The sequence below is a fragment of the Ammodytes marinus genome, assembly GCF_949987685.1.
Source record: "Ammodytes marinus genome assembly, chromosome: 16".
NCBI classification, from domain to species: Eukaryota; Metazoa; Chordata; class Actinopteri; order Uranoscopiformes; family Ammodytidae; genus Ammodytes; species Ammodytes marinus.
In genome coordinates this window covers 23,293,051-23,403,550 of record NC_137220.1, presented here as the reverse complement: position 1 = coordinate 23,403,550, position 110,500 = coordinate 23,293,051, and the positions used below count along the sequence as shown (strand labels likewise).

The window sequence follows — 110,500 nt, the reverse complement described above, 5'->3', positions numbered from 1 at the left end:
AAAATGAAATAAATAACTATCAGGTCATATAGGTTAGGGTGTTCTGAACAAAAAGATACCAAACTTTGGCATGATAAACATTTCTTACTGTAGTTTAGTAAGGATTGATCAAAAGTATGCAAAACGGCCAAAATAGCCCTAGGGTTCAGAGGGTTAAAAGCTATAATATAGTGTGTCTCAGAGGAAACGGGGCTTTTTCCCCGCTGCTCTCCTCCCCTAAAGGACTGAATGGAAACTGGTGTCTGAAATTCCCGCATGCTATAACCTGCCAGGCCGGAGTGAGTAATGATTGTTTTGTTCAACGATTAAATAAAGTAACCATTTGACCCACTTCCGTATCGAGTAGCTTATTCTCCCACAATCTCAAATGAAGATGACCTGCTAAAAGGTAATAATAGCAGAATGCAATTGTAAAAAGCTATTTATGATTTCTGTTCATGTTTGGTAAGATGTCTTCTCGCAGGTCATCCCCCCTCTCTGTCTCCCCATTTCAACTGTGTACTATCAACTAAAACTTGAAAGTGCTTAAATAAAGAATTAATAAAAGATTAATTAAAATAATCTTTTAATAAAAAATGCTTTATTTGAGAAAGATTTCACATCCTTCCTACAGTATTGTATGTAATATGTATAACTTGCATACTTGCAAAAGTATTCATACCCCTCGCAATTTTCCACATGTTGTCACGTTACAATCACACATATACATTTATTTTATTGGGATTTCATGTGATAGACCAACACAAAGTGGTGCATAATTGCAAAGTGGAATGAAAATGAAACATGGTTTTACTTTTTATATATATATATATATATATATATATATATATATATATATATATATATATATATATATATATATATATATATATATATATATATATATATATATATATATATATATATATATATATATATATATATATATATATATATATATATATATATATATATATATATATATATATATATATATATATATATATATATATATATATATATATATATATATATATATATATATATATATATATATATATATATATATATATATATATATATATATATATATATATATATATATATATATATATATATATATATATATATATATATATATATATATATATATATATATATATATATATATATATATATATATATATATATATATATATATATATATATATATATATATATATATATATATATATATATATATATATATATATATATATATATATATATATATATATATATATATATATATATAAATAAAAACTGAAATTGTGAAAAAATACCTATTGCTGTAATTTCAGCTGCATGTCGTTTGGGGTATGTCTATACCAGCTTTGCACATTTAGAGATTGATTTCTGTGCCCATTTATTTTTGCAAAATAGTTTGGGTCGCATCTGACTGCTGTGTATGCTGTATGCATGGCTTGTGGCAAGGGTTGTAGGAAGGTGCTATGTTCAGATAAGACCAAAATTGAAGTTTTGGCCTGAATGCAAAATGCAATGTGTTGCAGAAAACTAGCACTTAAAAAGGAAATGAACTGGCTTTCCAACGATATTTACATTTATTGCCAAGAAGCTTTGTTACAACAAATAAATACTCGACCTGAGGGGTATACTACGAAGCGAGATTAAGGGCTGAGCGAGCTCTGTTGAGTCTAAAGCGGTCTAAAGCCAGAATTTTCAGTATCACGAAAGGTGGCTCTCTTTCTACCTGGCTAGATCACCGTGGTAACAGAGGCTGCACGGCTAACCTGCTCAGAGCAGTTTTTGTTCCAGAGTTTGAGCTTAAATTCGGCTCTTAGAGCGCGGACCTGACAATATTGTCTGAGCGCTACATTCTTACTGAGGAAACTGTTACATCTAAATGTATTGATCAGTAAGTTAATGAACGAAACGAAGCCGTGACATTAGGCTTACAGCAGAGTGAACTGTAACATCGCGCTGGGGCTTTTTGCCACATGCATACAGTTATTGAAAATGTAAAATAGCCCACACCTATAGCCTACTGACTGTATGCAGCGCCACTCTATGCTCTCACCTCAAATGATTTTACCTGGCGATCTACACACACTGGCTCTTAATAAAGCGTTCTATAAAATCACAGTTTGCAACATTATTTCACTGTAGGCTTCTTTCTTTTCATAAGTAGCGATTACAGTTGGGACGTGACAGGTGACAGCTGTTACAGTTCGGACATCGTTGCAGACTCGCAGGTTAAGCTTCTCACAGTTCATATTTGTCCTCCAGACTACAGGTTTTTTAATGTATGCCTATTGGTATTTGTAAGATTCAAATAAAAGGCTAATAGTCTAAATCAAAATTGTATTCATTATGATGTGGCCCAAAATTAAATGATTTTCCATAGGCTATTCATTTGGGGACAGTGTCAGACTTAAATTACATTCTTAAGTATGGGACTATAGGCGTAGTGCTATAAATATAGCAAAGTAGCCTATATATAGCCTATTAGGCTAAATGGTATAGTGTTTAAATCCGAGTTCAACGTTTCATTGTTTTATAATGTCACGTTACGCACTGCGAGAACGATCGGCAAGATAAATAAATAATTTCCATGCTGGCAGCATTCCACTCTCCTTAGCCTATTTGCAGTAAGAGTTTTTTTCGGCTCTCTGTTTTCTGCTGTAATAATTCAGACTGACAAACTCTTCCTCTTGAATGAAGTTGGCGACACACTTTTGTTTTACTCAGCTGCTCACAATCAGTCCGTTTGTGTAAAGTTAGCGGCACAAGATCAGTCCAGTCTGTGCGGAAGCAGAGTCAAATGACGGTCAAACGCCCCCTCTCATGGGGACGCGCACAGAGCCTGAAGCTGAAACCCTCGTTCAACATAAGAGGTTGATAACTGCCTTCGTGATACCGGTTAGCTCTGAGCGAGGGTATGTGTTATGTTGAACCAGATCAAAAAAAGAGAGCCGGGCTCTGTTGAGTTTGCTTCGTAGTATACCCCTCTGGTCGACCAAACACAAATTGCCTGACTTATTGTGCTATGTTTATACGTGGACGGAAACATGAACAGTTTTGCAGAAATGGAAGAAACTCGCGAGTGAATCATCGTCTTCATTATACGATCTTTGTAGTGACAGTCACATCACGTGTCGAAGGTTTGCTTCCGCTCATGCCGCCACATTGGCACAGCTTGATGCTTGGTGGTACTATGGACCTATTCTAAGTGTGGTGCTCTTTATCTTAGGGACGTTTTCATTGCTTTATTTCACTGATTGTGTAAGCCTACACCACGATGTTTCAGTTGAGGTCCTTCATCCATCAGCGGCTGTTTGCGGCGGCGGAGGAGATCCTCGGAGAGGTGGAGAGAACCATCACGTTAGCTCTGTGCGACAGTCTGCGTCCAGACCCGGACTCCCTGCTCAAGATAAAAGGTTTGGGTTTCTGGTTGCTCTAATCTTATGTGATGAGTTACCATTGTCAAGGGATACTCGATTCTAAAGTAAGGCTGCAAATGAATGGCTGCATAATCTTCATCGTCGATTAAAGGGCTCTGTAACGACCTTTTTGTTAGCTGGGACCCCTTTGTTTACATCGAGCATGTCTGTTCCCAAAGCCCGATGGTCCCACATTTCAAGTAGTCTAACTATATAAAATAATGTGGGACCAATGGGCTGTGGGACATAGGGACGACATATGTTTACATAGCCTACCATTTGTTAGAATACCAGTTTACAGAGAGTAGGATTTGTAGGCCTATAGCCTTCTGGCATTTTTTCAGCAAACACGTTAGTCAGGGATATTCACAGATTTTAACAAAAAGTGATTTTGACAACATAAGCTTTCTCCAGAATCGCCAGCTCCACCTTTAATCTGATGAATATTTTATTGATCCATAGTTTGGTTAGTAAAATGTCAATGGGGAAAAGTAAAAAACGTCAGTTATACATTTTCTGGATCAAGTTTCACAGAATCCGTTTTTGCAACCCAAAGTCCAACCCCCATATATTTTCTGTTAACTGTTAAAACAAAATCACATACATAGCCTACATACATACATATATCGGAGATGCTGTAAATATAGTGATCTAATCTTTATCCATTAATTGTCAGGTAACATAGTCTATTATTGAGTGACTTCTGCTTCCATCTCCTGTTGTAGCTACTGAACCTCCACTGACCAACACTACTGCTGCTGCTGTGCCCAGAGAGGAGACCTCAACACAACCCTTGATCCAAGAAGAGTGGAACCTGGATACGCCTGAGGCCTCGGGCCTTTCTCAAACCATTACAGACACAGGAAACAGCAGTGGGAACCAGTGCTCGGTTCATATCAACTTCAAGGTAAAAGAGGAACAGGAGGAGGAACTTGTGGATGACGATGAAATACAGGAGATCATTCTTCACTCTCCTGAATCTGTGAAAGAAGAGAAAGATCAGCCAGAAACGCAAACCTACAATGAACTGCAGGCTGTTTCTTCAGACTTCTCTGAGGCAGAGAGTGAGGACAACAGTGATGAGGAGTGGATGCAGAGAAAAGGGACGCAGAAAAAGACAAGGAGACAGAAAGGGAAGGCTCCGCAAAGACAAACTGAAAGAGGGAAAGAAAAGGTCCAGGCACCTCTGCCTGACAGAGAGTCTTCTGCCAGAAGTCAAAGGGACTGCAGGGCTTGTCCTGTATGTGGAAAGGTTTTCCTTTACATCTGTCCTTTCATGAAGCACCTAAAAACACACAAGAGGATGAGCGAGTCTGTTAAGGAGCTCCTCAGTCATTTGCAGAGAGCTCAAATCAAAGCTTGTAAGGTTTGCGGCAAGGGGTTCGCCAGCAGGAGCAGCCTTAGGTCGCATTCCATGACACACACAGGGATTAAAGACTTTGAGTGTCCAGACTGCGGGAAAACATTTTTACTGAAAGAGCACCTGAACAGGCACTCAAGGACCCACACAGGGGAGAAGCCGTTCCACTGTGACATTTGTGGAAAAGCGTTCACTCAGAGTTCCAGCCTCAAGATTCACAAGAGGACCCACACAGGGGAGAGACCGTATCCCTGTGAGACATGTGGGAGACAGTTTTTCACCCTCTGTAAGCTTAACAGACACACTAACGGTAGACCAGGAGGAAACCACTACTCGTGTGACGTTTGTGGAAAAAACTTTTGCCAAAAGGGAAAGCTGGTTCAGCATAAAGGTGCACACACTCAAGGAGACTTGGAGTGACCACTACATGTATAGGGAGGGATAGGTCCACACTGCAGCCATCCCATTTTTTTCAGATATCTACAAATAAGGAACTTCGTCAGAGGTAACATTTAAAATTTTGTAATTTACAATCCCCCTTGTTTGCTGATCACACTGCTCCATCCACGCAGCATTTTAAGGAGTCCTCAGAGAGCGAATTAGGAATAAAAATTTCAGAAGCGGCTTGGGCTAAGTGTCTACGCTGCATACACTCTTGCTCGATCAACTCGAGGCACCAACTAATTCAATATAAGGTTGTACATCGGCTCCACTATTCCAGTATGGGATGGTTATCGCTAAAAAAATGATCCTTAAGGTTTGGAATAAAGGAGATAGCCCCCTGCTTTGATATGTGGCTCATGGATTTCCCTAGCACTCTATATATGGAGAAAATCCGTTATGAATGATCAGGGATAGCAGAAAAATTTAAGCAGATATGGCGGCCTTTCCTAGACTATATAGCAGCGCTGAAGTGACCTTCATGACACCTTTTTGACTTTTTATTTGTTTGCTTAACATTTACCTTTTTAGTTTTAAACAATGTCTTAGAAACCTGTTAAGTAGAGTATGCCATGTTGGTTTATTTTACATTGTCTTCTGTTTGTGTGTTCACTTTTACAGTTGTGTGTTTTTGTTCTTTAAAAAAAAATCTAAAAATAAAGTAGCCTATAGGCCTATATAGAAACCTTGGACTTTTTAAAACATTTTACTTAGATATATATTTTATTTATACATAGATTGCTGATACCATTGACCATTGATAATGTTGTGTTTTAAATATTTTCTTCATATTGATATACAATCATATGAAAAAGTTTGGGAACCCCTCTCAGCCGGCATTATAATTGACTCTGCTTTCACAAAAAAAATATAAAAGTGGTATGTCTTTAATTTACTAGGAACAGCTAAGTACTGGGATGTTTTCCAAACAAAGATTTTTTGAAAAGCAGTATTTGGTTGTATGAAATAAAATAAAATATGAAAAACTGGCTGTGCAAAAATATAGGAACCCTTGTGGTTTTGTTGATTTTAATGCCTGTAACAGCATGTAAAACTGATGACTTTAAACACAAAGTTGGTTGGATTATGTTGTTAAGCCTTGAACCTCATAGAAATTCTGTTTAATCATGAGAAAATGTATTTTAGGTGCCTAAATGCAAGTTGCACTTCTCTTTGACTCTCTGCTGAAGTGAGGCAGAATGGGATAATCAAAACAGCTCCCAAAAGATCTGAAAAACAAAGATTGTTCATTGTCATGGTTTAGGGGAAGGCTACAAGAAGCTTTCCCAAAGGTTTCAATTGTCAATTTCGACTGTAGGGAACATTGTCAGGAAATGGAAGGACACAGGCATAGTGGCAGTTAAACCCAGGCATGGCAGACCAAGAAAAAAACAGGACCGGCATAGGTGGAGGATTGTGAGAATGGTTGCACACAACCCACAGATCACCTCCAAAGACCTGCAAGAACATCTGGCTGCAGATTGTGTATCTGTACATCGTTCAACAATTCAGCGCAATTTGCACCAAAACATCTGCTTTTTATAAAGACCAAATAACTTAATTTTTGTCTCATCAGTCCAAAGCATTTTCTTCCAATATGAATCTGGCTTGTCTAAATGAGCTTTTGCATACTCCATGCAACTGTATCTGTGGCGTGGGCGCAGAAAGGGCTTCCTTCTCATCACCCGGCCATACAGATGTTTTGGTGCAAATTGCACTGAATTGTACAACCATGTACAGATACACAATCTGCAGCCAGATGTTCTTGCAGGTCTTTGGAGGTGATCTGTGGTTTGTGTGCAACCATTCTCACAATCCGCCGCATATGTCGCTCTTGTACTTTTCTTGGTCTGCTAGACCTGGGTTTAACTGCAACTGTGCCTGTGTCCTTCCATTCCTGACAACGTTCCTTACAGTAGAAATTGACAATTGAAACCTTTGGGAAAGCTTCTTGTAGCCTTCCCCTAAACCATGACAATGAATAATCTTTGTTTTTAAGATCTTTTGGTAGCTGTTTTGATGATCGCATTCTGTCTCACTTCTGCAGAGAGTCAAAGAGAAGTGGAACTTGCATTTAGGCACCTAAAATACCTTTTATCATGATTAAACAGACCTTTATATGAGGTTCAAGGCTTAACAACATAATCCAACCAATTTTGTGTTTAAAGTCCTCAGTTTTACATGCTGTTACATGCATTAAAATCAGCAAGACCACAGGGGTTCCCATATTTTTGCACAGCCAGTTTTTCACATTTTATTTAATTTCATAAAACTAAATACTGCTTTTCAAAAAATCTTTGTTTGGAAAACATCCCAGTACTTAGCTGTTCCTGGTAAATTAAAGACATACCACTTTTATCTTTTTTGTGTGAAAGCAGAGTCAATTATAATGCCGGCTGAGAGGGGTTCCCAAACTTTTTCATATGACTGTAAATATCAATATTTTGAACTGTGCAACTGGAGGACTGCTCCAAACAAAATGTCGTTGTCTTGTACAATGACAATAAAGTTCTATTCTATTCTAGAAAAAGCCTTGGATATTTGATTTAAACTGGTGAGAAACTGGCGCGAAAACAAAAGTGTTCCGTTTTATATTTTTGTTATAGGCCATATGTATTTGCTAATTTTACCAACTTGTTATGTAGCCTATCTGCCTGCGTATCGAAACATTTTAAGGATTTGAATAGACGTAAAAAGCCGAAGCTATCAATAGCAATTTAACGCTGTCTGTAATATATTTGGATCAGCAACTTGAGCCAGCAGGTGGCAGCAGACAGGACCAGGTTAAAGCACAATGCTCACATTGTCACTAACATTAGGCCTATAGGAAATACTTTGAAGTCATCTACTTTCACATCATGTTTTTAAGAAACACTTTTACACACCCTCCTACATCTTTATCAGAATGATCTCTTTTGCAAACTATAAAACCGAAGCTTTTTTATTTTTTTAAGCATCTGGGAATCCATGTGTGTAGCCTAGGTTACACTTGCCCTGTAAAATGCTGGGCTAGCCAGCAGATAAATGTCAGGTCACAAAAGGTCAGTGTTATGTCTGGACTGCTATGCTCCCGGCTGGAAATGACTTTGAGCAGGAGACAAAAAATAATCCGTGCACATCCCAAAAGCCAGCTGTTGTCCTCTCTTTACCTCTGCCCACTCTAAATGCTTTCATTTGTATACCAGGTAGCACACAAACTCAGTCAACACGATCCCAGTCCATTTTATTGTTTAACAACTGAGCAAAATCAAATGAGATACAATAATACATAAATAAATACATAATGTAATTGGAGGGGTAATCTGCTGCCTACTTAAAACATGATTTAAAAAAAAAATATATATGATTCAGGCTTTTTAAGTGAGATAGTGACAGTCTGGTGTGATTTTCCAGGTCGTTACGTTACATAACCGCGTGCAGGACTGCGGTGTGTCAGACGGGGGGAGAGTGTGTTGTGACGCTGCACGTAGAGAGGAGTCGCTCTCTGACTGTCATCTCATCAACTCTTGGCCTCTCGAGTCTAATCTGGATTAGAGCTCCGTCCGTCTCCTCCTGCAGCCAGGACTCCAATAATCACATTATTCTGCATTGGCTTGACGCCTCCCTCCCTCCCGGGGAGCGCAGCGGAACGAAACGAGCGATGTCAAAACGGTGGCGGCGTCGCAGCTGAGTCGCGTTTCTTCTCGAAGCCGACCAGAACTGCACGTTTGGGCGATTTTCTGTGGTGAAGCAAGCGGCGCAGGATCCGCGTAAAGTTGAACAGATGTTTTGCTGAATAGTGTGTCGGCGGCTGCTGGCCTGCTGGTGCGTGCGGCACACACGGCACTCTGCAGCATCCAGACTGATCACTGCAGCGCGCAGCCGTAGCACAATTTGTGCGCAAAGCTCTGCCGCGGACACCACCGGGAGCAGCTTGTCCAAACGTGCCAGATTCAGGTAAGAATAGTTTTTCCCTCTGTAAAGTGCGTCAGTCCCCACTGTAGAAAAAGCTGCTTTTTTCTACAAAGGTGCGGACAGAAAGAGGTCAGAACAACACAGTGATGAACTAGGCTGTTCCTGAAATTGCGTTACCGGTCAAAAGTTTAAAATGTACAATAGGGATTCATTTCGATGCTCCTTGTGATGGTTTAGGCTCCATAGACGAGCCAGACTCTTTTAGCCCATGGAGATGTCTCCTGAACGGTTTTGCTTAACGAGATGAAGTAGGGCTTCAGAAACACTGATCATGTGATACCCAGACAAACACACAGCACCGCAATGTGCCAAATGTGTCAGCTATGAGGGTCAAGTGGTAGTTTGAGCACAGGATTAAGCACACTAACCTAATGCCATTAAAATAAACGGCCTGGGTGCAAATGCAGTCCTAACCTGTTCTCATAACAGCACTAAAACTGGGTTTTCATGAACTTTTATTTCATCCCATCGTCCTTGTTTAAACAGAATACAGTGAGGACAGGGAACGAAAGCAATTTCAGTTTTCTGTGGACAGAATTTAGATCTAATGCCGCACATCATGGCTACAGTACTGTATATTGGGATTTTTCTGCTGGTCATGTCATTTTTATATCGCCTTTTTATATTTCACTTTTCAACGATCCATACATTCATTAAACACACCTGTCCCATCATGTGATATCAGTTAACTTCCCCATGTGCCATTTTCATGAGCACCTTAAGAGAAAGTGGTGTGCATGTCAGAGGCCACTTATACACATGGCTTTGTCAAGAGGGATTTGACCTTTTTGTTTATTGAAAATATCAGGTAGCCTGAGATACTTGTACATGGAGCTGCTCAGCTGCCTCTCTGTTGTTATAAAGAGTATCTTGCAACCACAACCGGCCTTTTAGTTTGCTTTACGTTGTGATGTCAAAGTCCTCTGGTCATGCACATTCTGGTGACCTACTCTGGTTGCATCAAAAGAGAAGGGACCTAGATCGGAAACAGTCGATATGATTGATTAGTTAATCTATACTTATTATAGATTGAATGTGTATGATTGCTGTATGAATGTGTATGATTGCTGTATGTTTGAGGTGGTGGTCGGAGGGGCCGTTGGTGCTGAATGGCAGCCACGCTTCCGTCAGTCTGCCCCAGGGCAGCTGTGGCTACTCTCGTAGTTTACCACCACCGGTATGACTGTGTGTGAACGAATTGAACCAGGAACCCTGTAAAGCGTCTTTGAGTGCCTAGGCAATAAAGCGCTATATAAAACCTATCAATTATTATTATTAAATTTTATTTGATTGGAAAATGAATATCTTTGGGGCTTTAACCTTGGGTTAAACGATATAAGGCAATTGCATTACGTTCAAATTACACTAACCTTTTGCCTTTTGTTTCCCTTGCCTCAAAACTAAACAACTTGGGTTCTAGGCTTGACTTTTCGTTCGTCTTGCTCCCGCAGAGGTTCTTCCCCAGTCCTGGCTGGAAAATTGCCAAAATCCCTGCTGACTCCGTTATTCAACAGAGCAGCAAAGGGTTTTCCTCTCCCTCTCAGCAAGCACTGACCCAAACTGACTCCAGAGCATCGATTGATTAGGGTAATGCAGGGCTGTCTGGGTCAGCTTAAGCACTGGCAGAGCAGCACTTTTGTTTTATTGGTCCTGACAAACAGCACTGGCAGGTTGGTGGGTGTTGAAATAAATAATTCTCCTCATAAAGATGGTGCGGACTGGAGTGAAGAGATTAGAGCCAGTGGGAATGTTCAAATCATGCGAGCAAAATAATGACAGAATCTATAGCCTTGAAATTATTATTTTTTTTATCAGTAATAGGATTTATGATAAACGGATACATTACCATCAAAAGAAACAAACGTGCCAACTTGCCAAAACGGGGACAAAAAAGTAGAAAGACAAAAAAAAATAGGATGTGTCTGTGTGTGTGTGTGTGTGTGTGTCACAGAAGTAAACAATAATGGCTCTGCAAACTGATTGTCCATTCATTCACGTGTCTTCATTTCCTGCCCTAAAAGCCTCTTTTAATGTGGAGGATTGCCCCTGCCTGTAGTGAAACATGTCAGTGATAATCACATTCGAACGAGCTGTGGAGATAGATCCATGTGCTCTCAAAGACCTGATTTCCTGAGGGAGTGTCTATTATTTCTTTATTTTTTGAAGGCGTAATTGACAGCAGTTAGGGTGTGGTAGAAAAAATGCAGCTTGTTTCCCCTGGTGTGTTCATTGGACAGATAAGATAGTTGTAACTGAGCACACTAAGACATCTTATCTCTGAGTTTTATCATCGTATGTTGTATGAATAAAGACAACTGGTCTAAATGCAAGATTGAGGTGAAGTCAGTATGCATTGGATAGGTAGCCTATATATTTATATTGAGAAATTGATAAAGCCATGTGCGTATTTGTCTGTGCAGGAAATGGCAATAGTTGCTGTCACAGATTTTGTTCCTGCTTTTAATTTAATCAAACATTGGGTTTAGAGACGTGAGTTTATGATGAGTTGCTGTTTTTTAATCCCTCGACCATCTGGAAAAATCTGGTCAGGTGACGCATATGTCTGCAGGCAAGTTAACACCGGAAAAGAAAGCTGCATGATTACTTAGAATGATGGGATAAGAAGACCATCTTTGTATGTTCCGGTCATCTTTCACTACTCGGATAATGTGTCAATTATCAAGGGGCACAAACAGCCCAATTGTCCACGTCCAATGAATTGGATTATTCCATTTAATTTGGGATTAGCTGTAACTGTGGGATTAACGTCCCTGCTAAAGACTTGATTCTAGAAACAAAGCACTCATACACCACACACTGTCTCAGACTTCATATGTATTGACAGCTCACACGGAGTGAAACGTGCACAGTTCCATGCCATGCAGGGGAATTGATGAAAAAGCATAGTGAAGATTATAAAGAAAGGTTGAGAGGTGAAAGGAGAGAGGAAATTAGATAAGGCAAGAGAGGAGGGGATGGAAAAAGGCAGGTCAGGAGTAGCAGAGAGGCTTAAATGTCATACTGTTGTTGAAAAAAGCGATGAAGGTAAGGGTTTGTTGAAACTCTCCAAACAACCACATTTTAACACATGTTCTTTGTTTCTCACATTTCCAGCATCCAACATGACACTTAAAGAGGATGTTACAAGTGTACCAGGGCTAGTGCCATGCTTGGTGTCTCCAGTGACTGCTGCTACATTCCCACAGTAGCTCCTGGTTGAAAGCCCAGCATGGAGGAGAGCAAGCTCTTCTTCAGCCTAGACCGCCGCGATGAAGGTCCCATCGTGGCCTTTTCAAAAGACAAGCCCCGTACCAGGGAGAGCCAGCCTGACCTCACCCTGGGGATGGATTTGGACCTGGGCCAGGGCCACCACTCCCAATTCCCCCTCCTGCATCACTCCCCTTCATCCCCGGGCTCTTTAGCTGATCTTTCGGCGGTGTCGGCAGACCTGCTCGTCGGCACCAACCTGGTCAAATCCTCCTCCACAGACCTGGAGGCGAGCGAGAGCAGCTCCCTACGAGGCAAACCTCTGCTCAGCCTGGTCAAGTCCCTGAGCACGGAGATTTCCCGCGGGGTCGAGCCGGAGGTCAACCTCTCTAAGTCCGACTCCAAGCTGCATTTGCATCCCCGGAAGAAGCTTACCTATCAGAGAATCCCAGAGGTCAAGCCTAGAACGGGAGGACTGAATGGAAATGACAACTGGGTATCAACACTTTCCGGAGGCAGCGGGCCTCTTGCCGAGCCCCGGGGCAGCTCGCTGATTGCGGAGCTGGAGGACACACGGAGGAAGTTCTCTGAGGCCATGCAGGATCCGCTTAGCATGCTGAGCAAGATCATGGGCGATGAAAGCTCTGGGAGCCCCAAGCAGGGGAGGGCTTCTGGTGCCGGAGACTCACCAGCCTCCCAAGGCAGCTGTGGAAGAGACGTGGGCAGTGAAGATGGGGAATTTAAGTGCCGGAGGAGAACTGATGATGAGCACAGAGGTGTGTGTGACACGCCCATGAGAAGACTCCAACAGGGCTCCTTAAAAAAATCCTCCGTTTCCCCAGAGCGCCCCAGCAGCGACAGCAATTTGGAAATCCGCACATACGGAGATATGATTCAGGTAGTGGAGCTCCAGGACGGATCCAGAGGGACACACAATAGAACTTGCATCCAGTCTGGAGTCACTTTGCCAGGCAAGTCGCTGCCCCTTCACTGGCTCTTCCCTGTGGCCCTTCTAGCTTACGGTTTCTTTGTGTTGCCACTGCCCTCCTATGTGACGGGTCTGTCTGTGGGGGTTGCATGTGGATTTATGTTGGGTCTGGTGGTGGTGTTCATGTTTGCCCCCCAGCGCTCATCTAACAGTAGAAACAGGCGCTCTCGTTTGAGAAAATCCAGGCCCCTGAACATGGATCCATTGGAGGAAGACCTTGATCCAGAAACCTTTGAGGTAATACACGAGTAATACAATATAAACAAAGAGAAACATTTAGATGTATTTGGCCTACTCTATTTCTTTGCAGTGCATCAGAAATGTAAGCGTTGCAGAGACGTTGAAAGACAACCCGTCAGAAACAGCTTGGCCCTTTGTTTTTGTCGGCAGAATAGCCGATGTGTTGTCTCAGTTATTACAAGAGTCCAATGAAGTTCCTGCCACTTGATACCTGCAGAAATGTGATCAATTAAACATAGTTCAGCTTTAACATGTATTTGTCATCTGTACTATTCAATAAATATCACAAAAAAAAAACAGGAACACATTTTCTACAGACACGAGATTCAAACCATGCTGGCAGAATGGCCCTAGGGGTGGCAGTGTTGGTTGGGCCTCTACTTTATTTGTTTATTGCCAAATACCTCCTGCCAAAGTTACAAAATTCGCATCAGCTTCACCAGTACTGCTAATTAGCAAACGTAAGAATGCTGACAGGCTAAAGTAGGGTGACCTGACGATCGTAAATATGGTACCCTCTAAACATCAGCATATAAGCATTGCCTCTGTTGACCATTGTAGCATCCTGATATTAGCATAACCTCAACGCTCTGCTGTGATTTGGCTACATGGAAATGAGATTGGTCTGCAGTGTGAGCAATCAAAACAGAAAAAGAAAAGCAGCCATATTGAATGGCATTAAAGCGGTGGTGCTGAATGTATTAGCTTTAAAGATAATTGCTTTATAACAAAAACACCCTTGGGCACAGCAGCTTCAGCATTTAAAGGTTATTTTGATAATGGCTGTCCCAGCACACTTCTTGACAGCTCTGCTGAGAGAGTAGAACTGGCTCCCTCTATAGATGCAGAGTTAGCAGGTTCAAAAAAGGTTGAGTTTATGAGGATAGATGAGTTACCAACAGCAGGCTGTAGGATGTTTGAAGGACTCGTCCACAGTATTAATCAAGACAGATGCATTATGCCTTGTCTCGTGTTTCCCCTCCTGCTGAGGAGTATTGTTTATTTGTACCACTCACTGTGGATTTAATTTATCTGAGTAGAGTATATAGAGTGGTAGACTATAATTGCAAAATACACACCTTTTCAATGTAGTTTTGATTCTTAAAAGTTGTGGCTGATTTTGGATTGAACACCCTCATAACTTTTCTTCCAGGGCTGGATGAATGAGACACAGAGCTACGACCCAGAGACCTTCCACCCGTCCATCACTAGCTCTGTCCATGTCACCCTGGAGGGCAGCCGGCTGCGTCTGGCACAAACACCCGCCAACATCCCCCGGTGGGCATCATTTGACGAGCCGCCCATCGAGGCTGCCTTTTTGCGCTCACGCACTTACCAGCTTGCTAACTGTAAGGTCAGTATGATCGCGAGAGAAATAAAAATCTAATTTCAGGGTCCCAGCAGAGCAGACATGTCCCTCAGAGGGGAGCAAAAGAGAGTGGCAAGGTGACCTTTCCCACAGAACTCTTCACTCTCATCTCTCCACACCCATATTGTCATCTAACACTGAGGTGACACACCAGAAGGATTACTACAGAAGTGATGATGCTCTGGGTGAACTTGACCCGGCAACTGTCCCATAGGTATTTTGAGGCAGGCTCAGTAGCTTCCAATAGGGTAATATAATAACACTGGTCTAATCAAAGTGGGGAGCCCTTTGGCAATGGCGAACTGTCAACACAATACATGCCTGTGTCAGCCTCGCAGAAAGAAAAAAATTGTGATAAATAGAAAATGACATCTTTCTGTTATCAATGCATTCTGTCCTTCTCTACCCCCAGGTGTCTCTGTTGCCTCTTGGTTTGGCTCGCAAGAGGGTGTGGAACAAAAAATACCCCATCTGCCTCACTCTGGCTGAAGGGGAGGTTGGGGAGGAGAGCGTGGTTGAAGGGCAGGAGGAGGAAGAAAGGACAGAGAGACAAGCTGTCCCCGACAACCAGATCCCTGTCGTGTTGCACCTGTTTGGCCGCACGGGGAGAGAGAAGGAAGAGTGGTTCCAGCACTTCCTGTCCGCCTCCCGGGCTGGAGCCAAGAGCAGTGTGAGCGGGGAGGAGAACACAGGTAAGGCCCTTTCTTTTTCGATTCATGGTGGGTAGGATAAAATTCAGCAGGGAAATCCTTTTTAAGGAGACTCACTGCAAACATTAGTCCTTGTGTTGACCATGAGAACATTCGTTCAATCTGTGCAAAGAGTGCATGAACAGTACTAACCACCTCCTGCAGAACCCTAACTTCTTTATCCGCCTTTATCTGTCGCTCAGAAACGCTGTGTTGTGGAGACAGTATTAAAGGAAGCACAGAGGAGCTGCACGACTTGCCGGGAGCGATGAAAACCAGAACTCTACTGGACTACAGCACATACATGACTGAACTGATTGTCTCACAGACCTGCAATCTCACCCCCAGCCCCTGCAACAGTGACAAGGGAAGCCCCACAACCCACCAAAAGGTCAGCGAAAAACAAAACTTGTATTTATTTTTTGCGTTGTGAGGAGATACCAGAATGTGCTCTACTTGCCCTTTACATGCCGTGCTAATACTCTACATAACTCCCATTGATCTGAGTGGTCAATATCAGCTACTGTTGCATTGTTCTGCCCCTGCGCTCAGACCAGCTTTGTATAGGATGCTGGCTCAGCCACACAAGTCCTCGCTGACCAGAAACAATGTAAACTTGCAGAAATATCTGGAGTCACCTGGATGGAAGTACATAAGTTAGGATGGTGCATCTGCAGAATACCTGACTGAGCTGCTAATCCTGGTTTGGGTGGTTTGTGGATTGGCACCCCAAGAGAGAGGCAGGCAGTCCTGATGCAGAATCAGTATTGATGTCCACATAAATGGAGGTTGAGGATAGACTAGCATAGAAATGGCAAATAAATCATGCATCTCGGTTCCATCAGGTCATATGAACTTTGAGAAATGTTTGTTCAAGCATAATATAATAATATACAGTATATATTATATACTTTTTATTTCCTGCAGATTCACATTGAAGAGAACGGGTCTGAAGGTCAAGCTGGAGCTGAGCCCAGTGCGGGTTTAGGGGCAGGGGATTGCACTGCAGAGAGCCAGCCCACCTGGGTGAACTCCCTGGTGGGAAGGATCTTCTGGGACTTTCTCCGGGAGAAGTACTGGACCGATCAGGTGGCTCACAAGATCCAGAAGAAACTCAGCAAGATCAAGGTGAGGGAGGACGAAGATAAGGGTGATCATTTATGCTTCAAAGTAACTGATATCAAGGTGTACCAAATGATCCGTTTGAACCAATGCTATTCATCTAGGTTTTTATATTCACGCCATCATCAGTGTCATACTCTGCAACACGATCATACGACCTGAAAACCAGCACAGCTTTGTGCACAAAGTCAAAAGATCTGACATAGGGAACACCAATGCTGCAGCAGCGCTCTTTCCAGTGTGTGCGTGTGTGTGTGTGTGTGTGTGTGTGTGTGTGTGTGTGTGTGTGTGTGTGTGTGTGTGTGTGTGTGTGTGTGTGTGTGTGTGTGTGTGTGTGTGTGTGTGTGTGTGTGTGTGTGTGTGTGTGTGTGTGTGTGTGTGTGTGTGTGTGTGTGTGTGTGTGTGTGTGTGCGTGCAGTGTGTATGAAAGTCTGCTGATAATGCAAACACCCCCTGGTTCCAACACCAGAAGGTGGGAGTGAGTAGAGGAGTAGCGATGGCACCGCAGTATCTCATTACTCATTTCCTACTCCCCTCCCCTCACCACTTTGACACACTTTGACACACAGAATCCTTTTTACACACACACACACACACACACACACACACACACACACACACACACACACACACACACACACACACACACACACTTCATCTGTCCCACTAATAAAGTAGTGAGCCACCTCTGCTAGGGCCTCTGTATTTCTCTTACACCAATTCAATTTGGACTTTTTTAAGTCTGAAATATTTAGTAAGTAAATTAGTATGTTGTTTATCTCATTACAGTTGCCGTACTTCATGAATGAGCTGACTCTGGCAGATCTGGACATGGGCACATGTCTACCTCAAGTCCTCAGCACCGCCAAACCTACACTGGACCGCAGAGGTGCAGTTGCGTGTATTCATGCTTACACGTACATGTTGGACAAGGACTTGTCTGTACTTGCTCTTGATCTTTTGATTACTATCCATGCTAGCAGTCAGTCTCTAGGGTCGGTAGATCCAGACAGTCTCTACCCAGATTTCTTCTCTCATACCTGCAGTGGGCTTAGACTGTGATCTCATTTGTTTAATTACAGGCTTTGTCGTGCCCGCCCTAAAGCTTTTCATTGTCTCCTGGGATTAGGAATCCTCTTTGCTTTGGCTAAGCTCAGCCAACGATTACATGGCCAAACTATCATCTGTTGGTCTAATAGGTCTCTTCTGAAACAACGTGATGGAAAGCCAGATCTAGTGGAGATGTTGATGCAGCTTACAAAACCAAATTCACTCCTTAAATAGAAGTTTTTAAAGGAATTTGAAGCATTACCTGCTAATCTTCTTACCGTTTTTTCCCCCTTCCCTTTCTACCGCAGGCCTATGGCTGGAGCTGGAGCTGGTCTACACGGGCTGCCTTCAGATGACCCTTGAGACTAAGATGAACCTGTGTAAGCTGGGTAGAGATGGAGAAGACGAGGCTCACAGCGTGCCTGAGACCCAGCAAGTGGGGTGAGGCCCATCTCTGTTTCACCCCCTCCCCCCCCCCCTCCATTCCCCAGTAGTGGAAGATAGGTGGAAGCTCGGATATTTGCATTAAAAGAGTACCAATGGTGTTTGTTTGTATTTTCAGCTCTAAGCCTAGGATGTGTATACTGGCCGATAGCGACGAAGAGTCATCCAGCGCAGGCTCGTCTGATGAAGAGGAAGCCCCCTTATCTGAGCCGCTGGGGTCTCTGGGAGATAAGAGCACAGTGGTGGCAGCTGAAGGGTAAGTTGACAACTTAATTTGCAAATTTCCTGCCTAAGAGATCAAATATACTGCGGTCGCAAAACTGCACGTCACTGCAATTTCTGAAGCCCTTTGCACTTGTTGTTGCGTCCTATTTTTCGAGGCATAACAGCAGGTTTTGCGAAGCAGGAGAAGCACAGGTGGGCTTCATGATGACCTTAACGATGCTTCACTGCAACAATTATTGCAATGCAGTGCAGTCTTATTGAGTCCAGCGACATATATAATATGTCTGCTATAAAAATATATATATATTAAAAAGTTTTTGAATCTGATGGATTTTGCACAGACTAACAAAGCTACATGGCTCTGATGTTGGCAAAACCATCAAGATTCAAGTTAGCGAGATACACAAAGACTATGTTATTACATAGTAAAGAAATAAGTAAAGTGACAACACAAGACACAAGATGAATGAACATAAATGAAAAACTGTTGATACACAGTAAGCAAACACGTCACTCAAATTTGAATTATAAAGAAGCTATTGCTGTCTAGTTTCCTTTCAGAGCGCCTCAACTTTTTTTGTGTGTGTCAACTGCCATGTTTCCTCCAATTAACATTAACTACTCAGAAATGTGTGAAAGCAAACGCGCAGTTATGGTTCTTGATGTCACAACGATACAAAAACACATCAGGAGAGGTGTGACATTTTTTCAGGATTTAAAAGGAAGAAAGAATACACTTGTCACATAGTTGTTGTTGAATTGGTAATTGCTTTATGACGCGTATCCTTCGGGCAGCTGATTTACTCCCTAAGCCTGTGTTCAAGAGTATGAAGTAGAAACGACTGTATGATACGTAATGAACATGCAATTAAACCTTAATGCATAATCTTTGTTGAAACAGTAGCATCATTGGAGTAGTCATCATGAACAACACTTTACTTTACTCCCACCTTATCTCCCCTTCCAGGCACACAGGTGGCAGCACAAGTAGGAAGTTCCTGCGCTTTGTGGACAAGATAGCCAAGTCCAAATACTTCCAGAAAGCCACGGAGAACGAGTACATCAAGAAGAAGATAGCCGAGGTGTCCAACATGCCTCTGATGCTAAGTGTCGAGGTGCTGGAGCTCTCTGGCACTCTGGCCATCAACATCCCACCTCCCCCCACTGACAGGATATGGTAGTAGGAGCTTCTCTTTAGTCATTTCATTCCACACATTCAAGTGGCCAGGTACTTTCTTTCTCACGCAGTCTTTTTTTTTCTTTGTCTCCTTATGTCCCCTTCAGGTACAGTTTCCAGGTGCCTCCCAGGTTAGACCTTCATGTGCGTCCCACTCTCGGGGAAAGGGAGGTCACGTTCACTCACGTCACAGAGTGGATCGAGAAAAAACTGAAATGCGAGTTCCAGGTCAGTCCATCCTCCGGCATTTTCAGTTAATTAAGACCTCCTCCCTAGTCATTTTAATCATTGCACTGATTATCAAATATGTTATTTTGTCAACAGAAAGTCCTTGTCATGCCCAACATGGACGATCTGTATCTGCCCCTGATGACATCTGGCCTGGACAACCCACCCGCATCCCGCCAGTCCTCATTCCACTCCTCATCCCACCAGTCCTCCATGGAGTCCACGGAGTACCTGTCGGAGTAGTCGGCCCTCTTGACATGACGGATAGGATTGTGTCGATTGCAAAAAGCGTCGCTAGCAATGGATGGATTATGTGGCTGCTGCAGCTGCTGCATGCTCCGTGTTCATCCTAAGTGTTGGTTCATTGCAACCGGAGCTGGATAAACGCCTGCTGAAGGCATCCTGAACACTGCAGCTGCCTCAGGGCTGTGAGACTGGTGCTACTGTGCCCCCTACTGTGGAGATAACTGAACTGCAGCCAAGACCCTGACAACAGTGAAAGCACGTTAAAACTAACAATTTAAAAATTGTTATTTAATGCAAGACTGAAAAACTGAATTATTCATCTGCACGTCAAAAACAAGATGTTCATGACTATTGATTTAAAAGAATGCCAATTGAGAAAACAATACATCCATTTTCTAATTAACAGCTTCCGTGACGGGTTGGGGTTTTGAAAAAGCCTCAGAATGATCATTTGATGATTATGTTCAATCATGGTGCATGTTATTTCTGAACAGTGTTAATATGATAATGGAGTTATCAGTGAATAAAAACCTGTTCCAAACTTTTATACTGTGTAAATTACTGAATTTAAGCTGCATACAAAAGGTGTAGAGGGTTAATGCAGGATAAAACACAACCGGATTGCGATCACCAATGTATATGGAAACAAAAACAACACACAGTGTATTTGAAAACTCTGTATTTTAATTGTATGAGAATTGAGTTATGAGAGATTATTTCAGGCCTCTTCAACCACCGGCTTTTGCTTCAGGGCGTCCTTCTTCAGTGGCCCCTGCAGGTAAAACCAGAATTCAGTGTTAACATTGTGTAGAATGAGGGATTGTGTTAATTAACAACACTGGAGAATTTTCCATTTATAGGCTGTGTATATTTTTTGCACACTCACCATGAATGCCCTCTTCTCCTGGGCAGTCTGGAAACGACCATGGCCGAATTTGGAAGTGGTGTCGATGAACTTGATCTCGATGCTCTCCTTGGATTTGCGAGATGTGTGCACGAGCAAAGACTGGGGGTGGAGGAGGAACACACAAAGATATACTCATACATGTACATGTCCTGATATCATGTACTAGGAGCCTTAATGTTTGCACCATGAGAGTACATTCAATGCTGGATATGTTCAGACTAAAAGACAGGAAAACATGCGCGGATATACTGCAGAGATAAAAAAAAAATATATATTTTGGAAATCGAACTGTACCTTTCGGAGGGTGAGGACACGTTTTGTAGTCCCGATCACGCAGCCCTTCACCATGAGAAAGTCATTATTCACTTCACCGTACTGGGGGAAGCCTCCCTACAGGGACACGACAACAGAAGATGTAATTATATCAAAAAAAAGGAATGAAGAGAAAATAAGGAGTAGAAGAAATGTCCTTTCCCCTTTTCCCAACATATAGTGCATCATAGTATATTGGCAACAAGTTGTCATGCAAAATCTTGAGAATTTATGAAACATTATCATACTCATAATTCCAATGCATTATAATTCTCATATGCAATGCTACAGTGTTTTGTGCAGATGTGATTATACTTTACATTATACTTAAGCTGTGGGATACATTGAAAGTGTTACCAGACATTAAATAACCTGGTAGATTTGATAATCCATTTGTTTCTTTCTTTTATGCGTATATTATAATCTTTTCATAGAAAAAAATAGCAGTACCATGGGGTTGATGCTCTTCTGGCTGGCGTCGTAGATAGTGGAGGCGTTGTTTCGGATCACCTTTCCATCCTGAATGTGCACACCTTTTCCCATGCGGTAGATCTGAGGACACATGGCATTATGGGTAACCTATATTGCTAATGAATTATTCAATAAAAGCTTATTTCCCTGAGGGCAGTTGAAGGTGACGTTGAATGATAGTGGGTGAAGTGGCACTTGGTTCACCTTCTTGTTGAGCTCAGTACGGTGGTGATAACCCTTCTGACCAGCACGAGCTACGGTGTATGACACACGGGATGGATGCCAGGCCCCAATACAGGCCACCTTCCTCAGACCCTTGTGAGTTTTCCTGGGAAGCTTCTTTGTTCCCCAGCGGCTTGTCACGCCTATTGGCACAAAGAGCGAAGGCTAAGTACTTGCATACAATATAATACATCTTGAGGACATTCATTTTGTAAGACCGTGCGAAACTAGTCAGAGCATTGTTTCCAACCTTTAAAGCCGTGACCCTTGGTGACTCCAATGACGTCGATCATCTCATCCTGTGAGAAGACGGCAGAGATGGGCACGGCCTGCTCCAGGTGTTCTTTGGCCCAGTCCACCTTGTCCGAGGTGCTTCCACCATTGAGCTGCACCTCCATGATGTGGGCCTTTTTCTGTTTTATGGCCAGCAAACGCATCTGGAAATGGAGAAGCCCGTTATCCTCGACTGAAGGGAGTCCAAAAGAAATGCTAGAACTGCCTTTTTCTGCATTACAGGAATAAAGTCCCCAAAGTATCAGTTTTTTTAAAACTTTCAACCCTTTAAAGATATCCCTAGATCTGTGTTTTTATAATAAGGCGTATTAAATGAGATCATGCTTGAACTTGTATTAATAACACCATGCTAATACCACAGCCCTGATATTTAAAGTTACATTTTATGTGGATTCACACTTCTGAAGCTTGAAACCTGCCTAGGAAGAAAGACTGATCATAACGACTCTGTTAAGACTTGACATCTTGGCTGATGTTCATATTTTACACTGCATACTTCAAAAGCTTTTTTTCCCTCTTGGCAAAGTCTGGGTGAGCAGCCAGGTTCTGCCCTAAATTTTATTTTTAGACTGCTATTTGAAACGGCTCCCTCATGGTTCCCCCTCTGCCCCTCCCATGGACAGAGCTCATTGACTCTTGGCAGCAGAGAAATTTGGGAGGTGGCAACTTTCCGTTGCATGATGACAGGTGGACAACTCTGACACCCTTCTGACGCCCTTCTGCAGGGGTGGACTCAAGAGACCATGCGCTGAATGGCTGCCAGTTGTCAGACCAATGGTGGTCCGACTGAAGACAACAACTGTTTGTCAAACAAACTGGCTGGCTAACCTGGGAGTGAACGATAACCCTGATCGTTGAACAGTATTTCTTCATCGTAGAAAAGTCCTTGTCCAGCTGTTTCTTTCCTGATTCGTCCTGCCACTTCTTGCTGTACTTGGTGAAGGCCTTCTTCTTGCTCTTGTACCTGAAAAACCCAGAAAAGGCTCCATGTAGATACTGTTCATATACGGAAAAACAACAGTGTATGTGGGGCTGCCAAAGACTGTACAACAACGCACCAGGTTCTGTAAAATCTGCGCTTGCACTCGTCGCTGAGATGCTCTGCGAAGATGGTTTTGAGGGCACGAATGCCGCGGGGGGTCTCAACGTATCCCACCACACCCACCACAATGATCGGTGGAGTGTCTATGACGGTGACCGCCTCTACCTCCTCTCGCTTTGACATCTCTGTGGGAGAAACATGGGAAATATTCATCTGCTGAGATATTTGAACTGCTAGTATACAGCAAAGATCAATGAATTACTTGAGCATTGCTTAAGCATGGAGGTTCAACAGAAGATATGTGTGGATTTCATGGTAATAAAGTAACTGAAGATAACCCAAGGTGGACCCCAATAAGTAGCACAAGTGACGGAACAAAATACCCGGTTGAGCTACCAAGAACATTCAGCTCTTAACATTCTGTAACGATGTAAATCACGTTATGATGTCCAAGTGTATACATACTGAGTCCCACGCGGTGCACCTCCCTCAGTGTGTGTGTCATGCCAGCCTTGTATCCCATGAAGGCAGTTAGGTGGACAGGTAGGCTGGGGTCATCTTTGGGCCATGTACGCACCTTGCCCCTGTGCTTCTTGCTACGCTTGCGGGGCAGGAACCCCATGTGTCCATGGCGGGGTGCGTGGAATTTGCGGTGGGACTAAAATAAAAAAAGCACATTAAACCACATAATATTACACTATTTACTAACATACAATTCAGACAACTGCATGGTAATGTAAGCACGATTTAATAACTGTGGTAGTAGATCAAGAACAGACACAATAATCCTTTCCTGTATTCAGAGCGACACAAGTAATAGTCTGTCCTGCTTTTAAACAACAGGTGTGGCTGTGGGTCTAATTTCCAAAAATTCTTTACATATGAAAATCCTCTTTTATTAAGGGCCTCTATACGTTGTACTAAAGTGAAAAAGCATGTCAAAAGAATAAACTGTCAAAGAGTCAAGTCCCCTTGGTTTTCATGTGTTGCCATGTGTTTGTGCTTTCTACGTTCACTGCTTTGTCAGATTTAATGTGATTCAAATAGCAGGCACACACACAAACCACATAAATAGAAATACCCCATTCCAGAGTTCCACGTGGTCTCCTCAAAGGCAGCCATTACAAGATAACTTTTACAATATACTTTATCCTCTTCATCTTCATAAACCACGGTGGCAAAAACAAAGTGACTAATTCACACAAGTAGAATTCAAAAGACAGGTTAAACCCTGCTGAATAACTTGTCCTTTATAGTCGAAAAGAAGCAAAAATATGAGGAGCACTGACCATGTCTGCACTCTGTCCCGTCGAGGAGTAGAAAGAAAGAGGGATCAGTGTCGACGTAAGGGTCATGCATAAGATGATACTCACGCAAGGACTCTAAATTTGTATCTGACCCCACGTCGAGGGGCCGTATTCACTTTCAAACAAGGCAGGCTCTGCCAAGCTCTGACTGCAGAAGAGGGGGGTGGGGGGGGGGAGTGGTAAACTCAGAGGCCTGAGGTGGAGGGGACTAGGCCCAGTGGACAGGAACCACATAGCCAAGAAAGGAAGAAGAAATATGTGTCATTGGGCCAGTGTCCACCTGGTCTACTTTAGAACAGATACAGTCTCTTCCCTGTCTTTATTACACAACATCAACCTGTTGTTGAGACGCCTTGGCTCGGCTTTCCCATGTTGCATCTTGTGTTTTTCACAGGCTTAATTGGTATTAATGTAACGAAACAATATTGCCAAAGCATCATATAGTAATAAATGCAAAATTCAAAAAATCTATCTATCTATCTATCTATCTATCTATCTATCTATCTATCTATCTATCTATCTATCTATCTATCTATCTATCTATCTATCTATCTATCTATCTATCTATCTACACATTTTCAGTAAAAAATAGTATAGGCCTATATAAAGCTATACTTTGTATAGGCCTAATCAACATAATGTATAGGACTGTTCACCAGTGGTTTCATGTTGCTAGTTCTGCACCACCACCTGCTGCATTTCCACGGTATTACAGTTCTACCTATGGCCTTTACCCTTCGACCCTTCTTGTTTTAAAACACTATATAATATAATCAATAACAATACTCTTTCGTTTAAATGATTTTTGCGAAACATTATTTCACGTTGAAAAGTTTTAAGAGAACATAAAGGTGTTTGCATTAATGACCTCTACTTTGCCGTCTTGTTGTATCTCCTGCGCATGTGCCAGCCCGAAAGGAGAGCAGTCGAGGTCGAATTTATTCTAGGTGGATAAAAAGGGCAAAAATGCCTGCAGACTATGATAAGGGAGCGTACCCGGAGCCTCCTCGACAGACTCCGGCTGTGGACAAACAGACAGCGCTGCCGAACCCGGCTCTGATCCTGTCTAAACTCTTCTATTACTCCGTGGACCTTCCTGTCACCACATTTAGAGGTAACCCAAGCTAACAGAGCTAACTGGGCTAACACAACAACACGGCTTTCAGGAGCCATAGAGTGCTTCGTAGACGTATTTTTAGTGTATTTAAACCTTATTACTAGAGTGTCACTATCGCTTCCATGCACAGTATCATACCGAGTCAATAACATGACTGTTGTTTGTTTGAGTTAGCAGCTTGTGCGCCTTTAGCAAGGTGTTATGCTAACTAGCGTCATTCACAGACCTGTCCAAATCTGTGAACAGCCGCATTGCTTTGCCTGGGTTTATTATAACAACGCTTCTTTATCCACCAATCGTCTAGATGCTGTCGACAGCATTCGGGCTAACAACAAGATCGTCTACTACCACCAGAAGTTCCGCCGTGTCCCCAACCTGACGGAGTGCCAGGAGGGGGATTATGTCTGCTACTATGAGGCGGAGATGCAGTGGAAGAGAGACTAGTAAGTAATAAGAAACCGTAAATATACATGCAGGCTGGATTACCAAGTGCGTGGGCTCCCAGAAATGACAATTTCTGACAAATTGGGAATTAGATTGATCACAACTCCTGCATCCTGTATAATAATCTAATTGTGATGTTTTACACAGCATACACTATAGGAAAGGAAAGGATAGTATTTGAGAATGGGAGTCGCTGTCATTGGTTGGCTGTGATGTATCTGAAGAACTGTGTTCTTCCAACTCTGTGACAGCCTGACAATAGCCCCATATATAAAGCAAAAAAAAAAGTGCATTGCTGTTATCTTATTATTGACAACGGTTTTATTGATGCTAATAGTTTTACATATTAAATGCATTCCTATTATTTGTAGTGCTTCTACTGGGAAATTCCCAGTTTGGTATGGAAACACTTGGGCTGACCTGTTCAGAGCTCTCACCTTAAACACATGTAAACACCCATATATAGTATGGTAACACCTTAGGATGGCCTAGGAAGAGGGGCCCACCAGTAACCATGGTTCGATCCCCGGCACCGGACAGGAGGGTGTTACTTGTAAAACAAGTGGTGGCTGGTATAACCTCTACATTGCCAACCACCTCTATCATTGTGTTCTTGAGCAAGACAATTAAACCCAAACTGCTCCAGGGGCACTGTACTATGGCTGACCCTGTGCTCTGACCCCTTCCTAAGTGTTGTAACTTGAGAGGGGATATGCGAAAGGACAAGTTTCTATGTGCCTCTTACCCAGGGGGCAAAACCCTCTTTTTTTGGAAAACAGACATGGGCTGTTGTAAAAGGTTGTTCACCAGAAATTATATCTAGGACATTCAAGGGTCACAACCTGGGTGGACAACCTGGTCAACTACCTGCTGGAAAGCTACAGGGGGCGGAAATAGAAAATCGGAACCATGGTTTAATGCGAGGGTAAAACTTTTTTTTTTAAACTTATAGATATCATCTTGAAACTTTGCCAGTTGATTACTGGCATTAAAACAATGATTTTTTTGTATTGAACTAACACACTTATATAAAGTCAAAATGCAATAAAGATTTCAACTCTTGCTTTAGCCAATATCTAGATTTTTGGTTTTTAAAGATATGCAAATGTGTGCATAATTTGTGAAATATGCAAAATGTGCATATATATTCCAACATTTTTGAAAAAAACCTCAATACAAAAAATCATTGTTTTAATGCCAGTAATCAACTGGCAAAGTTTCAAGATGATATCTATAAGTTAAAAATTTCAATTTTACCCTCGCATTAAACCATGGTTCTGATTTTCTATTTCCGCCCTCTGTAGCTTTCCAGCAGGTAGTTGAGCAGGTTGTCCACCCAGGTTGTGATCCTTGAAGGTCCTAGATATCATTTCTGGTGAACAACCTTTTACAACAGCCCCATGTCCAAAAAATCACTTTGCCCCCCAGGTTTCTTGTAAATAGACTAAAAAAGATAACTTAACTTAACTTCAGGCCTCATTACCATCAGGGTTATACTTATTGATACTCTTGTGGCTGAATAGCTGGAAATCTGCACCCAAATTAGTTTACACAATCTTGTGGAACAGCTTTCCAGATGAGCTAAGTCCACATACTATTGACCATGTAGTGTATTTTTTCCACAATGACTTAAATATGCATACAAATGAATGCCCTTTCTAATAAGGACTCAATAGAGGTTTCATACATTAATTGTAGTGGTCCGGGTGCCACAGCTCACTCCAGAGATGCTGTTGTATTTTCAGCCTTTCTGCGGAAATGAGTGTCATTCAATGTTGTTTTCTCCCTCAGCAAAGTGGACCAGGAGATTGTGAAGGTGGTCCAGGAGCGTCTGCGGGCCTGTCATCAGAGAGAAGGATCCAGCTACGTGCAGAACTGCGCCAAAGAAATAGAGCAGTTCGCCGAGGTGTCCAAGAACTTCCAGGCACGCTGTAAGTAGTGTGTGTGTGGTTTGGAGATCAGACATCTGCTATCTGCTGTACTAGAAAGAAAAGGTGGAAGCATTGAGGAATCCTACATGTGGGAAATGCTTCAAGAGAGTAATAGGTGGTTTACCCAAAATCTACTGTTCATTTTTGAAATGTGCTTTGTTGGACAAATGCAGAAAAACATGCATTTGTTGTAAAACTGAGATTATCAATATAAATGCATGTGATCAAATCACGTATGAGAAGAACAAAAAGGTTTCATGCATTTGTTTTCATAGAAATTGGACATCACCTTTGGTTTTGGAGTATTGTATATTTTAAAGACTTGACAATGAAGGTAATTGTGTCACTTTATTTGACCACAAATTTCATGACCTTTCTCTTTCCAGATGGAGACCTGGGAGCGTACGCCAGCGCGAGGAAATGTCTAATGAAGCAGAAAGCTCGTATGATGGGGACTGAGGGTGTTTAAGATCAATACCCTACTATCTGTCCTGTGTAATAATTGTAAAATAAAGTGTATGTGATAAATTGTGCCTGCTGTGATTTTTCTCCCATACAGTATGTCAGCATGCATGGACTTGCATTGTTAGATTGTTAGTTTTATGAAACTATGGAATTTTGTGTAGCAATGGATCGGATCAAGCGATTTCTGAGCATGACCTTTATAGATCTTGTATCAGCATATTATGGTGGGTAAATTTCTTAAATAGAGGGTGTTGATAGAAACGGCTCTAAGTTTTATAAAGTAATTTTGCCTAGCCACTATCTAAATTGTTTGTTAAGGTGTCAAACATCGTAAAGTTGAAATTCAACTCCAGGAAAACCTGTAAGAGCTGCTGAAAGTTGGGGGTAGTCCATTTTATATTCTATACATTGATGTGAGACTTTTTATATTAGTAGCTTTTTAGTGGTCATCACCTTAAAGTGTAGGCTATTGTAATGGCAAGACACTGCAGGTGAATAGGGTAACATTTAAAACTTAGGCAACTTGCCAGTTTACTCACATTAAAACAATCAGAAATTAAATCAGGTCTAGCCTATGGACTATATGAAGTACCCCAACTTTCAGCAGCTAACAGATTCTCCTAGGGAGTTTAATATCAACTTTCGAAGGTGTTGATAGATGACTTTACAAAAACATTGGTGAAGAAAACTAGTGGTAAGGAATTTATTCCCAGATTGTCACAATATGCCCTCACTACATAGAAGTTTTCTTCAAACAACCTTTTTCTTTTGGGTTAAGCACAAGTAGAGACAGAGCAGTCAATGATTTATCAGAATGTTTATTCAACAATTCTCTGTATAAAACATTTAGGAGGGAGGTGCATCTGCCTGGCTCCTCGCCACAGACACCCTGGTGTGAGTCTTGGCCAGATGGTCAGTGAACTCCTGCAATAAGAACAAAAAGGTTTCTTTAGAAGATGGATACTTTTCTCATTCCCAAAGGGAAATTGTATGCAGTAGCTAATTAAGAATCCAAATAAGATTCCCCATGTCTAAAAATAAAATCATGAAAGATTGTGTAGTGTACTGTACCTGGTAGGGAGACTTGGTGAAGACGGTCTCCTTCCACAGATCAGGGGTCAGATAGCTGTATGTCTTTGAGATGGCATCAAAGGTGGCCTTAGCTGTGAGGAAATAAAAGAAATAATAAGATACATCACATGGAAGTCCCAAGCACAGAGCTATTCTTATGAATAAAATGTTGAGTATTGAAAAGGGGAACAGAAGAGACGACTAAAACAGTCTTTCTGCCGTGCATTACAATACTCATTAATGTCTCTCCTGAAAACGACAACAACACCACAGCAGAGGTGAAGCTGAGCAGAGCAGAAGGAGAAAACCCGATAAGACACATCAACGACAGAAGAACCTTACCAAAGTTGCCGAGGGTGGCGGTGCAGCCCCTGGCGGATGTGTAGCAATCGTCGATACCGGCCATCATGAGCAGTTTCTTGGGCACGGGAGCAGACACGATGCCAGTACCGCGGGGGGCGGGGATGAGACGCACCAGGACAGAGCCGCAGCGGCCCGTCACCTTGCAGGGCACGGTGTGGGGCTTGCCGATCTTGTTACCCCAATAACCTCTCCTGACGGGAACGATGGACAGCTTGGCCAGGATGATGGCCCCACGGATGGCTGTGGCCACCTCTTTGGAGCACTTCACGCCCAGACCAACGTGGCCATTGTAGTCACCGATGGCAACAAAGGCCTGTGAACAAAGCCAGAACGCAACCGTCACATCTGGACTATCCCATCATGGAATGATAACTGAAATATATGTAATGCCATTATGACTGTAAATGATGACTCACCTTGAACCTGGTGCGCTGACCAGCCCTGGTCTGCTTCTGGACAGGCATGATCTTCAGCACCTCGTCCTTCAAACCAGAACTCAGGAAGAAGTCGATGATCTCAGACTCCTGCAGGTAAAAATAACCAGTTTTCAGCATTTTCAGACAAACAACTATTAATTTTCTGATTATGAAGGTCCTTAAGTTGAGCCATCTGTAGGCATTAGTGCAGGAGCATTAGAAAGTGCACAAATACTAAATCCATCCACTATGTTAATAATCTCAAATGAAAACATATTTGAATACCTCAGTTTAGTTCCATTTCCCATTAATAGAAAAAAATCTACAAAACCCCATTCATTAGTTAATTCGGGAAGTGAGCCAATGAACATAAACATTCATATTTATCCTCGTTATACATTAAGCACAAGATATGCAATTTTAAGCCACCATCTTAAGAGCTATATACATTGAGGATTTTGCAAATCAGGTCCATTCTCTTTACATAATGTGCATATAACTATAATATTCTGACGTGATAATGGCACACTACTCACTTTGATGGGCAGAGAGTACAGGTAGATCTCCTCCAGGGACTTGATCTTCATGTCCTTAACCAGGCGTCCCAGCTTGGTGACCGGCACCCACTACCACAAAACAAATACCAGTTAGACTGTTCTTGCTATTAAGAACAATTACATTTTAAACCCTTGTTATTCTGAAACATACCTCCTTGTCCTCGGACTTGCCGCCACGAGCACCGCGGCCCCTGCCACGGCCTCTACCGCGTCCACGACCCCGTCCGCGGCCACGGTCGCCACCGCCGAAACCTCCACGGTCGCCGCCTCCGCCGCCGCCGCCGAAACCTCCACGAAAACCTCCTCTACCACCGGCGTCGTCCGCCATTTGCTACAGGACAAAATACACATTAATATGTCAATCATTGTTTACGTTATAGAGCGCTTTATTTGGAGAGCTAGCCATTCCGTTTAGCTCACACAACACGAGCACCGCCGCCATGTTACACATTTTTTATTTACAAATATCTCCAATTCCGCCTCATAGTCCTCAAAAATACGAACAGTATTTTAGATGCACATATCCGCTTGCATTATTTAATGTGGTCTCAATGTGTTTGGCAGGGTGATGTGTGAGATAAAAGAAGATTTAAGTCGGGGTGTGCACAGCAGCGTCTGACTTACGTGATCTATGTATAACAGGAAGAAGACCGAGCAGAAGTCTCGTGGCAATTTATATGGAGTTGTTATCGCGATAGTTCATGTAAGAGGAAGAACTCTTGACTATTTTATAGGTCCATGCTACTGCCCCTAGCGGCAGCTCTTTCAGACATGAGCTGATTGGAGTTAGAGAGGTTGGTATAAATTATCAATTTTATTTAATATTTTCATGATACATTTGAGCTTTAAAAAAGATATGTATATATAAAAACAAGGAAATAACATAAAAGCTCCATTACTATGAGCTTTGCAATAGAACAACTGTCTGTTGGGAGTCCTAAATACATTGTAATATATTGTATAGATTTGATTGATTTATTCTGTATGCAGGCCTCTGCCTCTCGATTGAAGATCAGGATCAACGTGTCATTTCAAAAAGCTTTATTTACAAAATTGATAAAACTACAGCATTCAAACATTGTTACATATTCACTCATTTTAATCAAAACATAATCAAAAACACACACCTTCCAAGAAGTAAACACATGCATTTGGTAAGTGACCCGTCCCTCAGCAGTGGCTGTTGTTGCCGCTTGGCATCCCACTGGAGCTAGCGCTGCTCTCTCCCAGGTCCTCCTCCTCTACCTCATGCAGGTCCTCCATGACCTCCAGGCTCTCACAGATCAGCCCTATCTGCCTCTTCATGTGGGCCATGGTGCTCTGCATTCTCCTCATCTTCCTCTGCAGGGCTGTGGCGATGGCCCTGTGGTTCCTCTGTCGGGCTTCGTACTCCTGCCTCAGTTGCTTGTAGCAGTTGTGTTGAGGCTGGGTGCGGTGGGAGAGTATGGTCCCACAGCCCATGTGGCAGGGCTGACGCCAGTGTTCACAGTGTCGAGCGTGGGTGTCCAGGTCCCTGCGGAGGAGCTGCGCCCGGCAGCCCTGGTACGGACAGGGAATGAGCTCGTACAGGCAGCTCATGCTGTGGCAGAACTGCTCGGCGAGGGGGAAGGTCTCCGTACAACCACGGATCTCATTTTTACACTGGAAGAATAAAGAGAAATATGTTTCAAATGATGGTTTGTTGACAAGATGTGAGAATACAAACAGTGGAGGAAGTATTCATTTATGTTTCCTATGTGAAAAGAATATACAAAAGACATAGGCCTATGGTAGAATAAAAAAGGCTTCCAGCCTCATAATTTTGAGAATGCTTTTCCTGGTTTAATAAAATCTTTGAGTTTTGGTCAAGTGCTGAGACAAAACCACTGTATAAGACAAAACAAGACAATTTTACATGTCCCCTTTCACTATTTTCTGAAATTTAATGGACCAATTGATTAATAAATGAATTGAAAAAATAATCGATATAATATTTTATAATGAAATAATGAATGGTAGTTTATCCCAAATAATTACAGGTATTCCTCAATTAAAGGGCTACAGTGACATCTTCACTTTAAGAACACATGGGAACACCCACCAGTTCACAGGGCCAGATAAAAACCCAGGGCAAAAATCTACAGTGGCCTGCTTTACTGTCCCCGTACCCGGGATAGTAATTTACTCTTTTACTCACCTACTAAAATGAGTGCCGACATATTTTCTATAAACCTCTTTCATCCCTTGATGATTATAACATAGCCTACCTTGATCTTCATGCGCCCGATAGATTTGCTCAGCTTGAACATGACAAAAATCAAGCTGGGGTTGACAGGTTTCCTGCAGCAGGGGCATGTCTCCTTCCTGTTTAGAGGGAACATACCAGTTAGTACAGTTCATCAATGTGCACAAGGCATTAATAACAAACTAACGGTATTGGCATTGATCCATGTTAGGTTCAGTAGTAGCCTATACCTCTTTAGCCATTGCAGGATGCATTTCTTGCAGAAGATGTGGTGGCATGCCGCTCTTACTGGACACCTGAGGACGCCCTGGCATATGGTGCAGATCAGATCATAGTCTGGTGTGTCCACAAACACCTCCACATCATAACCCCCGCTCTGTGTCGACGCCTCTGGGTCGGCCTGGATGTAGCCAATAGAAACATCACTTTATTTAGGGGTTATCATTATTGCATATTTCAGTGAGACATAAAAGGGCAAAGTAGTGTCAGCTAAGGTGATTAACACACTGAACTCCCATGTACCAGAAAGTGAGTTTTTTCTCTACCTGATCCCTACAACCTGTCCAAAACATAAAGGCAAGAGATGACAAAACAGTATTGTTCTGGAAAGTCATATGACTGATTAAAACAAAAAGCAGGTTAAAACCATCTGCCAAAACTCTTATTTTCCCCTATAAAACATTAGATAATTACAACATCTTCAGATATGACAACACTTATTGATTGCATTGTTTGTTCATTCAAATATTGAATATGCTTAGAGAAAAGACCATGACACTCAAACAAGACTATTCTAAGGGAGAGCATACGTCCGAAACCAAATCTTAACCAAAGATATTGTGAAAGCAGTTTGTTTACAATCTAACCGGCACGAGCAAACCGAGAAATAAAATGTAGATAAAACAAAACAACAACAACAAAAACAACAACAACAAACAAACGCTGTTGTGTAGCCTACTCACCATGACAATCTCCTGTGCTCACCGTTTTTCCATCCCTGATGCTGGTTTACTCCATATCGCTCCTCTCACATGTCACACGCAGAACTCACACCCTCGTTATCAATACAACACACATGAACATTCCTGACAAAACATGAAGGAGGGGACCGCGTGCTTGCACGTGTGTGGAAACAGTAAATTATAAAAACGAGGGGAGATAATGGCGCTCATTACGGAGCGCGTCCTTTCCCTGCTGTTCTAGCACCAGAGTTCAGCCTCACCACGTCAAACAGGGAACTGTTTTTTAAAAAGATGAATAGCTTCAGCTGAGTCTATTGTTGTGAGCCCAGGGGGGAAATTAATTGTCAAAGTTCATTTTGAGGCTCTGAGGATTTCTTAGTATCCCCACGTTTTATTTCTAAAGTTACATCTTTCACCAAAGAACATACCCTTTTACATATATTTTTCTAATATGTTGACAACTCGGATTGTATGGTTGACAATTGATTTGCCGGGCCCGGCCAATCGCTGTTCAGTGCGCTCGAATGACGTACAATGAATGCGACTCAACTATCAAACATGCGGGGCTGTAGTATTGACTGTAGCCAACGTGTGAAGTGAGGAATACAGCATATATGCTATCACCAAAGCTGCGTGGATATTTACGTTTTTTAGGGGGTCCTTTCTCGTGAGCAACATGGCAAATACCAATCTTCAGTTCAAAACAAAGTAAGTGTTTTTTGACGCGTGGCACGTGCATATGCTGCAAACGTTTGCCAGCCGGCTAACACGAGCTAGGCTAAAGTGCTGTCCTAATAGTTTGCTACAACTTACTGTCATTTTTCTGTGTTCCCGTGTAGCTATGTTGTTTCCAGCAAGATTGAGCCGTTTTACAAAGGAGGAAAAGTGCAGGTGAGTTTTCTGCTTTGTGTCAAACGTGTCTTATGCTAAATAAACAGTAAGTTATAGACCACAACATCCTGACTTTTTAGCCCTCAGTGTGAGAGAGAGCCACAGGAGACAAGACAATTGTTAGCTCCAACACTGCCCAAGACCAGTGTACTGACTTTGACACGGGAACCTCTTTAACCTCTGTGTGTCTCTCTTTCAGATCAGCAAAGATGAAAAGTTCATCTTTTGCACGTGTGGATCTCGCGTCAATGTTTTGGAGATCAGCACAGGGAAGATCATTCACAGTGTTGAGCACGTAAGTCCTAACTAACTCAAATCATTTATAACTTGTAAAAGTCTTAACAGCCATCAGCACTTGTATCCCAGGGTTAGGGGAATGCATGGCCAGCATAATACAGAACTTGTGTTGTTGACCTTTACCTGCCCACATCTGTATTCTGTATCACTTTATTTGCTATGGCGCCATATATATTTAAAATTTAGAGAAGGTCAAATGATGGAGTATGGGAAAATTGGAAATGGAATACTCTATTTACAAATTGTATTTAATATGTTTTAGTGTGTTTTTGAATGTGATGTTTTGAATGTATGATGATGAATAAGGTATACAGCCTTGGCTTGTTGAAAATATAATTAAAGCTAAGGCAATTTAGGACTATGTTGGTAGTTATTAAAATGATTGTTTATGAAAAAGTGTGCAGTTTCTCAAATGTAAGGATTTGCTGCTGTGCTTTGTTTTTGTATCATTGTATATCACATTATTTGGTGTCAAATTGAAGATATCAACTTATCACAAAACTATGACGGGACCACTACATTTGAAGATGATTCTTATTTTCAGAAATAACGCTGATAAATACGATGTCATCTAGTCAGTTGAACCGTCACTCTTTTTAATACATTTTCACAATAATAATAATAATGTCACATTTTTGTCTGAATTGTAAATGCAGGATGATCAAGAGGACATCACATCATTCGCTCTCAGCGACGACGATGAGGTAATGCAAACACCTTGAACCGCCCTCCGTTCCTTCATCAGGTCGGCCTATAGACAATGTTTACTAAGCGTGAGTGTCCTCTGCTCTATGTCCCGTCACAGATGCTGGTAACGGCCAGTAGAGCTCTGCTGCTCAAGCAATGGGACTGGAGGCAAGCTCAGTGTACTCGCTCCTGGAGGGCCATTCACACGGTGCCCGTAGCCAGTATGGTCTTTGACTCCACCTCCACACTACTGGCCACAGGTCAGCAGTTAACAGAGCTTTTATTCCGCTTTGCGTCCCGTCCTGTGTTTTCTGCCTGATCTCTGCCACATGGACGTCGTACAATTTGTACCAAGAGTTTGTCCTTCTTGTTGTCTTGCAGGTGGCTGTGACGGAACTATAAAGATTTGGGATGTGGTGAAGCAGTACTGCACACACAACCTTAAAGGCTCATCGGGCGTCGTACAGTAAGTTCAGATATCCTGGTTCAAAAACCCTCAAAGTGGAAGATTAGTGCTTTACGCTTTACATTTGTTTGTGTATTTTACTTTGAGATGCATGAATCCATGAATGAAAACAGTTTATTTTTTCCGGCAAAACCTTTTCTTTACTTAAACAAAGAGGCCAAGAGTTCAATGTTGCCTATACACAAGCAATGAACTTAGCCTTTCTTAGAAAAGTCTAAATGGTACGTTTGTATTGTTATTCAAGAACTATTTAAAATAGTAAAGTGGTAGTAATCTTTGTAAAAAGACTTTTGGTTTAATTATTAAACCAAAAGTTATTATTATTATTAATTATTAATTATCAAAAACACATTTTCAGCTGTGTGTGTTTTTAAAGTTAGTGCCTTTGATTAAGGTGAAGTCGATTCATATTACTATGAAGTCGATTCATATTACTATGAATCGATTCAGGTGGAGTACTATTAAACAGAAAAAAACACAAAAAGTTTGAGTTAAAGATTTTAGTTTTGAAGTCAGTCAAGACACTGATTTTGTGACTAAATTCAATGGCAAAATAAAAATGCTCTCTGTGCATCTTGTGCAGCCTGGTTCAGTTCCACCCGGATATCGGCCGCCTGCAGCTCTTCTCCTCCTCTCTGGACTGTGGCATCCGGCTCTGGGACCTGAGCTCCAGCCAGTGTGTCTTTGTGCTGCAGAGCCACTACAGCGCAGTCACCTCCCTCGCCTTCAGCCCAGACGGAGACACCATGGTCAGGTACTGTAGTACGCTCTGAGAAGGATTCTGACCTTATTATACATATTTCTTCTTCATCTTTTCTTCTTGCTGTAACTGTGGGGGGGGGGGCTAATCTTTTACTTGCAGTTCTGGCAGAGACAAGATCTGTACAGTATGGGACCTTAAGAGCAGAAAAGCCAAGAGGACTGTGCCGGTCTATGAGGTAAGACTGTAGGATTCTTTGCTTGAAGATGCTGATGTCTTCTGTTATTTTAAAATAATAGAATACTATAATGTTCCGGTGTCCTTCATGCATGTCCCCAGACTGTGGAGGGTGTTGTGCTTTTGCCTGAGAACGAAGACCTCTCTGAGATCGGAGTGAAGAGCAAGGAGCTGCATTTCGTCACAGCTGGCAGTAAAGGTTTGTCACAGGCACTAAACTGTCTAATCTTAACTTGGGATGCACAGGACTAGTCGGTTAAACGTTTTAATGCTGCCTCTAATACCAGAAATACTAGTCGGGTTAGTCATTTATTGTCCCATCACTTGGACTTGAACATAACGTGTGTAGGCCTATAGGTGACGGCTAGTGAAAGAGAGAGAGAGAGACAAATGAGAGCACAAAGCAAAAAGGTGTTCATGACCGCTGCTCAAAGACCACTGTGATGACTGGTTCGTTGTAATGCTGCCTTTACGCACGACGGTGGAGACGAACCCAAAACAACACAGCGGTACTCTGCGGTCCGGCGATTAGCAAACAGAAGCCTACACTAACGTTTAACAAGAAACTCTATAAAGACACTCTTCAATAAAATAACGATCTCGATCGATGTGCGTTAATCCATCTGGGAACGTGTGTCTGATGACGGGCCGTTATCTTCATAATAAACAGTGTGCCGTACATTTGAACAGCATTCACATGCTTGGTCATTTGTCTAGAATAATTTTGAGAATGAAGGGCTCCTCAAGCGTTTACATTGTTCTTGGTTTTCTCTAAAAAGAAATGTAAAAGACTAGTCGACTAGTTCTGTTTTAAAAGTTGGGGAAATAAGTTGCTATGTGCGTCCCTTAATCTTAACTAGGGTTGCAAAATTCCGGGAATTTTCAAAGTTGGAAACTTTCCATGGGAATTAACGGGAATTTATGGGAATTAACGGGAATTTTGGGAATTAACGGGAATAAACGGGAATTTACCAAATTTAAAGCCACCCAAATGCACTAAATTCTCCTAACTATGTTATTTCAGTCCAGGCAAACGTTCTAGACTGTAAAAAGCTATTTTTTCAACTAAGTTTTAATATATTTATGAACATTTAATTTCAAATCAGATTTTTTTCAAAGTTTATTGAGACACCCAACTTGATATCATATATTGATTTTTACTATACCAGGTTTACAGAGGCTTAAACTGTGATTTTACATATAGTTGGGGACAATATATTTTAGCAAAATCTTGACTAAAACAACCAGATTTTATGCAAGTACACTTGGCAAATTGCACTTAGCACACATCCTACTGCAGGGGTAGGGGAGAACGGGGTACTATGTCACACGGGTTGGTTTTCACAATCGTTATATCTCGGAACCAGAAGGCGCTGTCTGTGAAATTTTGGTATGTAAATATCCAGAATTGGGATCATAGTCTTCCTTGGAGTTATACTGCTGAATTTGAGGTGAGAGGACTGTTTGTTTTGTCAAATTGAAAATATTTAGCTCCTCAGTATTTTTCTTCTAGGCTTTGAAGAAAAAAAGTGTAAAGGGTAAAATATAGTTTAGAGTGTGGTTAGCAAGCTAATTAGTTGTCAGATGGTTGTTGGCCTTGATGCTAGCAAGAAATTCAAGTTGGGGTTGGTCGTCACATTTTTTGGGGGGTTGGTTGTCACATGTTATCCAAAGGCTGCAGCCAGAAAAGGAACCCAATAACGAAAAAAATTGTCACGCTGTATCCTCACTATATATCCTTCTCTGTATCCCCAGAGAAGGAAAGAATAGAGCAGGAAAAGGCAGCTAGCATGCAAAAGAAAAAAGGGCAAAAAAATCAAAACAACCCAGTGCATCCCAAACTAGACCAGCTGCCAAGGCTATAGTAAGTTATGTAGGCCTATTTGTCAACTTGACAATGCAATTAAACTTTCAAATTTAGTTCTACTTTCTTTACTTATTTTTAAGATTATTCCCATTAAGATAACATTGTGACAAACAATCCCATAGTGTTTGACAACCGACCCCTTGATGGGGTTGGTTGTCACAATGTGTAAGGGTGTCTTTGATGATTAATTTCTTACAATAAGATAGAAAAAGTTAGGGGTACACATTTCAAGCCAACACCTTAAGCTTCAATTTAATGTAGGAATGACTATTGAAAGATCTTTTAGGTGATGAGGAATTCTCACTAGAGAAAAAAGTGTGTCTACTTACCCCGTCCTCCCCTACTGAGGCCATGCCCCCTACATGCTCTGTGCATTCCTCCATCACATGGGGGGCATTTGACTTTATTTATTGAATGGTTGGGTTCAGACAGATGAATAATATTTAACTCAACATTCATCTTTTTCTTGTTAAGTGAAATTATTCATTGTTCATAAAATAATCAAAACTTGATAAAGTTCTTCTTACAAATGTAATGTTTTTTAATTTTATTATTTTGCATGCATGTATGCCTATGACCAAACATAGTGTTTAAATGTTTAGATTTATGTTTGGATGTGAAAAAATAATAATTTAAATTACCGACATTTAGTTCATTCCTATAATTTCCAATTTTGAATATTCCCAAAATTCCCGAGCGAAAGTTCCCGTGGAAAGTTTCCGGAAAGTTTCCGGTAATTTACCGGAAACTTTCCACCCCTTTGCAACCCTAATCTTAACTGTCTTTTTTTTCCTCTGACTTCACCTCTTGTCCCTTCCTGACGTGCAGGTGTGTTGAGGGTGTGGGAGGCCAGCACGGCGCGTTGCGTCTACACCCAGAGCCTCTCCAGCGTCTCCCTGACAGAGGAGGACGGGGAGGGGAGGGACGATGACCCCCGCAGTCTAACGTTTCTCCTTCACCTGCCGCTCTCCTCCAGACTGGCCACAGTCACAGCCGAACACAACATAGTGCTCTACCAGCTGCCTGCTCTCAGCACACAGCAGCAGGTGGGATATTTACTATTTTACGTTGATCCATCACTGGGCAAAACATCTGTGTTTGTAAATGTATTTAGCCTGTACATTTCACAAAAGGTTCAAGTTTACATTTTTTTCGAATAAGAACGTGGTGTCTATATACAGAACGCTATACATTTACTTTTGCCTTGGTTACAAAGTTGTGGCTTAGATAACTGCTTAGCCATTTGAGCTTTTATAACTGTAATTCATGGGGTACATTGAAGGGAAAAGAGACATTTATTTGCACCTTTGCTTCACTGTACTGGCAAGTCACTTATGATGATATATACAATTATATTTATAAAACTTTTCTTGCTTGCTCTATATTTAAAGCAGCTTCCGTGACATCAAGCTAGACACATGGCATGGGCCATGTTTAATGTTTATTTCTGTCGATTTAACGGACGCTCTCTCTTCTGTTCACCCTCTCGCAGTTTGTGGGTTACAGCGACGAGGTGCTTGACGTGAAGTTTGTGGGTAAATGCGACAGCCACATTGTCGTAGCAACCAACAGTTGCCAGCTGAAGGTGTTTGAGCTGCTCACCAACAGCTGCCAGATCCTTTACGGACACACGGGTGAGTCACCAGCAGGGGGCAGCGTGTGTGTGTGTGAAATGCCTCCCAGCTGGGTTTGTCTGTTCACTTGGTGGCAGAAGAGTTTGTTTGAAACAAAACATTTCACTGTTAAGCTCTATTAAAAATATTAATGTAGGTAAACAGATTTCCATTCACTTGTAAAAAAAAAAACTTTGGTGACTGCAAATAACAATCTCATTACAATTATAGACATACACTCACCGGCCACTTTATTAGGTACAGCGGTTCATTTTCTTGTTAACACATATTACTAATCAGCCAATCACATGTCAGCAACTCAATGCATTTAGGCATGTAGACCTGGACTGGACAACTTATTGAGGTTGAAACCGAGCAACAGAATGGGGAAGAAAGGGGTTTTAAGTGACTTTGAACATGGCATGTTGAGGGTGCCAGGAAGGCTGGTATGAGTATTTCAGAAACTGCTGATCTACTGGGATTTTCACTCACTAAACCATCTCTAGGGCTTACAGAGAATGGCCGGAAAAAGCAAAAAGACCCAGTGAGCGGCATTTGTGTGGACGTAAAATGCCTTGTTGAAGTCAGACGTCAGTGGAGGATGGGCATACTGGTTTGAGATGATAGAAAGGCAACAGTAACTCAAATAACCACTCGTTACATCCAGGGTATGCAGAATACCATCTCGGAACGCAAAACGCGACCAACCTCGAAGCAGACGGGCTACAGCAACAGAAGACCCCACCGGGTGCCACTCCTGTCAGCTAAAAACAGGAAACTGTGGCTACAATTCTCACAGGATCACCAATATTGGACCATAGAAGATTGAAAAATAATGCCTGGTCTGATGAGTCTCGATTTCTGTTGCGACATTCAGATGGCAGGTTCAGAATTTGGCGTAAACGACATGAAAGTATGGATTCATCCTGCTGTGCACCATCAACCATGCCACGTTCAAAGTCACCTAAACCCCCTTTCTTCCCCCATTCTGATGCTTGGTTTGACTTCAGTGCATTGTCTTAACCACGTTTAAATGCCTAAATGCATTAAATTGCTGCCATGTGGTTGGCTGATTAGCTTTTTGTTTTTATAAGCCATTGAACAGGTGTACCTAATAAAGTGGCCGGTGAGTGTATTACCACATTGCTCATAAAAACATTGTAAATGAACCTTTAAATGAAGAGATGTAACTGTAACAAACCTTCAGAGTGGTTTTGACAGACATTTAAATACATCAAGTATTATGTCAAAATAAGGAAATGTATTCATTGATTAAATTACAAGGAACCAGTATCATGAGAATTCAGTGATCAAAAAAAAATCAGTTTTCCTCAGCATTATGTTGAAGAAATGTGACCTGCTGAACAAGTCGGAGAGATGTTTATCTACACTGAGACTCACAGCTACTTCTATCTGTTCATCTTCCACAGATACTGTCCTCTCATTGGACGTATTCAAAAAGGGTTTCCTCTTCGCAAGTTGTGCAAAGGTGAGCGCACACGTCCATCAACACTGCAGACAATAAGTAGAAACTTTAAAAAGGTTATGAACCCCCGCATATGTACCGTCAGAACTTCTTTTTTAAGTTTCCTTCAATAACATAGACTTCTCTATATATTTTTAAAAATCTTATTAAGAATTGATTTAGCTAAATAAATGATTTGTGTGACACATAATCTATAAATATGGACACCAGTAAACCAGACATAAGGCAACAGTAACATGCAGTGTGTGTGTTTGTCTTTAGGACCGGTCGGTACGTGTGTGGCAGATGGACGATGACAGTGGTCTGGTGCACTGCGTGGCTCAGGGCTCCAGCCACACCAACGCTGTGGGCTCCATCACCTGCTCCAGGTAACACCTGGTTATCACACACACGTCACCAACAAGGGCAAAGAGCTGGGTAGTAAATGTAAAAAAACTGGATCATTATGAACCTACTCCATATTCCTGTGTGTTTCTGTCCAGGATTAAAGCCTCCTTCATAGTGTCTGGCAGTCAGGACTGCACCGTGAAGGTCTGGGATCTGCCCGCAGACTTGTCCACGACGGGGGCAGACGTACACCAGCTAACCGCCCGCGCCACAGAGAAGGCGCACGATAAGGTGCCAGCACAAATACTATTCCTAATACATTTGAAACATTGACATTGCATCATATATTTCCACAAATTCATTCTTGAGATGACAAACTACTGGGGGCCAAAAGTTGTGTCAGGGTATGTGGGAAAGAACATGCAAGCTTGTTAAGGTGGGATAATTAAGGTGTCAACTTTCAATGTGACATTTGATGAACTCCACCTCTGCAGTTTAACATTTTGCAAACTGAGTCTCTTTATAAGGAAGTGGAAAAAAAAAAAAACAGGTTGCTTGCTCGCTGATTTACTGTTAAACGTTACTGGAAAGTAAAATCCAAACAGTCATCACTTCCTGCTATACCTTCACGTTCCCGCCTGGGGCTTACATAACATTCCCTTTGGTTGGCATGTAACACCAGCTTAGCAAGGAGGCACCGGATGCAGCTATGTAAGACGACACATATTTGTAGTATCACACCCTTTGTTCTCCTCCCCGCCCTATTTTCCATTATGTTTCTCAGCACGTCTGCTTTTTTCCCCAAGTACTCCAAACTTTCCCTTCTCATTAACTGTGTCTAAATTTATCTCCCAACCCAGAAACAGCCATTCTAGGCTGGTCAACACAACTAGAGAGTCATTGGAAAGCCCTGTTGATTCCAGTATGGGATGGGGATGGCGAAAAAAAATCATTTTATTTAATCTTTTATTTTTGTATTTGTGTGTGTGTGTGTGTTTATAAAAAAATCTATAAATCAAGCATTTAAAAAAAATATCTCCCCCCCACTTTCTCTTCCTCCAGGATGTAAACAGTGTTGCGGTGTCGCCCAATGACAAGCTGCTGGCTTCGGGCTCCCAGGACCGCACGGCCAAGCTGTGGTCCCTGGCGGGGGAGGGGGAGGTGGGCCTGCTGGGGGTGTTCAGGGGCCACCGGCGGGGCGTCTGGGCCGTCTGCTTCTCCCCCGTGGACCAGGTGCTGGCCACCACCTCGGCCGACGGCACCACCAAACTGTGGAGCCTGCAGGACTTCAGCTGCCTCAAGGTGTCTTTAATCACAGAATACCATCAGTCACTAGCATTCATTAGTCAAGTATGTGCTGTAGCTACTCTGCCTTGTCAGAGCCTCGTCTTGAAAAGCTTCAGTTCAAACCGACACACTCATTCGACAACAAATATCCCTCACTTTAAGTTCAACAGATGATTTCTGATTATGTTTGACACTATGATGTGGAAATCTGAGTTGTGAAAGATAGAAATAAATTCACTTCATATAGCTGATTATTATTATTTTTTAAATGCATTTGTGATTGTAGAATACAAATTTATATGTTTTTTTTTTTCTAATTCTCCAAAGACATTCGAGGGTCACGATGCGTCCGTTTTGAAGGTCATTTTTGTGAGCCGGGGCACTCAGCTGCTCACCAGGTAACCCCACCTGCCACTCATGCAAAGCTTCCATCCATACAAGTGCAATTTCAAATACCAATCCTTTTTTCCCCCTCTATATTTGTGTGTCTGCGTTAACAGGTTCATTTTGAAAACACTACGCAGCATCCAGTAGTTGTACCCTCCCGTTTAGGAAAGCTCAGCTCATAAACCCTTCATGCATGCTTATCCTGCTATCTCAGATATCTGATGTTCAACTGTTAACATCAACATACTTCACTCTTTCATACTGATAGTTATGCAACCTGTGTGCGTAGTAAAGATGCACATTTAGGACTAGTCACTTCCGAAACTTTAGAAACAGTTGAAGAAAAAAAGTTTCATTTTATCCAGTTTTATTGTTTAAGAATAGTACGCATGTGCATCTACACACTCACAAATCTTTTTTTTTTTTTTTTTTTTTTTTTTTTGGTTATTTTCAGTATTGATTAATATGTAAATTTTTCAAATTAATTGTATGGTCTATAAAATGTAAGCAAAGGTGGAAAAAAACTTGCTGTCACATGTTCTAAAAGCACGTTAAGTTTCAGCATGCTTGTTCAGTAAAACTAGCAGTAAAAAAAAACAATGTTTGCCATTTGTGAACACACACAACACACTTAAAAGTCACAGTTTTGAACTCCTGTCTCTTCTCGTCTTGGCTCTGTCCTCAGCGGTTCAGATGGCTTGGTGAAGCTGTGGACCATAAAGACTAACGAGTGTGTGAAGACTCTGGACGCCCACCAGGACAAAGTGTGGGGGCTCCACGGCAACCGCAAGGATGACAAGATGGTGACGGCCTCGGCAGACTCCAACATCACCCTGTGGATGGTAAGTGTGTTTGGACCCAGAGTCGCATGTTATACAGAGGGCGCTGAGAGGGGATTGAGCTGAAAAAAGGAGAAACCACAAAATAAAAGTGGTAAAATTCAATAAAGATTTAAACAGATATTATGGCAGGTTGAGGAAAGAGTAACATGGCATCTTAAAGGAAGAGTTCAACATTGCACCTAACTTCGTCAAAAACGCACGCACAGTTTATATCGAGCCTTATATTGAGCAGGATAGTGAGGCAAGGTGCTATTGAAAATGTTGAGGTATTCCTTTTAAGGTAGTTTTGATGGATCTGTTTTTGAAAATGATACATATACTGTACATACTGTGTGAGAATTATTATTTAAAAGCTTAGAATTCAAATCTTTCAAAAGCAACATTCATTTCAAATACACTAGTTTAATCCGGATAAGTATTTAACCAATTGAAGAACCATTCAAAAATGATTTATATAAACTAATCTAAAATAAATTTGTTAATCACAAACGATTTTTGTCTCTTTTCTGTTGCTAGGATGTGACTGAAGTGGAGCTGGCAGAGGAGCAGGCCAAGCAGGAGGATCAGATACTCAAGTTAGTAACACACACCATAATCCTTTTACAGTTGAAAAATGATTGCATGAGGATGCGGAAACAAAATATTTTTTGTTGACAGAGAACCTGCAGAAACCTGTCTGTCTGTCGCCACATTATCAAACAGAAACCGTGTTAGTCTAAGGCAGCGTTACTCATAGCGTGGCTCGCGAGCCGCATGCGGCTCGCCAAGCTTCTATGTGCGGCTCGCATGGCAATAAAAAAATACTGTGATATGATCATGCAGTTAATACAGATATTTCATAAAACCATTAAAAACAAGCAGATCTATAACATCAAACCTGTTAAACTAACGTGGCTGCTCTCATACAAATAAGTAATAAAAGAATAAGTCAACAACGGCATTACAAGGTGGAAATACAGACTAGAAAATAATATATTTAAACTTGCTCAGCCGTACGCTGACTGACAGCGGGGTTGCCAGATTTGCGGTTTTCATGCATTACAAGGGAGAATGTGCTCTTGGATAGATTGGGCTGTGGGGGAAAAAACTAACTCACGGTCAATAAAAATATGTTATGCATACCGTCTATCACAGGCATGCTCACGAACATGGAATATATTAAATCATTTGCAAAAAAATAGATCTCGTTTCATATCGCTAAGTTGGACATTTAAATTGGAGAACACTTAACAACCTGGCAACCACACGCACGGTACCGCAACAATGCTAGCTTGGATGCGATTTCAACATTTCATGCTGGTTACTGGTAGGCTACATTGATATACAGTATCTCACAAAAGTGAGTACACCCCTCACATTTCTTCAAATATTTCATTATATCTTTCCATGGGACAACACTGAATAAATGACACTTTGATACAATGTAAAGTAGTCAGTGTACAGCTTGTATAACAGTGTAAATTTACTGTCCCCTCAAAATAACTCGACACACAGCCATTAATGTCTAAACTGCTGGCAACAAAAGTGAGTACACCCCTTAGAAAAAATTTACAAATTGGGCCCAAAGTGTAAATATTTTGTTTTGCCACCGTTATTTTCCAGCACTACCTTAACCCTCTTGGGCATGTAGTTCACTAGAGCTTCACAGGTTGCAACTGGAACCCTCTTCTACCCATTCATGACGACATCAAGGAGCTGGTGGATATTAGAGTCCTTGCGCTCCTCCATCTCCCGTTTTAGGATGGCCCAAAGATGCTCAATAGGGTTTAAGTCTGGAGACATGCTTGGCCAGGCCATAACCTTTACCCTCAGCTTTTTTAGCAAGCCACTGGTCATCTTGGAGGTGTGTTTGGGGTCGTTATCATGTTGCAATACCACTCTGCGGCCCAGTTTACGAAGGTTGAGTGCACATGGTCAGCGTCGTACACAGAGGTTGGCTTTGGAAAATAGACGTATGAGTGCTGCCAGCATTGCTGAAGGGCTTGAAGGGGTGGGGGGGTCAACCTGTCAGTGCTCAGACCATACGCCGCACTCTGCATCATACTGGTCTGCATGGCTGTTGTCCCAGAAGGAAGCCTATTCTAAAGATGATGCACAAGAAACCCCACAAAAAGTTTGCTGAAGACAAACAGACTACGGACATGGATTACTGCAACCATGTCCTGTGGTCTGATGAGACCAAAATACATTTATTTGGTTCAGATGGTGTTAAGAGTGTGGAGCGGCAACCAGGTGAGGAGTACAAAGACAAGTGTGTCTTGCCTAGAGTCAAGCATGGTGGTTGGAGTGTCATGGTCTGGGGCTGCATGAGTGCTGTCAGCACTGGGGATCTACAGTTCATTGAATTCTAACATGTACTGTGACATACTGAAGCAGAGCATGATCCCCTCCCTTCATAAACTGGGCCGCAGGGCAGTACTGCAACATGATAACGACCCCAAACACCCCTCCGAACGACCACTGGCTTGCTAAAGAAGCTGAGGGTAAAGGTTATGGACTGGCCAAGCATGTCTCCAGTCTTAAACCCTATTGAGCATCTTTGGGGCATCCTCAAACGAGAGATGGAGGAGCGCAAGGTCTCTAATATCCACTAGCTCCTTGATGTCGTCATGAATGGGTAGAAAAGGGTTCCAGTTGCAACCTGTGAAGCTCTAGTGAACTACATGCCCAAGAGGGTTAAGGCAGTGCTAGAAAATAATGGTGGCAAAACAAAATATTGACACTTTGGGCCCAATTTGGACATTTTTTCTTAGGGGTGTACTCACTTTTGTTGCCAGCAGTTTAGACATTAATGGCTGTGTGTCGAGTTATTTTGAGGGGACAGTACATTTACACTGTTATACAAGCTGTACACTGACTACTTGACATTGTATCAAAGTGTCATTTATTCAGTGTTGTCGCATGGAAAGATATAATGAAATATTTGAAGAAATGTTAGGGGTGTACTCACTTTTGTGAGATACTGTATGTCTATTCAGAACCAGTTGGGCACCAGGTGGACAGATGAAAAGCTCCACAAACGAGGAAAATGAAGTGTTTTGTCTAAACTGCATATTGTATGTTCACTTTGATCAGGCAGGGTTCCCAATGTCTCTGAATTATTCCAGAAAAATAATAGGCTGCTAAACAGCTCACATAAGACACAGTTGAATAAGCCTCTTAATTTTCCTCTCATAGTGCACCAGATTGATGAATTTACCTTTTGAAAGGTAAAAAAAAATTTATTCCAGGGGGGTATTATATGAACACACCCATTTTGATTGATAATATGTCATTCATAAATTTTTTTTAACAAATATTTGAATAAAAAGTAGGATAATAATTTATTATTCAATAGCTTTGATGTTATGTGACCCAGTGTCTCCAAATTATTCCAGATAATAGTACACAGTCACACAACTCTTAATTTTCCTCCAAAAGTGCACCAGATTGATACATTCTGGGTTAAAAGGTACCAAATTTTCTTCCGGGGGAGCATGCCCCCGGACCCCCCTAAGGACTGGGTTCCCTCAGTTTTACAAAATACTGTGGGAAACACTGGTTCAAGAATTACATATTAATAAGCAGGCATGCTTATGTATGACTGGATTTATAGCTTTTGATACTTTGTGGCAAAAATGGCTCTCCTGCTGACTTTGTCCTGTCAGTGCGGCTCTCCTGAAAAAAATAGTGAATACCACTGGTCTAAGGTGAACCTCGGCGTTTCAAAGGTCAGGCCTGGCAGAGGTCAAGGCTGTATTTGTTCTATTCTGTTAGGAATGTAGGAATTGCAGGCAATTGATTATGTGTTCAGTGTAACAAATGAGTTATTACTAGCAACACCACAGACAGAAACCAACTTAATTCGGCTTTATACATAGAGGAGATTTCTATAAAGAATCCCTCAGGTGTTTTGAGGTAAAAGGTGCACGCAGCGGAAACGCCTTGTTAAGTTATTCTTTTACAATCCCATCAAGAATATAGTGAAGGACTTGACATGCTTCTTCCATCTCGACCTTTGCTCATCAAAGCAGTTTGATGGCTTTGTTATAACGACAAAAAAGACCAAGTGATACAGCCGAGACATTTTCACATGAAAAGTGTTAATATGTCAAACCTTGCTAATGAGCGTTTTTTTTAAAAATACATTTAAATATCTGACTGTTCTGTTTGTTAATTTTTTTTAGCAAATTAGCAGTAAACATTGAGAATTATATTCCTTTTGAGCGAATACAGAAGAATGTCCCTGTGTCTGTGTTTTGAACTTGTGTCTCTTGTGTTTTATTGTGTGTGTGTGTGTGTGTGTGTGTGTGTGTGTGTGAAGGCAGCAGGAGTTGTCCAACTTGCTCCATGAGAAGAAGTATCTGAAGGCTCTGGGTCTTGCCATCTCGCTGGACCACCCACACACGGTGCTCACTGTCATCAAAGGTACTCTAGTCTACAACTCTTCTGCCGCTCCCTCTTTTGTATGTGGGACATCTGTATAGACAGGGGACTCTGTGTCCATGTGGTTTTTAACAGCATTTGTCTCTAGACATACTCCATGCATTGTTCCTTTGTTTAACCTGCAGTTATCCTGTCAGTCATCTCTCGTCTCTCATTGTGGTGTGCGTTTCTATGCATCCACAGCACACTGCTCTATAAAAATAGAAACACGCCTGGATTTGCCAGTGAATAGCTATAATGTTGCTCAGCAATAAGTGCAGGTGACATAAGACAAACAAGTTTCTATGACATAACACCGATTGTTTTATAATGTTATTTTGATTGATGGCATTGACCTAATTTCTTTCTCTAAATCATTTTGTTGGCATCTCTGCAGATTAGTTTCTACACCCTGAATTATCCCTCTCACATGTGGTGATTCAGTATTCAGTACTTGTGTCAAACAAAGGCTAGTGCATTTCTTGGATTTGAGGGGATTATGCGACGGTATCGATCACACCTAGTATTCATGCACAGTCATCCTACCGTAGTCAATATCACAGTTTGTGATTGGATGTTTCATTTTATGTGAAATTACGCAAAATAGAGAACAAGAAAAGTAGCCACACACACTTTTGTCTCATTCTGAAGTTTATATTTATTTATGAACAAGAGTGCTTTGTTGCAATAAATGAGGTAAAAGTGTGAGCAGACCTGTGTGGGTCTGTGATCAGGAATTGATAATCTACATATAAACTGTCTGTTGCCTTTGACATAATTCTCTCTCATGTTGCCTGCAGCGATCCGTCAGGGGGAAGATAGCCGCGAGCTGCTGGAGAAGACGGTGCTGAAGCTCCGAGTGGATCAGAAAGGTAAAAGGGTCATTGATGTCATTTTTCTATGATGATTTCTTGGCATTTTTTGCATGCTTTATGAGACAATTTGGAGAGACAGAGATGAAATGGGGTAGAGATATGGGTGACATGCTGCTGCTGCAACGAGGACTAAGCCTCTAGGGTACACGCTCAAACCACTACACCACGGAGCGCCCATTTTAAATCTTTTTTTAATGATGAAACGAAAGAAAAACAAGAACCAGTTTATCAGTTTCGTTTACGGTAAAACAAAACTGATAAATTCTGGCATCTACCCCCAATAATTCAATTTAAGAAACCCTCTGGATGCCAACTACTCATTCATTATTTATCGAGCGCAGCTTGTGGCTTCCTTGTTAAGTGACAGCAGGTGAATAGAAAAAGCCACCACTCTTTTGTCCTGAGGAAATTAGTCACTTTCAAACACGATACTATTCCACTGAATACTGAAACAATGGCAATACATGGAAAGAATGCATTACAGTAAATGAAGTAATAAACTCTGTCTTTGTCTCAGAGTCCATCCTGCGCTACTGCGTGGTGTGGAACACCAACGCCAGAAACTGTCAGGACGCCCAGGCTGTCCTTCAGGTTCTCCTCACACACCTGCCCCCTGAGGAGCTGCTGCAGTATCAGGGAGCACGCACCCACCTGGAGGGCCTCATCCCATATACAGGTCAGCAGACAGACAGGTTTCAAGACTGGATTCAAGGTCAACGTGGAGACTATGCCACAAAAGATAAACTAGTGATACACATTCCAACTCCCTTTTTTTAAAACTTTGATGGGTAGGTGTGTCCTGTTTAGCATAAGTAAATGCCAAGAGCACCCTGGTCAGAATGTGTGGCTGCAGGGTTTTGCCTGTAGCATGCCTGAGAAGTGGACAAACAGGAAATTTTAGTCTCGACACTTGAAAGATGCTGTTTTTGTTACACTTCATTTCTCCATGGCACGGTTCCAACATGAACACAATTAACAGAGTAGAGAACTTCCTTGTTCAAATTGTGCTGAAATCATGGCTAAACAACTGTATCCCTAAATAATACTCTTATGTACTATTTTTCGTAATATGTACTTATTTATCTTTTATTGTACAGTGCAAAAGTTTTAGGCACGTGTGAAAAATGCTTTAAACTAAGAATGCTTTCAAAAATATAATTATAGCCTAATTGTTTAATTTTAGCAATTTAAATGAATGCGAAGTGAGCAAACAAAGTAGTTATACTGGATAAGCAAAGTCTCACACAGACAAAGATTTCAAGGCCGACTGGGGTTTCAAGATGCAAGGTGCTGCTCTGAAAAACACACCAAGCTTATCTCCCTTCCAAATCAGCTCAGAACTGGCAGAAACCAGTGGGATCCTGGTACACCCATTTACTGTCTGGAAAGGTCAGAGGTCAGAAGTGGTCTTCATGGAAGAGCTGTAGCCAAAATTGTAGCCATACATCCAACATGGAAACAAGGCCAAGCGTCTCAACTGTGCATGAAAACATAGGAACTTAGGCTCAGAAAACTGGCAGCAGGTGCTCTGGACTGATAAGTCAAAATTTGAAATATTTGGATGTAGGAGTAGGGGTTGAATATTTGGTCAGGATTAATAGTGTCCTCAATGCTGAGAATAGTAGATGGATGTACCTGGGTCCAACTGGTTTCTGCCAGTATTGGAACGGTGAGGAGAATTCCTTTATTTTTGCTGTGGACTGAAAACATTTGGGTTTGACACCAAAAGATGAATATGAGACAATAGATCATAATTTCAGATTTAATTTCCAGCTATTTACATCTGGATCTGATACACAACACATAAGATAGCATTATTTGTAAAGGAACACCACATTTTTAGGTGAGCAAAAGTATTGGAACAGATAGACATAAAATAAATTAAAGTGAATAAAACGTAATATTTTCTTGCAAATTCTTCTCTTGCAATAACTGCATCAAGCCTGTGACCCAATGACATCACCAAACTTTTGCATTCTTCTTTTGTGATGCTTTTCCAGGCTTTCACTGCAGCCTCATTCAGTTGCTGTTTGTTTTGGGGGGTTACTCCTCTTTAGCAGGTAAAATGCATGCTCTATAGGATTTAAGTCTGGAGATAGACTTGGCCAGTCTGAAACCTTCCATTTCTTGCCCCTGATTAACTCCTTTGTTGTTTTTGCAGTGTGTTTTGGGTCATTATCTTGCTGCATGATGAAGGATCTTCCAATCAGTTTGGTTGCATCTTTCTTTAAATAGGCAGACAAAATGTTTCTGTAGACTTCTGAGTTCCTTTTGCTGTTGCCATCATGTGTTACATCATCAATGAAGAATAATGAGCCCGTCCCAGAAGAAGCCATGCAAGCCCAAGCCATGACAGTGCCTCCACCGTGTTTCACAGATGAGCCTGTATGTTTGGGATCATGAGCAGATCCTTTCCTTCTCCAAACTTTAGCCTTTCCATCACTAATGGTGAAGGTTCATCTTGACAACAACACAGTAACACATGATGATGGCAGCAGCAAAATTAACTTAGAAGTCTACAGAAACATTCGGTCTGCCAATTTAAAGAAAGATGCAACCAAACTGATTGGAAGATCCTTCATCATGCAGCAAGATAATGATCCAAAAAAACTGCAAAAACAACAAAGGAGTTAATTAGGAGCAAGACATAGAAGGTTTTAAGTCAATCTCCAGACTTAAACGCTATAGAGCATGCATTTTACCTGCTAAAGAGGAGAGTGAAGAGAGTAACCCCCCAAAACAAACTGCAACTGAATGAGGCTGCGGTGAAAGCCTGGAAAAGCATCACAAAAGAAGAATGTAAAAGTTTGGTGATGTCAATGGGTCACAGGCTTGATGCAGTTATTGCAAGCGAAGGATTTGTGACAAAATATTAAGTCTTATTCACTTAAATTTAAATACTTTTGCTCACCTAAAAATGTGGTGTTCCTTTACAAATAATGCTTTCTTCACAGTTGTGTATCGGATCCAGATGTGAATACCTGGAATTGAAAGCTGAAATGTTGATCTATTGTCTCATATTCATATTTTGGTGTCAAACCCAAATGTTTCCAGTCCACAGCAAAAATAAAAAGGTAATGCGGCTTAAAAACAATATCAAGAGTGTACAATCATTACTTTCTGTAATCAACAGCAGAAGAAACTGGCAATGTCATGAATGTGTGCAATACTCTGGGGGGGGGGAAAAGAAATGATGACAGTATGTGTTGGAAAGGCCGCTTCCCTCATGCACCCTCACTCGCCGTGCCCGCACTCATATTACTTTTGGACATTCCATGCGCACAGAGGGGCAGAGAGTTCAGTGGAGGAGTGTCTGTTTGTGTGCATTATTGACCAAAACGTGAGTTTGTCCATTGTGAACGGCACATAAGATGCTTTAAGTTAAGCCTACCGTGACTTGTATATTTCATAAGCCTTATGAGTGTTCAAAGTGAGTTTATTACCTGTTTATCACGGCCTGTGTTAAGCTAATTATTATGTAGAAAACGTCGAAAACCACTTCATTATCCTAATTTATGCCTCCTTAGTTGAAGTTACTAGCCCGGTATCACACTATTATATGTAAGCCCCTGATATTAATGTTATTTCGCTACACATAGTGCAATTTCGGCGATCTTTTGTGTGTGTGAATTCGCGTGTCGTTTACTAGTGTAACGGTCACGTTAATGAGCCATTAAGCCCTTTGTTCTATATGTTTCCCGCCTTTGACCATTTAACACTGGTTTGTGTTTCACCATTGTAACACTGTGTTAGTGAAAGAGTATGTCTGTTTAGCCTACCTGTAGTAATGCACAGGCAATACTGTTATTTCCTTGTTATTTTCCACTTGTATATTGTGAACATACTGTAGCCTATATTATTTGATATTAATGCAAATGTGGTTTCTTGTCTATTCCCTTTTCAGACCACACACTCTGTCACTTATGCAGACCTAACCCCAAAGCCTAAGTTAATTATCCTGTGCATTGCTGTGCTGTGCTGTAAACCACCAAAGTCTGCTATTAAAGCCCACGACTGCATCCTATCCTCTACTGTGTGTTCTTACCGACACCCCAGGAAGACACTCTGCTCTAACCCAATAACCTTATACAGTCCACCCATTCAACAGTATGTCACCTATGATTAACTGTGTACTGTCCTCTGTCTTTTTTCTCCAACAGAGAGACACATGCTGAGGATTGGCAATCTGCTGCAGGCCTCCATGTTCTTGAACTACATGTGGCAGAAGATGAGAGTGGCCGGAGCTCCGTCCAGGTGAGGAAGCCCGTGGCTGGGACTTGAACCTCCTGCTTAGCCTGTACAACACATACACCACCAGCACCAGGAAGTCAGATGCTTAAAAAAAACACAGTTTTCAAATCTCACAGACAACTCCTGGAATGTTTTTGCAGCGTCAGCTATGTTATCTTTTCATCACAGGCACTGAGAGGTAGAAGGCAGAAAAAATAAGAAGGTTGCGGTTTTTTTAAATGTATTATTATTTTTTGTATAGATATTTTTTGGGGCATTTTTTATGCTTTATTTGATAGTGCAGAGAGACAGAGGTGAAATGGGGCAGAGAGGGGCGTGACGTGCAGAGAACGACCGCGGGTGGGAATCGAACCCGGCTCTGCTGCTGGGCCCGGCCCGGGAGGGTGCACTCAGTTTCTTCCTGCTCTGTTACAAGAAACAGTCTGACAGCCTGTGATCGATGGACTTGAGATTCCAGGAACCACACAAAGACTTTAGTTGTGTTTTCCATCTCAAGGGAACCCAATGGAGGAAATGAGTGCTGGTGGTGTTGTTGCAGAGCAGCATTCTCGGCGTTGACACATTTTTGCATTTCTGAATGGAGCCTTGACTGTTAACATTGTCAGGTCCTGAGGGCTTTAATTGTTGGGTAACTGATACCAAAATACTGTAAATGATATATAATGATATGATGAGAGATTTACAACAGGGATGATATGTGTTAAAGCTTTAATGCGTTACTTTTTGTATAAATGAATATCGGTTACATTCAAACCTTCGCCGAGTTGACCCAAAATTGATTAAGCCTATCGCCTCCACAATAATCTCTCTATTTCTCAGTATGGCAGCGTTTACAAACTGGTGTCGCCCCCCCCCCCCCCCCAGACGCTGTAGCTCAGGAGTTCAGACAAATCCTAAAACGCACCCAAGAAATGTTTGTTGTTGATTTTTTTTTGAAAGATTATCTTTAGGCGTTTTTCCCTTTTAATTTGACAGATTTGGAGAAAGAGTTCAAATGGGGCACTGAGACCTGCAGAGAACCGATCACGGTTAGGATTTGAAAAAGGTCTGTTGCGATGAGGATTGAGCCTCTAGGGGGATGCTCTAACCACTACACCAAGAGTGCCACCCTCAGTTGTTGATTCTACTACTAAGAAAAAACCTCACCTCCATGTAGATGCGCGGACCGTGTTGTAATTCCTCATGGGGGGGGGGCAACAGAAGTTACGCACTACAGCTGTAAACTTAATATATGTTTCAATAGATAGAATAGATACGGTTGATAAACTAATATGCATTTTTTTTTGGGGTGGGGGGGGATTTTCAAGCTTTATTTGACAGTACAGAGTTGAAATGGGGAGACAGAGAGAGATAGGGGGGATGACCTGCAGTAAAGGTCCACGGGTCGGATTTGAACCCACGGCCACTGCAACGAAGGCCCGAGCCAATATGGTACGCGCTCTATCCACTACGCCACAGGAGCTCCCCTAATTTTCAAATCCATTTTGTCATTCCTTTCCAGCACAGAGCAAGATGAAGAGATGGACACCACTCCTCTCGCACGGCCTTTCTTTACCATCGACAAGGAGAAAGGGATGGACGGAGGAGATGAGGAGAACGGAGGAGGAGACGACAGCGATGGAGGGCAAGACGACGATCCAAAATGTCCCATTGTTGAAGAAGGGGATGACGAGGAGGTCAGCGTCACCAGGAAAGCCTCGAGCAACGGAGGGCGAGTGGAGAACGGAGAGAGAAGCAACACAAACGGAGACCACCGCTCTGACAGTGAAGAGAGCTCAGAAGAGGAGGAGGAGGGAGGAGAAGAAGAGAAGGATCAGACAGCTGTAAGTGTGATGAAATGTGTCCCTTTGTCTTCCACTGCACAATGTCAGACTTTGACCAGTTGACAAGGATCTCCAAGCTGGGGACTAACAGACAGACAGACACAGAGAGAGAGAGACAAAACGCCCTGAGAGGTCGTCTTATCTCGGACCGTTAGCTCTAGCAACACACTGAACATGTGAAAGACAGACAGGTGTGGATTGGTGATGATACAGATAAAAGGTTTCCGTGCATTCACACCCCCCCCCCCCCTCCTAACCATCTCTGCAGCAGGAGTTATAAAGACTTTCTCTGTCATGCCGTTATCTAAAGTTCTTCCAATCGGAATGTGAGGAAACTAAAGCAGCCAGATTCCCGCAGATATAATGGACATTATCCCCTCCCAGAAACAGACACCCATTGTCTAGTTATGCAATGTGGCTCAGACCTGATCCACCCACTCTACCACAACACAAAAGGCTCCTTATATAACCAGGGACTTCCTTTTTCTTATGTCATGACTACAAATGTTTTATGTAATAAAAAAATATGTTTTTTTGATTTAAAATGAGTTGTGTTTTTATGAAGTGATCTGCAGAACATTGTTCATGTTGTTCAAAATGTTGGAAATGTATCTCAATCGTCACGTGGTTTTGGCTGTCGGGGAGCTTTGTGACCCTGATCATATCATTGGGGGTTATCTCGTACTTGGGTGTGGGACTTGATCATTATAACTGCTTCACAAACTGTGGGGCATGGAGTTCAAAAGAGGTGGGTGAGAAGAATGTCTTAAAAGATGCTGTTGGTTGCATCGTGGGAAATGAAGTATCTATCATTCTTGAAGGTAGTGATTCAACTAGGTAGTGAAGGACAACTCCTTGCAATACTAAATCGATGCATTATTGTTTTACGGATGAAAAAAAGACAGCATTGAGTAACTAAGTTCCCCAGAAAAAAGCTTTTATTTGTTTCAGGCTCTTCAGTAACACTAATACACACAGAATTTACACAGTCGCACATGTCCTTCCTCAAGGTATTTCAACCATTCTTTTCTTTGCTTCTTTCACAACGACAAACCAGTCTCTTTATCTGTCAGCACAGTCGCAATGCATATAAGGCACAACACAATAAGGTTTCCATTATGGAAAATAGATGATCAACAGAGTAATGAGGTGTGCATGAAGGTATAGTGTGTCCTGATTAATCACCCTTTGTACTGACTTTGCTGACCTTGTAAACACGGTCTCTGTAGGCCTACATTGCACTTTTCTGCGTAATTGGCTCTTCAAAAGTTAGGCCAACATTTAACGAGTCTGTTCAAATGGTCACAACAAGAATACACACAAATGGCTATTAAATTATCTCGATGCAAGGTCTTGATTCGCAGAATGACTTTCACCGACTCTGTATCTCGGTGGCTGTGGGTGACAGAGAGCCCTTGGTTGCGTTCTTGCGAGTGACGGTGGAACAGCGGGTGAGGATCTCCTGGGCGTTGGGTCTGGGTGGCACCTTGGGCATGGTGGGTCCCTTGTAGAGGTTGGGGTCAGACGCGCTGGGGATCAGCCTCCCCGGTGTGCCGGCGCTGGTGGGGCTGAGGCGGTTGCTGGCCGTGGGGGGAGGCGTACGGCTCAGGCGCAGCTGGTCTTGGTTGGTGGTGGGGCTCAGGTTGAAGGAGAGGCTGGCCGAGGATAAGTTGAGCTCGTCACTGCCGCTGAAGCTGAAGTCGCTGCCGCTCTCGCTCAGGAAGCTCCTGTCGCTCTCCTCCGAGGAGCTCCGACTGCGCTGTAGCCCTTCCTCCGGCTCGTCCATCTCCACCATGATCGTGGGTGGAGGGGCGAACTGCGCTGCATTAGGTGTGTTAGGGGTGGTGGTAGCAACTCTCGCATGGGGAGAAGTTGTGCGTGGAGGAGCTGCAGGAGCCGGTTCAGACAGGCGGTTGAGAGAGCGTGATCTATGCATGCTCTCTGGTTGGGCAGGGCGGGGAGATGAAGACCTGGAGTGGGGCATCTTCAGCAGGTTTCCCTGGGAGCGGCTGAGCTGCTGGGACTGCTGCCCCCCCAGACCAGAGGAGGGCAGCAGGAGCGGGGAGGAGGCGCGTTGACCCGGGTGGTGGGCTGCCATGCGGATTTGAGGGTAGTTGTAAGGCTGCAGGCACATGGCGGGGATGTAACCTGTTTTACCACTGTATCTGTTCAAAAAAAACAAAAATGACAAGGACAAGAATGTAGGGTTGAAAATCTGGATTGATGAGACATCTAGTCAGAGACGCTTTGAAAGTTTTTACATAAAGATACAAGCTCTTATTTACTCCGTCTCCTCCAAAAGGCGTGCTAAGGCAATGTTTTTTAACACTGTCATCACTCAAATGTCCATACCTGATGAGCCACCAGCCGTTGTCAGACTTCTCTAGGAGCTCCACCACTGAGCCCATGGCTACGGTTATCTCGTCGTCTTTGGTGGCCTTGTAGCTCTTGACTGCAGTGTACAGTTGCCCTGATAGAAAAATGAGATGACTTTAACACACGATGTCACGTACGCAGCCAAACGACATGCACTGTGTCTGCAGATAAGCCAGCACCTGCTGAAAGAAACTGTATCATATGATCAACTACATAGGCCTACCTCTCCCACAAGTCCCAACGAATTCATCTTCTTCTTCATCATCTTCATCATCCTCCATCTTATCCAGGTAGGGGGCAGGGAACCAGGCCATCCGCTTGTCTTCCTTCTCCACAAGCCACCATCCTGCACCGACAACAGCCACACATTTAACATTCAACAGGTCTCCACGAATTGTTGGGGGGGGGGGGTTAATTCTGACCGCTGAAAGCTCATGCTCACCGGCTTTATCTTTGATTAGCACGTCCACTTGTTCGTCCAGCGTCACCTTGAAGGGTTTGTTCTTGGTGTCTTTGGTCTCGTACGGAGCCACGCACCTGTACGTCTCCGTGACAAACGGTTGGGTCACGTTACCGCCGCCGCTTTGTCCCGCATCGGCTTTGATCTCATCCTCTGACGGTATGATCATGATGCTGGACAGGAGGAGAGCCGCAGGTTAGCATGGAGGTGAATATACAGTAGGCCTACATTTCATTTGGCGTGTAGTCTTATTATATAGACCTTTTCACAGGGTAAGCAAACCCGTAAAGCTTTTAGAGGGGAGGCAAATGTTAATTACAATTATATATATATATTTTTTTGTCAAATTGGGAAAGCCCCCCCCCCCCCTCAAAGGGTTACAAGGCAAAGCCTACAGCAGTGAATGACCTGATGTGATCACATCTGAATTTAAAACAAACTCTTAGAATATGAAGAATGTTTGTTCTAAACTTTAAAGGAAAAAATAGATACAGAGGAGGGCAGAGTTTTAGTTTTTCTTCTGTTAAAAAAAAGTTTTCTACAAAATGTTCTTGTATTGTTATGTTTTCTTTCTGGGTATGTCTGTGTCACTACTTGCCTCACTTTAGGACATGAATCTTTCATTTCTTCAAACCATGGCCCCCCAAAATGACACAAAATGATGGAACAATCAAAAATGTTTTGCCAACCTGTTCTTGGAAAATTCCGGCTCTAGGTCCTTGTCTTTGGGGTTGAAAAACTGGACGAGGTCTGCGGACTGACAGACCCTCGGATCACAGCTCAGGAGTTCATTGCTGTATTTCTGCAGCATCCTGAGGCGCACCAGGGACTTGGTTGGAGCCTTTTTCTTGCTGTTGCTTTTCCTAGCTTTGGCTGAAAACAACAAATGGTGCCGCGTGAGGTCCACGAATCCAAGCAACGCACTGTGATTCACTTAGAAAAAAAACGGTAAAATAACGCACACGTACCTCGGAATTTTGGAATGACTCTGTCGGATTTGTTCAGTTTACTTGCGGGTGGGAACGCTTTCTTCATTTTTTTCTGTAATTTAGAAGGTAGCAGAGGTGTTATTTATATTAAAAATAAATTGAAAAAAAATACACATACCAGCACGTGCGCAAGACATAGGCCTACACTTGTATACTTACGTGCATTGTCTGGAAATCCTCAAAAGTCCTGTAAACCACGATCTCATTCTGGTCTGACCAAAGCACAGAGGTCATGAACATCTGCAAAAGTAGAAGGTACAGATTAAAGCACACTGCAGACGAGCACAACATTTTGAATTAGGCCTAAGTAGGCCAATCTGATTACACAAAACTAATAATAAAAAGACTCCATCTGCGCTTACTTTGCTCTTTTCCTTGTGCATCACTCCAATTAGACGCACACTGATGGGATACCGCTGGGCCTCCATGATGAAGCGGACTAGAGAGCGCTGTGTAGGGTCAGATGTGAGCTGCGGCAGGTTTAGAAAAAAATAAGTCTCAGCTCAGCCTCGGCCTGGTTGGGAACTGCAGCAGGGATGCTCAGCAGGTGAATTTATACTTCCTCCATGGGCGCAGGCGTGGCTGCCTTCGTGGGTCACGTAGATACTCAGAGGTGGTAACATTGCTCGCGGGGAACTCCAGCATTGCACTCATAATGTAACTTTTCTTTTCTAGTAATTTAATTGATGTGGAAATATGGGGTTCAGGTGCTCGTCCCAATGGATGCTGATGGCATGCGTAGTTTAGATCTCTGGTAATATTCACTGTGTCCTCCTCACACTGTCCTGGACAAAAACCCTCAAACCACCAGAGATATTAATCAATTATTTTTACTTTAGCTCCCAATGACTTATTCAGAATCAGAACATGTCACTTTTTTAAGGTAGACACAGCAGGTAAATACGGTTAAGCTTTGAATTTGGAAATTACTTTCGCCATTTCATTACTTAGACTGGATTAAAACAATACATTTTTGTATTAACATTTTCCGAGAAAAGTTTGAATAAATATGCAAATTATGCATAGCCGACATTTGCATCTCTTCAGAAACCAAGAAAGATCTGTTGAAAGTGTTTTACATAACATGTTAGACAACATTTAAAGTTGCAATGCAGTTTCAGGGAAGGAGGATTTGTTTACATTTGCAGTTAGTTTACAAAACATATTTTCTCAACATGTAATTCTATCATCAAAAATCAAAACTAAATAATTTTGAGGAACCTGGAACCAAACCTAAGACAAGAATATGTTTGTTAACCAAACTGTGGGCCCTGCTTCTGTAAACTACAACAGTGCAACAGTAACTTTTCAGGTATAGCTTTATAACTTCATTCAGTGTTCCAGGGATCCAATTTTACTGTGATGAAAGTTTGTTTATTCAGTTATTAGAATATATATTAGAAAATGTTCACTTCTCTGACAGACCCAAAGTTACACAGTGCACCTTTAATGGACATGGAGAAGGAAATGAATGTGGAGATTCCGATAAGATCAATACAAGGGAAACTAAACCAACAAACCTAAACTAACCCCCCCCCCCCCCCCCCCCCACACACACACACACTTATTTTATTTATAAGACAGAAACAAACATTATTGAAGCCAGATAAGGATCTGCGTTGTTTTTCCGTCTGACGTTCCAAGGAATTTCCTCCTGACGGCAGCAAGGCGTTGTGAGCTGCACGTACGCCAAACAATAGGCACAAATCAATGTTTTTTTTTTTAATATTTTCTTTAGTAGGCCTAAAGTTCTCAGGAAAAAAGAATGCACTTTACAGGGTTAATCAATAGACTGATACAAAGGTAGCCTTCCACCCCACCCCACCCCCCCTTTCAATAGGTTGTATAGTACCTTTGCACAGGTGAAACTCAAAAAATTAGGATATCGTGCAAAAGTTCATTTATTTCAGTAATTCAACTTAAAAGGTGAAACTAAAATATTATATAGACACATCACATTCAACGTGAGATATTTCAAGCCTTTGTTTGTTATAACATTATTTATTATGGTTTACAGCTTATGAAAACCCCACATTCAAAATCTCAGAATATTACATAAAAATCAATAAAAAAAGGATTTAAAATACAGAAATGTCGGCCCTAAATAAAGTATAATCATCGATCTGTACTCAGTACTTGGTTTGGGCCCTTTTGCATGAATTCTTGCCTCAATTCCAATTCATTTTCCATGATATTCTAAAAATATGAGTATCACCTGTATAAGGCAGAAATTCTAAATTATGCCACGTTTAATGTAAGATTTCCTTTGGGCTCCAAACACCTGCAGAACATCAAACCCTTGTTTTAAGGGTTTTATTCAGAAAACACAGCATCATGTTTCTGCTCTGTGTGACTTAGATCTAATGTTAAAGGAATAGGGAGGAACAGCATGCATTATTCTCCCAAAAGGATTTCTGAACTTTGCCCCCACAGTGTATGTGACGTGTGTGCATGTGGAGGGGATTGCGATGTGTTCTTAATTCGGGCTCATCCCTATGGTCCCACAGCTCGATGGTCCACAGCCATATGTTTCCTGAATAGGTTCAGGCATCACAGCTGGGTGGTTTGGGGTTAGGGTAAAGGAGAGAGTTTAGAATAGGAGTGAGTGACACACACCCAGAGTCACACACAGAAATACTATTCTATATTATATTGTTGGATTAATTAGAAATGTGGGACCAACAGGCTGTGGGAACATAGACACGCTCCCCTTGATTCACAGCAGCAAAAACACATTTATTTTTCAGGCAGTATCTATCTTTTCACGTTAAGCGGTTTACCAGTTTGGAGCTTGTTTGGGACTCCCAGACATGCACCATTTGTGTTGGTGCTCTGCTGACACCTAGTGGTGGGCAATCATATCAATATAAATATAAAACAAATTTGTATGAAATAGCTTACTCTTTATTTCTCCTCCCACAATGCATCTGTAGCAGATTTATCATACATAATATATATATATTTTTTTATCCGGTGTGTGGTCATATTTTCAAATGACTCATCCACATAAACATCTGATTCTTACATTGCACATATTGTTTTCTGTTGTACAATAAAGAAGAAGAAGAAATGATTAAGTCATTGGGACAGTGACATCTCCAAACCACCAATGCCGAAAGTATTTCCCACAATCCATCGAATCAACAGGCTCTCTCAAAGTTCAGACATTTCTTGCACTTGCACAATGTCTTTCAAACATACAGTAGAAATACAGTTTCACCAATTCCACTCAAATGAAACATTAAGTAACTTAACCATGTTGGCTTTTTTTCCCCTTAAAAAAAACTAACTTTCCAAACATTTAAAAGTGTAAGGCAGCAGTTTTCCTCCCCGAAAGCATCAAAAGGAATTTTTTGTTCTGTTTCCTTTTCCTTGTATGGAGCCTTTCCTGTTATTTGGTGAAGAGAAAAGGTTTTTAAAATCAACTCATCCAGCCGCATCTGGACTGAAAGTAAATATTTGATACACAGACTGTATTAACTATTAACATTCAAATCACTGCCTTGCTATTGTAGTCTTAACTGCATTTGCCCACACCTCTAACTTTACTGAAATTCAGAAAGAGTTGGAATGTAGCGTCACAAAACGAGCTTCAACCTCTAGTCATTGTGTTGCTTAATACATTTACTCAATCTTCTGTGTAAATCTCATTTATGTTTTTATTTATTAATCACCTCTTGATTAAAAAATAAAATCACTCTGGAAGTGAAATGATCTGAAATAAAATAAATTACATAGACATTCTATCTATAAGTGAGCTTTGGCTTGCATGGAGAAAATGCCATATGAAGCCATATACAGAAATGTTGTTGAGGTCTTTAAGAGGATTATCTGAAAAAGCAGTAGCTCGGGAATGATTGGTTATTAACCACCTGTTCGTAGGGCAACAATCGCTGTTATCCTAACTCAGCCAATTCCCACATTCAGCTGTTGGTTTTTCGCTTTTTAAATACACTTTGCCTAAACATACCGTCCCTGAGCAACAGACCATAACATACAGTCTTGCAGACCTTGCATAAAAATTAGCTCACTGCTCTTTTGGCAATAAACCCACTGTCACACTGTGTTCATCGCTAGGGGGCGTCAAAGTGACGTTGCAAAGATATGATACATAAAAAATAAAAAAAGGGGAATATTTCAAGTTTCATTGAACAAAACTTTTCTCAAAACGCACCCTTTTCTTTTGCGATTCCTAACCAAAGGGCAATTCTGTTTAGCGTCACCAGTTAAAGAAAAAAACATATTTTGATGTCCAACTTCAGGGAGACCGATTATGCAAGACCGCAAAGAATGAAAAAAAAACTAAAAATGTAAAACATCAGTTCTACTGCCACTTTAAAAGCTGTCCATCTGTCCCATGTCTTTCTTTTCAGCTCTTCTATCTCCGTGCCTTCCTCCTTTTAGTCCACCAGAACACTGTCTGACCACGTGTTTTTACATCCCTGCAGTGAGGAAAACAAACGGGTCAGCGCCAATCATGGCACCAAAGGGCTCTTCATCGCGTCCGTCCCATTTAACCACAGGGCAGTACGAAGTGTCCCCCCTTCTTGACTCGATGCTTGTGAACGCTTTCGTCACCGAAATTCATAAATAGGCATACTGTGCTCTTGAACGTGATTTAGGTTAAGAGACTGGTACCTGCAAGTAGATACAAACAGAAAAGAGAACAGAAGAACGTCGGCATAAGAAACATGTGCTCACGTGGCAAAAGAGTTTCAAGATGGTTGAATCTGGTTTGTTCTGCTGTTGTTTAGTTACCATTCTGAGCTCCTATGGTAATAATAGCCCTCAATGGTGGATGTAGACTTCTGGTAACAGATGTAGTAGAAGCCAGCAAAGGAGGCGCCGCTGATGTCTTTGATAGTGTGGTCGGGAACGAGAAACTGCTCCTGAGAGTACAGAAAAAATATGAATTAATAAAAAAAAGCTTAGAACAAAGCTAACACATGAAGATAGATAGATAGATAGATAGATAGATAGATAGATAGATAGATAGATAGATAGATAGATAGATAGAGAGAGAGAGAGATGTACCAACCTTCCACCTCATGAAGACATAATCACTGTTGTCCAGTGCTTCATAGTCAAAGTCATCCGAGTTGAAGCTTTTGGTGAATTTATAAAAAGGCTTAAACTTTCCCTGGAAAGAGATCATTAAAAAGGTAAGAGAGCAGACGCCAGGAAGATGATGACAGACAGAAACGGGAACTAGGGTGCAAAGTCTGTCACTTAAATCATCACTTTTAATCATTACGGTGTTTATAAGAATAATGACAAGTGCTGCTCCCACTCCATTTTATGGTTATCAGTAGCCCGCTTAACAAAAAGAAAAATACTGAACACTTTGTTGTTTTTAAGGCTTTTCTTGAAAAAGTCATAGTCTATGAAGTGTCAGTGAAGTCGTTAAGACAAAGAGCTTAAAGTAAACACTAACCTATCTGTCATCAATGTGTAAAATGTGATGCGCGCCATTTTAAATAGTTTGATATTGATTAATTATTAACAAACAGAGCACAAGGAAGCGGTCAGACAGTCCGGTCGACATACCCAGTGCTTTCTGTCCACGTCTTCATCCGCGTCCCACTTCCTGGTTAAAAAAGGCCTTTTTCCACTGATGATCTCGCCAGCAAAGAACGTTGTGAGCGTGGGATACTCCTGTCGCATGGAGGAAAGCAGAGATAAAGGAGTATAAAAAGAGGAGTATGAAAGGAGTATTTAAATTATATTTAAAAATACTTTGGTACTGCTCGGTTAATCCATCACTGTGCAACATGCGTATGATCTGGATTGATAGAATTTCCTGCAAAATATATATTGTGCAGCAAGTTATGAATGACTATTCTGCAAGAGTGTACAGTAGGCATGATGCATTAGCCTGAACATTATGATATGACATCAGTAACTGGATACATGGATGAAGCTGTAAGGGATTCTTTAACCTGAGTTTTCCACAAATCTGAGTATTGACTTAAAGCGATGCAGTGTTTACGTAACAACTCCTATAGGACCACAAACAGCCTGACGACTCATCTTTCACTCAGCTCTGCCACAGCCAGCCAAATTCACACCAGGATCCTGCTGACCTCTTCCCTTCCATATGTTGCATAACGTAATGGATATACAGTTGACACACGTAAATCTAAATGACCAAAGTCTAGACCCTGCAAAAAGATGTTGTATCCTATTGGTTTGTATACCTCTAATCTGGTCACAGTTGAACCTGACTCAAGCAAGTGGAAACCAGTTTGGGCTCAGTCTTTGGTAGAATAAAGGTCAGCCTTACTACATCCGACCTAGTTTTGACACTTACCTCTGTCAGGCCTTTGATCTTTAGGTATCCACACAAATACGAGTCATCCACAGTCACATGCTGTCCAAGAAAAACACCATTAATTAGGGATGTCAGGTCATGAGACAGAAATGGCTCGTCTTGAAAAAATTGCAAGAGGGATGGTTGAAGCAGAGTCTTGCAAATTGCATTATGGTGCATAATAGTGTATATAGTAAAACTTGTTTTTTTTTTAGTTGTTCCTGACATTGCAGTTTAATTCATATTAATTGCACTCATTTAAGCAGCTAGTTTCATAATGCTAACGTATTAGAGTAGCATGTGTGCAGCAGAATGTGGAAAAAAACGGTAAAATCCCTAAATGTGTCCAAATTTAAAACGTCAAACTACAAACATAATCATTTGGGCTGGCTAAAAATAAGGTCAACATGTTTTTATTGAATGACAGCAAAAAAAATGATAATCATAATAACGAGCTAACGTCAGCTAAGTTAGCAACTAAGGCTAAACATATGCTGACTTTGCATGTTACACTAAACAAACTAATGTTATAAGGCAAACAGGACTAGTGCAGTTGAATAAGAAGTTACCTGCAAAACAACCTCAACGGCGTATGAGTTTCCCTTGCTCTTTTGATAACCCCGAAACTGTGAGCCACTGTAGAGCAGGGTAGTGGCCACCCCGGGCTGGTGAGTGTTGATCGGGGCAGGGGGAACAAGAGAGGCCGAGGATGGGTAGGCCGAGCCGGTGGTACTGCAGCACTCTACTCGGACAGGCATAATGAGCGCTAAAGTGTCCCTGTCAGCAACCGTCATTAACTTTATGACTGAGCACACCACAGCTGGACAAAGAAAAGGGTGCTGACAACTGGAGGGTCTCTAAATGCCCGGAGTTCCAAAACTTTCCACAATTTCGCGAGCTAGTCCATGGACTTGCTGCTGGAGGGATACTGTAACGTCTCGTGTGAGAATCCAGCTTCTCAGAATTTCATTGGCTGGAAACTGGTGCTCGCGCAAGAGTCTGATTGGAGGATGGATCCAAAGTGCATTCTGGGAGGTGTATTCATTTTTTCTACTACTCTGATAATTATTAGTGTCGGTGCGTAAATGCGTTAATAAGTTATCTGAACTTTTATTATTTCTTCTTCCGTTTTTTGGCTCTCTGTAACTCCTTCAGATCTTCAGCTATTTTAACCATTCAAATATCTAAATGTGAAGCTCCTCCAGGACATTATTGGAGTTTTTTAAAACTTTTAAAATATTTAAATATTCAGCTTTTTAACATGGAAGCGTATGGGAGCAGCCTTCAAATCAAGTCACAAGACATTGGGCTATTACCGAATGACTTTTCTTTTTAAAATCTTTTTTACATTTTGAATGGTGACAATTTAAGTTGTGTGCTCCTTTCAGCTGCTTTTGGACTTTATAATGGGTGTGTGTTGGGCTCCTTAGACACTCCAGCTCTGCTGTCATTCAGCTTCTTCAAAATATTTTCACTAAATCCTTTTATCTTCTTCTACACCTTTAACTTTTAACAAACAATGTATATATCAGAACGTAGACAAATGTGTCACCTTTGCTTTACTAAGCTGTCAGACTTACAGCATTTGAACATTGTACCTCAAAGCACAGAGTAAACACCTCTGCTCTCCCATTGACTGTAATATTATTTTAACCTCTTGTCCAGGTTAAACCCTTGTAAAAACAGAAATATAAACAATATGCTCAACCCCCCATGATTCTTCTTGAAGGACAGCTACAACTTCAATATTCAGTTGAACAGTTCATCTGGAGCAGCCAAAAAGGGAGCACTTGACAACAGTGGGTGGTAGGATAGCCTAGAGAGGAAAGGTGTCCGACCAGTAACCATGAGGATCTCTGGTTTGATCCCCGGCACCAGACAGGAGGGTGTTAGTTGTAAAACTAGCAGAGGCTGGTATTACGTCTACGGTGCCCACCATCTCTACCATTGTTTCCTTGAGCAAGACACTTAACCCCAAAACTGCTCCAGGGGCGCTGTACTGCGGCTGACCCTGCGCTCTGACCCCCTCCGAAGTGTAATAACTTGAGAGGGGATATGCGAAAAGACAAATTTCAATGTAACCAACCATTGACTAATAAAGTAACTTAACAGTGTATTCAGGCTCTCCAATAGCATCTGACACAGATATGTCCAAACAAAAATTACTACATTGAACACAGTTGATTTATTTATTATTATTCTTCCGGACAATTACACATAATACATAATTTTCTCATTGCATATTCATACATATTACTTTGTGTTATCGTCCGAAGGGAAGCAGGAGAAGCCAAAGGCTTATCGGGTCCCGCCCCCACTTTAGCCTTAGTTTTCTTCTCAAAGTGCACCAGATTGATGCATTTTAGGTTCCATTATTTTATTATTATTATTTTTTTTAATAAAATTTCAGTACATTATACAGATCAGTATTTAGACATCTTTTTTGTTCTTTATTTAAAGAGAAAAGAAGAGAAAGAAAAATACCTGTGAGTAAAGATAACTACCAGTAAATACTGCAAAAACACTTTTAATTGTTCTTTTGGGCCTGTGAGGTCTAAATGATCTATGCGCTCCCTGGTACATGACTACGTATCTTTAGAGCATAATAAGGTAGAAAGGGTGAATATTCATAATTAAAATAAAAAAAAACAGCAATGGCCCCAAAGTGTTCATTTGCACAAAAAAGGGTAGAGCTTAAATAATAACAGCAGTTTTTCTTGGACACAATGGCATGTGTTAATGTTGTCCAGATCAAGTTGATAAAATGTACAGGTCCATTATATGAAATGCAGAAACAAATATTTTTGGGGTTAAGTGTTGTACTGATGATGCTAATGAAACTCCTTCAGCTGCTCCCTCAAATAGTCCAGGTATCTGTGGATGTCTGAGATGCGCAACCGGTTCAACTTAAGTTCTTTGTCTTGAATCTGTGATTATAACCCGTAAAGACAAAAAGCAAACAATGACATGAAGGTGAGATACGGAGGAGATGTTTGTCATCCATATGAAAATACAACTTGGGTGTTTCTTTAAAATATAATGTCAGCTCTCTACCCCTTTAATGAAGGCCACTTTCCAGGCACTAGCACGTGTTACCAACAGAGTTTCTCGATCGTTGATCTTCAGCAGGTGGTTTTCGTGGCCGGTGGCCAGAGCGTCCATCACTGTCTCTCTGTCTGTAAACAGCTACACACACACACACACACACACAAAAATGCAAGCTTAAAAATTGAGGGTACTGACACATGTAATATAACCATATTCTCATGTTATCTGGCCCATATACTGTCATCAGCACTCATATTAGATCTACAGAAATATAAAAACTTCCTAACATACAAGTAAAATATAGAGCAATTGACTTTTAGGCCAAGGTGTTGTACTGTTACACTGAAAACTGATAATAATAGAGTAATCCCCAATAATTCAATCGTTACCGTTATGTCATCCCATTTCTGAAAGCCAGTCTGGTCTAAATGGGATAACACTTACCATTTTAACATCATCTGGCATGTCCTCCTCCAAGTTGTCATTGGCCACTCTCTCCAGAGTTGCTATAGTAATCTCCCGCACCTTCTGATGATAATTATCCTCCAGGTCTCGACATTGAGAAAATGTAAAACTGTGTCATGGAAATAAGACTGATCATATACACTGTACATTTTGATCATTTTGCACCCAACCTCTGTGTGTGTCACATGATTCAAACATCAAAGTTTTTAAACAAAACTGGTATAACGACTACAAAGAGCTAGCAACTGCCATTGGAACACAAATCTTATTAAATTTAAATTGGTTTGGGAGCAAGTTGCTTCCCCTTTTATGAGGAAGCTCTTAAGATGATACACACTGATAAAAGGATATAGCCCTTGAGCTGTTTCACTGAAGCTGCCAACCATGTCTGAGATGGCGATGTCAAATATATTGATGGTTTCCTGAAATGAAAAGGAGGCCTCATTATGAGTAAACAAAAGGAAAAGTAGAGATGCACACAGTTTTTGACATGTGGGTGTGAACGTGAATTATATTATAACATTGATATGAGCATGCACACAGACACACTTACTTCCAGCTGGCTGACAAGGTGAAACTCCAATGCCATGAGGCTTTTACAGAGTTGGTTGATTTCATGGTTACAGTGGTTGATCTTGACCTTCAACAGATTCGGGTCGGATAACTGCTGCAGCTCCAGCTTCCTCTAGAAAAGTGTGAACACACCAAGATATAGCGTGGATCATTCAGTATGCTGAGTATAACCACGGGCATTTCTTTAATTGAAATGCTCCTCACAGCTCACCTCTTTGTGTTTCTGCTCGAAATCTGCCAATATTTGCGTCCCTTTGTGCTGGCTGTCTTTCACAGCCTTAGTCTGATCATTTAGGAAGGAGTTCACCTCCGTCTCTCTTCGCTTGTGTTCAGCCAAGCCTGTCTCAAACAACTGCATGCACAGCTCCAACATTTGGTGCTCGTATGTGAGAGTAGGGTTAATGAATTCAAATAGTAAGTATTGTCTGTATTACTACACCTGCATGGATTACGACAACAAAGGATATGTTTGAAGCAGAAGTGCCACTCCAGGGACACTTTGTAGTGCCTCTGTCTCTGGGTCATCTCGTACCATGCTCTTAAACAGATAAGAGCCATTCAGGGACTCCACAAAGGCATCCTGTTAGAAAGAAGAGGACTGAACTAATGCACACTATGTACACAAAATATTTTCTGTCGCCCCCAAAGTGACATTACCTTGTGTAATTTGATTTCAGTTTCCTTTCTTTGCTCAGCATCATTGGCTTGCTGAATCTGCAGCTCCTTCCGTCTCATCTCCTCAAGGAGATATTGGTATTTAATGGAAGCTTCCCTTTTCTGGACAATGAAAGGCGTTATTTGCTTCAACAGTATCAACATGGCAAAACACAAGTGTACCCATTTCCAAACAAACATGGGTCGTCATAATTTAAAAGAAAAATTTGAATAATTTAAAAGAAAAATGATACATAGAAAAAATTTACAGTAAGTTAACACTATGAAAGTTAAGTATATTATACAGATTGTAACTTGGGTGTGAGATCAGACAGTCCACTGGTGTTACTTACTGTCTCTTTGTCAAGTAATCTATAGTCCAGGCACACCAAACTTGGAAAGTAGGCGGCGATTAAATACTTGTAATCGTCCTCCTTAGAGACAGGATTGCCACTTAGGTTGATGCCGTACAGGTTCTTAAACTTCCTGAGATAGCGCACCTTTAAAAAAATGCATTTAATTTGCATTGGGTTAGGAAACACTCTTTAATGTCATATTATAAAACCGGAAAACACAACTGTTGCATATTTGCAATACGTATGCACTAATGTTTCATAGGCTATAACTGCTGGTATATACTTATAATGACAATTTATGCAATAATAATTATTTTGTTACATTGTCCATGTGTCCCAGGAGGTTGTTTGCAATGAAGAAATGGGTGAGTTTCTCAAGTGAGTCCATGTTTTCAATGACAGAGATTCTGTTGTTTGACAAATTCAGCAGTTCAAGCTTCCGCAGAGAGTCCAGGCACTTGATTCTCTCTATGTTGTTGAATGACAGATCTAAAAAGACACATTTAGAATGACTGTCAATATCACTGGTCTAGTTTCTGGGCTGAGATACCTTGAGCAAATGATGACAAGAAAGTAGGCTACTAATAAACTCCATCTTACTGAGCCACGTCAAGTTAACTAGCCGATCCAAGCCCTCAATGTTCTCTATGAGGTTGTTGTTCAAATCGAGCCTGACCAACGACGTGAACTCCAATAGGTGGTCAATCCTAAGGATGTCTGCAAAACAAACAACGTCCAATAGAACCTCAATTCAATACAGATTCACACACTGATTAACACGTTTTAATTTTTTTTCTCACTTCTGTATTCCAGACGTAGTTTAAGAGTTTCCTTGAAGTGGATTCCCTTTGCGTTCGCAATACCCCCAACCTGATCTTCGGGAAATTGCTCCTCCACGGCCTTCTGCAGAACTTCCTCATCCATCCAAATGGGCTCAGATTGACCATAAGGCCCGTTCATCCTGCTGCTAGAATGGGGCACACTTGGACTTCACTGTAGCCTACCTGCTCAGAGAAGAAAGACAGTCATGTGGTCACAAGACAATGCCAAACAAAATGCTTACAAGACATATCTATCTATCTATCTATCTATCTATCTATCTATCTATCTATCTATCTATCTATCTATCTATCTATCTATCTATCTATCTATCTATCTATCTATCTATCTATCTATCTATCTATCTATCTATCTATCTATCTATCTATCTATCTATCTATCTATCTATCTATCTATCTATCTATCTATCTAACTATCTATCTATCTATCTATCTATCTATCATTTACAAACATAATCTAAATGTAGCAGTTGCTGAAGCATTGTGCATTGTAAAAAACAAACATTACAAGCTTTTGCTCAAAGATAAAGCATACAGTCAGTCATATATCTTACCTCTCACCTCTCTTGTTTACTCGTCACATAGCAACTGGCTGACTTTAAGCTGCGTTCAAGTAGGCTACGCTCAAATAATTCCGTTAAATTAATCTTTTAACTTCAAAACGTAGCCTACTTGCTTGACCAATTAATATTATAACAACACAAATCTAACTGTCTGCTATGACTAACGGTAGTTCTCGTGAAGAGTTGATTCCATTTGGTTAAAAGAAAAGGTGCAATGTTGGGAATAGGCTAGGCCTATCTAGTCAAAAGTTATGTAGGCCTATATCTACATTCTTTATTTCAGAGGAATAATGTCTGCCTGAATTCTTAGTCGTTGTCAATGTATTTCCGTGCATTTATAGATACATATGGGGCGCTATCATGTAAAATACGTGTTTATATGTTTAAAAATGTTTGTTGAACGTAGCTTCTGCTGCTCATCATGACAGACATTGATTTCAACTGTTTTCGACCAATAGCATCGCGCGGCGGGCGGGGCTTATTGGGCCTCAGCCTCTGCCTCTGTCATTCCCGAACGGATTGTTTGTTGTCAAAATGGAGTTCCTACTCGGCAATCCGTACAGCACTCCCGTGGGCCAGTGTATAGGTAGGTTTGCCTTGAAACTATTCACCACAGACGGTATACTCTCTACACCACACAGACTGCCTCACAAACTGTCTGTCCACGCACACAGAGTATGTGCGTGGACAGGCAGTTTGTGTGTTTTCTGTTAGGAATGACGGCGCCTGAGCTCGCTCGATTGGAAGTAGCTCGCTAGCGAGCATCATCGCAGCAAACCACCATATACTCGATCAGGGCTTTCTTTAGCCTGCTAACCTAACCTACCATAACTTAGTCCGCTGTATTCATTACGCCAAAGTATTCTTATCTGGTTTTGACATTGCTCTGTACATTTAGGGGCATTACAGGAGGTGGAAAGACATATGCAATTTAGTTACTGACATCGCTTTATAGTGCGGTTGAAGTTCAATATTCCCTTATCAGACCGGTTGGTTTTTATTTTGCTGCACAAGGCTCTGTGTTGTGGTGTTGATTCGTTTACTGTAGAGGATAAGAAAATACTCAAGAGACGTGGCCTACCACATCCCTTTGGTGTGGTTGCATCCATCTATCTTTTTGCAACTTGCCTATTGTTTGCAAAAACTGCTTCAGAGATAAACAACCTCTGACCCAGAAAAGTTATCAGTCACCAAGGCTTTGCTTTGTCATGAGCGAATACAAATCAAATAAAAAACAAGGATAGCTTTTCGGTGGCATCTACAGAAAATAATATAGTCTTGTCTGATCATAGACTAGATGCAAACCATTTCCTTTCCTTTTGTTTACTTTTCTTATCAGTTTCATCAAATCTAGTGACAAAACATCAACCGCCATAGTGTTACATCTGTGTTACAGCATCATCATAACGACTCTGTTCCTGTTTATACAAAGACCACCATCTTTGCTCCTCTTGAATAGTTTCCTACCTTGACTTGAGATTTGTAAACAGTTGGTCCCCATGTAAACAGTCATAGTGGCTGGATTATAAGCAGCGTTTCCTGTGTTGTTCTAGTTTAGCGCCTACGTCAACAGATGTGGGCCAAACATTTAATTTCTCACACTGTTGATTCATGTTTACTTTGAAGTAAATGCAGCAACTGTGACAGAAGCATCTGTTGATGATCACATATGTTCTTTCTGTGAGTGAAAAAAGCAGTGCTCCTTGGAAGCAGTTTGGAGAAAGGATGCCTCAGGGCTTGGTGAGCGTTGCCCGACACCCACTGGTCAGCTGCTTTGTGCCATGTCATCATTCCAAAATGGCCACTCGGCTACTGGCTGTGGGCATCGTCTCAAGCATTTCACTCTAAAGACAGAGGTCCTTCTAGGTCACGCATGCAAAAGCAGTGGGCCGAATGCACGCGCATGTTGGATTCCCCCCCCCCCACAATGTAGAGCTGGCTTCATCTCCAGCCTCTCTGGCCCCCTGTCTGCACGGCTGCGGCAGTGGACTGTTCACCACAGAGCTGGGGCAAAGGGATCGGTTTACCTGAAAAATTGAGAGGGAGCCCGACATGAGGGCACGGATAGCATATGATGACAGTTGTATTGTGAAGATCTTAATTGGGATTTTTCTTTCTCTAAGTGACTGAACATGTGTTGGAGGAGTAAGAGGTATTGAATGACACGTGCAGGTGTGTGCCATGCTCATGCATATCTCTTTACTGCGAGGGGAAGTTCAAGTCATGGCTTTCTTTTAGATTTTTACTTCTCTACTTCTGCATTTTGCAGCTTAATGACACTCAACCCACTTTTATATTGCTGTATCCTTTTTCCTTTAATATGAAAAATATTGGTGATGTATTAGTAGTTAGGAATGCACCACAGTCTGTCAGTGAATAGAACTGGTGGTGTTACAGTTTTACACACATTTGGACTGAGATGAAATAACGGTAAAGCTCTATGCCTCTAGCTCAGTCTAACATGTCCTTCTTTTCTTAAAGGTGGAGTCAGTGATTCTGGACAATGCTTGTTGTCAAAATCACCTTTTGTCAATATCAGTGAATGAATAGTATCTTTTCACGATCCGCTACCTGTCTATACCGTGGGCACTAAAAAAAAATCCAGTGTTAATACACAGCCTACACACTGTAAAATGTGCATGTTGCTAGCTATGGTGGCCCTCCGAACAAGCATTCTCCAGAATCACTGACTCCCCCTTTTTAAATGCCAGACATTTCTTCCAATATAATTGTACAACCAGGCAAAGTTCCTCTGAAATATTTAACATTCAGACGTTCTGCTTTTGGCTAGCAACTGGTGTCAGACTTCTAAACTTGCTGAGATTCCTAAAAGACGAATAAGTCAGTCAAATACAGATTCTGACCAGAGGAAAACGTGTGGAGAAAAGAGTCTTATAAAAAGGACAAAACGTGTCGGCGATAGGGCCAGAGAGGGACTGAGTTGTGTGGCTGTTGTTGGCAGTGCCTGGCACAGCCTGGCACCAGTAAAGCCATGTGATCGACTGGCTGCTTCCCTGGTGTGGTGTCCATTCCTAGGACTGGGTTGGATGATGGGTGGGTTTGTGGGTGGGCGGGGGGGTTGAAACAACGCCATAAATAAATAAACTCAGCAGCCGGCATTTCATTTCATTAGCAAGACTCTGGTTCTTCACTGTGGTTCTGGCTCATCTCTTGCCCTCTCCTTTCTTCTCTGCTCCCTGTGTTCCTCCCCACGCCTTGACCTGACAATCCCCTTGAGGAGATTACATGGGATATCCCAACGCCAGTAGCTGGTTAATGCTTCCAAACATATGCCCGTTATGCTTCTTAATGCCCTAACACCAAGGCACGTTGGTGGTACAGTGTGTTGTTAAAACGCTGCCCACATTAAAATCGCCTTTCCTTTTTCATTTTAATAGATAAGTGTGTTTGTAAGTGTGAAAAAAAAAAAAAAAAAGATTCCTTCCTTTGTGCTTTCTCAGTATGTGACAAGTTGATTAAGAGAGGGGGAGGTAGAGCATGACTAAGCCCTGGCTGTCAGGCTTGTCCAACACTGAGCCTCCCCAGAAGGCAAAAGGCAACGCAGCCCGAGTCGGGAGCCTTGGCCCCGGGCATGACAGCTTGCTCGGGGGCCTCTGTGCTTCAGGGAGGGACGCTCATCCTGTCCAAAGATCATGGATCTGCTAATAAGAATCTACCGTCTAGCGTCAGTCACACAGCACCTTGCTCACAGCTCACTGTGGGGGAAAAAAAAACCCTCTTCTTTTTATTCTGTCTCTGCCCACACCACTGAGATCCTGATAGATATCCACAGTCGCAGACATGATGGATGGATTTGGGGGGAGGCAGAGGAAGGAGGAGGAGACGAGGCGGTGACAGCAACACCAGTTCGTCACTGTTGCTCCTCACAGCTTGGATCACATTATTTCCTGGCTGTAGCTATTAAATGGTAGGGGTGGAGTGTGAAGGGGAAAAGCATTGCAGGTCACTGTGGCTCAATGCACCCTTCACATCACACCCACAATCAGCTTTCACTTTCCTCTGAGCTATTGCTTTACACTTCCCTTCTGAAGGTTGGGTTCCTTGGTTAGGTCACCAGAGTTTGAGGCAACAAGTGGTTTATCATATTTCATGACTAATCATCAGTTCATAATTTTTTCAGCAGAACAAAATGCTTTTCATAATTATGTTTTAATGTGTGTATAATACGTTTTTTTTATTAGCTTTTAGAATGAGTCTTTTATCTACATAGGGCACGCTGCCATGTTGCCACGCTATGTTTGCGAATAACAGAACGGACAGACTTAACGGCCTTACACGTTTTTTTTATAGTTCCTAAGGAAATGCACCTGTTGGGAGACAAAGAAGAAGTAGCAAGAGTTTAAAGAATAAATAAACTGAATACACCTTCTCTTTATCGTTTGAGGCACTGGTGGATGATGCCATCTTAAGTAACAGGCTTCTTGTCCTTGAAGGCCACCATAGTTTTTGTAAATTCTCCGAAAGGCAGGGGTTGGTAATGAAGGTGTGCAATAGTCTGTTGTTTCAATCTCACCACTAGATGCTGCCAAATACGCCGATATAACAAACCGTACCTTTTTTTAAAGGCCTTGAAATATTTGTTCTCATTAAGCGTCTTACTTTGAGTGATGTTATTCATGAATACAGTATTTTTATGAAACCATGTTTGGTTATTTCACGAGAATTTTCAGTTTTTTTTATATTTTTTTCTCGGCTTAGATCCACTGATGTTTTTGAGTGTGAAACCCTAAATACTGTGGTGTATTATCAAATGTTGATTGTAAGGTAAATTAAATAGAAACTGATGCTTAATTTATTCTTATTCTTTCTGTGGGGACTATGAAGAAGTAAAGTTGGGGCTCTTCAACTTACATTTATTTTCAGTGGTGCGTGGGTGAATTAAAGCTGGGGTGTAGGATTTGGGGAGAAAATGGCAGTTGGGATAGAGATTCGAATCCAAATACCTCAACCGCTCCACTTGTTCTCTTTTGGTCCCTCTTTGGTCAAAGTGTACAGCTCATGTTAACTTTGACCAATCAGAAATCACATACCCCAGCTTTAAGGGGGGGAAATAACATCAAATAATCATACACATTCTGTTGAATGTTTTTGTGTTTTCCTCCAGAGAGGGCCACAGATGGAGGCCTACAGAATGAGGACTGGACCCTTAACATGGAGATCTGCGATATCATAAACGAGACGGAGGAGGGGTGAGCTGCCACACCTTTTTAAAAGATATTAACTATTTGGTTTGGGTTATACTTTGCTTCATTCACGTTGGGTAGATTAAGTGAAGCCATTTGGTCTATGAGATTTATGGTCCCTGAATCTTGTGGTCAGTGAGTCCCACAACTTGCATTGTTGAATTTTCACTGGGACTCCAGTGAATAATACACTGACTACTGTGCTTTGACAACACACTACAGAAAGGCTTTTGTTTTCTTTGGGTGTCACTGACCAATGAATGAATGAATGAATGAATGAATGAATGCAATTATTTTTTCAGTCTTCTATTTATAAAGTTACCCAGCTTCTTGTGTTTATAGAATTTGAACAGAAACACTTTTGTATATTTCTTCAACACCACTGAATTCACTTATGGTGATGTATGCTGTAGAAAAGTTTTGAATTTTACCCACAGTATAGTAAGGACCGTTGATCAGACAGTTCCCGGAGGCCAGTATTCTTCTAAATGCAGAGACAGCCTTTATTTTTTTTTACTTGGAAAGACTATTTGGAATCTATCTTTTTTTATTTTTCATTTTTCCCATTAGCGTTTTCTCTTTTTTCCCCTGCTTTTCACATTCTTCACGCCTACACACTCATTGTTTTGGCATGTGACACGGGGCCCTCGCCAAGACACACACACACACACACACACACACACACGGGGGAGTTCTGCTTCACAGAACACAGAACCTCTTGTCTTTCGAGATGTTCAGCCAGTGTCTGCTCAGCTTTATATGTTTTTTCTGAACATATGTTTGTCATGTGACTGTACACACACACACACGGGCACGCACACACACACGTACAGAGTGCTGTACAATGAAGCCATATATCAGAATGTACGCTCCCTATCCATTTATATTCATTTCGGCTCCCTGACTCCGTAAATGCGCCGTATCTCTCGAAGAAGTTCATAAAAAGCTAGTTCATGCCTCATCTGCAGCCAGGAGACGGGGCAGTTGCGAGGCAGGGAGCCAACCCCAACCCCAAACAGATTGTCGCACGCAGAATGGAAACTAAATGAAGAGAGAGGAACAGATGGATTCTGGTTCTTCTCCTTCTTTAGTCAAATAGCTCACACACACACGACAGACCGGCCGCTAAGCATCTGTTAATGTGTGCACGGGAAAAACAATTTATTCCAACAAAGTCAAAGATATGTGATGCCTGTGCTCAGCCAGGGGGAGGGTGCTTTTTCATCCAGCTGTCTACCTTTTCTGCTGTTCCCCTTCTGTAGGCCTAAAGATGCCATCCGGGCGCTGAAGAAGAGGCTGAGTGGCAACAAGAACTACAGAGAAGTGATGCTGGCGCTAACAGTGAGAAGTTCTTCCATTTTCTTACAAAATTGGCATTCAATTCACCAGACATGGATGTGGGGGGGGCGGGGAGGGATCAGTTGTCTGCATGTCATTTCACCTCTGAACTATCTAATAATAAAAAAAGCATAAAATACCAAATTCACCTGACACATTGGTAAACTCATGACACAGCCCCCCTTTGTTTGATAAAAGCATCCTGACTGAGATCTTCTTCTTTTTTTTTTTTTACAAGCACTATATAGCAAAGTCCTTCCTTGTCCAGGCTGCCTCTTACACAAATCTTTCCTGCTTTCCCATAGTTTTATTTATTAATGTATGATCTGTGCCAGGCTCCTTGTAATGGCTCTGTTGGACTGCTCTCCCTCTCTGCAGGTGCTGGAGACCTGCGTGAAGAACTGCGGCCACAGGTTTCACGTCCAGGTGGCCAACAGAGACTTCATAGATGGCGTTTTGGTGAAAGTCATCTCCCCCAAAACCAACCCTCCGACCATCGTTCAAGACAAAGTGCTGGCGCTCATACAGGTATTAGGGCTTTCTTCTTCTTTGTTGGTTAATATCCTGCAGTTTAGTATAGTTTACTGATTACTGAGTAAAAATAATGTGACACATGACGTCACAAAATCGTATATTGTTAAATGGCCCAGTGTGATTGTAACCGTTTTGTAGTCCGTTTTGCCCATGGTAGTGTCTGGGAAGCCTCTGGTGCTAACCCTACCTCAGGTCACCTTGGGCAACAGGTGGTTTTGTTTTATTTGTAAAGATTTGCTGTAGACTTTCTGTCCTTTGCTCTGTGAATACAGATTCCCCAATATTTTTAATTTAGTTTGAAACTATGAGAGTAATTAAGTTAAATTCTACATTGCTGTCTAAATGTTTATTGTCTAATATTGATGTATGTTATGCCCCTGTAAAGCACTTTGAATGGCCTTGTGTCTAAATGGTGCTATATAAATAAACTTGCCTTGCCTTGCCCTGCCTGTCTATTTATGTTATCAGACGGTGTATATACATCTGGGAAGATGCAAGACTTCATTGACTATCATTAGTTTTCCTTTTTCTTTCAAGGATTTGCACACAGGGCTGGATTAAGAACTGCTTTGTACTGATATTGTGGTGTAAAAAGACTACAACATGTGTGTGTGTCCTTGCAGGCCTGGGCGGATGCCTTCAGGAGCAGCCCAGATCTCACCGGCGTGGTCCACATTTACGAGGAACTGAAGAGGAAAGGCATTGAGTTCCCAATGGCCGACCTGGATGCGTTGTCTCCCATCCACACGCCGCAGAGGGTGAGAGAAAAGACAAATATGCGTACTCTACAAAGTACCAGCACGTGCATGTATATTCACACAGCAGAAACCTTATGGGAACTTTTTTTGTTTTCTTTTTGTTTCTCTCCAGGGTACACCAGAGGTGGACCCAGCCATGATCAAGTACCTATCCCCTGTATCTCCTGCTGCCCGGACTCCTATGCCCTCCCCCACGCCTGTCTCTGTCGCACAGGTCCCCAGCGTGCCCGGCCCAATCACCGCTACTGCTGAGCAGGTGATGGGAGTCCAACCAGTCTAGCACTGAAATAGGTTGTTCAGTTGAAAAAAATCAAGCGGATTACAAGATTTTAGTTGGACATCACGACTAACCCCGATCTACTGCCTTCAAAAGCATCTGTTTCATGGCTGATACTGAAAATGTTTTCTTTTTTTTAAATACTTTATTTATAGATTTTTATTTTATGCACATACACAAACATTACAAACACTGAAAAAGGAATACAAAAATAAAAGATAAAATAGTATAAACAACAAACATGGCGTTCTCTACTATACAGATTTCTATTTCAAATGTCAAACTGATAAAAGGCAATTGAAGTGTCAAGTAGTACTGGGACATAGTCAAGGGAAGGCTGCCATATTTGTTTTACCTTCTTTGCTTTCCCTGAAACGTCATATCGAATTTTCTCCATATATAAATGACTGGAGAGCTCTATGAGCCAGAGGTCTGAGAATGTTTTCTAATATCATTTTAAACCGTCTGTGTGTTCTCAGATCGGCCGGCTGCGCAGTGAGCTGGACGTGGTGAGAGGAAACACCAAAGTCATGTCAGAGATGCTGACAGAGATGGTCCCCGGTCAGGAAGAGGCCTCCGACCTGGAACTGCTTCAGGTTAGAAACTCACGAAAAAACGACGCTATATGTGACTTAACTTCATCCATTTTCTTCACACTGTAAAAGTTGATGTTGGATCAGAAAACTTTTCCAACGTGGCATGGACGGCAAGTCAAGTGTTAGTCATGTGCAGCCACCAGGGGGAGCAGTGTTCTTAGTTTTCAGAGGATAAATGCTCAACTTGCCCAACCACTCTTTGTACCGTGTTGTAACCAGTTGGCTGCGGTACAATCTCTGGAATTGGCAATTAACCAGTTCTAAAGAAACTCACGCAGAGTTTAATCTGAGTGATTTAATCCACTCAGGTATTTGTGCCTTAGCTCAGGATCTGGCCCTGAGCTAAGGCGCCTGTGCCAGTTGACTGGCTCCGTGGTGCCTTTTTCTGGCTTTCTTATGCTTTCTTTTTACAGCTGCTTATGGAAAAATACAGTTACATAAACTTTTACACTGCAGAGCAAATATTTCTCCCTTACTCAATGTAAAAAATATAAAAAAAACACATATACTGTAGTATTTTTCCCCAAATTAAGATAATGCTCTCTCCTTATCTCATGTTATGTCACAATTCGCCCTATAGTTTGTGTTTATATGTCTGTCCAGCTCCCTTTGCTGCTGTGTGAATATACATCTACGTTTCTTTAGATTTTTAACAATGACTCTATTGATCAATGTGCTGATGTTGCCAACCTATCCCAGGAGCTGAACAGAACGTGCCGGGCCATGCAGCAGAGAGTAGTGGAGCTCATATCACGCGTCTCCAACGAGGAAGTGACTGAGGAGCTGCTACATGTCAACGACGACCTCAATAACATCTTCCTCCGATATGAGAGGTGCTGATTCATCAATACACGCACGCACACACTCAAAAATGATTATAACTTTGTCTTTTAATTTACTCATTTACTCAAAGTGTGAGATACAACTTGCTCCATTATGTTTTATGGGACACATGGTTGGTGCACGTTTTTTGAGGAAACACAATTTAAATTCAAACATCTCAAAAGTCACTGATCTTGTTTCAAAAACTGTTGCACCACCGTTTATCCTTTTATCGAACATTCTGTGGCTTCAAATTGGTAAAATGTCTCCTTCATGAAGTGTCTGAAGATGAAAGATGTGCAAGCAGTTTGAACCTCGCAAAAGCTTTTGGTAAAACATTCAAAAAAAGGTATATTTTTGTGGGTGCTGCTTTCAGGTACGAGAGGTACAGGTCGGGTAGAGCCGCACAAAACAACGGGGTGAGTACCATCAAGAGGAACTCAAACAACCAAAATACTAAATAGTCTCTTAGGATTGCTTGTTTTCTGTTTGCTTTTTTGCATCTATTCACAAAAATATTTTTTCTTTTTCACATTTTAATACATCCTTTGCAACACAACATAGAGGATCATATGTTTCAAACATAAATCCGTCCACTTAGCCATTATAATACATTTTGAGCGTCTGAACTTATAATGACTATTAGTTGCATATCATAATAGCAAACAGAATCCACTGCAGCTTTGATAAATCATCCCTTTTTAACTTTAAATGAATCGAATAGTGAATTATTTGAAACTGGTAGAGCAAAGCCAAACACATTCCAATCTACTTCTCTTAGAGTGCACATTTGCCAGTATGAGTGATCTCTGCCAGAGGATTTGAGGCATTGCTCGCTACACCCCCACATGTTTGTTTTGGCATTCTGTTGATGTTTGTGTGTGTGTCCTTTTTCTGTTTGTGTTGTGGCTAGCTGATGGAGGCAAGTATGACGTAGTAGTTGTAGCAAATTTGGCCCTAGCCAGAGTGAGGGCTGAGAATGGAGTGATGGATGTTATCACGCCTGAAATATGGTGCAACTTCTTAGGCCAATATAGCAACGTGTCATCATCAGTACCACTGTGTGAAACTACAGTAGATGCTACATATGCTACAGGCCGCCGCCTCCCCTCCATCCTGCCCTCTGTCTCACACATCGGAAGTCTTGTGCAACTGTTTATTCAACCCTCAGTATAGCTCCTGCACACAGCCCCCAATCCATAAATCCTTGACCCACAGTGTTGTCTCAACTTGTGTCAATAGTCAATCCTGTAGATTTCAGTTGATACCAGTATTCTCTCTGTTTACCAAGAACAAATACTTTTATCTCATGTTCTCAAGAACACTAAGAAGCTCCTTCATTTATGTCTGTTACATTTATAAATGTTTGCAAAGCATCAACTATTGGCGTTGTTTCATATTTATTCAAATTCATTCAGAATTGTTCACTGTGTTAATGACCCTCTCCCGTCCCCCTTTCAGATGTTGAATGAGGCCGGAGAGGACAACCTGATAGACCTGGGCCCTGGCTCTCCTGCTGTGGTCACACCCAGGATCTCCTCCAGCCCCGCGCGCCACTCTCCAGCCGGGGCCGCAGCCTCCCCAGCACATAACCCCACCACAGCCTCTCTGACCTCTGCCATTGCTAGTCTGGGTAACAACAAAATAGTATTAAATAGGTCCTTGAATCTTTTGGAATCCCACAATTCGATTCCGATTCTTTGCTTCAAAATCGATTTTTTTTCCGATTCAAAACGATTCCCGTTCAAAATCGAATTCTGGAGGATTTCAGGATCTCCTCCAGTCCATTGTGTGCAAAGAGACATTTATGGCAAATTATGGCATGAAAGCAAATTAAAGTGCATGTCTTATCTATCTTCATTTAAGTCTATTTTAATGTGAAGCTTGTAATGCATGTGATTTTAAGGCAAGTCAACATTACCGGTGGCAGCAAAATACATAAAAAATTTTTTTTTTTAATTTATTTATATTTTTTTTATCGATTTTGGCAAATTGCGAATTGATTTAAAATGGCAGGAGAGGGAATCGCGATTTCTACATGAATCAATTTTTATTTTATTTTTTTCGAGTGTGGAGAACATCATTTGGTCTCTATAAAGTGTCTGCGCTCTACAAGTACAATCATATGAAAAAGTTTGGGAACCCCTCTCAGCCGGCATTATAATTGACTCTGCTTTCACAAAAAAAATATAAAAGTGGTATGTCTTTAATTTACCAGGAACAGCTAAGTACTGGGATGTTTTCCAAACAAAGATTTTTTGAAAAGCAGTATTTGGTTGTATGAAATAAAATAAAATGTGAAAAACTGGCTGTGCAAAAATATGGGTACCCTTGTGGTTTTGTTGATTTTAATGCCTGTAACAGCATGTAAAACTGATGAATTTAAACACAAAGTTGGTTGGATTATGTTGTTAAGCCTTGAACCTCATAGAAATGTCTGTTTAATCATGAGAAAATTTATTTTAGGTGCCTAAATGCAAGTTGCACTTCTCTTTGACTCTCTGCTGAAGTGAGACAGAATGGGATCATCAAAACAGCTCCCAAAAGATCTTAAAAACAAAGATTATTCATTATCATGGTTTAGGGGAAGGCTACAAGAAGCTTTCCCAAAGGTTTCAATTGTCAATTTCTACTGTAAGGAACGTTGTCAGGGAATGGAAGGACACAGGCACAGTTGCAGTTAAACCCAGGTCTAGCAGACCAAGAAAAGTACAAGAGCGGCATATGCGGCGGATTGTGAGAATGGTTGCACACAACCCAAAGATCACCTCCAAAGACCTGCAAGAACATCTGGCTGCAGATTGTGTATCTGTACATGGTTCAACAAATCAGTGCAATTTGCACCAAAACATCTGTATGGCCAGGTGATGAGAAGGAAGCCCTTTCTGCGCCCACGCCACAGATACAGTTGCATGGAGTATGCAAAAGCTCATTTAGACAAGCCAGATTCATATTGGAAGAAAATGCTTTGGACTGATGAGACAAAAATTAAGTTATTTGGTCTTTATAAAAAGCAGATGTTTTGGTGCAAATTGCGCTGAATTGTTGAACGATGTACAGATACACAATCTGCAGCCAGATGTTCTTGCAGGTCTTTGGAGGTGATCTGTGGGTTGTGTGCAACCATTCTCACAATCCTCCACCTATGTCGCTCCTGTTTTTTTCTTGGTCTGCCATGCCTGGGTTTAACTGCCACTGTGCCTGTGTCCTTCCATTTCCTGACAACGTTCCCTACAGTCGAAATTGACAATTGAAACCTTTGGGAAAGCTTCTTGTAGCCTTCCCCTAAACCATGACAATGAACAATCTTTGTTTTTCAGATCTTTTGGGAGCTGTTTTGATGATCCCATTCTGTCTCACTTCAGCAGAGAGTCAAAGAGAAGTGCAACTTGCATTTAGGCACCTAAAATAAATTTTCTCATGATTAAACAGACATTTCTATGAGGTTCAAGGCTTAACAACATAATCCAACCAACTTTGTGTTTAAATTCATCAGTTTTACATGCTGTTACAGTTATTAAAATCAACAAAACCACAAGGGTACCCATATTTTTGCACAGCCAGTTTTTCACATTTTATTTTATTTCATACAACCAAATACTGCTTTTCAAAAAATCTTTGTTTGGAAAACATCCCAGTACTTAGCTGTTCCTGGTAAATTAAAGACATACCACTTTTATATTTTTTTTTGTGAAAGCAGAGTCAATTATAATGCCGGCTGAGAGGGGTTCCCAAACTTTTTCATATGACTGTATTCTGGTCAAAGCTTCTAAACATTCCTGCTCTGGTTCATCTGGCTCAGAGCTAAATCCTCATTGAACTGTTTTTGTTCCTCCAATTCATCCTGCCAGTTCTTTCTGTCGTGTTTCCTTTAAATCTCGCTTCATTATCTTTCTCCGTCTTCTTCTGCTCCCCTCTCCAGATGTAGCTCCAGACACCCAGTCGACCGTATCAAGACACAACCAGGATGACTTTGACATGTTTGCCCACACCAGGAGCAGCTCTCTGGCCGAACAACGCAAGAAGTAGGTCTAGATTCAATTTAGCTTCCCCTGTGTGCTGCTATTATTCAGGGATGTCATTTATTCGAATTAAATATTTATTCATAACCATCTTTTAATAATTAAAATTAAATTCAATCCACATTGGGCACTTTTCTACATTTTTTCCCCCACTGATGTTCACTGTGTGTTGTTAGTTCTTAAGGAAGTATTATAATTGAGTTTTTAATTTGCCTGCTGTCTCTTAACCTGCCCTGACTCCATCCTCTTACGCAAGGTGTTTCCTTGCCTAAAGGCTTTTGATTACCTCTAGGGTGAAGATGTTAATCTGGTATTTCCTCTGTCAAGAACTTGCTGCCTCCCTCTGTATGTCCAACATTAAGGTGGAGAGAATAAAAGTGATAAAGTTAGGGGCATGAGCCACATGTTTCCCAGTGGAGTAAAATGGGAAAATGTGTGCAGTAAGCGTGCCTCTTCCTTGCTGCATTGCATTACAGTCCACTGATGCTGCTTTTTCTGTAGAAATTGGTACTTTGTCCCCCTACTGCTCTGGATGAATGTTTGTACAAATTGTGTAATGAGTGTCTGGTGGCTCAGGGCTTCGCGCCATGTAACAGCCAACCTCCTGGGTTTAAAACCGGACAGCGACCTTAGTTGCATTTCATTCTCCTCTTTCTTCTTTCACTGCTCCTGTGCTTTACGTCTTTTTTAGAGGGCAAAATGGCTAGTAGCATTAGGACATCTCCCACTAGACACTGTTGTATTTAAAAATAAAACATATAATATAATATAATATAATATAATATAATATAATATAATATAATATAATATAATATAATATAATATAATATAATATAATATAATATAATTTTGGTATCATCTAAATGAGGGCGAAAGGCCTGGGTTGTCTTTCTGTTTTAGTTGGTGTCTTTAAAATGTCCCATTCTTCTGCTTCAGTCCAATATGTTGTTATTTTTCATGCACAGTGTAAAGTATGAGGATCCTCAGGCTCTGGGCGGCCTGGCCTCGGCATTGGATGTGAGACAACAGAACACAGGCGGGGTGAGTAGTTCACTTAAAAGCAGCTTTCAACTGTATACCGAGTGTGGGTGCTGTGTTATCCCGTACGAGTCTGTCCTCAGCCCTCGGCCACTCCCTGCATGTGATGCTCTCTAATGCTGTTCTGCAGCGTCAGGGAAATTTGATCGAACGAAATAATGTGTAGCTTTCTATATTAACTGTAGATGGAATTGAACAGCTATAATAAATGGTCTTACAATTTGCTAACTATTTAAGTGTTAAGCAAACCCTATAAGTGAGTAAATTCCTCAAGCTTGTGCTTTATGTGTCATTTCAAACTAGATATCGGATTTCCCTTTCTAATATTTATTGAAATAGAATTATGGCACATTCAGGAATTCAAACACAAAAAAGTCACATGCTAGTTTTGAGATTTTAGTTGAGTCACTCTCCCCTGACTGAGCACACACACACACACACACACACACACACACACACACACACACACACACACACACACACACACACACACACACACACACACACACACACACACACACACACACACACACACACACACACACTCACACTAAGTTCAAGAGCCATTCGTACACTTTTATTTGATTGAGTTTAAAGTCTTTTTCTCCTTTTTTAATTTTCCTCATTTTAATTTTTATGGAATGAACCTTTTTTCACCATTTTCCGCTCTACCTTTTTCTCTCCTTCCGGTAAATGCCAATCGTCTCATGCGTATTTGCCCTCTCCTCTGTCTCTCTCTCTCTGTGTCTCTCTCTCTCTCTGCACTGTGTGTTGTGCTATGCTTTGCTGTGTTGTGGTGGTGGGCGGGGGGGTCCGCCACCTCTCTTCTCTTGTGTAAGGTGTCGTTCTGTTGTTGATTCAGCTGAGTGTAAAAGGGGATGATAACCCGGCAGACCAGGAGCTGCCCATAGACAGCTGGCTTATTACCCAAGGAATGGTGAGGACTCCATCCTCAGTGTGTCCTCCTCACCCCGCCCCGCCCCTCCCTCCCTCCCTCACCTCAGCCATCACTACCATGCTCACCACTCTCCGTAAACCTCATGAGCTGCTCTTCATTTTACAGCCTCATCTCCCTTCTCACTGCTCTGTCTCGGAATGCTCCAACAAGCCCAAGACCAAAGAAAAAGTGTTTCCATCACCTCCATGTCAAGTCCAGATATACGCTAGTGGAGGGCAATATGACGATGCATTAAAGCCTCTCTAAAACCTGGTCTAAAATAGAAAAAAATCAACGTATGATTTAAAAGTTGGGTGCCTCAATAAGCGCTAACGAAAATCTGATGTATAAAATAAATAATAATAAATAAATGTTCATAAATATTATAAATCCAGGATTGTGTGGGTGTGGCCGTATATAAAACAGTCATTGTTTTGATACGACGCTCGGGCAGAGAACTGCCTTATTGGTTCAAAATACTTATTGTGTAATAAGAACCACAGTCTAGCCCACCTCACCTTAACTGAAATTTCTGTAAAGTTTATCAAACCTAAATGACAATATCTTAATTGGGATTGATAAATATGCCAGGAGTCAGGACAGGTGCTAATTTCGCTCTACTGTTCCTGACCTGATGAAGAAGCCGTCTCATTGAAATCCGTCTCATTGGTTTTGTTCGGCCATTGCAGGCAAGGTTGCAAAACAAAAACATAACTGTTATATGGAAATACTGAAATGACAGGATAAGTGTTTATGTCATGGACTTAAATGGTATAACCAATTTAGCAATTTCCAGAGAGAATTATGCATATACAATCACTTACATAGTGATACATACTGTATTGCCCACCTCTATTGTACTATGGATGGACATGGCCGCTAAACACTTTACCCAATTACTGTTGCTTTCCCGCTTTAATGTCACCTCTTTATGGATTTGATAATGAGCCTGACGGGTCACCAGTAACTTTCATCAGCATCGATTCATCTCCTAACAGCCCCACTATGCTAAAAACAGCAGAGAAGCACGGATACCCCTGTTACACAGCAAGGTCAAGTCCACAGCCATGAACGTGGTTAAAGCCCTGATAAGATATCATCTGAGCGTCAGAAGGATGAGGAAATGGTCCGGGGGGGGTTTGCTGTGTAGCGGAGGGTATCTGTCAGTTGTCCTCTAACTGTCTTTGGGTGTTAGATAACCAACCAGATGTAATTAACGACAACCTCACATCATGCCTCATCCTAACTAGAAATAGATCAACTAACTAACAGATATATGAGATTTGTATCTCTGCGACTTTTTAGTTGATGTCTTGACCGAATGTTTGAACTCTAAAGGATTCATAGGAACACATTTTGTCCATCTTTCTCCTCTGTTGCTGCATGATTTCTTTTTTCTTTTTTCTTTTCTGTGAATGGCTTTCACTGCCCGACTGCCTTGACCTTTTTATTTTGAAATTATTTCACCATGATAACTTTGATCTATCGAGGAAACCCCCGGCCAGTACTTTAGTAGTTTAAAAGCTGCTGAAACAGTTTTCTCTTTTCAACTTTGGTATGAGCTCAACTTCAAATGTGGACTGTTTGACTTCATTGCAAAGGCAACACTAGTTTTAGGTACAGTGTGTGGCAAACAAAAAGAACGCAAGTCACTTTTTCCAGTTGCTCCCAATTGTTTATCCTCATGGATGGACTTAAAGTTTGAACTAACATGCTTTACTACCAGTCCTGATTTCAGTGGCACTATTTCATGGCGCCCTCACACACACTAACATGAATACATAATACACCCGCTACGCCGTGATATGGCGCCCATCATCACTGTCACTGCCCACCATGCAGCCTTCCATAGTGTGCTCTATATGGTGTGTGTGTGTGTGTGTGTGTGTTTGATTGTGTGTGTGTGTGTGTACGTATAACGTGTGTGTGCGCTCTCCATCTACTGTACGTGTGTGCCGTGGGGGATCGCCCTTCCTCTCGATGGTCCCTGTGCTTTCAGCTTCTCCCATCCAATCAATTTCTTAATCGCATTCAAGCGATTTGCTAATTTACTAATGATGTGGAATAATTAACACTGCTGTGTGACATTAGTCCGCAGCTGTTAAGCCATGTCAGCGCTACAGAACTAATGAGAACAGTGCACATCCCGGGGAAAGTCCCGTTCTCTGAGAAGACGGCTGAGCACACGATACACCGTAAGAGAGTGGGGTCGAGTGTGTGTTTTGAGCGCATTTAGATTTTTGTTCAAATTTTTTATTTTTTTTATCATCTTCCTCTCTGAGCCTTTGGTGATTTCTGCTCTTGTTATTTTGTGTGTGTGTGTGTTACAATTTCTGTTTTTTTTTTTACATCTGGCTTTGGTGTCTGTCTGTTGTGTGGCTTTGGTGCTACCTTTTTTTGGTTTGTCCGTGGCTTTGCTCCATAGATCCCTGTATCGCAATCCTCTGTCATGGATGACATAGAGACGTGGCTCTGTGCTGACGTGGTGAGACTTCTTTACCTTGATTTATATTCTTTTTATCTTCTTTCTTTCTCTCTCTCTCTCTCTTCTACTCATGGTTCGGTTTTGCCTTTCTTTTCTTTGATAGCACTCTTCCTCCATTCATCTCACACAACTGTATACTTCAGTTACTTTTCACGTCACGTTCTTCCATTGACTGAACCTAAAACGATTCCACCAATGACTGACAAATAACGGTTGACTGTGAGGTGTGACTTACAAATGTTAACACAGTGCTAACAATAGTCACGTTAGAATGGCAGATACCAGCTTCCTTAACATAATGCATGTGGAGGTTGTGGAGTTGGGCAGGAGAAGGTTCCTTGTTGTCTTCACCTGCGGGAAAGTTTGAAAGGACGCTTGTGTGATGGATCTACATGTGTTTCAGTTTCTGTGAACTTTACAGGCCTTTGACCTTTGTGTGATTTTGTGTGTCAGCTTCTTGTGCTGCCAACTGTACACTTAAGGTTTATTTCTGTCTTGCCAAACAACTCAATTAATGAAGACCTCAGCCCAAATCTGTATAATATTTTTTTACAACTTTCTTTTTTTCCTAATAGAAAGGGGACTCCGCAGAGGAAGGGGTGACCAGTGAAGGTACCTAGACCTACCACAATTTATTTATTAAAGTTCCACTTGCTCTTGCGTGAATTTCGACCCCTCCACGTCTGAGATCTAATTGTTTTGTTTCAGAATTCGACAAGTTCCTGGAGGAGCGAGCGAATGTGGCAGACACTCTTCCGTCTCCCCCGGGGGCAAACCCTTCTCACCCGGCCCGGGCCCCCGGCGGCTCCCACAAGAAGGCTGAGCGGACAGAGGACGCGCTGTTTGCCTTGTAGACTGTTCTCTAGAGATCCTCCATCTGCTCTCCAGGGCATCTTAAAGATCCTCGCTCCTAAAAATGATTCCTCCAGAAAGGTTGTTCCAATCCCATTTCAACTCAGTGGTGTAGCAAGTGATCGCCACCTCCTCCACACAGTGTTGCTTTAACATGCAGAGGTCCGTCATTGTTTACTGATCACGACCGCTTTACGTCTTACTATAAATGGATGTATTAATATTTTCAGTGTAGGAATGTACGACCCGCAGCCCTGCATCTCATTCGTAACGTGCCACCAAAGGAAGACAACCGTACTTGTCAGATGTGGTTTTAAAAATGTGGTATATTACTGCAAGACTAATGGAAAACGTTTCATTGCAGGGCAATGCATAGTGTCAGTGTGGAAGAATTCAATTGAAATTACAATTAATTATTATATTTTTCAACTGCATTCAGCTAATCAGCTTATTTATGCATTTATTGTTCTTATGGTTTGTTCTTTATGTACTAGCGCTGTAGTTATGGTTATTTTTTTCTCTCTCTCAACACATTCTCCAGTTAGAGCTCTAGCCAGGCTTCTAATGTGATATGATATAAGTGTGGAAAGGCAAAACGTTTTATTAACCAATTTGCCTGAAGCAGTGTGGCGAAAAGGCGTCCGTTAGCAGGCTAACTTTTGCTAACTAGGGATATGATAGCTAGATCTTAGCTAATCTTAATGAGCGTAAGCCAGCGTTCCTTTAACCAAAGGGAATTTAAGAAAGAAAAAGAAAACTATATTTATAGAAAGCACCACTTAGGATTCCTTATGTATTTCAAATGACCAGGGGGAAGCAACATGCCCATGGAATGTTTCCCATCAGTCCTTTTCTACTCTCGTAAAAAGTTTCAACAAATTAGCTCTCGAACAATACTGAAAACATTCAGCCATTCCAAAGAGTATTATCAAGGCTTTAATGACCAAATAGCACTGAATTGTACCTGTTGAACGATAACCAAGGTTTGTGTTATGTATGAAATATAAGGGATCATTAACGTTTTCCTTTCCCCTGCTATATTAATGTCTGTGCACTTTGAAGCAAAAAGAAAATCTGTATTTTGTCCTTTGTGTTTACAAGATGGTTACTATTTTTCTAGGGGATGGGAAGTGGTCTTCAGATGGACTTCATTTTGCACATAAGTTTTTATAACTGTTATTGCAGCGCTTGCTTCACATAGAATTGGATGGATTGACTGTTTAATTTAGGATTGCTAAAAGACTTTTAGGAGCATAGGCTGTTTTAAAACAAAATATGACATTTCAATTATCAACATGACACCATAATGGACAAAATGTGTAGCTCTCAGTAATGCGCTGTTGTAAAGGATATATTCATATTGGTAAAACGTATTCTACAATGTAATCTATATACCTCAAAATACAGGAATTTTAGGTTTCTGTATCTGGTAAAAATTGTATTGGCTCATAGTCTTATCCAGAAGGCAGAGAGGTGTTTGTTTTATTTGATCCCCTGATTGTATTTTCATAATTTGTGTAAAAAAAAAAACGGAAAAAAACAAACGGTTTGTACCGGTCATCATTAATCTTGTAGTGGTTGAGGCTCAAGCTTGAGGCAAACAAATACAATTGCACTGTCTTTGATTTGTACAGTCAAAGGCGTTTTTTTTTCATTCTGTTTATATTTTCATTTGGGTGTGATTCATCTGCCCCTGTTGGAGCTGCTGCCAAGCATTTCTGTGATTGACTGATTTCAGCAAAGTACCTCCGGCTGGAGTTCCTGTCTTTGGTGTAGCTAACGATCACACACTTTGAGGCAGAAAGCAAACTGTCTACGTTCCAGTTCTTTTGCAGAGGCTTTGGTTTGTTGTGACATTGCTTAGCGCTTGAAATACATTTTTTTCTTTTCTTTTTAAGACCAAAAGCTTTGTCAATGAAGGCATTCCATTTTAATCCCCTCCTGAGTTGTGAAATCATGCAACAAAATTACTTGTTGAATTATTTGTCAGTACAGGCCTTCCACTAAAGAAGGATATATTCATGATTTGTTAAATTTCTTATCACTTACACGCAGTGGTGGCATTTGAAAAAATGATTTGTCTACATCATTATGATTAAATATTTAAAACAATTTTAGTTGTTAGCAAAGGATTAATTTATGACCTTTAGCTTTTTTCTTTTAATGCTTGCTGTGTGGTAACATACGGTTACATAGGTTTAATATGGTTGCCAGGTAACTGAGATAGTAGCGTTAAATTTACAATCACTTTAAAAAAATCTTTAACCTTGCAGGCTGAACAAAGACGATGACTAATACATGTAACAGGAGATCCTTTTGAAAGGGAACCTTTAGTAATTCTTTATGTTTGTGTGTTACGCATCTCTGGATCTGTAACCGTGTTTTGTGATGGTCGCTTTTATGAGGCTAACAGTCCTGATCGCAACATGTATCCCTCCCAATGTTACTGAATGTCTTTTAAATACTGATGACAGCAGATTGTTTAGCTGCTGTGTTGTGGACACAGAGGAGATGCTTTGTTTTCTGTCAGTAGGTGTCCCATGTGTGTTTTGGCTGTGCTTGTCTGCTGCCATTACTAACTGGTCAGGTTTTTTTTTGTTTTGGCCTCACGCACATAATGTAACTGCCCAATAAAACACTAGCAATGTGTGACATCTACCTCATCAACTGTTTGTGGTTATTTGACAGTGAAGGGCTGTGTGATAATCTCCCTGGCTTCTTCTTATTCATGTGCATGCTGATGCAACCCGCCCTCAATCTTGCACACTGTACATTGCCATTCAATGTCACATGATGTCCCCCACTCTCACCCCCTCCACTTGTTGGTTCATGCACACTTCATCCATTCTGCTCCCGGAGCATAGCACACACAATGTAAAAAAAAAAAGAGCCCTGGTCACAGAGTTTTTGTAATTTGTAATTTTTTTCTTCCGTTGTTGAGCATCATTTGAAGGTTTTTCTAAAAATCAAGCGAGAAAGCAAGTGAATAAGACATGCTCCCCGCCTTTAAACAAACACACCCAATCACCAGCAACATCAGGCTCTCTGACAGGCCTTTAACTTTACTCCACTCCTCTCCTAATGACAACAACTTTGCAGTGCTATTCTAGGTCAATGACCTATTTCCCCACCATGCCTTTGAGGGGCTCCCCTTTTGTTGTGTTCATGTGTGTGCTCACAATGTAGTATTACTTTAGCTCATGCAGATCAAAACAACGTTTGCCTACGCTATTGTTAACATTATTAATAATTGAATGTTGCTTTACAATCATAATGGGACATGCTTCACATTCGAATAGACATAAAATGAACATACGCCAATTATAGTTATTTGTGTTGTTTACTGAAAAAAAAGCTCAATTAAATGTATAATTGTGATGAGGGAGTGGATTTATTATTTTCCTAAATTTCTTTGGCCAAAAATGACAATTTACCTAATTTTTAATCCTTATTGGCCATCTGTATCAATGCAGGTTATTTCCATGCTATTCTAGGATGGATACACATGAGGTAATCACTAGACCCAGAGATGTGACGTCAGATCACCCCACTCTGTTCCTGAGCTTCCCATTGGACGATTCCACTGGTTCTACGGGAGGAGCCGCTGCTTCGGGTCAAACAAGCTTGGCTTTTAGCAGCCCACGCCCGCTGGCCTCTCATTGGCTGTTGAGGGCAAGCCCACAATAAACACATCCATGCTGTTTCCCCTCAAAATACAGTTTGGTTTAAACATATGCCTATTATAATTAATTGTTATACAGGTCTGGAGTTTAAAGCATAATACAATGTATTATATACAACATATTGCATTATTGCACAGTCGATCATAGATTTATAATTATTTTTAGGTGGTTTCACAAAGGTATTCTGACAACACTATTATCAGTGTAATGAGTATACAAATAATCAAGTCTCATTGTATTTTTTTGTGGTGTAAAATGATGGTATATGCTCCACATGCTGTCACCTCTTCATTAAAATAATCATAACACAGAGAAACAAGGACGTGGGAAATCCATTTCGAAGGCGGGGATTAGCCGGCGCCCCCTGTCAATCACCGCCAGTGGGTGGGTTCGCTCGGCCACCGCCGTAAGCACGTTCGTACTGAATGAGCTTCAGTGTTTGGGTTGGGGTTTGACAAGTTTTGCCTGCACGATCATGGGGGGTAGTAGAAAGACTAGCTAGTTGACACATCTGTACAAAGTAAGTTGCGGCTCACTTTTGCGCTTGACGCTTTTTCAGCAAATGTAGGGAATTTTTTCCCGCACCCTTTTCTCTCTATCTGAGCGATTAAAGACAATTCTACTGTTGGAGAAGCCAGACACAGGAGTGAAGATGAACAGCCTGTCTTTTGACGATCCTTCGTTGGATAACCTGGATCCGACGCTGTCGCTAAATGACCCCAGCGATATTGACACGGCTCTGCTGAGCGATATTGACGGTAAGAAAACATTGGTTGTATGGCGTTTATAACTCAGCAGTCCCCTGCGCGCCATGTGTGTCTTGTTTATCACTTCCACCTGCCTCATGTATTGTATACATTATAATGTTTGGACTCATTGTATTGCACTACCAGAAGCCACTGTCCTAATCTTGTTGCACATTAAGACCTAACCGGTTATTAGAGTGTATAAAAAGCTAAGCTAATATACGTGAAGCCAAACGTGTGCGCGCGCCCCGCCCCCTGCCTACTCTACTAACCGAGGTTACTGCCGTTCATTCCTCCATGTTGGGTTCACGGCGCCTCAGATGACCGAGTTCACAAATATAATGTACACTTTTATTTTATTTGATGTCTACATAACATATATGAAATGTAGTTATTCTTCTTCATCGAAACCTTTATTTTTTTTATCTTGCTATAGCCTAATTGTAAACAAGTGCTGTTTTCACATTCATATTCCTTTTTAATTAACATTTTGTGTTCATCTAAGCACTGGCGTGGCAATGTAACTGTTTATATCTGTGTAACGTTCACAATCACACTCTCATCACTCGTTTGACGTACTGTTAGGGATGTAGGGCCTAGATTAAGGAAAACGTTATTAAATGTCACATTTATCAGTGATGCAATAGTTTATTAATTTCCCCGTATATTTCACAATCGTTTCTAATGTGTGTTAACAATGGAAGTCTGTGCGTGAGTACACTGTAGTTGGTTTCGCGTAGCCCGCAGCTGTGCTCGCCCTCTCTTCCCCCAAACTTGACCGACAGTAACCCTACCGTGATGCTGCTCGGTGGTAACCTCGCGCGACGCCACAGACAGCGCTCGTTCGTGTCTTGGGTCTAGCAAGGCTCCGAGAGAAGCGCTCTGATTGGTCAAGAGCGATCACCTCATACAAAACACCGGATTACAAACCCAGGCTGCTTTGCTTCACTGCAGTCACAACAACATAACATCAGAGCATATAAATCCATATTTTTTTTGTTGTGATATTTTTTCTTCAGGTCGAAAATGGGGTTTGGCATCCTTCCTAGAGCAGCATGTTGTGACTCTGTTAATAAACTGAAAGCACAATGCTGTCAGTGTTTATATCTCATATAGCCATTTAAAAATGTTACCCTTCAAACCACAGCAGTTTGTATGAAAGAACAACAACATTGTGGAATATTATAAATGCCAATATATCTATGAGAATCACATGATAAACACACTAGTCAATACCATGGTCGATACTTGAGACCTTAATCTTTGGTTTCATGACTCACATATCTGTTACAGTATATCTTATTAGTCTACTTTGGCCCAAAGCTGGAAGAACACCATAAACAGTCTGCATATGTGTACCCAGTGTTTGATGTGCACCATACTGTTACTGTGTGTGTCAGCATGCACTATGAGTAGAAATATCTCATTTATCTATTCAGATTCATTTAAGGTTTTTATAGAATTTTGCTTTAATTTTTATAATAGTTGTTGGAGTATGGAAAGAAACTCCATTGTGTTCAAAGCAAACATTGCCGTTGTTTTTGTCTTTTAAAGCAACTTTAAGCTCCCCAAATAATGCTAAAATAAGACAAATAGCGATATTCTCCTTTTTACCAATGGACAGTTTGAAAGCTTACTTGAAGTTTTGAATGTTTTAAAAACCCTTACTGGTCCCTTATTCTGAACTACAGTACACTTGAAATTCAGACCTTTCTTTGTGACTTTCTAGATATCCATTGTCCCTGCACCAGAGTTATCTTTCTAGGGAATTGTTCTACTCTTGTCAACAACAGCACAGTGATGGTTGTTTCTCATTTGTCTGTCCCATCTTCAGACATGCTACAGCTCATCAGCCACCAGGACATGGAGTTTGGAGGCCTGTTTGATAACCCTCCGTACACGGTGCCCGCTCCCACCCAGGATCTCCCTGCTTTGACCGGGTCCGTCAGCCCAGCGCCGCCCCCTCCTGCTCCGGCAACCACCACCCCTCCACCCTCCTCTTCCATCCTGAGTAGCAGTCCCCACCTAGATGCGCTCCTGGGCCCCCCCATCACCCGCAGTTCCACCAGCCCGGACAAAACCTTCCAGCCTCCCACCTTCCAGCAGTCCCCCCTAGCCCAGGCGCCCGGCAGCTCCGCCCAGAGGCAGCAGCAGCAGCCACAGCAGCAGCAGCAGCAGCAGCAGCAGCAGCAGCATCAGCAGCAGCCACAGCAGCAGCAGCAGCCATCCTCCCCACAGCAGGCCCAGAGCCTCCGACAGCCCCAGGTGGAGCAGCCCCAACCCATCCTCCCATGCACGTCGTCTTCTTCCCCGGCGCAGGCCTCTTCACCGGGACCGAGCCCCCCTGCTTTCGGCTCCACGCCCCAGGCTCTCTTCACTGCGTCCACACCCCAGACTCTGCCTCAGCCCCAGGCACAACCGCAGGCTCAGGTTCAGATTCAGCCCCAGCAGGCCCGGATTAACTACAGCAGCCAGCCCACCTATACAGGTAAGCACTGTTTGATGGTGATAATGATCGTTTAATACAGTGCCTATAGGGGTGAATTTATCTTACCTACAAATATCTGAAAACCTTTGAAGTTAAATGATCAAAGTTTCAGGCTTTTCAAAGACAGTCATTTTTGACCTCAGGTTATTGCCGCCTTATTTTCCTTATGCAGCGACAGGTCTCTTGGCTTAACATGTCTCGCATCTGACCAATCCACTATCCATAATGTTTCCTATCTGCTCCACTGACTGAAGTTGTCCCTCAATGATTAGGCTAGGGTTAGTTGTCCGTTATCTTATTCTTTATGCTGACTTTTTTCTTTATTTTGGTTTTCATATGGTCTACATTTTAATTAAAGGTGGCATGAAGATAGTTCTCTGGTCTTATTTGTTCTCTGATAGCTTCAGATGTCTCATAGCAGACATGCAGCGTGTGAAAATAGTTGCATTTTCGTAGCCCATTGGAGCAATAATATTTGGTTTAGAAACTGGTATGATTGTCAATATATTTTTTTTAGCCATGACACAAACCTGCATAGAAATACTTCGCATTGGGTGTTTTTTTTTAACTTTTTTTTCTAAGAAAGTCTGTTTATTTATGTAAATGTCTGTTGTGTAATATTGACTTCAACCAAATGTTGACATGCTTTAAATACCACAGTTACCTCTTGTGCACACTTTCAAGCAAATGAGATTTGAGTGACACAACACTAGTCTAGTTAGGATAAACTCTCAGAAATGAAAACCAACCGTAGTGCTACTGCCCAGCGAGGTGGCTCCTCACGTGCTTTGAATTTGCCGAGCTCTGACATGAAGTCACTAGACCTCAGCTGATCTGGTACCCATGTCCTAATCTAATAGACTTTGCTCAGCGGCATGTGTGTGTGTGTGTCTGTGAGCTGAGGGGAAAAGGCCTTGTCCCGTCAACCTCCATTATAGCTAGCTACACTTTATTACTGTCCCACTCCCCCACACTGATACCGATAGGTGATGGCACCGTCCAGTTGGAACTGATAAGAAACATAAGGTGACACACTGAACGTTGCTAATCACTCATTTCTAATGAGACTGCAGTTCAACTATTGGCCTGCATTGGATATTGACTCATACCATATCCTGCATACTGTGTTGTTAGTTTAGTCATTGGTTCAGAAATAGTTTTATGTTATTGGCAAGTTACAACATTGTCTGCTTTTTTATTACATTAAAAAACTGAAATGTTATTGGCCGTTATTACTATGTGTCTGCTACTGCCACTCAAAAATCTTAGATGGTGTGAAAGGAAACAGGGATATTTATTTGTTTGTGAAAAAATTAGTGGTGGGCCGTTATCGGCGTTAACGTGCTGCGTTAACGCCAGACTCTTATCGGCGATAAAAAAAATATCGCCGTTAATCTCTTATTCCACCTCCTGTTCGGCTCAGGGGAGATAATAATAGCCGGGGGCCGTTGTTGACACTTGAGGAGCCTTTATTCTCTCACACACCCGCCGCTCTCTCTCTCCATCACTTGCCCACGACACAATCGGGTATTGGAACGCAGGGTGGGTGTGTGTGGACACCGGTCGCCACGTGACTATAAGTTTCCAAGTTTTAAACACTTCTATCTCTTCAACGTCAACGTCACCGTACCCGAATCCTAAATATCCCCATAGCAGACGCTATATTTCATCGGGGGGGAAACTTTGTTTTGCGCCACAGTTCGGCCGTAATGCTGCTGCACACACACACACAGACACAGACACAGGCGCACACACACACGCTGCATGACAGAGACGAGGGGCGCTACCAAAAAGACGAGAGGAGCGGTTGGAGCAGTTGGAGCGTTTAGAGACACATGCGTGCACATTTATTTACATAAAATCGCAATCGCAGTCATTTGTGCAGTTATGTAAAATGTTTCACTAAGGAAAATTACAGAAAAAGTAACGCACAGTGACTTTGATGAGTAACTTTAATCTGATTACTGGTTTGGAGATAGTAACGCGTTAGATTACTTGTTACTGAAAAAAGAGGTCCGATGCCGGTAACGCGTTACTAAGTAACATCTTGTTGAACATTATTTATTTTCATCACCAATTATCATAGTAGAACAGCTTCCTCAAGCAGTTTGTGATGCATGTTGGAAACAGGAGATGAGCCCCTGGTCTGATGCGCCACCTGGCTTGAGAAACACGTTCTCAAAGACTTACTTTGAGTCATTATTTAGGAGCACACGCATATTATGAATGAATTCAAATGAGCCATTTTAATCTAGATTAATCTAGATTAATTCCAAAATTAATCTAGATTAATCTAGATTAAAAAAAAAAATCTATGCCCACCTCTAGAAAAAATGCAATTTAGCGATTACATCATGCTCTGTAGAATTTCCTGTCGAACTTGTTTGTTTAAATTTTTTATTGTGCAGCTGTAAAAAAAAAAAAAAAAAAAAGAAGCAATCAGGCGAGGTGAGACAGTTTTTTTTTCGTGGATGTCGTACATGTTTTGAATTCAGTTTTTTTTGCTTAACCCTTTTTCCCAGCCGGCATCCCCATCAGTGTGAGCCAACCCAGCGTCAGCCTGTCGTCCTCACCGCCCAGCGTTCGGCCCGTGACCATTCAGACGCAGCTCTTCACTTCCCACAATTCTCCTCTCCTGGCTACCACGGCAAGCCCACCAGCTCAAACCATCACATCCCACGTGCAGTCGCTTCCCGTAAGTGTATTTGGGGACGCCACCTGAATACATGTCATGGAAGCAAATCAGAAGCGTCCATGTGTTATACCTGTGTGTGTGTGTGTGTGTGTCTTCTCAGGTGTTTGTGCAGCCCCAGTTCATCAAGGCTGAGTCTCTGCTGCTGACCACTCTGAAGCACGACCCATGCATGGTCACTACCACATCACTGGGCACCACCACCACCCCGGTACAGACCACTTCCCTGCAGGTAGGCAAAACATGCAGCTAAACACTGTTATCATACAGTGCACTTCAAGTTTGGGTCAGCTGGATTCTGGAGATTGCTTGTTGTCGATATCGTTTAATATCTCCTCATGATCCGCTACTTACAGCGCTGTAAACGAAATCTGTTAATACACAGCCGAGGCTCTGTAAACTGGTATGAAAACAAAAGGGTCCACCGTAGCTAGCAAGCAACATGCTCATTTAGAGAGCCTAGGCTGTGTATTAACACTGGATTTTACGGACAGGTAGTGGATCATGAGGAGATATTCACTGATTTTGACAAAAAAAAATCAAACATTCTACAGAATAGCTGACCTTTTTAACTGTGACTTACATCTAAAGCACCATCTCCCCCTCTTTATTCACCTCCTAAGGCCTTCATGGGCAGCGGTGGCACCATCCTGACCACAGTGCCCCTCATGATGGATTCTGACAAGCTGCCCATCAACCGCATCGCCATCAGCGGCAAGCCCAGCGGCATGCCACCCAAGGGAGAGAAGCGCACGGCCCACAATGCCATCGAGAAGCGCTACCGCTCCTCCATTAATGACAAAATCCTCGAGCTTAAAGATCTGGTGGCTGGTACAGAGGCCAAGGTGGGAACCAGTGGCCGTTTATTTTCAGACTCCAATTGAAATAAATAATTTCTAAATGTAGCTGTTTTTATTTTATTTACGTTTTTTTTTTATTATAATTGTATTATTGTTTGTGTCTCTACTTTCTCTCACAGCTCAACAAGTCAGCAGTGCTGAGGAAGGCCATCGACTACATCCGTTACATTCAGCAGTCAAACCAGAAGCTCAAGCAGGAGAACATGGCTCTCAAGATGGCAGCCCAGAAAAACAGTATGTGCTTAAGACCTCCTCTCTCGTCTTTATTCCATTACCACTTCTCTGCTTTTTTTTTCTTTTGAATTCCTCAAAAGCAATACCGTTCAGTTGACCTTTTTGTGATGAGGTGTATTGATGGGGCAACCGTTATCCTGAAATAACTACAGTGGAGAGAGCTGTCCCCTCTGTTACCCTCTTAACTGGGATGGAAAGATAAAGTCTTCACTTTGATGCCGCTGATTGACCCTTTAACCGCTCTCCTCTGTCCGTTATCCCTCTTCTCTCCCTCAGAGTCTCTGAAGGACCTGGTTGCCATGGAGGTGGACGGGCCGGCTGATGTGAAGAACGAGCTGCCCACCCCGCCGGCCTCTGACGTGGGCTCCCCCTCTTCCTTCTCACACTGTGGCAGTGACTCTGAGCCTGACAGCCCCATGGGGGAGGACACCAAGGTAACATAACTGTCATTTCAACCGCTCAAAGGTGGAGTCAGTTGTTCTGGAGAACGAATATTGTCAAAATCTCTTTTGTCAAAAAAAACCTTGAATATCTCCTCACGACCCACTACCTGTCTGTATGTTAATACACAGCCTAGACTCTGTAAACTGTTATGTAAACAAAAGGGGTAGGTTAACAAATGGGGCCCACTGTAGCTAGCAACATGCCCCGGTTTACAGAGCCCAGGCTTTGAATTAACACTGGATTCTTTTTCAGCGCACATACAGTACGGACAGGTAGCGGATTTTGAGGAGATATTCACTGATTTTGACAAAAAAAAAGTGATTTTGACAACAATCCTTCTCCAGAATTTCTGACTCCACGTTTTATCTTGTGGACAAGTTCAATTCCGTGCTGAACTGTAAATCAATCACAGCTGCACTTCACCTAGTTCTTCTCCTCACTTATCATGTTATCATGATTCACTAACACAAACGTATCTCTCCTGTCTCTCTCTCTCTAGCATGGGCAGCCGAATGTGGGTGTGTCAGACGGCCCTGCAGCAGGTAGTAGTGCTGGCGGCATGCTGGACCGTTCCCGCATGGCGTTGTGTGCTTTCACCTTCCTCTTCCTCTCCATCAACCCTCTGGCCGCGCTGCTCTGCTCGGCCGGCAGCAGCTCGGCCGCGAGCGCCGCCGCCTCCACCGCCCATTCCGCGGGACGCAGCGTCCTGGGTGTGGATATCGCAGGTACGGGAGGGGTGAGGCTACACGCTGGAAGGGAAACCACAAAATCTGCTGTTTCTTAAAAATTTAAAAAATTTCATGTGATTTCACGTGATTTTGTGTGTTTTTCTGTAGCGGAGTCGTGGGGCTGGATGGACTGGATGCTGCCCACTATACTGGTGTGGCTCCTCAACGGTATTCTGGTGTCAGGTGTTCTTATCCGACTGTTGGTGTATGGAGAGCCTGTCACCAGACCACACTCTGGATCCTCTGTCTTGTTCTGGAGGCACCGCAAACAAGCTGACCTGGACCTAGCAAGAGTATGTTTTTATTAATTGACACTGAACAGTGAAAGCTATAGTGTGTAACGTTGATGAATGTTGGTTATACTCAAGCCATTGCCAAATTAATTGGGCAAAGTTGATTTTCTTAGTATGGCAACATTTAAAAAAAATGGTGTCACCCCCTGACAATGGTGCATGAGCTCAAGAAGTGCCCAATAAGTATTTCAGTTGATGATTCTATTGCTAAAAAGCAACCTGGACGTACACCAGAACGATCAAATCGAACCCAAGGCTTACTTTATGTAGATGTGCCAACAGTGTTGTTGTAATTGCCTACAATTCCTCATGGGGGCGACAGAAGTTACGCACTATAGCTTGACATTCAATGATCCATGCAACATTTGATAAAGTTTAACAGATACGACTTGACTTGCCTCATCACCGACTTCTTTCATCGTCCCCAGGGAGATTTTGCCCAGGCCAGTCAGAACCTGTGGACTTGTCTGAAGGCTCTGGGTCGACCCTTACCCACCTCCCAGCTGGACCTGGCCTGTGCTGCCCTCTGGTCCCTACTCAGGTTCTGCCTCCAGAGGGTCTGGGTGGGCCGCTGGCTGGCTGCCCGGGCCGGGGGGCTGAGATCAGACCGCCCCCTGCAGGAGGACGCCTGCAAGAGCAGCCGGGATGCCGCCCTGGTTTACCACCGCCTGCACCAGCTACACATGACAGGTTGGTTTGCTTAGGCTGTTCATGTGCCAATGAGAATTTCAGATGATTTGCTAAATCATTTGGGGATATGAAAGGATTACAACACCAGTTTAGAATGGCTGAAGTAGGATATTTTGATAAATAGTCATTATTGTCTTGTCCTATGCACAGGTAAGCTGAATGGGAGCCACCTGTCAGCTGTGCACATGGCTCTGAGTGCGGTGAACCTGGCAGAGTGTGCCGGCTCCTGTCTGCCTGTAGCCTCTCTGGCTGAAGTCTATGTCTCTGCAGCTCTGCGGGTCAAAGCCAGCCTCCCAAGGATCCTTCATTTTACCTCTGTAGGTCCCTTTAGTTTTGACATTTGCACATTTTGTAATTGATTTAGTGGCTTGTGTCTGAATGCTGTCTGGATGAACTACTTGAACATTATCTGGTTGATTAGAGTTTTCAATGTTTCTCTTTTCTAACAGCGTGTGTTCCTGAGCAGCGCTCGGCAGGCTTGCTTGTCGTCCAGTGGCAGTGTGCCTCCGGCTATGCAGTGGCTCTGTCACCCACTAGGTCACCGCTTCTTTGTGGACGGTGACTGGGCCATACGCAGCACTCCCAGAGAAAGCATCTACAGCCAGGCTGGCAATACCGGTCAGTGCAGACACAGTACAGCGTACGCCTCATGAAACTCTGTTCTATAATGTCTTATTAAATGCCTTGAATCCTGCTTGAAAATTGTAAAATTGTAAAATTTCAGGATACATCCCTGTTTTTTTTTGTAAACACACACTCATGTAAATGGTTAATTGGTGCTCCTACAGTGGATCCTCTGGCCCAGGTGACTCAGGCCTTCAGAGAACACCTCCTAGAAAAGGCTCTGTACTGTATGGCACAGCCCTGTGGAGAGATAAGCCCCAGCCAGGGAGAGGGGTAAGAAAACAAGCAACACTTCCAAATAGTTGTTATTTGTTATTGGAATGTCATGGTTGGTTTACTGTTTGACATCATTTAGGTGTGACGATATAGACACAAGAGCAACAGCAACAATAAGGATAACATTATTGACAGTAAAAATGTTATATAAAAAAAAAGAGCCTTTGGTGGTGATAGAAATTGTCAGTGTGTGTTTACGTGGCAGCACAATAACCCTTCAGTGTGTGTGTGTCTCTCCTCAGGGAGTATGCTGACGCCCTGGAGTACCTGCAGCTGTTGATTAGTGCCTCAGATGCGGCCGGTGCCACCTCCCAGTCCTTTGCTATCGGTTCCAACATGGCCACTGTGACTGGTAAGTGACCACGACAACCGTCATTGTCATGTCAGCAGACATTCTTGCCAACTTGTGTTGAGTCGCTGCCCAAAATCAGCCACTAAAACCTTGGCACTCACTTGCTGTCTGTGGCTGAGTACAGATTCAGTGTAGATTTTGGCTCCTGCTTATAAATCTCTGAGAGAATCGCATTTCCAGCTCGCCTGTCCACCTTTCCTTCACCTTCCTCCTGACTGTTTGATTTCCTTTAATGTGCAAAATAAGAACGGCAAGATAAAGTTCAGTTTAGACACTATTGAGATAGAGTATCTCCATTTCTTACCGCGTTGACTTTCACACTCCCCGCCCGCCACTTACCTTTTTGTCATCGGCGAAAGGGGGCTCGGTGAAAGGGAGGCATCCACCAGATTGCTTCATCTGTCTTCAGCGCTGTCAAATCGCTGATCACCTTGAGAGGAGGCAGGATGTGGGTGGGAGGGGAGGCTGTGCCGAGACTTTAATATGAGTCTTTTCTTGGCAGAGCCTCAAGTCGCTCACACAGTCTTAGAAGTGTGTCTGTGTGTGTGTGTGTGTGTGTGTGTGTGTGTGTGTGTGTTCCTTAATGTTAAATTGAGTACTTTTCCCTCGCGAGGGAGTCGTCAAAATGGCTGCTTTCTCTCAGCACGTTGAGACTGTGCCTGAGGGGAGAAACAGATTGATTCAGACTAGAGGTCAAAAATACAGACAGCAGCTGTCCGTGTGTGTACGTTTATGTGTGTGTGCACTCATGCATGTTAAATGTGCAGCGCGGGATTCAAATATTTCCATGTTTGTTTGTCTGCTGGTTTTTTTTTTAACATTAGTTTGGTAACGTCCCTCTTCCAGGCTGCGACCCCCACTCCAAGTGGTGGTCCTCGGTTACCGTGGTGATCATCAACTGGCTCCAAGGAGATGACGGAGCGGCGGAGAGGCTGTACCCAACTGTCGAGCACCTGCCCCGCAGCCTGCAGAACGCAGAGTGAGTGAGACGCACACACACACACACACACACACACACACACACACACACACACACACACACACACACACACACACACACACACACACACACACACACACACACACACACACACACACACACACACACACACACACACACACACACACACACACACACACACACACACACACACACACACACACACACACACACACACACACACACACACACACACACACACACACACACACACACACACACACACACACACACACGTACTGCTAATACTTTAACCTGTGTCCTTTCCCTCCTTCCCCCCCCTCTTGCTCTGTCAGGAGTCTTCTGCCCAAAGCGTGTCTGAACACATTCAGGGCAGTGCGGGCGCTGCTGTCAAAGCCAGAGAACTGCCAACTGAGCCTGAGCTACAGCGACAAGGCCAGCGTTCTGCTCCGAGACAGCCTCAACCTAGGACCACACTGCCACAGCTCTAGTTTAGACAAGGTACACACACACACACACACACACACACACACACACACACACACACACACACACACACACACACACACACACACACACACACACACACACGCACACACACACACACACAGAGCACCCTGCAGCAGCTCCTCTCTGTGAAGCCGCTGCGTCCTCCCCTCTGGCGTTTAGCAGACAGTGATGCTGGTGGACGGGCAGCTCACAGTGTGTGTGCACCTTTCTTTCTTCCGGCCTGCGCTGTGGTGCATTGTAGTTGCATTGCATGTGTTTCTCAGCGGAGTGCAATGTACCTGCAGTGCAACACAGAGCAAGGCCACTGACTGCAGAAAGCGCAACACAATCACTCACTCACTCACTCACTCAACTCACTCACTCACTCACTCACTCACTCACTCACTCACTCACTCTGCGAGGATTTGGAAAATGCCCTTCAACCATGCATATATAGACAGTGCTGGGCAATGTCGGCTGCTATCACTATGAGCGTATAACGTTAGTTTTTATAAATACAAATAATGTCACATAGATTTATCATGGAAATGTACAATCTAAAGCAATTACCGTCAGTTTCCTCGCTGAATGACAGCTATAGAACGTATTGACTATCCCCAAATCAGTCCTAATGCCATTTGTCTCTCTCCAGGTGGTCCAGTTGCTCTTAGTGGATCTGCTGCTGGTGATGAGGACCAACGTGTGGCGCCTGCAGCAGCAAGGGGCCGGTGCCGCGGGTCCGGGGCCGGTGGGCACCAGCGGGCCTGCGGGGGTCCACCAGGCCTCACCACCAGAGCTCCAAGGCTTCCAGCAAGACCTCAGCTCTCTGCGCAAGCTGGCACACAGCTTTAGGCCTGCCATGCGAAGAGTACGTATAACAGTATCACACACAACTTTTTACCCCTAGAGAGACACTTTTAATCATCCCATGGACATACTCAGTAAGACTTAGTATTAGTCTCAACCCCCTCGACTATTTTCTGACCTTGGTTCCTGTCAGCAGACATCCAAACACAACACAAACTTTATTTGACTTACAGACACTTAATCATGAAAACAAGAACATCACACTTGTCCTGTTCTTGTTTTGATGTGTTTTTGTTGTCAGAAGCCTAAAGCCATCACTCTTCAGAATATGCCTTTTTAAATGCCTCATAAATGTAGAATTCAAATAGAAAAGCGAGCACGTATGCCACCTAACCCACGTACAAACACCCTACTGTGCACATATTTGTATGCAGAGCACGGTGCAGTCCTTTTGTGGAAATTAGCTGGGAGGTGTTGAGACACACACACACACACACACACACACACACACACACACACACACACACACACACACACACCCCGAGGCAAGTGTTTAGCAGCGTTGTTCACAAGGATTCAAAGTCTCTCTGAGGTAGAGCTAAACACTGAATGACTCATCATCACTTCCCCCCATCCCCTCCTCCTCCCCCTCCTCCTCCTCATCTTTCTTTTCTCTCCATCTCTTTCCAGTTGTTCCTTCATGAAGCTACTGCCAGGCTGATGGCGGGGGCCAGTCCCACACGCACACATCAGCTCCTGGATCGCTCGCTGCGACGCAGAGCAACCCCCGGAGCCAAGACAGGTGCGTGTGCGTGCGTGTGTGTGTGTGTGTGTGTGTGTGTGTGTGTGTCATCCTGTCTGTTTTGTTTTATTTGCTTTCTGTGTTTGTATTTTTTATCTGTCCACACAGAGCAAACCTTAATGTTTGTTGAGGTCTTTATTACTTTACAACAATTTGCTCTTCATTAACTTCCTGAATGTGTTGACATCACTTCTGAATGATGGATTCATGCTGTTAGTATCTGTCAGCATGATAAGAAGCTCTGATAATATAATCATAAAAAATAAAAAATAAAAAAATTATAAATATACCTTAGCTGCGAATGCTGTTCTTCTCCAAGCAGAGATTTTAAGTTTTGTGTTTTTTTGCAGCTTAAAAAAAAAAAAAAAAAAAAATGCAGAGCCGAGAGACACTGAATACGCCGTAATCAGTAGGGCTAATCAGCTTCTCATCTATTTTGTCGAACTTGTTCACGACACTTGAACATCCCATCAGTAATCAAACGAGGAGCCTCTGAGGTCTTATATGCTGTGGAAAGAAACCCCGGTAACAACTTTTTTTTTAATGCTTTTTTATTTTTTTCCCCTATGCTCAGAGGAGTGCGAGACGCGGCCGGGCCAGCGGGAGCAGGCTGAGGCCGTCATGCTGGCGTGCAGATACCTCCCTCCCTCCTTCCTGTCGGCTCCTGGCCAGAGGGTGGGCATGCTGGCCGAAGCCGCACGCACCCTGGAGAAGCTCGGGGACAAGAGGACCCTCCACGACTGCCAGCAAATGATCATCAAGCTGGGCAGTGGCACCACCGTCACCAACAGCTAGATCCAATGGAGGACAAGAGAGAGAGAGGGAGGGAGGGAGGGGAGGGGAGGGGAGGGGAGGAAGGGGAGGGGGTGGGCATGCATTGACACTGTACATAGAAACGTCTCGGACATACAATACAACTCACAGAATAGAAGAAAAAAAACCCTGTAGACAAACAGCCAAACAAGTCCCTGGCATTTTGGCGTGCAGCTATTTGAACAGATTTATACAGATTCATATAAAACCGTGAGGATTTTCTTCATGGATCTGCCCCCTCCCTCTTAACCAAACTCACATCAGGTGGCGTTCACACTTTTGTTGCTGTGGATGATTATCAGAATATAAGAAGCATTT

General features: G+C 42.1%; 12 protein-coding genes across 13 annotated transcripts; 6 read left to right on the top strand and 6 right to left on the bottom strand.

Moving 5' to 3' along the window:
• Positions 1-3,248: 3,248 nt before the first annotated feature.
• On the top strand, positions 3,249-8,694 carry LOC307262680 (uncharacterized protein). Of its 2 annotated transcripts, XR_013845256.1 has the most exons (3): positions 3,249-3,416; positions 4,145-5,284; positions 8,614-8,694. XR_013845256.1 is itself a non-coding variant. In XM_080043636.1 (2 exons), the coding sequence occupies exons 1-2, from the start codon at positions 3,278-3,280 to the stop codon at positions 5,197-5,199; spliced, it is 1,194 nt and encodes a 397-aa protein (XP_079899762.1). In that variant the 5' UTR covers positions 3,249-3,277; the 3' UTR covers positions 5,200-6,065. The 2 variants fall into 2 exon arrangements, 1 of the variants encoding a protein (XP_079899762.1); XM_080043636.1 differs by lacking the exon at positions 8,614-8,694 and having other exon boundaries at positions 4,145-6,065.
• A 403-nt stretch (positions 8,695-9,097) lies between these two features.
• Positions 9,098-20,460, top strand: LOC307262474 (testis-expressed protein 2-like). Its single transcript, XM_080043364.1, has 12 exons — positions 9,098-9,156; positions 12,289-13,606; positions 14,763-14,963; positions 15,391-15,670; positions 15,871-16,058; positions 16,595-16,795; positions 17,579-17,678; positions 18,148-18,280; positions 18,402-18,539; positions 19,476-19,685; positions 19,793-19,913; positions 20,010-20,460. The coding sequence occupies exons 2-12, from the start codon at positions 12,404-12,406 to the stop codon at positions 20,154-20,156; spliced, it is 2,922 nt and encodes a 973-aa protein (XP_079899490.1). The 5' UTR covers positions 9,098-9,156; positions 12,289-12,403; the 3' UTR covers positions 20,157-20,460.
• Positions 20,461-20,825: 365 nt separating this feature from the next.
• Positions 20,826-24,762, bottom strand: LOC307262297 (large ribosomal subunit protein uL3-like; the record flags this gene model as incomplete). Its single annotated transcript, XM_080043131.1, has 10 exons — positions 20,826-20,931; positions 21,046-21,165; positions 21,361-21,456; positions 21,829-21,930; positions 22,054-22,214; positions 22,322-22,508; positions 23,194-23,329; positions 23,424-23,592; positions 23,873-24,065; positions 24,697-24,762. 10 exons carry the CDS (start codon positions 24,760-24,762, stop codon positions 20,878-20,880), a joined length of 1,284 nt encoding a protein of 427 aa, XP_079899257.1. The 3' UTR covers positions 20,826-20,877.
• Positions 24,763-25,612: 850 nt separating this feature from the next.
• On the top strand, positions 25,613-28,728 carry ndufb10 (NADH:ubiquinone oxidoreductase subunit B10). Its single transcript, XM_080043248.1, has 4 exons — positions 25,613-25,828; positions 26,136-26,274; positions 28,067-28,206; positions 28,593-28,728. Exons 1-4 carry the CDS (start codon positions 25,681-25,683, stop codon positions 28,673-28,675), a joined length of 510 nt encoding a protein of 169 aa, XP_079899374.1. The 5' UTR covers positions 25,613-25,680; the 3' UTR covers positions 28,676-28,728.
• Positions 28,729-29,469: 741 nt separating this feature from the next.
• On the bottom strand, positions 29,470-31,738 carry rps2 (ribosomal protein S2). The gene is made up of 7 exons (XM_080043223.1): positions 31,703-31,738; positions 31,230-31,409; positions 31,058-31,147; positions 30,522-30,629; positions 30,085-30,418; positions 29,743-29,834; positions 29,470-29,595 (listed from the first exon to the last, which is right to left on the bottom strand). Exons 2-7 carry the CDS (start codon positions 31,404-31,406, stop codon positions 29,518-29,520), a joined length of 879 nt encoding a protein of 292 aa, XP_079899349.1. The 5' UTR covers positions 31,407-31,409; positions 31,703-31,738; the 3' UTR covers positions 29,470-29,517.
• Positions 31,739-32,248: 510 nt separating this feature from the next.
• On the bottom strand, positions 32,249-34,297 carry rnf151 (ring finger protein 151; the record flags this gene model as incomplete). Its single annotated transcript, XM_080044611.1, has 4 exons — positions 32,249-32,719; positions 33,325-33,421; positions 33,533-33,727; positions 34,287-34,297. 4 exons carry the CDS (start codon positions 34,295-34,297, stop codon positions 32,249-32,251), a joined length of 774 nt encoding a protein of 257 aa, XP_079900737.1.
• A 526-nt stretch (positions 34,298-34,823) lies between these two features.
• On the top strand, positions 34,824-57,243 carry tbl3 (transducin beta like 3). The gene is made up of 23 exons (XM_080044338.1): positions 34,824-34,972; positions 35,104-35,155; positions 35,355-35,450; positions 36,109-36,156; positions 36,258-36,399; positions 36,521-36,605; positions 37,189-37,359; positions 37,468-37,543; positions 37,645-37,741; positions 40,238-40,455; positions 40,902-41,043; positions 42,453-42,511; positions 42,770-42,876; positions 42,991-43,126; positions 43,898-44,137; positions 44,450-44,520; positions 45,195-45,351; positions 45,868-45,926; positions 49,655-49,758; positions 50,556-50,627; positions 51,148-51,306; positions 54,791-54,884; positions 56,383-57,243. Exons 1-23 carry the CDS (start codon positions 34,941-34,943, stop codon positions 56,765-56,767), a joined length of 2,802 nt encoding a protein of 933 aa, XP_079900464.1. The 5' UTR covers positions 34,824-34,940; the 3' UTR covers positions 56,768-57,243.
• Positions 57,244-57,637: 394 nt separating this feature from the next.
• Positions 57,638-61,019, bottom strand: noxo1a (NADPH oxidase organizer 1a). The gene is made up of 8 exons (XM_080043634.1): positions 60,892-61,019; positions 60,689-60,769; positions 60,509-60,581; positions 60,230-60,413; positions 59,523-59,713; positions 59,304-59,426; positions 59,057-59,174; positions 57,638-58,869 (listed from the first exon to the last, which is right to left on the bottom strand). The coding sequence occupies exons 1-8, from the start codon at positions 60,955-60,957 to the stop codon at positions 58,077-58,079; spliced, it is 1,629 nt and encodes a 542-aa protein (XP_079899760.1). The 5' UTR covers positions 60,958-61,019; the 3' UTR covers positions 57,638-58,076.
• Positions 61,020-62,832: 1,813 nt separating this feature from the next.
• Positions 62,833-67,758, bottom strand: gid4 (GID complex subunit 4 homolog). Its single transcript, XM_080044778.1, has 6 exons — positions 67,409-67,758; positions 66,840-66,899; positions 66,077-66,184; positions 65,568-65,669; positions 65,288-65,418; positions 62,833-65,167 (listed from the first exon to the last, which is right to left on the bottom strand). Exons 1-6 carry the CDS (start codon positions 67,631-67,633, stop codon positions 65,104-65,106), a joined length of 690 nt encoding a protein of 229 aa, XP_079900904.1. The 5' UTR covers positions 67,634-67,758; the 3' UTR covers positions 62,833-65,103.
• Positions 67,759-69,670: 1,912 nt separating this feature from the next.
• Positions 69,671-72,895, bottom strand: drc3 (dynein regulatory complex subunit 3; the record flags this gene model as incomplete). The annotated part of the gene is made up of 10 exons (XM_080044610.1): positions 69,671-69,766; positions 69,894-70,015; positions 70,723-70,774; positions 70,906-71,037; positions 71,137-71,311; positions 71,378-71,505; positions 71,933-72,079; positions 72,258-72,424; positions 72,536-72,652; positions 72,736-72,895. 10 exons carry the CDS (start codon positions 72,893-72,895, stop codon positions 69,671-69,673), a joined length of 1,296 nt encoding a protein of 431 aa, XP_079900736.1.
• Positions 72,896-73,843: 948 nt separating this feature from the next.
• On the top strand, positions 73,844-94,852 carry tom1l2a (target of myb1 like 2 membrane trafficking protein a). Its single transcript, XM_080043757.1, has 15 exons — positions 73,844-73,923; positions 78,463-78,547; positions 79,804-79,882; positions 80,258-80,407; positions 81,037-81,171; positions 81,284-81,427; positions 81,928-82,044; positions 82,744-82,877; positions 83,243-83,285; positions 84,328-84,499; positions 86,789-86,891; positions 87,854-87,929; positions 91,289-91,348; positions 91,924-91,960; positions 92,057-94,852. The coding sequence occupies exons 1-15, from the start codon at positions 73,872-73,874 to the stop codon at positions 92,200-92,202; spliced, it is 1,533 nt and encodes a 510-aa protein (XP_079899883.1). The 5' UTR covers positions 73,844-73,871; the 3' UTR covers positions 92,203-94,852.
• Positions 94,853-96,335: 1,483 nt separating this feature from the next.
• Positions 96,336-110,187, top strand: srebf1 (sterol regulatory element binding transcription factor 1). Its single transcript, XM_080043269.1, has 19 exons — positions 96,336-96,641; positions 98,464-99,117; positions 101,640-101,812; positions 101,913-102,041; positions 102,433-102,654; positions 102,789-102,903; positions 103,180-103,337; positions 103,847-104,072; positions 104,184-104,368; positions 104,797-105,058; positions 105,209-105,375; positions 105,508-105,676; positions 105,847-105,955; positions 106,201-106,310; positions 107,157-107,289; positions 107,607-107,772; positions 108,413-108,628; positions 109,258-109,369; positions 109,944-110,187. Exons 1-19 carry the CDS (start codon positions 96,536-96,538, stop codon positions 110,162-110,164), a joined length of 3,633 nt encoding a protein of 1,210 aa, XP_079899395.1. The 5' UTR covers positions 96,336-96,535; the 3' UTR covers positions 110,165-110,187.
• The last annotated feature ends 313 nt before the right edge of the window (positions 110,188-110,500 follow it).

What these genes read in the sequence shown, in the direction of transcription:
- tom1l2a (XM_080043757.1), top strand. Translation starts at nt 73,872, where the DNA reads ATGGAGTTCCTACTCGGCAATCCGTACAGCACTCCCGTGGGCCAGTGT. An exon ending in ATAAACGAGACGGAGGAGGG is followed by an intron (nt 78,548 to 79,803) that starts GTGAGCTGCCAC and finishes CCCCTTCTGTAG; the next exon opens with GCCTAAAGATGCCATCCGGG. An exon ending in CTGGCCGAACAACGCAAGAA is followed by an intron (nt 86,892 to 87,853) that starts GTAGGTCTAGAT and finishes TTTCATGCACAG; the next exon opens with TGTAAAGTATGAGGATCCTC.
- LOC307262680 (XM_080043636.1), top strand. Translation starts at nt 3,278, where the DNA reads ATGTTTCAGTTGAGGTCCTTCATCCATCAGCGGCTGTTTGCGGCGGCG. An exon ending in CTCCCTGCTCAAGATAAAAG is followed by an intron (nt 3,417 to 4,144) that starts GTTTGGGTTTCT and finishes CTCCTGTTGTAG; the next exon opens with CTACTGAACCTCCACTGACC.
- tbl3 (XM_080044338.1), top strand. Translation starts at nt 34,941, where the DNA reads ATGGCAAATACCAATCTTCAGTTCAAAACAAA. An exon ending in CTCCACACTACTGGCCACAG is followed by an intron (nt 36,400 to 36,520) that starts GTCAGCAGTTAA and finishes GTTGTCTTGCAG; the next exon opens with GTGGCTGTGACGGAACTATA. An exon ending in GGCTCCATCACCTGCTCCAG is followed by an intron (nt 42,877 to 42,990) that starts GTAACACCTGGT and finishes GTTTCTGTCCAG; the next exon opens with GATTAAAGCCTCCTTCATAG.
- rps2 (XM_080043223.1), bottom strand. Translation starts at nt 31,406, where the DNA reads ATGGCGGACGACGCCGGTGGTAGAGGAGGTTTTCGTGGAGGTTTCGGC. An exon ending in GCAAGTCCGAGGACAAGGAG is followed by an intron (nt 31,148 to 31,229) that starts GTATGTTTCAGA and finishes GTTTTGTGGTAG; the next exon opens with TGGGTGCCGGTCACCAAGCT. An exon ending in CGCCACCCTCGGCAACTTTG is followed by an intron (nt 29,835 to 30,084) that starts GTAAGGTTCTTC and finishes ATTTCCTCACAG; the next exon opens with CTAAGGCCACCTTTGATGCC.
- gid4 (XM_080044778.1), bottom strand. Translation starts at nt 67,633, where the DNA reads ATGACGGTTGCTGACAGGGACACTTTAGCGCTCATTATGCCTGTCCGA. An exon ending in AGATCAAAGGCCTGACAGAG is followed by an intron (nt 66,185 to 66,839) that starts GTAAGTGTCAAA and finishes TCCATGCGACAG; the next exon opens with GAGTATCCCACGCTCACAAC. An exon ending in ATGTCTTCATGAGGTGGAAG is followed by an intron (nt 65,419 to 65,567) that starts GTTGGTACATCT and finishes CTGTACTCTCAG; the next exon opens with GAGCAGTTTCTCGTTCCCGA.
- LOC307262474 (XM_080043364.1), top strand. Translation starts at nt 12,404, where the DNA reads ATGGAGGAGAGCAAGCTCTTCTTCAGCCTAGACCGCCGCGATGAAGGT. An exon ending in ACCAGCTTGCTAACTGTAAG is followed by an intron (nt 14,964 to 15,390) that starts GTCAGTATGATC and finishes CTCTACCCCCAG; the next exon opens with GTGTCTCTGTTGCCTCTTGG. An exon ending in AACTGAAATGCGAGTTCCAG is followed by an intron (nt 19,914 to 20,009) that starts GTCAGTCCATCC and finishes TTTTGTCAACAG; the next exon opens with AAAGTCCTTGTCATGCCCAA.
- noxo1a (XM_080043634.1), bottom strand. Translation starts at nt 60,957, where the DNA reads ATGGAGGCCCAGCGGTATCCCATCAGTGTGCGTCTAATTGGAGTGATG. An exon ending in CCGGAATTTTCCAAGAACAG is followed by an intron (nt 59,714 to 60,229) that starts GTTGGCAAAACA and finishes CCTCCTGTCCAG; the next exon opens with CATCATGATCATACCGTCAG. An exon ending in CGTTGGGACTTGTGGGAGAG is followed by an intron (nt 59,175 to 59,303) that starts GTAGGCCTATGT and finishes TTTTTCTATCAG; the next exon opens with GGCAACTGTACACTGCAGTC.
- ndufb10 (XM_080043248.1), top strand. Translation starts at nt 25,681, where the DNA reads ATGCCTGCAGACTATGATAAGGGAGCGTACCCGGAGCCTCCTCGACAG. An exon ending in ATGCAGTGGAAGAGAGACTA is followed by an intron (nt 26,275 to 28,066) that starts GTAAGTAATAAG and finishes TTTCTCCCTCAG; the next exon opens with CAAAGTGGACCAGGAGATTG. An exon ending in CAAGAACTTCCAGGCACGCT is followed by an intron (nt 28,207 to 28,592) that starts GTAAGTAGTGTG and finishes TTCTCTTTCCAG; the next exon opens with ATGGAGACCTGGGAGCGTAC.
- srebf1 (XM_080043269.1), top strand. Translation starts at nt 96,536, where the DNA reads ATGAACAGCCTGTCTTTTGACGATCCTTCGTTGGATAACCTGGATCCG. An exon ending in TACAGACCACTTCCCTGCAG is followed by an intron (nt 102,042 to 102,432) that starts GTAGGCAAAACA and finishes TCACCTCCTAAG; the next exon opens with GCCTTCATGGGCAGCGGTGG. An exon ending in GGATCCTTCATTTTACCTCT is followed by an intron (nt 105,376 to 105,507) that starts GTAGGTCCCTTT and finishes CTTTTCTAACAG; the next exon opens with CGTGTGTTCCTGAGCAGCGC.